General features: G+C 46.0%; 3 protein-coding genes across 3 annotated transcripts; 1 reads left to right on the top strand and 2 right to left on the bottom strand.

Annotated features, from left to right (window-relative positions):
• Positions 1-55,213: 55,213 nt before the first annotated feature.
• LOC115310520 lies at positions 55,214-70,253 on the bottom strand. Its single transcript, XM_040217236.1, has 9 exons — positions 70,107-70,253; positions 68,997-69,097; positions 68,389-68,580; positions 68,065-68,149; positions 64,061-64,210; positions 63,506-63,721; positions 61,568-61,742; positions 58,028-58,103; positions 55,214-55,691 (listed from the first exon to the last, which is right to left on the bottom strand). Exons 1-9 carry the CDS (start codon positions 70,251-70,253, stop codon positions 55,658-55,660), a joined length of 1,176 nt encoding a protein of 391 aa, XP_040073170.1. The 3' UTR covers positions 55,214-55,657.
• Positions 70,254-78,632: 8,379 nt separating this feature from the next.
• Positions 78,633-80,777, top strand: LOC120845427. Its single transcript, XM_040217237.1, has one exon. It carries the CDS (start codon positions 78,633-78,635, stop codon positions 80,775-80,777), a length of 2,145 nt encoding a protein of 714 aa, XP_040073171.1.
• A 13,452-nt stretch (positions 80,778-94,229) lies between these two features.
• Positions 94,230-119,452, bottom strand: LOC115310522. Its single transcript, XM_040217238.1, has 5 exons — positions 119,365-119,452; positions 102,765-102,976; positions 101,173-101,332; positions 100,277-100,395; positions 94,230-94,344 (listed from the first exon to the last, which is right to left on the bottom strand). The coding sequence occupies exons 1-5, from the start codon at positions 119,450-119,452 to the stop codon at positions 94,291-94,293; spliced, it is 633 nt and encodes a 210-aa protein (XP_040073172.1). The 3' UTR covers positions 94,230-94,290.
• Between the last annotated feature and the right edge of the window lie 24,727 nt (positions 119,453-144,179).

The following is a 144,179-nucleotide window of genomic DNA, read 5'->3' as shown; positions in this document are numbered from 1 at the left end:
CTGCACCTAATTCATCTGGTGGAGTAGCTGTGGTTGTCCCGAATGGAGTCGCCTGCTCTCACGTTCCTCTGGCAATCCGCTTGAAGCTGTGACTGTACGACTTCTTTTGAACCGCCTTATTACTGGCGTTTCTATTTATATTCCACCAAACGCTTCACTGCATCTTCATGATCTTCAACGCCTGGTTACACAGCCTCCTCATCCATTTTTGCTGTTAGGAGATTTTAATGCTCACCACCGCCTGTGGGGTAGCGCCCGTCAGGACTCGCGTGGTGGTTTAATTGAGCGATTTTTATTATGTTCTTGGCTGTGCCTTTTGAATACGAGAGAGCCAACCTTTTTTAGCGTTACTCACAACTCATTTACATCTATTGACCTTTCAATTTCATCCCCCTCACTGTTTTCTACGTTTACTTGGTAAGTTTTAAATAACCCCTTTGGGAGCGACCACTTTCCAGTCGTTTTGGAGAGTCAGGTTTCTATTCCAAGCTTCATGAAACGCAGTCCACGTTGGAAACTGGAAAAGGCAGACTGGGGTTTTTTTAGCCTAAACTCGGAGCTCAAGCCTTGCATATTCTTGCCATTAACACATGAGGAAGCCACCACTTACAAAACAGGTCAGATCAGAAATGCTGCCTTTCGCTCCATCCGTCAGACTTCATCTAACATTGCAAAAAAATGTAAGCCACGTTGGAATAAAGAATGTTCCGCCACTAAGAAAAAACAGGATAAGGCTTGTTGATATTTCGGAGATATCCAACATCTGTGAATTTGTTAGAGTTTCAGAGAAATAGAGCTCAAGCTCGTTCTAGCAGGAAGCAGGCAAAGAGGAAGTCTTGGAAAGGTTATCTGACCTCAATCAGCAGCTACATCCCAGCGAAGGAAGCGTGGGAACGACTTCACAAGGTCGAAGGCAAATACCGCTGCTTTACAGTTCCTCTTTTTCCTTCAGTGGATTCGTTGCGCGACCAGGCTAATGTGTTGGGCGAACATTTTGCAGCCATTTCCAACTCCCCCCGCAGGGGGCACCTGTGAAAGCAGGTGTTTGGAGAGTGGCGTCTCCACGGACCCCGAGCCATGCGGGTTCGCCCGCCCACGTCTGGCTGTGCGTGGCTTTCCCGTGTCTGGGGAAAAGGGCATCCTGGTGGTTGAGTCGAGCCCGGGGTAGGTTTGGACCCTTCGGGGCCCCCCGGGCGAGGCAATACACCACTTCGGCCCCCGCTTCTCATAGACGGGAGTCCTGGTAAGGCCCGGCCAGGATAATTCAGTCTAGTCGCCACTTCTACTATCCCCTCTCTACTTTCACCCTTGTCTTCCCCTCCTTTTCACTCTTCTCATTTCTCTTCTTTCCTTTTTCAACTTCTTTGGCGGCAAGGGCTAACCTTGGGTGGCGACAGACCCCTTGTCCAGAACCACACTTGGGTATAGTTCCTGGGCAGTGCTAATAGCATAACGTTTCCAGCAAAGCCCTTTTTGTTATGGTGCGTTATCTATTCCCATGTAGGGCTCCGTGGTGGGCGGCACACCACAGGTTCCGAACCAACTTCGCCTCTTATGGCAACCCCCCAAACCAAAACCCCCAGTTCTGGACGTGCCGCTAAGAGGCATCGTCCCGAACGAACAGTCATAGTCAAAGATAAGGAGGATGAAACATTTTCAAGATTTATGGTGATTCACTCTGAGGTCCCTGACAAAACTCTATCTAAGATATCACCGTTTCTGGTAGCGAAGGTTCTCGACAGTCAGATTGGTTGTGATTATAAAGCAAAGAAACTGCATTCTGGTGACCTCCTTGTTGAAGTTGCAAAAAAGTCCCAGAGCATTGCTCTTCTAAAATTGACATCTCTAGGTGATATACAGGTAACAGTGAGCACACACAGAACCCTCAACACCATTCGAAGAGTGATTTCAGAAGATGATCTACTTTCCAGCAGTGAAGACAAGATCTTGGAAGGCCTGCGGGCATCTCAAGTAGTGGCGGTCAAACGCATTATGACGAGGCGTGATGGTGCAGAGGTGAAAACTAAGCACCTTATCCTGACGCTTGAACGTCACACGCTTCCTGCACTCGTCAAAGCTGGCTACCTCAACTGCCGTGTCAGACCGTACGTCCCGAACCCACAGCGATGCTTCCGTTGCCAGCGTTTTGGTCACGGATCGCGAAGCTGTCGGGGGAGGGAGACGTGTGCAAAGTGTGGGAGCCACGACCATGTGGCCGACATCTGTGAAGGTTCAGTTGCCTGCGCTAACTGCAGGGGTCCTCACCCTGCTTACTCTCGCTCCTGCCCGCTGTGGCGACAAGAAAAGGAAATACTTGCCTTACGAGCCAAAGAAAACTTATCGTACCCTGAAGCAAAACAAAGGTTTTCTTTTATTTCCAAAGGTACCTACTCCGATGCGGTGCGCAGGGGCCCTGCACCGCGTACGGAATCCAGGGCCACTCAGTTCTCTCTTGAGGACTTGGCAGGCCACTTTCAGGCCCCGAAACAATCTGCGGGGAAGCAGGGTGCGCCAGGTAGCGCTGGGAGTACACAGACTCCCCAGTCGATTCAGGCACGAGCTCCGGCTGACCGGCAGCCTTGTGCCAGTGGCTCTTCTCAAGATAGAGAGCGAGGCCGTCGTTCCAATTCCTCGGAGGCGGCCCGCCTTGTTAGGGAGCAGCAGGGCCCACCTGCTGATCTATCAACGTCGAAAGATGTTGAAAGCGTGAATGTGGGAGGGTCCCGGCCTGGTACGCCGAAGCCTTCTTCGGCGGGATCTGGCCGCGGCCGGAAACTCGTGGCTCAGGTCTCCGACCACGTCGGAACTGGCAAACCTGCATCCAATGTTCAGGATGCAGTGGGAACTGTTGACATTGCCGACTCTTCAGGTCCCTCCTCGGATCAGGAGGACATGGAATGGCAAACCGCTAAATCAAAACAAAAAGGAAAAAAGCCGGTGGTTCCTCCTTAGGGTGTAGCAAATGTAGAACTGTTTTAATTCATTTATGAAATCTTTTATCCTTTAAAATGGGCTCTGTAATTCTTCAGTGGAACTGCCGAGGCTTATTCGCTAACCTTACAGATGTTGAGTTCCTTTTAGAAGAGTATAAGGCATCTGCCGTATGCTTGCAGGAAACACACTTGAATACATCTCATACTAACTTTCTGAGACGCTACAGTGTGTTTCGTAAAGACCGCCCTAGCACGTCCAGTTCTTGTGGCGGCGTTGCGGTGGTACTTCCAAAACATATTCCGTGTGCAGAGGTTCCGCTTCAAACGCCACTCGAAGCTATCGCTGTTCGTCTCTTGTTGCATAAAGCCATAACTGTATGTTCAGTGTATTTTCCACCTTCTCTTTCTCTGAAGCGACAAGATCTCGACTCTCTTTTAAGCCAGCTTCCAGAGCCCTTTCTTTTACTCGGTGATTTTAACGCACATAGCACCCTCTGGGGAAGTGATCATACAGATACACGTGGAAAGATAATCGAATCTATATTATTTTCACAGTCATTATGCATTTTTAATACTGGCCATCCTACATATTTTAGTCCTTCATCCTTGTCATCTACATGCTTCGATCTTTCTATTGGCAGTGCAAATCTGCTACCCGATTTTTTATGGACTGTTGATCAGAATCCCCATGGAAGTGACCACTTCCCCATTATTTTAAAATGTAACGACACTCCGCAGTCCTCACCTACACGCCATCCACGCTGGAAGTTTGAAAAAGCAGACTGGAGCCTTTTTAAGCACTCGTCACTCCTTGCCTGTTCTCGCCTCGATCAGCTTTCGATTGATGAGCTGAGCCATCTTTTAACATCCCAGATCCTCACTGCAGCGTCACTCTCAATCCCTCGGTCATCTGGACAGCTCCCTATACGACCGAAGCCATGGTGGAATGAAGACTGTAAAGAGAGTCGCAAACAGCAAAACAAAGCTTGAAGTGTTCTAAGACGTTATCCAACTCGGGATAACCTGATATCTTTCCGAAAAATGAAAGCTCGTGCTAGGTACATTCGTCGGAAAGCGAAACGCGAGAGCTGGCAAAAATATGCGTCCTCTATCAATAGTAGTACTTCTTCCAAGGCAGTATGAGACAGGATTCATAAAGTAAATGGCTCATATCATGCTTTCACTATTCCACTTCTTTCCAGAAATGGGAAATGCCCAAGCAATCTTGAAGAGCAGGGCAACATCCTTGGCGAGCATTTTGAATTCATTTCCAGCTCGCAGCATTACTCGCCTGCTTTTCTGCAACATAAAAGGAAAGCTGAAAGTATGGTGCTGAAAACATCCGGTGGTGAACGCGAAGCTTATAATGCCCCCTTTACCTTACACGAACTGAACATAGTGCTCCAAAACTCTAAGTCATCGGCTCCTGGTCCAGATGGTATTCATTATTATATGCTTCAACATCTCCATCCTTCCACACTTGATATTGTTTTATACCTTTTTAATCGTATTTGGTTTGAGGGCTACTTTCCATTGGACTGGAGAATGGCAACAATCGTACCCATACTCAAGCCTGGTAAGGATCCATCCTGTGCGGCTAGTTATAGGCCTATAGCTTTGACGAGCTGCTTCGGAAAGACTCTTGAACGAATAATTAATAGAAGATTGATGTATTTCCTTGAACTAAACAGACATCTAGATGTGAACCAATGCGGCTATCGTTCGTCTCGGTCCACTCTTGACCATTTAGTAAGGCTGGAGACAGTCGTGCGTGAGGCCTTCGTTCATAGACAACATTGGCTATCTGTATTTTTTGACCTCGAAAAAGCCTACGATACAGCCTGGCGTTTTGGTACACTGAGGGACTTGTATGATATGGGTATCCGTGGTCGAATGCTTCGTACCATTGAGAGCTACCTCAGCAGGCGCACTTTTCGTGTTCAGATAGGAACAGCTTTATCTAAAGCGTTTGTCCAGGAAAATGGCGTTCCTCAGGGAGGCGTTCTTAGTGTCACTTTGTTTATTGTCAAAATTAACTCTCTTGCATTGGCTATCCCCCCATCGGTGCAATATTCACTCTACGTAGACGACCTTCAGATCTCTGTGTCGTCTTGCAATCTGTCACTGTGTGAGCGACGAATTCAGCTATCAATAAGCTATGAACCTGGGCCAATCAAAATGGGTTTAAGTTTTCCTCAGATAAAACAGTTTGTGTGTGCTTTTCTCGGAAACGCGGACTACTTCCAGAACCTGTTCTTACACTAAACAATTCCACAGTTTCTGTGAATCGTGAGCACAAGTTTCTGGGTCTTACATTTGACAGCAAACTAACCTTTGGTGCCCATATTAAGAATCTAAGATTAAAAGCTCACAAATCACTTAATATTCTTAAAGTCCTGTCCCACCGATCTTGGGGTTCTGACCGGACGTGCCTTTTGAGGATATATCGCTCGATAGTGCAATCACGACTGGACTATGGCAGTATTGTTTACGGTTCAGCTAGGCCTTCCATTCTAAAAATGCTCGACCCTATTCATCATCTTGGGTTGCGATTGGCGACGGGTGCCTTTCGCACGTCTCCTGTGCCAAGTCCCCTGCAGGGGGCACCTGTGAAAGCAGGTGTTTGGAGAGTGGCGTCTCCACGGACCCCGAGCCATGCGGGTTCGCCCGCCCACGTCTGGCTGTGCGTGGCTTTCCCGTGTCTGGGGAAAGGGGCATCCTGGTGGTTGAGCCGAGCCCGTGGTAGGTTTGGACCCTTCGGGGCCCCCTGGGCGAGGCAATACACCACTTCGGCCCCTGCTTCTCATAGACGGGAGCCTGGTAAGTCCCGGCCAGGATGATTCAGTCTAGTCGCCACTCATTCTACTATCCCCTCCCTTCTTTCACCTTTGTCTTCTCCTTCTTTTCACTCTTCTCATTTCTCTTCTTTCCTTTTCAACTCCTTTGGCGCAAGGGCTAACCTTGGGTGGCGACAGAACTCTCTCTTTACCCACACTTGGTTATAGCATCCTAGTAGCACTGGTAGAGTAACATACTCAGACAAGCCAGACCTGTTATGAGATGTTACCTATCCCCTCGTTTGACTCCGTGGTGGGTGGTGCGCTACAGATGCCGAAGTTTTTTGCCCTTCATATGGCGCCCCTCCTCTCTAAACCCGGTTCAAGGCAGGCTTCCAAGAGGCCTCGCACTGAGCCCCATGTCACTGAAAAAGCCCCTGAATTGGGAACATTTGCAAAGTTTTTCGTCATTCACTCGAGCCTTGAAGACAAACCAGTGTCGAAATTGTCCCCCTTTGTAGTAGCCAAGGTGCTAGAAAACCTCATTGGGTTCTCTTACAAAGCGAAAAAACTTCACTCCGGCGACCTTCTGGTTGAAGTAAATACAAAAGTTCAAAGTGAGGCACTCTCCAAGATGACCAGCATAGTCGACGTCGAAGTGTCCGCGAGTCCTCACCGGACGCTCAACACGATCCGTGGAGTCCTCTCTGAAGAAGACTTCATCGATGCTAGCGAGGAAGAAATTCTGGAAGGACTAAAAGATGCTGGTGTTGTCGCTGTCAAACGTATTATGTTCCGGAAGGATGGCAAGGAAACTCCATCAAAGCATGTAATCTTGACCTTTGCGAGACACACCCTCCCTGAAACTGTGAAGGCGGATTATCTCCAGTGTCGCATTCGTCCCTATGTTCCCAACCCGCAACGGTGCTTCCGCTGCCAGCGCTTTGGGCATGGGTCACGCAGTTGTCGAGGAAAAGAAACTTGTGCGAAATGTGGAAGCCAGGAGCATGTTGCTGACATCTGCGAGGCGGCGGCCCGCTGTAGTAACTGCAGTGGGCCCCACCCAGCTTACTCCCGCACCTGTCCCCTTTGGCGTCAAGAAAAAGAAATTCTTTCCTTAAAGGCAAAGGAGAATATCCCCTACCTGGAAGCTAAGAAAAAGCTGTCGTTCCTCTCAAAGGGAGGTTACGCCGAGGTGGTGCGCAGGGGTCCTGCACCACGCTCGTAGACTAGGGCCACTCAGGTCTCTCCTGAGATCCTGGCGGCTGACCTAAGGGCCCCATCCCATCAACAGGAGCGGCATGCTGCTCCCCTGGGCAAGGACGGGCCAGCAATAGCCGTGCCCGCCCCCCCCCCCCCCTTCAAGACAATGGAGCAGGGTCAGCGGGCTCCCCCTTCTCGTAGGGAGGACGCCTTAGCTGCTTCCTCTGCTCAGGACAGGCCAGCACCGTCTGCACCTGTCAACACTGGCCGCTCTCCTAAGGAGAAGAAGCGAGGCCCTCGGCCTCAGTCCCTGGAGAGGCAGCCAGCAACCAAGGAGCTGCGTGGCTCGCACGCAGGTTCCTCGTCGGGAAAAGAGGTGGAACAGATGGATGGGGTAGAACCCCTCCCCAGTACATCGACCACCCTTCCACCTAGTTCTGGTCGTGGCCGCGGATTGGGGCCCCGCGGCACAGACCCTCCCGGGCTAGCAGGCATGTCTGCCTGCGGGGCTCAGGAGAACACTGGCGCTGCCTTGTCTGCCCCCTCATCGACTCCGGGTTCTGACCAGGATGAGATGGAGTGGCAGACTACGAAAAAACAAAAATCGAAAAAACTCGTAACTCCTCCGAAGTGAGGCAACTGACTCACTTTTTCATGTGCTCCAGTGTTTGCACCTAAAATGGCTTCAGTACTCACACAGTGGAACTGCCGTGGCCTTCTAAGAAACCTGGATGATGTAGAGCACCTTCTGGAGGAGTACAAGCCACGAGCGCTGTGCTTGCAAGAGACTCATTTGAGTCCCACCCATACCAATTTCCTCAGACGTTACCAGGTTTTCCGGAGGGATCGTCCGAGCTCTGTCAGTTCCTCTGGGGGAGTTGCGGTGGTTCTCCGAGAGAAGTTCCCTGCACAGAGGTTCCATTGTCCACACCACTTGAAGCAGTGGCTGTTCGGTTCTTGCACCATAAGGCTCTTACAGTATGCTCTTTATATCTGCCACCCTCCTTTACTTTGAAATGTTCAGATTTTAACTCGCTGTTCGACCAGCTTCCTGAGCCTTTCCTTTTGATGGGCGATTTTAATTGTCACAACCCTTTATGGGGGAGCACACGTCAGGATGTCAGAGGAAAAATTGTGGAGTCAGTTTTAACCACACGAAGTCTTTGTCTTTTTAATACGGGCCAGCCAACCTATTTTAGTCCATCATCTTTGTCATCAACTTGCATCGACCTTTCAATTGGTTCTGCTACTTCCAGATTTTTCCTGGAGTGTGGATTCCAATCCACGTGGAAGCGATTATTTTCCTACTCTTTTAACCTGTAGCATAGCCCCTTTTTTAATTCATACACGCCCGCCTCGTTGGAAGCTTGACAAGGCTGATTGGGGCCTTTTCAAGCAGGCTTCGCTTTTAGCATATGCTCGTCTCAAAAGTCTTACAATCGACGAACTCAATCATCTTTTAACCGAGCGCATTATCAGAGCAGCCAAGCTGTCCATCCCGCAGACATCTCAATTTCTTCCTAGGAGGCCAAAGCCCTGGTGGAATTCGGAATGTGAAGAAACACGCAAGAAACAAAATCGGGCTTGGGGAATTCTGAGACGATACCCCACTAGAGATAACCTCATATCCTTTCGGAAAATGAAGGCCCGTGCACGCTTCGTCCGAAGAAAAGCGAAACGAGAAAGTTGGCAAGGCTATGCTTCCACTATAAATAGCAGTACCTCACCTAAGGAGGTCTGGGATCGAATACACAAGATCAATGGTTCCTATCATGCATTTAAAATCCCCCTGCTTTTTAGCAATGGAACATGCCCAGACACACTCGAGGAACCAGCTGATATTTTTGGAGAACATTTTGAATATATATCCAGTTCACATCATTATTCATCTACTTTCCTTCGACACAAGCTGAAGGCCGAGAGCAATCCCTTGAAAATCTCAGGAGGCGAACAGGAGGAATATAATGCTACATTCAGCTTGCACGAGCTCCTCGCAGTTCTTCATAACAAAAAGCCCTCAACTCCTGGACCAGATGGTTTACATTATTCAATGCTACAACATCTTCATCCTTCTACACTCGATGTCATTTTATATCTTTATAAGCGCATATGGCAGGAGGGCTATTTCCCTTCATCTTGGAAGGTAGCACACGTCCTTCCACTTTTGAAGGTTGGTAAGGATGCTTTTTGTGTGTCTAGTTATAGGCCCATTGCTCTTACCAGCTGTCTCTGTAAGACACTGGAGCGAATGATTAATCGTAGACTTATGTACTATCTCGAACATGGTAAGGTGCTCGACAAATTTCAGTGCGGCTATTGTTCATCAAGGTCCACAGTCGACCACTTGGTCCGTCTCGAAACTGTTGTACGTGAGGCCTTTGCACACAGGCAGCACTGCCTCTCCGTGTTTTTTGATCTCGAGAAAGCGTATGACACGGCTTGGCGCTTTGGCATTTTGAGGAACCTGTTGGACCTCGGACTACGTGGTCACATGCTTCGTGCAATTCAGAGCTATTTAGACAGGCGCACTTTTCGAGTCCGGCTGGGAAACACAGTTTCCCGCGAATTTCTGCAGGAAAATGGAGTGCCGCAGGGGGGAGTATTAAGTGTCACCTTGTTTATAGTTAAAATGAACTCCATTGCTTCTGTAATCCCTCCGTCGGTTCAGTACTCACTTTACGTCGATGATTTACAAATTTCAGTTTCCTCCTGTAACCTCTCAGTCTGTGAACGCAGGTTTCAGCTAGGCATCAACAAGCTTACTGAGTGGGCTGACAGTAATGGGTTCAAGTTCTCTCCTGAAAAGACTGCATGTGTTTGCTTCACCCGCAAACGTGGAATCCTTCTTGAACCATCCCTAACAATCTACAATAGTAATGTTAGTGTCCAACCTCAGCACAAATTTTTAGGTCTTACGTTTGATAGTAAACTGAATTTTAATGCTCATGTAAAAAGCCTGAAACTGAAAGCTCACAAGTCTCTCAATATCCTTAAAGTTCTCTCTCACCGGTCTTGGGGCTCGGATCGACTGTGCCTCCTGCGAATCTATCGCTCTTTGGTGCGTTCCCGATTGGACTATGGCTGCTTTGTTTATGGGTCTGCCAGGCAATCTGTGCTCAAGATGTTGGATTCCATTCATCACCTTGGGCTTCGTTTGGCTACGGGTGCGTTTCGTACGTCCCCTGTGCCCAGTTTGTATGCAGAGGCTAATGAGTGTTGCCTCGAAAACGCAGATTCACATTGGGCATGATGTACTCTCTTCGCATCCGATCTGTCCTCCAGCACCCCACTCGAGAAGTTGTTCAAGAAACACGCTCGGAACGACTCTTTCTCGCAAAACCTAGCGTGATCCCTCCATTCAGTATGCGATTGAAGACCTTGGCCGAGTCTGTCGGATTAGATGTGGCATCCCAGGTAGTCGAATTCCCTGGCATCATAGCACCTTGGGAGCACCCTGACATACACTGCAACCTGTCTCTTGCACAGTATAACAAGAAAAGCACTCCAAGTTCTGTGCTTCTGCAAGAATTTCACGAACTAGCTCAATTGTATGACGATTATACAAAGTTCTATACAGATGAAACAAAATCTGAGACCTTCGTTGGTTGCTCTGTCATTGGCTCTTCAGTGGAAGTTGTAAGGCGGATAAATAATGCTGCTACCATTCTCAGAGCAGAGCTGTATGGCCTCCTTTTGGCTACGGAACACATAGTCCGTCACCAGATACCCCTGGCAGTGGTTTTCACTGACTCTCTTAGTGCCTTGCAGGCCATCTCTTCACTGCTGCCTACAAGGAACGCCCTTGTTGTTTAAGCTCAGAAGAAAATTACTGTGGCAGCCAGAAAGCATTGCACCATTGTCTTTTGTTGGATTCCCAGCCATGTTGGTATCCCAGGCAATGAGGCAGCCGACCGTGCTGCCCGCACATGCGTCAGCAGAGGGGTAGATATTAAAAAGATCCCTTACATGGACTATCACACTTTTGTAAAGTCTCACATACGAGCACAATAACAAGCTGAGTGGAATGAGGAGATCTACAACAAGCTGCATCTCGTTAAGCCAGACCTGGGTGAATGGGCGAGCGCCCGGCACCAGGAACGCTTTTATGAAGTAGTACTGTGTCGCTTGCGCATTGGCCACACTCATCTGACTCATGGCTACCTGCTCCATGGGGAGGATGCTCCTTTGTGTGAACAGTGTGACAAACCTCTAAGTGTTATCCATTTTCTAATTGAGTGCCCTTTCTATGAACGGGAACGCCGATCTCACTTTGCAGAGTTATACAGAAAGCACCTTCCCTTACACCCAATGCTGTTATTGGGTGATGAACCATTCGTAACTCACAAGCAGGTTTTTAAGTTTTTAAAAGCTATTGGTCTTCTGCATCGACTGTGAACTTCAAAGCTTTTCACTCATGTCCATTTTTGTTTATGACATTATCCGATTCATGTCTCATTCCTTTACTTTTATCCCTGACCACTAGAGTCCTTTCTTCTCGCTTACCCTCAATGCAATAGTTTCCTTCTTTGGCGCTCTTTGGCCTTTGCAGCCCTTGCGCCATAAAAACCCAATCAAACTCAAACTGTCCCAAGTCTGTATGCAGAGGCCAACGAGCTGTCTCTTGAAAAGAGAAGATTTTCACTGGGCTTTATGTATTCCCCGAGAGTCAGGTCCATCTCTGATCACCCTGCGCGAATGGCCGTGGAAGACATGCGCTCTGAAAGGGTGTTTCAAAACAAAGCCACAATTGTGCCTCCCTTCTCTTTGAGATTGAAAAGGGCCAGTGAGAACATGGGACTCGATTGGAGGCCGCCAGTAGTGCAGTCTGCTGTTGCGGGAGCACCTTGGGAGCACCCTGTCATTAAGTGTGACCTTTCACTCACGCGATACAAGAAAGCTGGCACTCCTAATGGTGTGTTTCTTCAGGAATTCTTAGCACTGCAAAGTCAGTATTCCGAATATGTAAGCTTCTACACAGATGGTACAAAGACGGAATCTGCTGCTGGGTGTTCCATGATTGGCCCAACAGTTCAACTTGTTAGGCGAATCAAATCCTCTGCTTCTATTTTTACTGCAGAGCTCTATGGTTTGCTTGTTACTATAGGCTTCATACTTGATAAAAAAACTCTCTCGCTCCATCGTATACACTGACTCCCTCAGTGCATTGCATGCACTGTCTTCATTAACACCCCTCAAGTACTTCTTGCTCCTTGAACTGCGAAATAAGGTTGTTGCTGCCTCAAGACAAGGATACGAAATTATTTTTTGCTGGATTCCCAGCCATGTGGGCATTCCTGGAAATGAGGCCGCAGATCGTGCAGCAAGTACTTGCGTAAAGCGAACCGTTGACCTCCAGAACATTCCTTATGCTGACTACAAATGCCTTCTCAGGCGTCACATTAAGTGCAAATGGCAGGCTGAATGGGACCAAGAAATCAGCAACAAGTTGCACATGATCAAACCTCTTTTGAGCGAATGGCAGAGCGCACGCCACCAGGAACGCTTTTTTGAGGTTGTACTTTGCCGGCTCAGGATTGGTCACACTAATCTGACTCATGGCTACCTCCTTCGTGGGGAAGATGCCCCCACTTGTGAGCAGTGTGACAATGCCTTAAGCATTCTTCATATTCTAGTTGAATGTCCAGCTTATCATGAAGAACGGCTTTTGTATTTTTCGCAACTGTATGAAGAACAAGTCCCACTACACCCAGCTCTGCTCTTAAGTGATGATTCACTTGTGACACATACTAATGTTTTCAAATTTTTAGATAGTATCGGCCTTCTACACCGATTCTAGCTTTCTTAATTTACAAATCATGACCATCACCCTTTTACCTTTTGGTACCCCATTACCATCTTTTATCTGATCACTGGCTACTAAAGCCTCTTTTTTCTCTCCAAACCCTTTCCAGCAATAGTCCCGTTTTTGGCGCTCTATGGCCTTAGTAGCTTTTGCGCCATAAACACCAAATCAACCAAATCAACCAACCATTTCCAACTCCTCCCATTACTCTTCAGCATATTTGAAGATTAAGACAGATGGTTGTGGCCCCGCAGGGGGCACCTGTGAAAGCAGGTGTTTGGAGAGTGGCGTCTCCACGGACCCTGAGCCCCGCAGGGGGCGCCTGCACTTTAGGTGCTAGGTGCTTGGTGAGTAGCGTCACCACGGACCCCAGCCACGTTGGCTACATAACGGACCCTGAGTAACAAGTGGGTAAGACCCACCCACGTCTGGCTGTGCGTGGCGAGCCCGTGTCCAGGGAAAAGGGCACCCTGGTGGTTGAGCTGAGCCCGGGGTAGGTTTGGACCCTTCGGGGCCCCCCGGGCGAGGCAACACACCACTTTGGCCCCTGCTTCCTGTAGACGGGAGTCCTGGTAAGGCCCGGCCAGGATGATTAAGTCTAGTCGCCTTTTCTTCTACTATCCCCTCCAATCTTTTACCTTTACCTTTCCTGCTCCCTTTATTTCTCTCTCATTTCTCTTCCTCCTTTTTCACCCCTCTTTGGCGGCAAGGGCTAACCTTGGGTGGCAATAGACCTCTGTCTTGACCCACACTTGGGTATAGTTTCCCGGCAGCACTGTTAGCGTAACGTCTCCAGCCAAGCCCTTCTTGTTATGGTGCGTTACCTAACCCCTTGTTGGGCTCGGTGGTGGGCGGTGCACCGCGGATTCTGAACATTATTTGCCCCTCTTATGGCACCCCTCCGTTCTAAACCCTCTGATCGGCCCCTGAAAAGGGGTCGGACCGAAGTAAAACTGAATGATAAGTCTTCACCGGTACAGAACACTTTTAGCCGATTCCGTGTTATGCACTCTGAACAAGACGAAAAACCTCTTGCGAAGTTGTCACCTTTTCTAATCGCAAAAACCCTAGAAACCCTTGTAGGCAAAAACTTCAAAGCAAAGAAGCTAGTATCTGGTGACTTGCTTGTTGAAGTGGAAAATGGCACACAGAGTGCTGCCCTCTTGGACCTAAACAAGATTTCTGAGTATAGAGTCTCCGTCACTCCACATCGAACTCTAAATAATTGCCAAGGAGTAATTTCCGAGGATGATTTGCTAGAGTCAAGTAACGAGGAGATTTTGGAAGGTCTTTCCAGTCAAGGAGTAACGGCAGTACGACGAATCCTGCTTCGTAAAGACGGAAACGAGGGACCAACAAAACATATTGTACTCACATTCTCTTCCACTGTGCTGCCTCAAAGTATCAAGGCGGGCTACCTCCACTGTAAGGTGCGCCCATACGTCCCGAATCCGAGACGCTGCTTCAAGTGTCAACGGTTTGGTCATGGCTCTGCCACCTGCCGCGGAAAGACAACCTGCGCAAAGTGTGCATGCACAGACCACCCAACAGATACGTGTGGCAGCTCAACCCCTAAGTGCATCAACTGCACTGGTTCCCATCCTGCTTACTCGCGATCATGTCCAAAGTTTAAAGAGGAGAAAGAAATTTTAACCTTAAAAACAAAGGAAAACTTGAGCTACCATGAGGCACGAAAACGCTTTTCGTTCCTTCAAGGAGGAACATACGCCGAGGCGGCCGTCAGGGGGACTAGGTCGCTGTCAAAGGCATCAGTGGGTACCCAGTATAGTCTTCGAGACACTGAGTGCCCACCCAGTCCCCTCACCCCTACAGAGACTTCTGTGGGATCTCAAACGCCTGAGGCCCCACAGAAGCTCACGAAGTCCAAGGCGTTTCCGCAACGCCTGGCCCCGAAGGTTCGGGTGGTGCTTTACCCCACCCGTTCCCAAGTTCGAAAGGGATCCCCTCCTTCCTCTGCACAGGGGGTGGAGGAGGCCATGGAGGTCAATGTCCCATTCACCGAGGGTAGCATGGAAACTGCCACCCCTGTGCCTTCATGCTCGAAGGCAGGCAATGTTTCCTCTGCACCCCAAAAAAAATCAGCGCAGGCATCCCAGGTGCCTGCCGGCTCGTCAGGCAGAGGCCGGGCACAGCCCACTCGCCTGACCGACAATGCGAGAAAGCCGGGTCACTCTGACGAGGCAGTCTCGTTGAGGGGCCCAGAGGTATCAACGGAAGAGAAAATGGAAGAGGCCGGTCTAGCTTCAGATGACGACTTGCTTCCTTCGGGAGCGGAGTCCTTGTCGTCTTCCGCGGGTGAGCCCGCAGAACGACAGAAAGACAATGCTAGAAAGAAAAGAAATATTCCTCGGATTTTAGCTCCGAAAGAAAATTAGCTGAACTATTTATAGGTATCTTTTTAACTTTTTTATACGTTTTTAGGAGATTTCACTAAAAGGCAGCCACACCGATATTTTTACGCACTTTTGCCCACAACTTTTTATCGATTTTAAATAATTTTTATGGGTCATCTTTCTTTTATGCAATGGAACTGTCGAGGTCTCCTACGCAACATTGATGACATTAGTTTTTTTCCTAGTGAGCTACGACCGATAGCTCTGGCTTTGCAGGAGACTCATTTGAATTCCAGTCGTACAAATGTTTTACGGTCCTATCACACTTTTCGTAAAGACCGCCCATCATCTCATTCAGCCGGTGGTGTGGCAGTTGTTGTGCAGAGAGGGGTGGCATGTGCCGAGGTGCCCCTGGACACTCCGCTCGAGGCAGTGGCTGTGAGGGTTCTGATCGACCGGTTAATCACCGTTGTTTCATTGTACCTTCCGCCACAGATCACAGTGCACATGCGTGAACTTCAAAAGCTCATTGCCCAACTACCACAACCCTTTTTAATATTAGGCGATTTTAATGCTCATCACACCATGTGGGGCAGTGCACAAGTTGACTCACGTGGAGAACTCATAGAACGGCTTTTATTGTCATCGAATCTTTGTCTTTTAAACACGAAATCTCCAACCTTTTTTAGTGATGCTCATAACTCCTTCACCTGCATCGATTTATCTTTATCATCGCCCTCTCTGCTTCCTTGTTTTTCTTGGAAGGTTTTAGAAAACCCATTCGGGAGCGACCACTTCCCGATTGTCGTAGAGAGCCTAGCTGCTGTTAGTACGCTTTTAGAATGTACGCCGAGATGGCGCCTTGAAAAAGCGGATTGGGAACTCTTTTGCTCATCTGCAACATTTGATATTTCTTTATTATCAGTCTTGTCTCCAGATGATGCTACAGCCTATGTTACTAAGAAGATAATTGAGGCTGCAGAACAATCTATTCCTCGCACCTCTGGGAAATTACCAAAAAAGTGCAGGCCCTGGTGGACTGAAGAATGTTCTATGACAATGAAGAAACAAGACATAGCTTGGGGCATATTTCGACGGTACCCCACCGTAAATAACAAGATTGAATTTAAAAGGCGAAAAGCTCAAGCCCGCTGGACTAGAAGGCAAGCAAAAAAGAAATCGTGGACGAAATATGTCTCCTTACTGAACAGCTTTGTCCCCGCAAAGGAGGTGTGGGACCGTTATCGCAAAATCAAAGGGGATTACCGCTGTTTTATTATCCCTCCATTGTTCAAGAATGTCCCCACATCACTGAAAGACTTAGGCAATACTCTTGGCGTTCACTTCCAGAGCGTTTCGAGTTCTGAAAACTACAGTGCCACATTTAAACAGTTTAAAATGAAAGCAGAATGCGAGCGAATAGTTATGTCGGGGGCAACCTCTACACCATACAACCAGCCCTTTACGCTCCGTGAACTGGAGTTGGCTCTTGACATCAGGAAACAGTCTGCCCCAGGCCCTGATTTCATCCACTATGAGATGCTTCGTAGGCTGCCCCTACAACATCTGCTTAGTTTTTTCAACCTTCTCTGGTAAAAAGCTTACTTCCCTGAATCCTGGAAAAGAGCACATGTGATACCCCTCTTGAAAGCTGGCAAAGACCCCTCTCTTTGCTCGAGCTACCGCCCGATTGCCCTTACGAGCTGCCTTGGTAAGACGTACGAAAGACTTATCAACAAACGGCTGGTGTTTTTTCTTGAAGAACAAAACCTATTTGATAACAATCAGTGTGGTTTCCGCCAAGGCCGGTCTACTCTAGATCACCTCGTGCGCCTCGAGACGAGAATCCGGGAGGCTTTTGTAAAGAGGCAGCACTGTGTGTCTGTATTTTTTGACCTGGAGAAGGCGTACGACACGACCTGGAGATATGGAATCATGCGAGACCTTTATGCCTGCGGAGTACGGGGCCGCATGTTGCGTTGTATAAAAGCTTTTCTGACTGGGCGGACCTTTCAGGTTCGACTAGGTACCACATTATCAGACACATTTGTTCAAGAAAATGGGGTTCCTCAGGGGGGCATCCTGAGTGTCACATTATTTGTTTTAAAGATTAATACCCTAGCTCAAATACTGCCACCTTCTATTGAACACTCATTGCATGTCGACGACCTACAGATATCATTTTCCTCTTGTAATCTGTCCAGCTGTGAACGCCAGCTGCAGCTAGCAATTAATAAGATCAGTAAGTGGGCCGACGAAAATGGCTTCAGGTTTTCATCCGGAAAAACGGTGTGCGTTCCATTTTCTCTTCGACGAGGGCTGTCCCTTGAGCCAGTGTTGGAATTGAACAGAGCACCTATACCAGTTAAAGCCGAGCATAAGTTTCTGGGAGTCATATTTGATAAGAAATTGAATTTTATCTCTCACTTCAAGGAATTGAAACAAAAGTGCCTGAAATCCCTAAACATCTTGAAAATTTTGTCACATAAAACTTGGGGTTCTGACAGACTATGCCTGCTACGCTTGTATAACGCTTTGGTACGATCCCGTCTTGATTATGGTGCCGTTGTGTACAACTCAGCGCGACCATCCTCCCTGAAGATGTTGGACCCAATACACCACCTTGGCTTGCGCCTTGCTACGGGTGCATTTCGGACATCGCCTGTTTTAAGCTTGTACGCGGACTCTCACCAGATGCCCCTTTCCAAGCGACGGCAGTACCTGGGCTTGAGCTATACTTCCAGGATTTTGTCTAATCCTCACCATCCAACCTTTTTTTGCTCTCCAGCAATCTCAATTTGCTCGCCTTTTTGAAAATAAACCAAGCATTGTGCGGCCATTGAGCTTTCGTGTTCACAGTGATCAGTCATCTCTCGGTCTCGACCTTCATGGCATTAACCTTCTCCCAGAAGCCGAGAGTATTCCCCCTTGGAAAATGCTTCCAGTATCATGCGACTGGTCATTCACACGGTATAGCAAGCATAATGTCTCCCCTCTGCTTATTCAACAAGAATTTCTTGGCTTACAGAATAAATATGACTACTATACTCAATTTTATACAGATGGCTCCAAGACTTTTTCTGCAGTGGGATCGGCTGTTTATTCTGAGGTTTTCATACAGGCCCAGCGGCTTAGCTGCATGGCTAGTATTTTTACTGCGGAGCTATATGGTGTTCTCCTTGCAATCGAGTATATCACCACCAGCAAAACAATGAAGGCAATTCTTTTTGTAGACTCCCAAAGTGTCATCGTTGCCCTTTGCTCTGTAAGAGATACAAAAAACATGCTCGCTAAGCTAATACGCTATAAAATCAATTGCTGCTTAGAGCGTGGGTTTGTTATCAAATTCTGCTGGATCCCAAGTCATGTTGGGGTCAAAGGCAATGAGAAAGCAGACCAGCTGGCTACCTCCGCAAGCAATCTCCTAGAAATCCGACGGGGGATACCCTTTCAAGATATCAAACCCCTCCTTAGGAAAGCTCTCCTCGATGCTTGGCAATCTGAGTGGAACCTAGAGAGTGCTAATAAGCTGCATGCTATTAAGCCAGTTTTGGGGTTGTGGGAGAATTCATCTCGTAAAAACCGTTTTCATGAGGTTCTCTTGTGCCGTCTTAGAATCGGCCACACCTTCCTGACTCACGGACATCTTCTTCGTGGAGAAGGGAGACGCTCCAAGCTGCGAGCATTGCGGTGAACCTTTGACAATTTTGCATATTTTGTGTTCTTGTCCAGGCTTTGAGCAGAACCGGCTTGCCTGTTTTCCACAGCTTTTTACATATCAGATTCCTTTCCATCCAACACTTTTGTTAGGCGAGCATCCCATCGTTCCATTCAATCGGGTCCTCAACTTTTTGCAAGCAAGTGGCCTTCTACACAAAATTTAAGTACTGCATTTTCTGTTCACCATAAATATATAAAACATCAGCTTCATGTATGCTCTCAATTACCATTACTGTGAGTCGCATTAGTCTTGTAGTCTGGCGCAGCATGGCCTTCGTCGCTTTTGCGCCATTAAACCATTAATCATCATCATCAGATGGTTGTGGGCCTCCAAGCCCATCGCGAAGGAAGCCCTTTGTCCCATTCTTACCGGATGAGGAAGAAAAAAAAGACGCGGTTACAGAACGCCTCATTTCGTTGCCCGGTTTTACTTCGGAAAAATATCTTTCTCCGTTTTTTCGGGTATTCCATGTTCCGAGATTATTCGCACGATAAGGTTTTTAAATACCGTGTAGATTGTTGATATCGTCAGTACAAAAGCAAAATATGCCATACATTTCTATCGTGGTGTTGTGTCATAAACTAAAATGTTGCAAAATAATCTGGCACAAGTCGGAATGGCCTTGCGTTTTAAATCGCGGCCCCTCAGAGCCTACTTTTCATTCCAGCGAAGCAGTGTTTTGAAAAACAGAGCTACTTACTCTAAAAAGTGTAATCTTCTTGTAAGAAAAAAAGAAACGAAATTAACCATTTCGTGATGCAATCAACAGCTATTACCCAGGTAACAATCTATGTTGTGGAAACAGTCGGCGCAACAAAGCTTCGCAACAGAAAACAGTTTTACTGCAATCGCGCAACAATGTCCTAGCAACAGTCATAACACTGCAGAAGTGTCCGCTGCTAAAGCACCGCGGCAAGTGTGTCGGTCAACCGTTGATTGTTTCATGCTCGCAACAGTTACCGAAGCATTCTTTTATCCAGCAAAATGTGTGCTGTTCTGATGTTGCTAAACATTCCGGAAAAAACCAGCGCAGCTGTTGGCGAAACATTATCACGCAACACAAGCTCCGCCAACAACGTCATGTTTCCATTTGCGAGAGTGCAGAACAGCTTTTTTCCTACTATTCAACTGATGTTGCGGTAACGTCGGGCCCTTTGATCCCCAAATGTCGTGGCGACGTTGCTTTTTTTTTTTTTGCTTTCGGCAAACAAAGCCTACAAACAGTCACCGCAACGTCCGTTTTTTTCGGTCAGCAAACTGTTCTAGTGGCGGATTCAGAAACAGCTTGGGTTTATACTGCTAGAATGCAGTCGCCGAACATTGCTTTCCAAAAGTGTTCCAACCGTACGACGCAACAGTTTTGCACTAGGTTAGGGGGGGATGTTTCGAGGAATTGCTGCAGAAACACTGGGCGCCATTGTTTGTTACCTGTTGCTTAAGCCTATTCGGCAAAAGTTGCGCGCCAGAATTGGACTGCATCTGTACAACAGTTTTTGCGAACATTCGCCGCATGCATCTTCCCAACATTTGCGCTGCATGACGAGGCAGCGATCTTCGCGACAGTTTCCCCGTGATCGGGGCAACAATGTCTGGCGTTTGTTGCTAAGAGTTTGTCATACCACAGTTGCGTGGCATAGTTTAGCGCGAGTTCCTCCTTGTCTCGCAACAATCAGAAAACAGCAGGGTAGCACTTTGCGGACACCCCTTCACGGAAGGGCAGTACAGCCAACGTTACTCGATCTCAGTCGGAGAGCTGCCATAGAGCCAAATCCGAAAAAGCAGTACCAGCTCGTACAAGAGAACCTCCCCGCAGGGGGCACCTGTGAAAGCAGGTGTTTGGAGAGTGGCGTCTCCACGGACCCCGAGCCCCGCAGGTGGCGCCTGCACCTTAGGTGCTAGGTGCTTGGTGAGTAGCGTCACCACGGACCTCAGCCACTTTGGCGACACCACAGACCCTGAGTAAAAAGTGGCTAAGACCCACCCACGTCTGGCTGTGCGTGGCGAGCCCGTGTCCGAGGAAAAGGGCATCCTGGTAGTTGAGCCGAGCCCGGGGTAGGTTTGGACCCTTCGGGGCCCCCCGGGTGAGGCAATACACCACTTCGGCCCCCGCTTCTCGTAGACGGGAGTCCTGGTAAGGCTCGGCCAGGATGATTCAGTCTAGTCGCCTTTCCTTCTACTATCCCCTCCGATCTTTCACTTTTACCTATCCTGTTTCCTTCATTTCTTTCTCATTTCTCTTGCTCCTTTTTCTCCATTCTTTGGCGGCAAGGGCTAACCTTGGGTGGCGACAGATACCTTTCTTGAACCACACCTCGTTATAGTTACTGGTTAGCACTGGTAGTGTAGCATACCCAGCCAAGCCATACTTGCTATGGGGTGCTACCACCCCCTTGTTGGACTCGGTGGTGGGCAATGCGCCACAGTTTCTGAAAACCTCCCCACTTTTATGGGTTCCAAGTCAAACCATCCTGATCGGCCTCTGAAAAGAGGCCGCACCGAAGTTATCATCCCAGACAAGACTCCATGTTTTCGTTCCAATTACCCAAAGTTTTTGGTTATTCACTCCGAAAGTGACAAACAGCTCTCAAAATTATCACCCTTCCTTGTTGCAAAAGTACTGGAAAGTGTTGTGGGAAAGAGCTTCAAAGCCAAAAAAATGTCTTCTGGTGACCTTCTGGTAGAAATTGAAACCAGCATGCAGAGTGCGGCCCTCCTTGCACTGAGTACAATGTCCGACCATAAGGTGTCAGTCACGCCACATCGCACACTAAATACGATCCAAGGAGTAATCTCCGAGGAGGACCTTCTAGAGACAACAGACACTGAAATTGCTGAAGGTCTTTCTGACCAAGGAGTCGTGGCCGCAAGACGTATTTGCATGCGACGTGACGGGCAGGAAATAAGAACAAAACACATCGTTCTAACATTTGAAGCCGCCACACTTCCTGAAGCTGTCAAGGCCGGATACCTCCACTGCAGGGTTCGGCCGTATATCCCTAACCCCCGAAGATGCTTTCAGTGTCAGAGGTACGGACATGGCTCCCAGAACTGTCGCGGGAAAGCCACATGTGCGAAATGCAGTAAAACTGATCATAAGACAGACTCTTGCACAAACAGCGCACACTGCGCAAACTGCAACGAGGCCCACCCGACATACTCCAGATCATGTAGAGTATGGAAAGATGAGAAAGAAATACTAACTCTAAAAGTAAAAGAAAACTTGTCATACCTGGAGGCACGCCGTCGTTTTGCTTCCTTGCGAAAGGGCGGCTTCGCGCAGGTGGTGCAGCGGGGCCATGCACCACTGAAGGTTGCATTGGCTACCCAGACGTCCGTTCTGGACTACCGGAAGCCACTGCAGTCCCCCACGCCCAAGCTTAAAATCGAGCTGCCCGGGCGTGCAGTATCGGCTGGGGGGTCTACTGCCTCCTCCAGCCAGACGACCACTCCTCCCGCTCTCACGGGACAGCAGTCTGTCCCAGTTAGTGCGGAGGGAGCACAGACGGCATCCCCTTCACAGGTTGGGTCGGCAACGGCCAAGCCTGTCCGTAGCCCGCGATCCCCTTCAAGGGAGAGGGGCCCACGCTTTCACGAGAAGACATCCTCATCCAAGGAGCGGCATAGTTCCTGTGCCACTCCAACACCCAAAGGGCAGGAACAGGAGGTTTCTGGCGCCTCCCTGCCTCGCACCTCCACCGCCTCTTTGGCTGGAGGTGGACGTGGTCGACGGCTGGCTCCTCGTGGCCAGAACCTTTCCATACCATCTGGGAAGGTCTCGCCACAGGACCCAGAACCTATGGATGAAAGTACCCAAGCCTCCTCTCATGCGTCTGACACAGACGACATGGAGTGGCAGACTCCCAAGGCCCGCCATAAAAGTAAAAAACAAGTAACACCCCCGAAGTAAGAATCTCCAACACATGGGTGCAACATTTCTCCAATGGAATTGCTGGGGACTACTTACTAACCTCGACGATGTTGAATATCTTCTGCAGGAACACAAACCTGCAGCCCTGTGTTTACAAGAAATACATTTAAATGCCACACATACCAACTTCCTCCGAAATTTTACTGTCTTTCGGAAGGACCGCCTGAATGCTACCATTTCATCTGGAGGAGTAGCGATTGTAGTTCCAAGGCTGGCTGCTTGTATGGCCATACCCTTGCACACTCCTTTAGAAGCAGTGGCAGTGCGTGTTCTAGTACATAAAGCCATTTCTGTTTGTTCAATTTATTTATCACCCTCACAAGCTGTAACAAGTGCAGAACTTCACTATCTTTTAGATCAACTTCCAAAGCCCTTTCTTTTGATGGGGGATTTTAATGCCCACAATACCCTTTGGGGTGGGAATCTATCTGATGTTCGCGGGAAAATAATCGAATCGGTTTTAACTTCTCGAAGCCTTTGCCTTTTTAATACTGGTACTTCAACTTATTTTAGCGCCTCATCCTTATCATCGACTTCCATCGACCTCTCCATTGGTAGTGCCTCGTTGCTGCCTGACTTCTCATGGAGTGTAGATCAGAATCCCTATGGTAGCGATCACTTTCCCATTGTTTTAAAAACCACAGTCTCTTTTAAGTCATTACAAACTCGAACTCCGCGTTGGAAGTTGGAAAAGGCTGACTGGGCCACTTTTAAAAAGGAGTCAGAGTTGCATCCCGATACATTAGCTAGCTTAGATGTTAATGAAGCCTGTGAAGTTGTGACTAATGTAATTGTCCAAGCAGCACAGTGCTCTATTCCCAAAACGTCCTGACGCTTACCATCAATACCAAAGCCTTGGTGGAATGAGGAGTGTAGCCTAGCTCGTAAGCGGCAAAACTGTGCATGCACAATAGTGCGCCGTTACCCAACAGTTGAAAATGTCATTAATTTTAAAAAGCTACGTGCTAAGGCCCGCAATGTAAGACGCCAATCTAAAAAAACCACGTGGATGTCGTATGCTTGTTCAGTCAACAGTTCCACAGGCATAAAAGTGGTATGGGACAGGCTTCATAGAATTAGAGGGGATTACCGTGCATTTACTATCCCTCTCTTCACATTGGATGGCAGCAGTGTTCCCACACTAAAACAGCAGGCAAATATTCTAGGTGAACACTTCAAGTCTGTCTCGGGATCTGAGCATTATTCAGACACCTTTCTAAAATACAAGGCTGCCAAAGAGAAAGTATCAATAAAATGTACCGGTGGTTCTAACGAGGCTTATAATCAACCATTTACCCTTGTGGAACTGATGATTGCCCTTGACAAGGAAAAGAACTCGTCCCCGGGACCAGACCTTATTCATTACAGTATGCTTCAGCATTTACATCCTGCAACATTAGATGCCATCCTATTGTTTTTTAACTCTGTATGGAGCAGTGGAGTTTATCCCATTTTCTGGAAAAGGGCAATTGTGATTCCTTTGCTAAAGCGTGGAAACGATCCATCATTACCCTCCAGCTACAGACCAATCGCACTAACCAGTTCCCTGGGAAAAACGTTTGAACGAATGGTGACCTCTAGATTGGTGTATTTTTTAGAGCAGGAAAACTTCTTCGACAAATTTCAATGTGGGTATAAGACAGGGCGATCAACTGTTGATCACCTTGTTCGCCTAGAAAAAACGGTCAGGGATGCCTTTGTTAACAGACAACATTGTCTATCTGTGTTTTTCGATATTGAGAAGGCATATGATACCACATGGCGGTACGGAATTTTAAGTGATTTACTTTCAGCTGGAATTCGTGGGAAAATGCTAGCTCTTATCAAGAGCTTCCTCGATGAGCGCTCGTTTCAGGTGAGGTTGGGCACGACACTTTCTGAAACGTTTGTCCAGAAGAATGGTGTTCCCCAAGGGTCGGTGCTGAGTGTTATTTTGTTTCTGATCAAAATGAACTCTCTTAGACAGGCTCTTCCCCGATCTCTCTCCTATGCACTTTATGTTGATGATGTGCAAATATCCTGCTCTTCGTGTAATTCAGCTATCTGTGAACGCCAAGTTCAACTAGGTATTAATGGAATGACACGTTGGGCAGATGAGAATGGTTTCCGTTTTTCAGCAGAAAAGACAGTCTGTGTTCTGTTTTCTCTTCGAAGGGGTATCATCACAGAACCCACTCTAACTTTTGGAGGTCAGACCCTAAACGTACATACTGAGCATAAATTTTTACGGGTTATTTTTGATAAGAAACTTAGCTTCCGTAGCTAAGTTCATATATTACTAGTACTGGCCTTATACACCAGATCTAGTCCCAGTTGTTTTCAGGATCATCTTTTTGTAATGAGGTAACCATAGGAGTTTCATTAGTTAATTTAGTCTGGCGCAGTATGGCCTCCGTTGCTGTTGCGCCAAAAAACCCGCAAACAACAAATCTTCTTCGGATCTTGGATCCTGTCCACCACCTGGGACTACGACTTGCAACGGGGGCTTTCCGGACCTCTCCAGTTCCCAGTCTCTACGCTGAATCTAATGAATACTCTCTCGGAAAAAGACGTCTGTTCTTGGGTTTTCAATATCATTTAAGAGTTCGCTCTATGCCTCAACATCCTGCACTCGAAGTGTTTCTGGACACGCGGTATGAAAGGACGTACCAGAACAAACCTTCTGTTATACCTCCTTTTCCTCTGCGCCTTAAATCCGAGGCCAGGAATTTTGCAATAGACTTATCGAGCCCGGTAGCAGTGTTGCCCAGCCTAGTTGCACCCTGGAACATCACACCTATTCAAATTAATTTTTCTCTTTCCAAGTATGACAAGAAGAATGTACCAGCAGAAGATCTTAGGCAAGAGTTCTTCCAAATCTCTGAAAACTAGAAAAACTTTGTACAGCTTTACACGGATGGAACGAAGGGGAGCAACGGTTTAGGATGTGCTGTAGTCGGGCCGTCATGCACTATTGTAACGCGGCTCAGCAACCAAGCCACCATCTTTTCTGCAGAGTCATATGCCCTACTGGTAGCTGTGGACACTATCATCAATAGAAATATCAAGGCTGCCATAATTTTCTCAGATTCCCTCAGTGCACTCCGTGCACTTGCATCCCTAGATAGATCAAAAGATGCTTTTATTCTGCAAATACGTAACAATGATTGTAGCTGCCACAAACTCCAACATCACCATTAATTTCTGTTGGGTCCCTAGCCACGTCGGTATAGTCGGAAATGAGGAGGCCGATAAAGCCGCTAGAACATGTCAGGACATAGACACAGAGGTTACCTGCATCCCATACCTAGATTACAGGGCATCATTGAAAAAGTCGATTAAAAAGAAGTGGCAGGAGGAATGGGACACTGAAGTCCACAATAAGCTCCATTCCGTGAAACCTCTTCTTTCTGAGTGGGCCAGTTGCCGACATAACGAGCGCTTTTATGAAGTGGTTCTCTGTCGCCTGAGAATTGGTCACACTCAACTCACACATGGCTTCCTTCTGCGAGCAGAGAATGCTCCAATGTGTGAAGAATGTGATGAAACACTCTCCGTCTTGCACATGCTCATTCAATGTCCGAAATATCATGAGGAGCGTCGCACCAACTTTTCACGGTTTTTAAAGAACAGACACCATTCCACCCAGCCCTTTTGCTGGGAGAGGAGCCTCTTGTTCCTCATAACCAAGTTTTTAACTTCCTAAACAGTATTGGCCTATTACAGCACATTTAAGTTAGTGAAATTTTCTTTGTATTGTCTGCATTTCATGAAAGATACTAAATAGCACCGCAGTGTTTTCTTCTACCATCGTTCTGGCGCACTATGGCCTTAGCAGCCGCTGCGCCATTAAAATCCAAATTCATTCAATCAATCAATCAACAAGAGAACCTAACAAACGGCGATCGCAATGTCGCAATTACTCCCACCTTGGCCAGTACGAGAACTGCACGGCTGGAGCTGGTACAGTGTTACTCTTCTGTTTTGGCTTTAATCGGCCATCTCAGCGCCGAAGCAGATACGGTCAAGAGGGTTTCAGGTTTGCCAACCCTTATCTCCCAAGCGGACGCGCCGCACTTTCGCAAGCAACGTTAGTACGCACCCAATGTCAGGACGCGCTACCTAAAATTACCGGTGAGACATGGTTGTATAAAAACAATATTAATTGCGCCGCAAAACGCTGTAAACTAAACTATAAGAAAACGTCACGTGCCCCCATTTTGTAACAATCCCCAATAAAGGTTCTTACAAAAAGAGTGTTTTTCTGTTTGTTTTTACGCAAAACACACGTTTTTCTGACAAGAGTGCAGATGCTGGCCGTAGAGGTTACTCTTTCTGTGGATGCTAGTAGAGGGCGCCACTGCCGCCTTTCTCCCGAAGTTCGCCGGCTCCGCCGGCACCACTCCGTTGAGTTACGCGAAGCTCTGTGCGACGACCGCCATTGTAATGATGTTTCTTTAAAAAGAATAGTTCCGAAAACATATGTTTGAAGAGTATCATAACATTGTGTATTATTCCCGTGCTTTACGTGTGCGCTCGTGCTTTACGTATGCACTCGTGGTTTCTAATTGGGTAAGTGGTGCGGAAGCACCTTCTTCGCCGTTGCGAGCGCACTCATGATACAGTGCCGCTGAGACAGGAATTAACCACCTAATGACCTAGCTGAAGGTGACATCCTCAAAGATTAACAGAGGAGCCCACTCACGTAATACCCACCTCTCTTTGCATTTCTATGCTTATTGCAATCCGCTTAAAGGAGTCATGAAATTATTTTTCATTCCTCCTTAGCTTTAATCCTCAACTCAAAACCAAATTGAGGAATCACGTGGTCGTGACATGCTTGGGCACCAGTGCGATGACTCGAAGTAGGGTGCCTCAATGTCCTTCTGTTTAGGGTGATGCCACTCTTTGTAGTAGCCGATGCGGACAGCACGCGCTCACCGGGAAAATACAAAGAAATCGACGAAAACAAAATGTCGCCCTAGCACAGTCAACGCCACAAACGCGCGCAGGGACGCGCTCTTTCACGCGCTTCTGAACAAAAAAGAAAAATAAAAGTGTGGGACAAAATGGCGAGATGCCACCACCCTAAGAAAAGCGCACATGAAGGCACCCTAACCCGAAGCTTTCACCGTGCTTTTTAAGCACACCATATAACCTGTTATTCGCAAGTGATAATAAGTTCCGTCAAGGCACTCTTGTAATACGAACGCGAATCCAAATATTTGTTGACGAGCGCATACGTCCTAGTGACGCAGTTCTCGTGTCCAATGCGTGAGCTAACGTTGGCTGACGTACTTTGGATACCGCTGACTTGTTTTGAGTAAAGCGGATGTACCAAAGTGAAAAAGCGGAGAGCTTTCAAAGAAAATGAGGTACAAAAGAGTCCCCTCAAAGGAAATTACGTACAAACGAGTCCCCCATATCTTCAAATGTTCGTACCGAAAAGTTTGCTTTTGATTTCCTACCCTTTCTTTTGGCCCACTAAACAATATGCAAAAAAAAACAACAAAAAAAAAACACACCTCCACGTGGCGAATGATGTTGATTGGGGCGAAGCTCTGGTGGTGCTTGTCTGCATAGACGGTGAGCCGCAGCATGCCGAGCCTTTCGTTCGTTTTCATTCCTGTCATGCTGCGGTCAAATGCTCAAATGCGTATATAACCACGTTCCATAGCACACATTCTCTTTCTGACATGGATGAAAACGAACGAAAGGCTCGGCATGCTGCGGCTCACCGTCTACGCGGACAAGCACCACCAGAGCTTCGCCCCAATCAACATCATTCACTACGTGGAGATGCGGTTGTTTTTTGTTTTTTTTTTCTTGCCCTACACGAGTACAGAAGCACGTGCTCACGTGCTCGTGATCACGTGAGCGCGTGAGCTCACGAGCAGGAGCACGTGCAGCCGACGCCGGACGGACATACGGACATCGCTAGGCCCTAAGAAGCTTCGCCCCTAATAGTAAACTCCAAATGTAAAATCATTTATCCTAGCCCAAATTTCATTGCATGACACCTTTAAATCTGGAAATCAATAACCGTAAAAACACATCGAAAAAAAAAAAGTCCCGCGTAAAGTTTAAGTTTTTTTTTATTTTTTTTTTTTTAAAGAGGGCAATGTAAATTACCTTGGCACGCAACTTCGGAACTACCCAAGTAGCACAACACGCCGGGTTGGGGATGGGGCGGTATTGGCCTGCCGGGATAGCGATACCGGCCAGTACCGGAAACGCCCCAAGGGGCGACATCGGCCGGGCCCAATGCCGGAATCCGGCCGGTACCGGGACCTTATTGGGAAACCGGGATGCCGGGAATACGGGATGTTCCCAGCGAGCTCCCGACACAGATCCCTGGCATGGAACCGGTGGTACGGTAGGAAACCATCAGTGTGCCAGCGTGATTCCGGGTCAGAGCCAGTCCAATTGCGGATTAGTCCCAGCGTAAAAACAGATCAGTGCCAGTGTAATTGCGGGTCAGTGCCTGCGAAATTGCGGATCAGCACCAGCGTATGCGTCATTCAGTGTATCCAGCATAGAACCAGCAGAATGCTAGCTGTGTCAGGCTTTAAAGCCCAGGAATGACATCCTACTGCATTTTTGAACAGCCAACTTCTCAGTACATCAAATTGACTTAAACTTGGAAATGCTAAATTTCTCAGTCCAAACCATTTTATTGGTTTTCATATCTTTTATAGGTGCTGACCGTTTTTAACATGTTTTTCGGACTTGAACTGAAAAAAGCCGGTTTAGTATTTGTGCAATTTTAAGAAACAATTCTGTGTGAACAATTGACTTTCTCCATGTATACAGTATACTCATGGCAATTACTGTATACTCGTTGAGACGACATGTCCCATTCATCTGTCGCCCAGATGCATATTGTGGGTAGTACAAGAAGGGAACATACAAAATGTTTTTTACCGTGACATTCTTTATTGTGACTCGTGCATCCATAGCAGCTAGCTCCTCAGCCAGAGTGTCCCTCATCGTCAAAGGCGGTTGGAACCACCAGTGGAGTGTCCGTCTTTTTAACTCTATTGCCCTTGCCCGCCTCCCTGGCCATCAGCCACTTCTGCACCGCATCCACGCTGCACGAGTGCGACTTTGTATGGCACCTGTAAAGAGAATTGTCAGATCACACAGATTAGTTGAGAAATAGGGGAAGCCAATATCTTGCATATTAGCTACACACAAGGCGCTGTTCAAACACTGCAGTTTGCGAGCGTTTCCTTTGTGTAAATATGGGTCCCTCACCAGCCTGCAATTCAAAGGTGACAGAAAGAGAGCACCACAGAGGTGGAGATTGTGGGTTTGGCTACCACGCTAAGGTGCAGATTCTACGGAGGCATATGGCTATTTCACGCAACATCCTATTAATCTGAAATGGGGGGCGAGACGGGGTGGGGTGCAGAGATGAGTGGCTAAAAAAAGAGCAAAACTTCCCCAACTGACACTCTGCAGACCAAGGCCTCTAAATGGTCGTCATTAGATTTTCAACCTGGAAACTAACAGGTTAACAAAACAAGACCAACAAAAACCTTTTTTCACAGTTCCTTCAAAACGCTGCTTTTCAGTATGAAGGTCCGAGAATGCTAACACAGGAGATAATCATAATAGAGAATGCAAATCAAATTAAAAAAAAAAAAAACGACAGGAACTGACGACTTAAATTTTGCATATTGCAAGACTTAACGGGAAACTGAAGCTGTTCTGTATTTGAGGAAGAACACCAAAATCGTCTTGATATGGCCTCCAGGATCACGAATATCGAGTTTATTTTTTCAATCTGGTGCATGGAGAAGCAGAAATTAATTTCTAAAGTACAGCTGAAGCCCCTCCTTCCCGGGGCGTGACGTCATGCTGGGAGTTTTCGGAAAATTGAATTTGTAAAAAGGTCAGAAATAAATTTGTAAAATTTATTTCTGACCTTTTTCTTGAATTTGAAAAAAGGTCAGAAATAGACGCCACAACTGGCGTCAGTGTGGAAAAATACAAATGGCAAGCTTGCAATTGCACGCGCCACCCACACGAGCGACACGTGCTTGGCGCCCCAAAGATCCTAGTACGACGTCACGGCTGCTCTAAGGTTTTTCGTGTTTTCTCGCGTCTAGTTACACCTTCGGGGAAAACGAAAGCGATATTCAGATTCACAGGACAAAAATACGCCAGAAGTCACCTATAACTCGTTTTTTTGTCCAGAAGTGTTTCAGTTTCCCTTTAATTGTCAACATATTTCAAAGATTGTGCTTGTCTATTGAGCTCCAATAGAGATACCATCAATTTAATAGCTAGTAAAAAATATGCATTACCGATGACCACCTTACACATCATGGCGTCCTTGAACCTTGACTTTCCTTGGTAGCCCAGAAGGGCCGGAGAACTCCTGGACTTGCTTTGAGAACAGGCGTCCCACCATCTCTCGCACCACCTTCTGCAGGTTCTTGCTGTCTCCTAGAGACACGAGCTGCCCCTCCTAGAAAGACAAAATGTGTTCTCAATATGTCAATAAAGTTATTTATATGCATAACATGTCTCAAGTAAGAGAATGTGAATGCCCAGGTAAATGCAGCAAGCCACACTATACATGCATCAAAATTTTACCATATTTACTAGAGAGAGAATAAAAAATATTAGAATATATGGCAACTCTACTTGTCTCAGACAAAACCAGAAAGATTAAAATATTTCCCTCCATACTCTGCTAAATCTCAATAGACAGTCAAATTCGTTGCAACGTTCAAATTGTGCAAACGTTTTGATGGATCCTCTTTGCCCATCAGCATCCACTCAGTAATTTTAATAATGTATGTGGTTCTCAAAACACTGCATTCAAGACCCTGCGCATCTTGACTTTGTTAAAGCTTAGTCTAGCAGCCGGTTAGTCACCCTGCAAATTTATCACCTATTTTACGACTTTACGAAGACTGGAATTGAAAAAGGCATAAAAAGGCAGGAATTGACCAAAACCGTCATCATAGTTGCAAAAAATGGCAACAGCAGCACAGTATGAGTAGTTACCTTTCCATATTTTTGTTTAGTGCTGACTCAGTGGTGGCCCTGTAGGCCAATGAACCAACTTACTCAACTCAAGCTCGCCTCGTGTAATAATCGCTTGTGCGACTACCGTATGCTATGCCTGGAGACACAGCTACGCATGCACTCACACCCCCTGAATAAAGTGGCGGATGCAATGACAGTTACTCTTTCACCTTGGAAAATTGGATTTCCTCTCATAGGGTGACCTTCGGTTAGGACTGGTTAACATCTCATTTTGGAAATGCACTACTAATGTAAAGTAAAGATGGATTAAGATTTATCTGGCAACCCCTTACAAATTTGTTTGGGCATACGCATGTGGTGGGCACGCTCAAAAGCGATTTTAGACCAGGCTAAAAGTTATTTTCAAGCATGTACCTTTACTTCTGTAGCAGATGCCGAAAGCGCAAATGAATTTATCGCCCTAAATATTTAGATCTCTTGACTATAGCCTCAAGTGAGAACAGGAACAAAACCAAAAGAAGCCCATAATATACTTCCTTCTGTCAAGCAAGCATTAAACACAAAAAGCACGCAGGCAGGTTTGTGCGTGCTCCACACACATACTCACGGCGAGAGTTGTCGCAGGTGCGGAATTTAATTTCTAAGGATAAAACGGGCAGAAGTGTCGTAGCAAATCAGCATGATTTATGATTATTTGCAGGCCGACATATTGTAAGCACCCAAAGGCAAATGTGTTGGGCGACTTTACTTCCCCCGTTGTGAAATGTTTTACTTAAAAATATTTCAAGAAGCGGCAGTTGAAAAAGACTTAAAATGCCGTTCAATGAGGATGCACATGAAGGCCTCTTGTCTACACGACCTTCGGGTGGAAAGAACTGTTCAAAAATGTAAAGATGCACAAATATTTAATTTTTGGTGGCCACCGTCCATCATTTCTCCCTTCAGTAGCCTCTATGAAACACAGTTTAACAATTGCAAAAACTTTACGCAGGCTACTAAAGCTGACTTGCAAAACGTGCAACTGGCGTTGCGTCACCTTGACACAATTCTATCGCAGGGTTCAGTTTAAGGGTACCCCTTACAATAAATAGCCTTCCGATGTGCATTGGCTGTGCATGCACTCTGCTGTTATAAATAACAGAAGGCCCGTAATGAAGGGACGGCAACTTACTCATTTTTAATTTGCCACTGACTGTGTTTAAAACATAGTTTGGGTGGGCATCCATTTGAAATATTACGGTAAAAGGCTTCAGTCCACATTCCAACCCCATTTGCATAAATCTTCAGATAACCCAAGTAAAACCACAAAGTAAGAATCGCAGCCTTATACCCGTCAATATTGTGAAAAAGAGGACACATAAATACCGGCAGTGTCCTGTTGGTGAAGTTCTTCAGCTGCGCTTCTGCAGCACTAAGCTGTTCCATGTTGCGGAGAGGCGTCAGGAACAGCTCGGGTGGTTCAGGCCTGGCCAGTTCCTGGGGCGTCACCTGTTCCCCAGGCCTCGCCTGCTCTCCCTGGTGCTTGAAAGACACCACGTGCCCGAGCACCTGCCCAACAGACTTGTAGTTCCCTGTTCTGCTGCTGTAGGTGCCCATTCTGGATGTGCAGGTCTATCACGGCCTAAGCAGCTGAGCGTCGAAGGCTGCAAGATAAACAAGGCATAAGAAAGCAGTATCCATTTTGCTGATCAACATTATGCACTGATGATGCGAAGAAACTTTTTCAGAAACTTGGGTTTCGGGAAGTTTCAGAAGAACGCTTGAACCTTCAGGTGTTTCGGATGGTTTGGGTAGCTTTGGAACGGTTGCCAGACACAGTGAGTGTTTCAAATTTTTGTAAAAATTTAAGAGACATTATAATTTGTATGCAATATTCATAAATGTAATAAAAAAAATGTGTTAATCAAATAAACTTTCTGAAAAGGAGACACGGCCCCAATTTTCAGAACGTCACAGTTTTGGCTTGTATGGTCAAAGTGAATGCTCCCACAAAGTTTTATGATGTTTTTTGACAATCAAAGGAAATAAAAATACTGATTCGTCGGCGATGCACGCGAGACGCGCTGCGCTTGGCTACGATAAGCACCAGTTTAAAAATCTGATATATAGGTCCGTGCCTATTAGGCCTAGCTTGGTGCCTGTACCCTTGTTGGAACTGCCATTTTCTGGGCTTTCAGGACGGCCTTTTTTTCAACTATCAACCGTCTAAGAATGGGAGAGAATCCCGTTAAGAACACTTGCCCTGGTATAGAAAACGAAATTGGCTGCAAGCGGCTGCTCTGTGGTCACATGATACCTCGCGCCTAGGCATATGACGCTTTAGAATGAATTGGCACTTCCAAGTAAAGCACAGGTCATCAATTGCACCCCTTGTTAAATAGCAGAAGTTCCCAAAGCAACTTTGTTTTCTATCGTTTCACTTGCAGCATACAGTGTGTAACAGATGATCCACCTTTCTTCGGTTCTGGTAGCAGACGACGCAGCGGCGTCTTGTTTCCCGCAGCAAATGACACTCTAGGGCAGACAAACCCTCCCTCTTTACTCACGTTAGCAGGCGACGTGTCTGTTAAAGAAAGGTCAGCTCCCTCAGTACAAGCCTGCCGAGATCTCAATCTCACAAAACACCAAAATCGGGCCATTGGTACAACATTTCAAGGTACAAACAGAAGCTGCACAGCACGGCGCCGAAGCGAACTTGCTGCACCTAAAAACAACACTCTAAGCTGTCCGTCGAACCTCTCCAGAGTAGGACAGCACCACGGCCGTTCTTGGCAGCATGCAATGCTTTCCCACAGCATTACGAGAAAGTTTTGTGACCAGTAGTGTATTGAAGAACTCGGTCACTACTGTAATTGTGCATGTGTCACTACGAAGATTATGGAGCTAACTAAATTGAGCAACTGCCGCAAGCTAATCTGGTCAAGCATGCTAACAGAGGGCAGATGAGAAACGTGTGCTAGCACATTATCAGGACTTTAGATGAAAAGGAACAGTACAAAATAATACTTACTGTATTTCTGCAAACTTGATGCTCTGAACGAAGGCCAGTCAGAGTCTGGTGCTTGGCCCGGTCGCACACGAGACAAGATGTCCGCCCCAGGCATTTTGCTTGGCCACCTGCCGTTGTTTCATACTCAAGTCGAACCACAACAGAGGGACGGACGCCACCGTTATTTCGTCATTCTCTTCGATGAACTGTACTCCTCACTAGAATAAAAGGCGTGGTCAGACATGATGTTCATTCAAGTAACTTCACACTGTCAGGTCTTCGCAACCTTTAGCATATATTATAATAACTCCATTGCTATATCCCCATGCACGGCCACATTGAAACACGACGGCGTCGCATTCCGGTATACGCCAAGTAATAAAAGTAGCAGTAAAAGAGAAAAACGGTGCTCATTTCGCGTAAAGGTCTGTTTACACCATGCTTTGTAGCTTTTTACTTGCAACGGTTTCGTGATACCGCGGTTTCGTGCAATTAGCTTATTTACATCCAATTTTTCAAGCAATGGCAATGGCGTTTCGACTATACTCCATTCATTTTTAATCTGAGACTAGAAGCTCCGCCTTCAACGCAAGCTTTCTGCCCTTGCTAAAACAAGTGCGATCACGCAGGCACGCGCAACCAAAGCACTGCAGAAGCCAGCGAGCTCGCACTGAAGGCGGAGATTCTAGTCTCAGCTTAGGGGCGAACGGAGTATACTTTCCTTGCATATGACGACATGCTAGGTAAGGACAGGGGCCCTGTGCCACGCCGGTGGTGGACTTCACAACGCGCGGTTGTGCTTACCAAGGCGTAGGATGCCGCTAACTGCCTGGACATACCGTAGAATACCGTGCATCCGCCCATTCCACATTAAGCGCCCATTACCAAATTTGTGAGATCTGAGAAAATACGCACAGTACATTTATATGCAAAATTGACGACCGGACAAGCACCTATCCCCCATTTTTTTGCGATTATTTCCAAAGTTTAAGTGCGCGCTTGCCCGGTATTTAACGGTACACCGTATTTTCAGAGAAGGAACCTAGTTTTGTTTGATGTGAACTCGGAAAAACGAGTCGAGCTTATGATGATGACGGTTAGCCAGTACGTGCGAAATTTTTCAGCATTGGTGCGATTGCGCTACGAGCAGAAAGTTTCGATACATTGCTAAGTTATAATAAAAAAAAAAAGTGTCGAAAAAAGAAAAAAAAAGTTGTATTGCGTGCCGCAAAATTTGACGAGCGGCTCTAGGAGTCACCTGTAGAAAAATTGTTACGACTTTGCGAAGTATGGCAAACAATGCAAATTTACCGTCATAATCTAAAACCTGATGCAAGGATAAATAAAATAACGGACAAGCGTCTCGCGGACGGCACAACCCGATGCCCCGCCAGCAGCGTCTCGGCGAGCTAGCATGCCTCCAACAACACGGCGGGGTCGCCCCCGGAGACCGCCTTGATCACCGGACACCGCGCGGTGCCAGCCACCAGTGATAACTCCCCCCCCCCCCCCCAACACACACACTCACTCACGGATTAAGCGCGACGATGGGATGACGAGCGAGCGGGACGGTGAGACGACGCTCCTGACGCCCGACTCTTACTTCTATCTTCTCCCCCACTTTTCTCCCCTCACCCCACCCCAAGTCAGTGACAAATGCGCCTAGCGCGCGTACACGATTGACTCTATTCCCCCCCCCCCCCTCTTTATTTCACTTCAACGCTTACAACACACGGAGGCCGCCGCCGAACGATCGCCGTCTCGCGACATTCGTCCATACTCGGCCGGGAGTACCGAAGATGCGCTCGAAGCGTGGAAACAGCGCGATGCAACGAAAGGCAAAGGGCATCTACACTACGAACGGGCAGAAGCCGATGCAAAAACGTGCGCGAACGTAAACAGAAAAGTGCCGCCGCTCGCCACTACGAAATAATACGCGGTCGCATCCCTTTCCTGCTGCTCGTACTTTCTCTTACTTGACGGCTACTCCGTCTTGCGGGACATCACGACGAAACGATCGTCGGGATACGGCGAAAGGCCGTCAACACCGTCGAGTCAACCACCAGCAAGCGTTGTTGAGCGGAAGTTGGTTCACTAGGCCTACATACGACGAAACCGACAGAACACGAACATCAAAATCAAAGCACAGGCGGTAACTTCGAGCGACTTCTGCCCCGCATAGATTTACATGCAGCGCTTTCACTCGCCACCACGGTCACATACAATTTTTCAACCCTGGAGCCACCGTACCTGAACCATGCCGCGAACCACGCCAACGTCCCGCTCGCCATTTGTGTTTGCTCACCTTGTCCGGCTTTGGATTGGATGCTGGATCGGCTTTCTAGCAAAGTCTATCAACAGCTGGCTCGATGCTGGATGAGGTCTGTTCTAGTCTCAACACGAAGTCGGAAATATATAATTGTGCTACTGTGCTGCTCTATAAAAAGAAAAAAAAACAACAAAAAAAACGGGGGCACAAAGAAGTACACGACGCTTCGACGAAGTGCCCTCTGGGAACTTGTTGGCCACTCAGTTTCGGTTTCGATTGAGCAGCTTCCTTTCATGCTATCACGCCGTGACCAAATGCGCCGCTTGAGTTTTCGATGATCTGACTTTTCACGAACGTACAATACATTCATTCTCGAACGATACAAAACGAAACGAGAAAAGAGTCAAAGTACAGGCTAGCTGGTGGAAGTTTTCGTTTTGTCAACCATTTCGTCGTTTACCCTGAGACCTGTCTGTTTTTTTCTGTTACTTCTGCTCTTCAAAAAAAAAACCCAGTCTCAGGGTAAACGACGAAATGGTTGACAAAACGAAAACTGGGGCAATTTCCCTGCACACAAATTACTATGGTGTCTTCCTCGTGTCATCATATATCGTCCACTCAAATTTTACGCTGATAGGAGATTAGGTCTTCGCAAACGCTGAGGTCGGCTAGCTACGACGGAGGCTCTAACAAGCGTCTCCTACTCTTCGCTAAGCCTTTTTGGACGAGCTTTTACTGACGCCCAAGATTTGTGTCTAAACGGTGTGTCTGAAATTATCTCGGCATACTCAGTCAGGAAGAAAGCAAACACATAAATATTACGGCCATTACCAACCGTCAAATGCGCTTTGAATAATTTCGTTCCTTTGGCACACCGCTTAGAGGTTCACGCCCGTCCGACGCACTTCCGGCGAACGGTGCGACGTTCTTCACACAATTGCTCGACTTTTGCTTTCTTAAAACGGTTTGTGTGGGGGAATGTGCCTATATGATTGCAGAAAAAATTTATGTGCATACGCGATGTTGAATATTAGCGGAATGCAAGCGGGTGGGGACTTAGCTTCGTGCAGTCAGTACAGATAAGAGATAAGATGTGTGTTCCAATTGAGCTTTTCAATGGTGCCTCCAAGTTTTACCTCACGTACTCAGGCGTATTAAGAAAAACAGTAGGTGCAAAAAATATTATTTCGTCTATGGACGCATAAAACAAACAAACTTCCTGACCAGCTGTAAAGGTGCGAGCTCGATGTATGCAAACTTATTGGTCGTTACAGCTTGTTGACTCGTACACAAGCAAGATACCCGAGCTACGCAGCGTCGAGATTCACAGCACTGGCTCGTTCACGTATATCTCGAAACGCAAACAGAAAGGCTCGATAGAGTATAAAAATACAACAAGCATGTGTGAAGGCAAGCTATACGTCTCGGGCTTGTGCTATAGATTCGAGGTCTGGCCATTTAGGTTAGTTTAGAGACCAAAAATGATGCTCTCGAGACCAAAAAACGTGAGATCACGGCCGTTAATAGTCCACGCTGCCGATCGAAACCGAAACCATGCCACTCTCCTCCCTGGCCAACTAGTTCCCAAAGAGCAACGCGCGCCGTGTTGCACGCAGGGGTTTATGGAAGTAGTGACCCTTTCTGGTTGAATATAGGGTGCACGTGATGTTTCGATTACGATCATGCAGAATGATGTAAAAAACGAATGTGCCGAACAAACTGTGTCTTCCTCGGACAGACCGCTCGGACCCGGAGTAGTTCTCCGCGCAGCCTTTTTCGGGGCAGTACGATCTATAGTCACTCGCAACATTTCAGTTTCGTTATCAACGTTGCCGCGGGGAAATGAAGGAGTTTCGCTGTTTTTTTGTTTCGATTGCTGGGTGGGCTCTCTTGCTGTGCTTGCTTTCGCTCCTCTTGTCATGACCGACTGGCCCGAGCATACTGCGGCGCTGACATCGTCTAATAAAACGCAGTAGCAGCGAAATCAGCGACAGCGACGAAGATACCAGCTTAGCTCCAGCTCGAGTGACGACGAGGCAGCCGTTCTCGGCGAAGTCTTTGCCGACTCATTCGCCTTGCCAGCGAAGAGGCCCAAGATATGGCGTTACGTCGAAGACGTTGTGCACACCTGTTCGGATGAAGAGCTAGGTATGTCGTTTGCTACAAGACAATACGACAAATTCCCCTCAGATGGAACTCGCCTGCGGAGATGACGGTCGCTTTACAACATGCGTGTTTGGTATTGCTTAACAGCCCCTTTGCAAAACGTACAGCGCCACGACGGCAGGACATTTTATCAAAGCATGAAGTTCCGATCAGAACTTCATGCTTTCAGCAAAATAGCAATGGGAACCGAAACTGTTAAAAAGCGAGGGCAGACGCTATGAAAGCGGTGGCAGCGCGTGCAACTGGGTGGATCGCTTACTGAGGCCGACCGCTGAACGACCGCTTGCGCGGAGCGCTCGGCATCTGCCTGGGCAAAGGGCTGGATCGCGCATCCCCGCTTGGTCGCTGCAGCTGCAGCACGAGAGTGAAGCCACCGATCGGCGATTTTGCATGTTGAAAAATCGCGTTTTTGGAGCGTTTCGGAGGCTGGCGGCAACATGCTGAAGACACGTTTTCTACTCGTTCGTAGTCAATCGTCGAAGAAGCTCTTTAAAACCCTGTGTAAGCCCTGAGACTTGCCGTTGAGAACATGTGGAAATTTCTACGGAAGCGCAGTGCCGCAGTAAAAATGCCCAACTCATCGAAAGCAAGTTTCGCCGCCACGATGCAACGCGCAGGTCACGAGTGACCCGCGCGTTGCATCATTGGACTTTTTCCATAATGCAACGTGCGGGACCCTTGTGACGTCACATGTGACGTCAATTGTGATGTCATTATAGGAAACGTCTCATAATGCAATGCGCGGGTCACGAATGAGACTGCACATTGCATTATACGACGTTTCCGATAACTCAACGCGTGGTTACGCCGACGGCGACGTTGGCGTCGCCGACCCGCGCGTTGCATCATGAGACGCTTCCCATAATGCAATGCGCGGGTCACAAATGAGACGGCGCGTTGCATTATGGGACATTTCCCATAACGCAACGCGCGGTTATGCCGACGGCGATGTTGGCGTCGCCGTCGCCGACCGCGCGTTGCATCATGGGACGCTTCCCATAATGCAACGCGCACACGCCGTCATTATGGGAAAGGCCCCATAATGCAATGCGCTGGTCATGAGTGAGACCCGCGCGTTGCATTATGGGACGTTTCCCATAATGCAACGCGCGGTTACGCCGACGGCGACTGCGACGGCGATGCCGCTCAAGCCGGAAACGGGCGTCTAAGAGCTGCTCTCTAAAAAATTAATAGATGTAAACCAAATTGAATTTTCATTCCACAGCCATGTTTGATCCCGTCTTTTTTAACAAAACTGAAATAAGCCTTTGTTAACTGGTTCAAGGATGATGCCGCGTTAATACTAGGCCAAGGATAATATTAGGTGTCACCTTTTAGCATATTGAAGACATGTCCAACCTAACGGTCATTTGTAACCATCATATAGTTTCTATATCAGCGAAAAAGCCATGTCGGTTACATATCAAAACTTGCATGGCTCGAATGGCCTGTGAAAGCAGCGAGAAAACGATGTCGGTCAGTCATCGAAAACTCCGTGGCTGAACTGGCCGGTGATTACAGAGAGAAAACGATGTCGGCCAGTCAGCGGAGACTCCACGGCTAGACTGGCCGCTGACTACAGCAAGAAAACGATGTCGGCCAGTCACCGGAAACTCTATGGCTAGAGTGGCCAGTTACTACAGCAAGAAAACGATATCGGCCAGTCACCGGAAACTCCATGGCTAGGCTGGCCGGTGACTACAGCAAGAAAACGATGTCGGCCAGTCACCGGAAACTCCATGGCTAGACTGGCCAGCGACTACAGCAAGAAAACGATATCGGCCAGTCACCGGAAACTCCACGGCTAGACTGGCCGGTGACTACAGCAAGAAAACGATGTCGGCCGGCATCGGGAACTTTCCGGCTGGCGCTGGCCAGTTTAGACAACGAGTCCCCGATATCGGCCGGGATCGGTTTCTTACCGGCGTCCCTGGCCGGGATCCGCCGTACAGCTCCCGGTACTGGCCGACGTAATCCCAGTATCGGCCGACATGGTGTGCTACCTGGGTAGGAGTGTAATTTTTGACATTCCCGTGTTTGTTTCGTGAGGCGGTTATAACACACGAACATGTCGGGACCACACGGAATCTTGTAGACAACTCCGGAACGCAGCCCGGTGACGGAGTGCGTTCCGGAGTTCTCCATCCGTCCATTGTTTCCGACAGCGCGTCCCATAATGCCTCTCAGCGCCGGCGGAGGGCGCTGTGGACGTTTGCAATGGGTATTTTTTATGTGTAATTATACACATCGTTTTAGCACTGAATTGATCACACACAAAACGAGTTCATGAATACTCTTTGTTTCATATGACCCCGATGACCCCGCAGGGCGTCATCGGGCTACTAGCCACCATAACCGGGCCTCCGCAGCGCGTCACCAGGGCCCAAGCGCACGTCACACGACACCGGACCTCACTTAATCCCTTTACCCCTAAGCTGACATTGCGGTGGGAGCTACGCGCTTGCCGGACCAGTCAGCCGCCTCCCTTTCATCACCTGACCTCATTCTCTGCGGGTCGGTATGCACGAGAGAGCATGATCACGTGGAAAATGTGTGGCTGGCCCAACGAGCACGTAGATTCCACAGCGCTGTGAGCTTCGGGGTGAACGGGGTGGGGAAATCAACTAGTCGGAATTTTGAGCGCCGGGCTAATCTTCTAGGGGGACAATGGCTGTGTCCGGCTAGTCAAGCGAGATTCCGAGCAAGAGGGGTCACCCGCCTTTCGGACTTCTTGAACTGTTTGGTAGAATGCGCGATTTATGAGTTGAGGAGGAAAGCTAAACAGGAAAAAGTTGGAAAAGCGTTTCATGACTCCTTTAAAAGCGCAGGACAGGTTAAAAAAAGGTTGGAGTTCAGGTTTAAAAAAGATGTTATGGTTCTGATAAGAAATATAGGGACCTGATGAAACAGATTGGGGCCAAAGGCTCAAAAGACGTTGTGACCTTTCGGCTTAGCAGCTGAAAGGTCTTTTTAAACTTTAATCCCAATTCTTTGATACCATGAAATGTGTTCAAGTGTGAACAAGCTGTATACAACGCAATGGGCTATTGCGGTATTCGAAACTTCAGCTAGTCTGGTAACCACTGCCTCTTTTTATGTTTCTCTAGTATGAGGCCGCTTCCATTGCGCCAGAGCGTCGATATGATACCTCACTTGGCTTCCTTCGTATAAAACCCGTATAATCCGACTTTTTTTTATTGTTTGGCTGTGTCCGGGTACGCAAACGAGTGTCTGAGCACGTAAAGTATTTGGTCTGAGAAAGAGGGGAGCCCATCCTTTCCGTCGTCTTGAACTGTTTGGTACAATGCCTAATTTGTGGGTTGAGGAGGAAAGCTAAGAAGGAAGAAGGTAAAAGATCCCTACTGAAAAAACCCGTATAAAAATTCATACTGGTTGACCCGTATATCTCATACGGTGTTATGGGATACGGGTTTCCCGTATGCTACTGGGAACCTGTACCCATACAGGTTGACCCATTCAGATACAGGAACACGTTCAGATACGGGGCCCGTACCTGTACGGGTTGACCCGTTTAGGTAAAGGAAACCGTGCCCGTAGGGGTTGACCCGTTTAGATATAGGCACCCGTACCTTACAGGTTGACCCATTCAGATATAGGAACCAATATTTATGCATGTTCATCTGTTCAGATAGAGAAACCTATATCTTTAAAGGTTTATCCGTTCTGACGCAGTAATAGGAATCAACATGGTGTCCAACGTCTGCAAACGGATGGATGGATCTTTGCAGGTTTAACAATTCGCATGCATTTGTCATGCAAAGAATGAGCATGAGCCAGGTCATTTCAGGTTATATGTGTATTTAGTGAACGCAAATTGGCATCTGCAGAACACCAACAAGAAGCTTAACCTCTAAGCAAGCTTAGAAGTCAAACTTCTAGTTAATATTCTGCAGTAGGATATTAACAAATTTGCATACTGCAGTAGATTCACCCGAGCTGTCCTCTTCCCTGGAGAGGCCTCTCGAGGATGCCTCCATAGGTACTTGTTGAAGGCATCTGTAGGGGAAAAGAGTACAACAATAGGTCATGTATATCTACAGTTTCCTGAAAAGTTGAATATTTTACTTCCTGCAATTATAAACAAGCAATTTCCACTACAATTTATGCTTTGTTAATATCTTGTGATACCATGTAGACACCAAAAGCAACTTCTTTCGATTACGCAGTCTGCTTAAAACAGCAGGCATGCATGATTCGGCCCGAAAGTTTTGAACCAGTTCAGACCGAGTTCAGAGGAGTGCAGAAGCAGTGCGCAAGTCGGGCTGCGGCTGCGTGAACTTAAGCTGCAGCGTTACAAACGCCCCTGTAATTGGTTTCCGAAAGACCGAAGAGTTGACATCTGTTACTGCATGAACGCTGAAATGACTTCGGCCAGCGCAAGATTCTGTGGAACTGAGGCTGAGCTCGTGCAGCACTGGAATAAATCGAACAGGTCAGTTCAGCGTCCATGCAACTTCCAGTTGAATCTAATGAGTCAGTTCTTACACAATTTGAACTAGAACGGCCAGTTCAAGCAAATCGAAAAGACCTAGTGTGACCTTCCACAACTATGCATTTAAAGTTTGCTTGCAACAGTGTGTTCCTTGCATTTCAGTGTTTATGAAAATTATAGACCTTGGAGCAGGGTACAGAAAGGAACGGAAAGACACGAAGCTCCGGAACTTCGTGTCTGTCTGTCCCTTTTTTTTCCCCACGTTCCCGGGTTACCACGTCTATCCTTAACCAGCTCGCCTGCCTGTTAACTAAAATAAAAGTATGTTCTAAAAATCTAAATATGTATTTTCAATTATGAACATGGGCCTCTGATTGCCTACAACCTCTAACTTATTTCATGCCCAACAATGCCACCATGGGAACAAGTGAAAGGAACAATGAACACACAATTCTCGACCGTCAGTTTTAGTGCGAAAGAAAGATTTTGACCTGCAATTGTTGTTCTGGGCATGTATATAAATTGACAACACAGATTTGATATCAAGAACCATTTAACTAATTTAATATCCGTGTTACGACAATTCAATGGTCTATTCATACGAGATAGTTCCCTGGTAAGAAAACTGAGCACTAGAAAGGAGGAACACCCACGATGAGAAGGCAGTTAAAAAAAATGGGCAGTGCTCAAAGGACACAGCCAAACATAGTTCGGTTGTAGCAGTTCTAGTGAACAAACAGACTCACTTTCACAACTTTGCTAGTGCCAGCTTTTCGTTCAAAAGAAAAAAATAAGTGCCTCAGCAGAAGGTCCTGCGAGCAGGCCACTGATATCATGGACCTCCCCCAAAACTTGCAGGGGTTAGCAGATATTTGCAATGCGGAGCATGTTACTGTAAATCCTCCTCAGTGTGAATACATCAGGAAGCACCAAGGGACCTAGATGACCGTGACAAGGTCACTTTACTTTTCTTCATATATTAAAAACTTAGCGCACTATGGCCTACGTTGCTGCTGCGCCAGAAAACTCCAAATTCGTTCATATATCAAAAACAAAGAGGGAGATAGGGCTTCTTCATTTCGGTTTTGCGCTCGGAGCTTTACGTTCCTAAAGCTCAAACTAGTCGAACTGTGACCCTTCAACAGCCTATAACACTGAAAGTTCTGAAAGCCTTGGAATATTTTATCACATTAATTTTGTCGTAGCAGGTTGCAACTTCAGAAGCCATAAGGTTTGAGTGATTCACTAAGTATGAGACATCTGTGAGAAGTGCGCACTTACTGCTGCCAACTTGACTGGAGTCAAGGCCCTCTTAGCGACGGCGCCCTTGAAGCGCCGGCATGGCACCCCAGTCACACTCCGCCCATGCAGGTTCTCCCTGCCGAAGATCAACTTCGTGGCTTCTTTAACGAACATGAAGTCTCCCCGGGCTCCCCTCACGTAGAACAGTTTGTCCTTTTCCACCAAGACACCGAGGCAAAGGTGAACCTAGAAATAGATAGAAATGCTCTACAGGAAATGCAGCCAGCCATTGGTCTCGATCTCATTGATCTTCCGGAAACTTGTGCAAACGTCTGCCGCACAATGCCACTTTTTTCGGACGCAGGGCATGCGAGGCAGCTCTTCACGCAACATCTTGGGGGTATTCTTTTCGGAGCCAATCACAGAAATTCACCACGGGCACTCACTACTCGTCTCCAAATTCTCAATGTAAACAACAACTCATCTTGAAGTACAGAACAGAGTGTGGAACAAACATAACTGCAAAGGAATCGCATAGCAAACAGTTCCAGCCACGCATGTCGTCTGCTATGCGCACAAAAAAAAAAAAAAAACACGGGAAAACAAAAAAGCTCACGGTCGGGTGTAGCCACCTGACTTCCGCCCATTCACTCTCTCCTCTCCACTTCTCCGACCTCCGTGCGCGGGTTTCAGTTTCGGTTCTGAGCAGTTGCGTTTTTTGGCTTTAATAAAAATATATGTGACTGTTGCAAAATATTAATTTGGTAGTCTTTCGACACCATAATAAATCGGCTGGCAAAAAATGAAAACTTTTATTGGGGGGTGTAAGTGTCCGTCTAAGTGAGTTCAGAGTAAAGAGAGAAAGCGAAAGAAGGGTACCAATTATAACACAATTTTAATTGGGCTACTTGGTACATGATTTATGAAAAAGCTTGAAATAAGACAAGGACACTAGATAGAAAACGTTTCAGAAAAGTGCCACTTAATTGGGATGAAATATCTTATCATTGCCCGGCCCTACTCTTTACATTCATCAGCATTTTGAAGCAGCCCGACGGTTCAATTTAAGGAAGCATACAAATAACCTCATTCAAGGAGCTGTGGAAACAATAAAATTTAGTCACTTGCCCAATATCTGGACTGAATATTCCATGAACTTCTGAACTTACCTCGACATCAACCTCTGCAAGCACTGGCACACACTCAGCAAATGCCTCCGGCGGGCCTGCTACAAGATTCGCTGCTGGAACAGCGGTATCAGTGGCCGGTACAGGTCGAGCGTGATCCACACCAGCTCGCACTACGGGAACTGAAGCAGGAGCGCCAGCTGCAGGAACCACTGCTGGGCAAGCTGGAGGAGCTGACTCAACACCACCAGACGGGACATTGTCCACTGCAACATAATAAAACACTCTTTAGAAACAAGACACAATACAGGAGTCAACCGATTTTTCGGACGCCAAAAATTCAGACAAGCTTGATTATTTGGACTTCAGCACTTTCCTGGTTCGTTGATGGCATGAGGGCTTCAGAGTACTTCATGCCACAGAAGACTACCGGCAGTGTGGTTATTTGTTTTTCCGTTACACACCAAGGACTGGAAAAGTAGCGCGAGCAGGACACAAAACAAAAGGATGAGAAACAAAACCAAAGAAGAAAAAGAGGAAGAAAAGAAATGCGCTCAAGTTCGCCGGCAGTGGGCGGCAGAGAGGTTGTTTAGTTTACAAAAAAATACCGGTGAATAGCTAATGAATATTCATGCCAAGCATTTCCAACGGTTTGCGAGATATAAGCTCAATCTTTCTGACGAAATTCAATGCTGTAGCAGATTGTCTGCTCACCTTTTAACCAGTTGCACAGTTGCGTCGCTAGGCACAATCTGCCGCCCGATCAAAGATCAGCCTTGTTGGTGCTGTGGTCATGCCTACGACCAGCTTCCTCACTCCCTCCTTCTCAACAAGGAGAACTCCTTTCTCCCCAATGACGAAAGGATGTGTGCTGGCCGGGCTCATCGGAAAGTGCATATTTAAAATGTTTTGACTGACAGAACAAACTTTCACTTCAAGCCTCATCTATGCGCACAGACCATGGTGTCTTGGTATGGACATGATTGTTTGACAAACTGCAGAAAAATATTTCTTCAATCAAAGCCAAAGCGCTGCCGAGCAAAACGGGCTCATCGCCATCAGCAACAAGAAACAAATTCTCAAAGCTCCATTTGCACCCTAAGAGAAGAAAAGAGAATTATAGACACCTCTTAAACTCATTGATGCATTGAGGCACCCCTGTAGTATATGCTTACCTCTGTTGGCGACCAAAAAAAAATTAAAATTTACTTTTGATCCCTCAGATAAAGTGTGAGCACATAATGTGTAGTGTGTGAGGTAAGCAACTGAAAGCGCCTCCACGCTTACGTAGTAGTGCCAGCAGCTGCTTCTTGATAGCGTCCTCTCTATCTGGGGCTCCTGCTCCAGGTTCAGCACCCTCTGCTTTGCCGACCTCAGCTTTTCAACCAGTCGGTCATGCTCCCCAAGCGACACAGTGGACGTCCTGTCCTCTGTCTTTTTTTCTTCTTCTTGTACTTGCCACCCACTGCAGGGGATGGCGACATCTCAGTCTGAAAAAGAAAAAGGTCCAGGTGTTTTAATATTCATTTAATATAAACTCCAACACATAATTGGGACACACATTGTTCACATTAAATTGCCCCCCCCCCCCCCGTTTATTTTTTGGTTGTAGGTTTCAGCCCTATACCTGTGATAGCCCCCTCCCTGAAGAAATGCTTTCAGACGCCCCTGACAAGATATCCGGTATTCACTGTCAGTACAGGATATAATTGGTATATCGTCCTTTACATACTCTAGTGTGTAAAGGACGATACCTGTTGGCAGAAAACACTGTGTAGATAAACGAAATAGTATGATAAAATATTGTGTTAAAAGGTACTTCTAAGTTAGTTAGAAAGTAAAATATGATTATACTACTTTGCACCCAGTGTACTTTCTAAGAGGAACGTAAACCCTCAGTTGCTTTGTACTTGTGATTCAGTGCTTTTAAATATGATAGCATCTATAAGCAAAGCATATGCACTTTAGGCGTCTGTTGGTCCGAGGATTTGTAACTGCTTTTGAAAACAGCATGTGGCGGCACATTATAATTCAGAAAAGAAAAATGAAAGCCGTTTACAACTCCCTGTAACACCGAATTGGAGCGCAGCTCTTGAGGAGGAGGAGGGAAGGGTACTGAGGGTCACGTGTTCTCGGGGCGGGGGGGGGGGGGGGTGTCGCGTGACCTCGGGGGGGGGGGGGGGGTCACGAGACCCCCCAGAAAAATTTTTCCGCTAGGTTTAGTGGGGAAGTTTTTCCGCTATATCTAGCGGGGAAATTTTTCCGCTAGATTTAGCGCGGAATTTTTTCCGCTAGATTTAGCGGGGAATTTTTTCCGCTAGATTTAGGGGGGAAATTTTTCCGCTAGATTTAGCGGGGAAATTTTTCCGCTAGATTTAGCGGGGAAATTTTACCGCTAGATTTAGCGGGGAATTTTTCCCGCTAGATTTAGCGGGAAAATGCTCTACATTTAGCGGGAAATGTTTTCCGCTAGATTTAGCGGAGAAACTTTTCCGCTAGATTTAGCGGGGAAAATTTTCCGCTAGGTTTAGCGAAGAATTTTCCCGCTAGATTTAGCGGGGAAAATTTTCCGCTAGATTTAGCTGGGAATTTTTTCCGCTAAATCTAGCGGGGAAATTTTTCCGCTAGATTTAGCGGGGAAATTTTTTCGCTAGATTTAGCGGGAAATTTTTCAGCTAGATTTAGCGGGGAAAATTTTCTGCTAGATTTAGCGGGGAATTTTACCGCTAAATCTAGCGGGAAAAATTTTCCGCGAGATTTAGCGGGGAAATTTTTCCGCTAGATTTAGCGGGGAATTGTTTTCCGCTAAATCTAGCAGGGAAATTTTTCCGCTAGATTTAGCGGGGAAATTTTTCCGCTAGATTTAGCGGGAAAATTGTTGCCCTAGATTTAGCGGAGAATTTTTTCCGCTAAATCTAGCGGGGAAAATTTTACGCTAGATTTAGCGGGGAAATTTTTCCGCTAGATTTAGCGGGAATATTTTTCGCTATATTTAGTGGGGGTTTTTCCGCTAGATTTAGCGGATAAATTTTTCCGCTAGATTTAGCGGGGAAATTTACCCACAATGCACCGCGCGGTTACGCCGACGCCGACGCCCACGCCGACGGCGACGCCGACGCCGACGCCGACGCCGCTCAAGCCGGAAACGGGCCCCTAAGAGCTGCGCTCTAAAACATGCCGCCGGCACTGCGCCTCAAACCCACAACTGTTGGAGTCTAAGCCGGGCATCGTATCCGCTTCACTACGAGCATACATGGGTAAGCATTTGCGAAAGAGCTACTGGTTGCAGGCAAGAGCTGCGTTGATGCACGTGCCAGTGACTCAACCCCGTTGTTGCCATAGCAATGTGTGCCGCATCTGGTCGCAGTCGCACATAGCCACATCTGAGGAGAGCTCTGTGAACCAGACTTGAGTATCATCTTTCGTTGTCTGTATGCGGAAGCAGGTCTCACCAGAGGAACATTACGCAAGCGTGCTGAGGCACAGTGAAAGCAAAGTGCCTAGGGTACTTCGGAACAACATAAAACATGTTTGTTGAAAGCTGGAGAGGCAAGTAGCAACAAGAGGACCATTGAAGCGGATGAAAAGATTAAAGAGAGGAAACTTCGGCTGCAACGCAAGCAGGACGCCAAACAAATGAGGACGTCTTGCGATAGAGGAGAAGAGATGTAACTTCGTGTACAGCGAGATTTTGACTTGACTTAGAGCAGGTGAGCACATCTCGTAAGACTGAAGAGTGTCAAATTCAGATTTAATGCGGTCGAGAAACAAGCAGGAGAGTTTCTCTTGAAATTGAAGAGGGACAACTGCGGCTACAGCACAGTTGAGACCAGGAGTGGCCAAGCTGCGGCACTTTGTGTGTTAAATTACGGCTTGTGATCCACTTTCATAGAGCGTATCTACCCACCGGATCTGTGTACCAGAATAGCAAGCAATTTAAAAAGTGTCTGTACAAATAATCCCGACCAGCCATAATGAATGGACACAATTACTCATGAAGCGAACAAAATGCAAGATATTCTTTAGCCTAACCGTTCAATTTTACCCACAATTAGTGCCCACTGGTAACGGAAGTGAAGTATGCTGCTGATTTGAAAAAGGGAAACAAAAGACGAACCCCCTCCTTCTGAACAGAGTCGAAGATGAGGTATGAAAAACAGCCTAAAGGCACACATAAACCTCGAACCTTGAGTTCAATACCATAGGTATGGCCACATGCTTCTTTTTCAAAGCAGCAACCAGCTCAGCTCGTGTCTCTGTAAAACAAAACATGCACACTGAATTACATCTCAAAATCGTTCTGTTCGTCTCCCTTTCCCCCCTTGTATCGGGGTTTATAAATATGACCGTTCACCAGCTAGCCTGCGCTATAACCCTTGTTTCAAAAATTATTTTTTTTCGATATTTTTACACATTAAATGAACCACCTAGTCGAACTTATGTGCTAAATTTGTCGAGCTTACAAAGCCGATTTGTTGCGATTTATTTTGAGTGTCGTGGCTACCATCTGGAGCGCCCTGTAGTTAAACAACGTAAAACCCTTTGGTCTTGCCGCCCAGTTCTTCCCAAATCGGGCGCAAGGACCGAATCGGGCGCAAGGACATATTCGTGCCCACCACATTTCGCGAATTTTAGACGCCGGAACGGGGGACGCCGGAACGGGGGCCCACGAAATTTCCGCTTTCCACATGTCCTTAAATTTCGCTAATTTTTGGACGCGTGGAATTTGCAAAAAAGCGGGGGCTGGCGAACATTACGGAGTGTTCGTAGACCGCGTTTCCCCCTCCGCAACGAAGATGCGCCTGCCCGCCGATAGCCTTAAAAAAAATCCAATTTGGGGGTTTTACGTGCCAAACCTACGACGGGCATCTGGCACGCCCCAGCGGGACTGAGGATTAATTTGGACCACCTGGGGATCTTTTGACGTGCAACCGAAAGCTCGGTTACACGGCGCCTTCTCCGCAATAAGCCTCCGTCATATTGCGGGCACCTCGGTCGGGATTCGAACCCGCCACCTGGGGATCCGTAGGCCGGCGCTCTCGCCTCGGAGCCACCGAGGCGGCCCCGCCGATAGCCTTGACTGTAGAGTTCCGGGAATATAGCGAGTTGCGGAGGGCGTTGCGGGACAGCGAAAACGATCTACGAAAACTCCCTATTAACGGTTTGCAGTATACGTTGTGCTTCGAGCCCCTGATGCGTAGAAAACAACTTACCATTCCCCGGTGCACGCTCCCACAGCCTCCCAGTAGACGCTTTTCGGCACGTCGGGGTCGAAGTCGCCAACGCTCGCCGGTTTGAACTTCTTGATTCGGTTCACGCTGACTATTGCCTTCGCGCCTTCAATATAAATCACGTACGCTTAGTACATATCGACACCGATACACACCGATCGAGATAGCCCTAACGTCAATGCGGCTTTGGTTTGGAGCACTGGCTGGGACTGGCCGGCTGGCCAGCGGCGCTGGGACGTAAGGATTGGATTGGATTGAAGAAATAATCAGCCTTAGTTTATATTAGTACTATTAATACTCAAAATAGTTTTAGAACCTTTAAAAGCATAAAAACTTACCATGTTAAGTTTATTTATTGTTAAGAAAAACATTGTTTGTCCGTCGTTGGTTGTTTTTTTGCACTCTGGCTTGCAGCTACGAAATCCAATCCAATCCGACGTCAATAAACCGAAACCGAAACTACCCCGGTACAGGGCTCAAAGCTATGAAGCAAACTCTCGTTTATATCGTCCTCGCTTCCCATGGATTTGGTTTTCTCATTTTATGACTTTAAATATGCATGTCATAAAATGTTTGAGTTTGATAGCTGAAACTGTTAAATTGAAATCACCTAATATGTGATTTTCTGATTAAAATTCTTTATTGAAAAAAATATCACAGTTTAGTTTCGCGGTGAGCGCGTTCCCGTCGAGGTCTGATAATTTCTGGAATTACCAACCGCCGGTTTAAGTGCCGGCGCCGGTAAGGCATTACCGGTCGCTCCGATACGTGGTTGCTGTTAGCCGCGCATCGATTACTGGCCACCGGTACGTTATTACGGCCCACCAGTGTGGCGTACCGGCTTCGCCTGTACGTGTTCACTCGCCGCCTGTACATGATATGGGCAACCGGTACGGCGTATCGGCTTCGCCGGTACGTGGCTACCGGTTACCGGTGTGGCCTACCGGCTGTGACCGTACGTGTTTACCGGCCGCCTGCACATGGTATGGGCAGCCGGCACGGCGTATCGGCATCGCCACTACGTGGTTACAGGTCGCCGGTACAGAGCTACCGGTTACCGATATGAGAATACAGGACTCCGGTGTGAACCGGTATAGGCCCGTATATATTTGTACAGGTTTTTTCAGTAGGGATCGTTTCATGATCCTTTTAGTTCTGTTTTGACGCGGCGTTAAAAAGTAATAACCCTTTCAAAAATAACGTTAATACCCCTGTCAGACGTGCACCTAAAAGAACCTTTACGCCAAAGGCCTTTAGGTTTTTCAAATGACCTTTTGTGCCTTGACAGATAACGCACACACCACAAGTAAATGTCATTTAGACGATGTTTACAGCGATTGGAGTCTCGTAACTCTGTCAGACGCATAAATCACGTTCACGCCAGAAAAATAATATTTTGCCAATATAAATATGTTTTTTTTTTAAGTTTTCTTAACGAAACAAAATATTAGAAAACAAAAAAACGTGTTCATTTGAGTTATTACAACAAAGTCTATTTTAAGCCCAAACAAATTGTTTTTTTTTTTGGCAATTAGCGGCAACCCTGAGCGTCCCCCACTCACTCAGCTCTAGTCATAACTAGGCAAGGAGGTTATAAATACCAGATGCACTCTAAGAAAAAAAGGAGCGTGATTTAGTCCCTTCGGGGAGTAAATGCGCTGACACTACCATTAGTCCCCTTGGGGACTAACGGGGATGGGAGCAACTGTTGCACTCGTACGGATAGTCCCTCACAGTTGGTCCCCCTAGGACTAACTGTTGCACTCTTGCATTTAGACCCCTGGGACTAACAGTTGCGCCCTTCCATTTAGTCCCTTAGGACTAACAGATGCACCCACCCCTTAGACCCCTAGGACTAAATGTTAATCCCACACATTCAGTCCCACAGGACTAAATATTAATCCCGAAGGAGTAAATGTTAATCCATTACATTTGTTCCATAGGGACAAATATTTGAGCCCTTGCTTTTTGTCCCATAGGACATGCTGTACGCTTGAAGATGCACTCCTGTTGCCTCGATGGTTTTTCAGTTTGCAGCTCAAGTCAATCACACCTTTATTTGAGACCTGCTGTTAAAAACATGTAACAAAATACAATGCAAGTAGTACAGTGAGCTTCAGTTGTATCACAGCATGCACCAGTTAATTCAGCCCGTTCAAGTTTGAAATCTCAACAAAAAACACTGCACATATGGGGTGAAAAAACATAAAATATGACTTATTCTGGGGCATTAAGAGACACTGATATAAGAAAATAAAAAAGCAAAAGCTAACTGTGAAGATGAAAATTACGAACACATCCAACAAGTAAAACAAGTAAACAAAAGACAAAGAAAGTGGCAGTGGGCTGGAGTTCTATCACAGGGTGCACTGCAGGCACGGCACTATAGTCAGGGACAGGTTGAGAACCCAGGACAAGCTGCCCCGCAAAGCTCTACACCACTTGAGCAGATGCTGGAGAGGAGGTGAGTCCCTCCTCGAACCATCCCCAGCAATTGCTGTGCTGAGGTGATAAGACTAGACAGCTTTAGGGAAGGGGGGGGGGGGGGGGGGGCTTGTACTGGGTTCTTAACCTGTCAATGACTATAGATCAGACTATAGGTAAGCTTGAATTCTAAACAAAAACAATGCACATCTGATGTAAAACACATAAAACATGATGTAATCTGACATTGATAAAAAAACAAATTAGGAAGATGCCTTATGCATGACGCAAAGTCAAGAACTGCAGTTCAAAACATAAAAAAAAATTTTACAAAATTAGTACAGTGAGCCTGAATTCTATCACAGTGTGCTACAAAGCACAGCACTAGTTCAGAGCCTTTGCAAGTTTAAATTCTTAACAAAAAACATTGCGCATGTGGTGTGAAAAAAATAAAATGACATTCTGGAACATCAGGAGACAATGATATAAGTAAATAAAAAAATAAAAATAGTGAAATGGAAATTCTGGAAACAAGATGAAGTATAAAACTACAAAGTGCTTCAGAAAGTGCAGGCCAAATTGTTCCCACCAGAACTATGCACCCACAGCAAAAGGCTGATGTCATAAGGCCAAACGTAGGAAAATGAATAGCCTAGGGAATATAAAGGTAGTTAATTATTTACAAATAATTAACTTTTAAATAACAAAAATAAGAGCATAATTAAATGAAAATTAAAAACTCGTTACGTATAATGCAATACCACTAAACTGCCTCACTTTACAAAGGTATGCGTGCATAGCATTCTTACAACGTCCTGAAAAAAGTATCATTAAAGCGTAAATTTAAGGTGCTTTCATAGAGCACATTTTCTTCAGGATACTGCAAAATGTGGCATGCATGTTGCATCTTTTTGAAGTACAAAGATTTAGTAATTTTCGGTGATGCCCAAGTTTCTTAATTGATTTATGCTTGTAGCTTTCTTAATTAAAAAGCAAATTGATCAAAACGCTGTATACCTTTTTATTCCAAACATTATTAAGGGGGAAGACTGGTCTTTAACTTCATGTTTCTTATTTTTCATTTATCGTGCTAAAATTTAGTATACTGATGTATTTCTGAGTGGTGATTTCAAATATGCAATTAGTTTTCAGGTAGCTTTAGTAGATCCTGAGTTATCAATAAATTTGTCATTTTAATTAGGTCCTGCTTACGGGCCGTTACCGTAAAATTCTTCAGAATATATCAGTCATATTTATAGAATTGAAATCACCAATAGATGTTTTGTGCGGTGATGCTATTTTTGTTGCTTTATAGCTCATACAATAGTTTTAATTAATTAGTCTCAAAAAGATAGAGCCTCCCTTTTTGTGGAACTTGATTGCAAATGTTTTTTTACCGATGTATTATCATTAAATCACGCTTAAAATAGCATCACCGCACAAAACATGTCTTGGTCAATGCAATTCTATAGATATTTCTGATATATTCTGACAATTTTATGGTAACGGCCCGTAAGGAGGACCTAGTTAAAATGATAAATTTATTAATAACTCAAAATCTAGTGAAGCTATCTGAAAACTAATTGCTTATTTGAAATCACCACTCAGAAATACATAAGTATACGAAATTTCTGCCCGATAAATGAAAAATAAAAAACGAAAAGTTAAAGACCAGGATCCCAACTTAATTGTTTTAGATAGAAAAATGAGATCAACCTCTTTGCTCTGTGGTGCGAAGTTTTCTCGTTAAAATTTGGCCTGAAATTCATAAAAAAGAAACCTTTACAAGGTGTACAGCTGCCGGTGGGATAACCTAGCCACAAAGAATACCTATGGCCACCCGCACCAAAGGGCTAGCTGGGATGCCAGAATTAACCCCAAACACATGTGACATTAACTGCATTGTCTTGGAGGCTCTTGGACTAAATTCCATATTGAACACCCAATACATGGCAGTCATGGTTGTAATTGCAGCCAGCAGCGAGTCTTCCTTAACATGAAGTCCATCCACGGTCACAACGAACGACGACGGCTCATTGACGTTCTCCTCATAGCTCACTGCTGGGTACGCTTGAAGTGCGTCTGGGTCCTAAAGAAATGTAAAAAAATAAGCATTATATTAACAAATACAATGGCACACATTTCCAAATTCTGTATTTTCTTTTGTAATTATGTTATTGTATAAGTGAGACAAAGTGCCAAGCATTCCACCCAAAAAGTTGTGTTGCGCAGATGTTTAGACAACATGAAGTTAGTCAGCCCTCAAAAGGGCCAGATAAGTTCTCTGCAGTAGATGGGTGATTTGGTGAGCACAGTAAGACTGCTAACATAGGATTCAGAACACGCTCACATAGTAGATACACAAACAAATGCCAGTATGATGCTCGTTCAGATTAAAATAAACAGAAATTGAACAATGTGTCCCTGGGTTCCGCAATATGACCTACCACTCTACGTGCCCTAAGCTGTTGCGCACTGAGCAAAACAATGTAGTTCAAGGTGCATTATCACATTCCTCTGCTACCACTACCACGCTCTCTTTTTTACTAATGCCATGTCAAGTCAGCTACGGTCACCATGGCAATAATGCCATGGTTTGCCGCAGCTTACAGCAGTGCAAGACAAAGATAGGTGTGCTCCGGTTTCGCAGAGCTCAAAATTTTAAGATGCACACATTTTGTGTATAATTTACCAAATCTGCATGGTGCAAAAAAGCAGGATTACATAAAATCATACATGTACACTTCCAAAGCACTTACTACAGCAGACATAAAAATTAATGCAAGCTCCTAAGTAAAAATGCAGAGATAAATGCAAAAAAAAAAAATAACAGCAGTAAGAAGAGTAGGAAGTGAGGACACACAGCATTGAAATTCAATGTGCTATAGTAATTCTTCTAATATTTTTGGCATTTTGAGTTCTCAAATGGATGCTAAATATTCCTACAGCGTCCGGTGCAATATACATAGGGTTTAGCGTTTTCAGTTCTGTTGAATTCGGCACACGTTATTCGGTTTCTAACTCAAAATAATTTTTTGGCGGATAATATTGTTCTGGAAAACAAATTGTTTCTTTTTTCAGTTACCATGTACATGCATATTAAAGTTCAAATGTGCTTGTTCGGTGATCAGTGCAGGCATGGGGAGTATGAAAATGCCATTTGAAATTGTGACAATCTGGACACTAAACGTATATGCCTAGAGCATGACAATGTAAAGCCGAGAAATACGACACTATTTGTCTAAGTAATGCGTAATGTTTCAGAGCTATGGCCACTACATATAATCACTGCAACCAGCTAGAACTCTAATTACAATATAAATCTAGGTCATTGTTTGCTCTGAAATTTTGAAACTGCCCTCATACATAGTTGTTAGCCGTTTCAGGCAATGAAAAGAATCGAAACATTTTCTTCGAACGGCTGGTCACTTTACACACAAAATCCAGTCCCCCAAAAGAAGACAGATTTAACCCTTAAGCCAACGTTGGACACAATGCCCAAAAGACTGTATCTACAACAGAGACCTTCTGATGATGAGCTGTCAACTTGATAAAAAAATGTGTGGAAAGGTCATAAAATGGGTAACCGCAGACTATTGCTTGCAATTAGTCGAGGAGCTCCCTTTTTCTTGGCAACTTCACTCTGCAATATATCTCAGAACAAGGGGCGTGTAACGATGTTTGGTCACCTTTCTAATATGCATACCTGCCAACCTGTGGACCGATCCGTGGCCACCGGATACACGGATAGTAAAGACGGTAAGGACCACGACGCTGCCGTGGACAGTACCTATCGCCCTCTTGTGGTGGTGCAAGATACCGCCAACAACGAATTAAAAATAAATAAATAAATAAATAAAAAAAATGTTTTCGTAAGATTTGAAGCAAAATTCGGAAACTCAGAAGAGTTGGCAGGTATGAATATGGGAATAAGCCACAGATTATTGCAATTCCAAGGTTTTAAGGGGGGATCGGTGGCCTAGCGCACCGTGTCGCAGCTAGGAGTATCTGTAGCGAAAGCTTGCGCTGCAGAATCCAGGGATCCTGGGTTCAGTCCCTACCCCTACCCGTTTCAATCTGGATGAACATCGTACCGGCACACGTTCGTGTTTCACTACTGCATTACGTACGTAAAGACCCCAGGCTAGCGGTTGTACTGCTTTGGCTAAATTTCTCATCTACAGTGCGAGACATGTCGCATCACTTGAATGCAGACAAAAACCGCGCTGCATAAATATTCCCACACAACACAATTCAGGGTTTTTAAAACCTTAGAGTGTGTAGATGAAGTTACCACCATAAAAAGAAATTTAGTGCCGCCTTATAAGAGCCAGGTAAGAATGTATAAAGACTGCTTCAAAGTCATTTAAAAAGCTGCAATTGCATTATAAACTGTGAAGAACAAGATTGGTCCCTGAAACTTACATGTGGTAGAGAAAGGCAGAGCTTCTCTCCTTAACCAACGACGGCAATACATAAAGAGCAGCCATTCCCAAAACTTCTGTAATGATAAAGGCCATGATGACGTTTAGTACAAACTGCCCACGAAAACATAAAATGGCTCAAGGACATTGGCTCTACAAGTCACAAAATGGCAAAACACAGCACAAAGTATGAGCAGGTCATGCTCCTGAACCAGAAGGTTGCTTAAGAATATTTCTGGCTTATGCTGCCTCAGAATATGAAAACCTCTACTCTCTTCGATATACAAGCATCATGGCTGATATGATGAAAAGGCGTACAACTATCTATTTTACTCTTACTCGGAAACTAGGTTTTGCTCTTAGCTACTAGAATGCTACAGACGTGAGGTCGAGGCTGAGGTAGGCCCGAATGTAATGCACGTGCTTGTGCACTGAAATCAACCCTTCAAGCTAAGAGCTTGTGCAATGTACCCTTTTCCGTGTTTTTAGTGTAAATGCCTGGAGCCCAGCTGCTTTGTGGACATAAGGGAATTACCCAGGGTGTCTACCAAATTACTGAGTTCAAATTTCCTGACTTTTCCAAGTTTCTTCCCGACTATTTTGATAAAAGTCCCTGACAAACTCTGGGCAACATTATTTAGCATGGCTGTTGCGATGCATAACCATCGCCTTCAATCCAGACTGCCACGCCACTTTCACTGGTAATTTTTCCTGATTTACCGTATTTATTCGAATCTAGGCCGATAGTTTTTTTCAATACCAATACATCAAACTCTAGTGTCAGCTTAGATTCGAGGATTTTGAAACATGTGACAATTTCCAAGTAAAATTAAAGTGGCGCGCAGCTGGCGCCACCTAGAAAAGAAAGTATTGTAGTCTTTACTAGCCGAGCCAGTAGCCACTTAAGTAGATGGGGAGTTATCAAGTATCACCACTATCAAGTATCACCTGCATTGATACTTGAAACGCCACGCCGCACGCCTGCGTGCGGCGTGGCGTTTTTTTGCCATTATAGTTCCGCTTTTAAAAGAAAAGTTGATTCAGCCGCAGAGTTGTCGTCGATCGTTGAAGCCGGGCATGGATGAAAGAACTGTCCGTCGGCATAGATGAAAGAACTGTCCGTCGTTGGAGGAGGCAACGGGAGAGGATATTTGAGTGCGCCGCAACGAGGATGGATTTCACCGGACCACGAAAGGCCGTCGCCACGGCCTTTTCGTGGTCCGGTGAAAGGCCGTCACCACAGCCTCTTCATAATCCGGTGAACATGAAGATTGAACATCTTCATGTCCAATAAATGTCTCATTTTTGTGAATGGTGTCCTCGTCTTTTGGCTCGGCCTACATTCGAGGCCAGTTTTTTTTTTGTTTTGTTTTTGCTGGCTTCAAATTTTCTGGGGTCAGCTTAGAATTGGAGCCGGCCTAGTTTCGAATAAATAGGGTAGCCAACTTTCTAACTTCCCTGATAATTCCCTGACTTCTCCAGATAATCAAAATTCCCTGAGAATTTCAGGTTTTCAAGATTGGTAGACACCCTGATTACCACATGCCTCATAGAAAACCATAGACAAGCAAGAGCACGCTTCCACACAACTAAGTCTAGGTCTCAACGCGAATAAGGCATGTCGGCTGAAACTTAATACTATTGAGACTAGATAACAAACTATTACAGGGCACAGGCAACATTTCTCTCAAACAACTAGAAAGAGGAAATGAATAGGGGACGACACAGATGGGACCATCTTTCAACTTTAACTACATTTATCAAGCATGGTGCCCCACTCCATGGGAAAAAGGGAATAGGAAAATGCTTAAAGGGGCCCTGCAACCACTTTTTGACTGATTTTTAATTTGCACCGATCCTGAGCGCAGTGAACGTAGAAACTTAATGAAACTTTTCCTTTCTCAAATTTCGCTTTAGTTTAAAAGTTATAGGCAAATTAGAATTACAAAAACAAGCAAAAAATAACCTCCTTCATGACGTAGTAGGTCCTGGCTTGAGCGGCCGTGAACTAGAGGAGGGATAGTGAGCTCATCGAGCGCTCACGGCTGCCGCACTCCGTGTCGACGGCTCGAGAGGGCGCCACTAAAGCGCGCGTTGGATAGGCTGTATGAAGCGGGCGGTCAGGGCGGCTCGCATTGCATTTGCTGCACAATTAAAGACTAATTCGGCATAACACTTCATTGGCCACAAACGACAGCAAACACGGGGTAAATATCAGTGCAGAACGGGAGCCACTTCGCGCTGCCATACCGCCAAATGGCAAAACCGCCAGCAAAGCCGGCGCCGAAAGCCTTCTGAACGCTCGGAACCGGTCGGATCCTCGACCACAGCGCCGCCGCGTACATCCGGGACCTTTCTACGCACGCCGTTCGTCGGCGCCTCGTCGCACTATCCCTTTCTAGTATGCGCCGTTTTTTTCGCCGCTTGGTGGAGGGTATGTCGACGGGTCATTTCTTGTTTCCGTACTTTATAAACTGCATTTTTTTTCTTTTCTGATCTCATTTACAGAACAAAAACTACTGTCATACATAACTCAAACGGTTCGCGACACTTATATTTTGTATCTCGACCAAAAAAAAAAAAAGATTTTAGCGGTTCTGACCAGTAGTAAGCCCAGGACCAAAGACGTCAGATATCGCGCGCTTTCGCCAACGCGATTCGCCCTCGTCGGTGGAGGAGGTTCCGCGTCGTCCGGTTAAAATATGACGCACTGATATTTAGTTAACCTCTCCGTGCCCGCTGGCTTGCCCGAACCCCAAGAGACCTGGAAACCACAAAAAAGGTAGACGCCTAAATATGACTGCAGGGCCCCTTTAAGTAGAGGGGGGGGGGGGGGGGGAGGGGGGCAAAAGGATTGGCATACAAAGATGCTTCTAAGCGGAAGGGGCGGGGGGGCAGATGGGAATTACAGCGAGAAGGGGCGTCTGCGTAGTAGACTCTGCTGAACTCATTGTCTTACCGTGTTTGTCAATGCTCAACGTCCATTGTCAGCCTCAGAATGGCTAATCCTTTTTGCTATAGAGAGATGGGTGGGGAACCTAATATTCTGTGGGCTCAGTCAACATCCAAAAAGCCTAGATTATTTCTCTGACAAACTTGCAGTGGCTCCCCAAATTCGTCATGGCAGCGAAATTAGGAGCGCAGCCAGGGCATTTTCCCCCGTGAATAAAAATTGCATGTTAGGAATCCAAAGCAGCGTTATTCGTGTCCATACCTTCGCATTCCACCTGGCTTGCAATCGTTTTGCGCCCCCTTCCCCCAAGCAATTACCCATTATCTTCTTCCCACAGAATGGTTGTACGCCGTGCTTGAAGTCTAAAAGAAATGTAGTCAAAGGTGAAAGATTGTCCTGTCTGTGTCATCCCTTATGTGTCTCCTCTTTCTAAGTGTATAAAAGCAACCAACACGCCCAAATAGTACATTTCACTCCTTTCTACCTAATCTATCTAAGCAAAGATTAAGCACAGGAAGACTGAGCATTGTAGCCTTCCTGCAGTATTCATCTTATCAACCCCAAGTTATTTGAACCATCAAGTCCTACCATCTTCCGGGCCTTTGTCCCCTTGTGCGACCCGTCGGTCCAGATCCTCGAAAAAGCTACACAGGTGTCGCTTCTTCCTAGCGGAATCCAAGATCCGCAGGCAGCTCTCGGACAGGCAGGCCGCCAAGCTGACCTCCATTGGCCTGCTTGTCACAGCAGTAAACTCTTGCTGCAACTGTATTAAAAAAGAAAAAGATGTCAAGGCAAGTGAACTGTGTTTCTGGAACACTTAAAGGGGCACTAAAGTGCTTTTATGATCATAACTCGGTCTACGAGTTCTAAGCGTCCTAAAAAACCCGCAATTACATTCACACGCGGTGGATCGCCTTATTAATGAAGTGATCAAAGATTGTGAGTTACCGTTGTTGCAGACGGACACATGGTGGTACGAAACCTTGCTGAATATGGTTGAACGACGGACAGTGCTCATCAGCCAGCTGCAAGCGATACGTTCCGGTGTGGACGGCGGGAACCCATCGCTCGCAGCTGGCTGCCGAGCACTGTCCGTCGTTCGACCATTTTCAGGAAGGTTTGGTAGCACCATGTGTCTGTCCCCAACAACGGTAACTGTCGCAATCTTTGATCACTTTTCTTTAATAAGGCAATCGGCCATGCATGAATGTAATTTCGGGTTTTTAAGGATGCTTCTTATATTAAGTTATGATTAGGGTTCTGCGTTGTTTTTTTTTCCTCTCAAATTCGGCATACTTCTGTTCTTTTTTTTTCTAAATGATGTTTTTGGTTTTTATTGGTAAGTATATTACAGATGCAAGTTAACCGGTTTTTGTCGATAAATATGTAATGATGAAATACACTCTTTTTATGCTTGTCCATCCAAAGTGCAGTACATTGGGCACTTAACTATTTTATCTGTTGCTGTATTTTCAATTTTCCTTAAACAAATTGGGACAGTGTAGTTTTCACTTTGATGTGGTGCGCAGACTCTATGTGCTCTTCTAGACAATGATAATTTTTGGCATGCCTTCTCTTCCTTCCCATTTTGAGGACTGCCAAAGCTGGTTAGTTTCTACTAGCAACATGCTCGTACAGCAGCAAACTGAATTTCCTTTAAACAAAGTGGAAGCGTGATGGTGTGTGCTAGATAGTAGCGTGTTTTTTTTTGGTGTCCCCTACAATACAACCTGAATTAGATCAGACAAGATGACCTGCCCTCTCTCTCTTTGAGAAAAAATCAAAGGAATAAAATACAATGCCAGCAGTTGAGACTCTATCTTGAGAGGACAAGAGCAAACTTGACGCAGGAAGACTGGATCAACCGAATTTCCGAAAGTTAATTCGGCATACTTTTATCGCTTTGAACCGAAAACACCAAACCCTAGTTATGACCACAAAATGAGGATCTCAAAACAGTCTTCAGTGCCCGTTTAAAGGGTCTGTGCAACAATTTTCGAACTTTGGGACGTTAAGCCTGGGAGTTAGTCTTCACCATCTCTAGAATAGAAAACAGTTTTTTTTCCTACAAGCCCAAATTTTCATTAAAAGAAAAAAAAAAGAAGATTCAAACGTAAAACGCTTTTTTAATTTCGAGGAGACGTCCGGTTCCCGTGGTAGTGACGCAAGTAAGATATGAGCACCACTGACGTCAAGGTCGCACGACAGGCAAAAGAGCGTAGAACATGGTTTTAGTCAACACAAGGTGATGGTGCCACCATCCCAACAGAGAGGACACTTGTAACATCATCCCTCAGTAATGCAGTGCTACATGTTTCACACTGCCGCCACGTTGCGAATGCAGATAGAGAAATAGTCCGTTTTCATTTTTCGATTCCTCAAAGTTATGGCATTATTTCCGAGGAAAGAGAAGCTACTTCTATCACTTGACAAGGTAAACAATCTAGAAATTACAAACTAAGAATTATTTTTAATGTTAAAATAGTTGCACAGCCCTTTTAAAATCCTACCTTCAATAATACTTACAAAACTGCTATGTTCAGAAGCAGGGTATTTTGCAACAATGGCTGCCACACTTGGGTGATCAGTGGTTATCCATGCCCGCCGTGTAGCAAGTGTCCTCGACATGGAGTCGGAAACATAGGCGACATTTGGATTTGCTTTTCGCAGTTCTTTTTCCATGTTGATGATATGGCCCTGCAGGCTTTCGTCATCCTCTCCATGTGCTGGCAGCACTATGTTCTGAAATATATTACACAAAAGTAAAAAAAATTAGTATCAAGTCTTACCAATTCTTGAAGGGACACTAAAGTGCTTTTTGAAAGCTCGTTTTATGGTCATGACTCCACGTGGGAACCCATCACTTGCGAGTAGCTGACGAGCGCCGTCAGTCATTCTGTGTCAACGATGTCAGGATCTTTGATCACTTTTTTTAATATGCAAATTGGCCGCACATGTTAGTAATTTTAGATATTTTGGGATGCGTCTTCTTCCTTCGTCACCATAAAACGAGGATGTAAAGAAAGCACTTTAGTGCCCCATTAAAATAGAAAAGAGTCTCCATGAAACAATCTCTCCTACCGTCCCAGGCTTCGTCACCCGCTTTGGGTTAGGGTCCCTCGATGCCCGCGGCTGATTCCGCGGTGAAGCCTGCTTTTCAGTGTTGTCCTGCATCCGCAGCTTTGACCGTTCACGTTTTGCTTTATATCGCATGGCAACGCGCCAGGAGTCCTGGATGTACCCACAGAAAAGAATTTCAGAGAGCTTGTTTAAAAATAATCTTGGCAAAATGGTATCTCTTGTGTGCAGCACATCACATCTCACATGGGCATGTATTAAGAAACATAGCTACCAAAACATCACATTCTAGCAACACACTGAATAAGAGGACTTCACCTAACCAAGCTATTAAAGACCATTTGCATGAAACTATGCCGCTGAAACCCATTTGACGTTATTACATATCTTCCAACTTTGTTTTGTAAATGCGATAGTTTCATCAATAAATTCGCTTCAGCCGCAGAACCCTCATCTCCGCCCATTCACTGAGGCCGCCATGTTTGAAAGCGTAGAACCTTCCCCCATCCCTTAAACGTCCATACACTCCATGTACGGCAGCTGATGTGCCGCCACGCAGCTGTCAGAGAAGATAGGCTTCGACAATCCTAGTAGAGGGAAACCTCGCCGTGCCGCTGCCGTTGCCATACCAATGCTGCCGCCGCAGAGCCACCACTGCGTCGTTAATGCGCTGTTAATTGGTATCATGAATTGCTGCGTGGCAGGTTGTACCAACAGGTACACGTCATGCCCCACGGGGACGACGTTTCACAGTTTCTCAACTCGTCTGCGCTTTGTCGGGCAGCAACAACAGTACACTGTTTTCGGAAAAATGCAATGAAAGAATTTGTCGTATGGCAGTAATCCGCGCTGCTGAATATGTGAAAGCATTCAGCAGCAGCATACCTGCCAACCTGTGAACTTTCAAATTCGTAAAACTTCCGCCGCCGCCGGGAGGTTTACGCGAAACGATGTGCAGCTTAATGTCAGCCTTGCCACCGTGCGAAACGCTTACATCACAGATGCACGTGTTACAGAATCCAAACTTCTCTCCCTTTTTATACGGCACGAGGCACAAGAATTCCACCGTGTAGGGCTTCATGAACACCTGAAAGTACCTCTTTTGAGGTTTGGAGTTCGCCATTGAGCCGCGAAGCCCCCGCGACCAGGGGAATGCTACGATTACATGTGCAACAAACACAGAGGCCGCACTCCTCGCCTCGAAACTGGCCGAAACAGAGACGCCCAACCACGTCTGAACACGCCGAACCAACAAGCGCTGTCGAACACACGAACAAAGGCTTTGGGCTTTGGATTGGTTTTGGATACATGACCACCGGATAGACAGATAGTAAAAACCACGACGCTGCCATGGACGGTACGTATCGCCCTCTTGTGGTGGTGCAAGATACCGCCAGCAACAATTATACAAAAAAAGATGTTAAAATTTTTTTTTTGTAAGATGTAAAGCAAGATTTGTAAAATCGTAAAATTAGTACCAATTTGTACATTTTACGAAAAATTCGAAAGAGTTGGCAGGTATGCAGCAGTAATACATAATCATTGCTTCTGAATGCTTGCACTGCCCTGAGACACCACCTCTACAAGTGCAGTGAGTTTGCGTGATGTTCCTGCTGTCGTCTAGCTGAAGAGAAAAGAAACATTAATGCAAGAAATTTTAATACTCAACAAAATTGAGGGAACATTGTAATGAGTCTACCCCTGAGCTTTCTCACTATAAAAATGCCAGATTTACAAAATTTGGGAATACAATGCAAGGACAGCCAGAGCTGTGCAGGTTTTATTTTATTTGCTAGGACCATTAAAAAGTGGATTGAGTTAGCTAGGATATTAATCACATAAAAAAACTTTGCGGCACCGCAGCGCTACGAGTACTTGGTAGAATGAAGGTACAACGAAGAGTAGCAGGGCTATTAAAACTACAGGGTCTGCCGGAAAAAACAAAGCCCGGCTTTGCGGCCCGCATAAGTGCACTGTGCGGATCCTGTAATGATAGAAGTGCATGCCAAAGTTCAAAGCTTAATTCACACATGCACGCTCGACCCGACCGCAATTACGAACGACCGGAACGACGAGCTTGGAGCATTGCTAGGCTCGTCACTCCAGCCAGTTTTTGTTGTTCGTAGTCGCTTTGGTCGCTTCGAACATGCATGTGTAAATCAGGCTTACGTTTTGGCAAGCAAGATAAACAAAGAAAGAGGTTGTTACACTGCAGCGACAAATTTAAGTGAAGCATTGCGTGAGACGCGGCGACTCTACTGCAAATCGTCATGAACCGAAGCCGCGGTCACAACATAGGAACGCCGCGGTTGCATCTGGGTCATCAGTAAATCTAAAAGGATTTAACGTTTTGCAAGTACACGGGTACTGTGTAAGCACCAATCACTTTCTGAGCATGAAGGCGTGACAACCTAATAGCCCCTTCCCCTTGCAAATCCGGGCGCTTCGGCGCGCTTGCCAAGCGGATCCCTGTGGCCCTTGCAAATCGCGAGCGATGTGTGTCTGTGTCACTGCAGATCTGGAGACGGTCGGGCGCTCGCTGTGCAACTCGAACCGCTCTGCCCGAAAGAGGTGGAGTGCAGGGAGCGGTTGGGAGGTGCTCGCTATATAGCGACGGCGCATACGCTCGCACGTGTGAAGTTTGATCTGCAGCCACTCTCAATACATTGGTTTTGATTTCTATGCCGTTTCTGTCACAGCTACACGACAGCGATTGCGCCGGTTAGGGTAGCAGTACTTTTCGATATGACAACATCAGTTGGATGTGTCTTTTTTACAAGCTGTTCGAATGTCGACTAAGCGGTGCCGACCATGCCGACCGCCGTCTGTGGTGACGTTCGCGCCAAGTACCCGAAGGTGGAATCAACATGCGCGTATACGTACACGAGAGCGCTGAGTATCCTTGGTTATTATTTCGTGGGAAGAGTCAAAGGCTGTAGAACCAAGCGGTATGTTTTGCATTCCGGATAAAACCGCCCTCACCCGGGACGGCTTTCCGATCGCGGGGCATCTGAGCGTCGGAGGTCTCGGCTGGCAGCGAGGCAGGCGGTGACGGCGACGCTGGACAGAGCATCTCCGCTTGGCTGCTGCGTGTGCCGCTGAGATTGCTCGCGACTGGATGCTCGAAGTTCTGAATCTGCGAGCGCTTCGGGTTTGCAAGGGGAAGGGGCTATAACTAAATGATTATGAAGTATGCTTCTTGCGAGACGCACACATTTGGCCTTAAAGACTGACGTCGCCATACCAAACCGTTCGGCGAAAAACTTTAAGTTTTTTGCCTTTCTTTGTGTGGCATCGCGGAAGAACGATCCCACTATAATATCTTTAAAACCAGCTCGAAGGACAAATTTTCCTGCCACGGGCACTTGCGCCGCCATAGCTTCCGAAGCAAAGAGCCAAAGTCTTCTGCTACGACTCTCAGTACTGCCTCCAGCCGCAGTGCAAGTGGCGCTGCGTGCGGTTTTCAAAGCGCCCCTTATAAACGCTTTGCAGCACCTGTGCGTGGGCGCCGCCATAACCGACCTTTAGTTTTTGTTTCCTCTTATTTTGATCACTTTGCCCCATCCTTACCATAGCAGGTCAGCTTATTGTCATTTTAGGTCGAACTGTGTCTTTCTCCCCTGCGTTGTCCTTTGTGGAGGTTCGTGAAAGCCCGCTTGAGTGGCTTGGCGTCTCGGTAAGACAAGAGAAGGTCGGCAATGGCGGCTGTAATCGGGCGCGTGTGTAAAGCGTCTATAGGTCCCGCACGGGGTGTATAGCCATTTCCTAGCGGCTAGAGCCCTTGCATGCACTCTTAGATGGGGACTCCCAGCACCTAGTGTAAGCACCAATCACTTTTTCTTCGTTGTAAAATCGTTTTATGACATCCTTTTTCCACGTAAGTCGTTTAAAAAAAAAAGTTTTTTTCCTTTGCATGTGTCCTTTAAATGTTTGGTGAGTACTTCGTACACATTTGTTTAAATGAGTGCAGGCTAATAATTAAAGTGAAATTGCATCTAGTTACTCACAAAACCAGATCCGGTGGTGTCCTTCAGAGTTGGGAAGTTTTCCACAAGGCACCTTGCGGCCTCGGCATAGAGCTTATCCGGGTACCTGCACAAGTAAAGGAGAGACATAGTGCCATCAATTGGAAAAATCAATGAATAGGAGCATTAATCACCATTTATGATGAAGAAAGAAGCGTGCCCAGTGTTTCCTGCCAGAGAGCCAAAATATGAAGATTGGATTTGTATTGATTTGTCAAAGAGCTGTCTAAAGAAAAAAAAATATGCACATGTGCTCATTTGAGCCACTAAAAATTAGGAGTTAGTTCAGTCCCAACTTGAACTTACAGGTCGTAGAGGCACAGGTCGTGGAAGAGCCACTGAATGATCCTCGATCGGCAAGGCAGGTACTGCCCCCTCGTGTGTTTTTGTAATGCCTGCGCGATGTCCAATGGCACTTTCGGAAACCTGTATTCCGATGGAGCTTTCGACGGAGCTTTCGATGGTGCAGAGTCCTCTTGAATGACGACATCCATGATTCTAGATATATAAAATAAAACATATTCGCTTCAGTTAAAATAAAGAAGAAAAAAACACTGAACAATTTTGAATACAAGAATGCCCTTGATTTAATTTGTTTTGAAGTACAGGAACCAAATTTTAGGTCATAACTTGTTCATACAGACACGTGCATATATTATCTTTTATCCCACAGGGAAACCAAAACATGTCAAAAGTGCAAACAACTATAGCTGCATTGTTCCTACCTAGAAGACTCGGTTTCAACTGCTAAAAGCCAGCATCTATACATGATGTCAAAAACAAGTTGAGCCCAATTATGCTACACAGACAGTCTTGAACATTTTCTTGCAGAGGCATCGTTGTTGTCAGTCCTGATAACAGCACTTGAAGCACACATGCCTGACTGCTTCAGTCTTTGCAAGCATTTTACCCACCTGAACTGTGACTCATCCAAAGAAATGGTTACCAGCGCTGCATCCTCGAGGATCGTGCCCTCCATGAGGTTTACATCTGTTTTATACCGAGGATGGTATACCTTGTGCGACAAAAGAATGAAAGGAAAGTTATAGGCATCACTGTCAACACACGTAACCTAAGGTATGCACAAGTAAAACCAGAGAACACTTCACAAAAATCTCTGACGGGCCTACACGTATCCATATCCTAAAACGACCTCCTGGTCACAAGTGGTGATGCATCGCAGAAAGCTGATACTCCTCCGCCATACCCTGACGCTAGCTGTCTGCACAAAATGCTAAAGTTTAAGAACACGACATTACTTGGTTCAAAAAATATGAAAGGAAATTTTCAGTGAGCTGGTGTGTAGTTCAGCGTAAATTTTTACAAAAGAAAAATTACACTGTGGGCATAGTCATAAGATTACTTCCAACAGCTCAGAACACGTAGAAAGGGCTAGCGCTGAAAAGTTTAGTGATCCTGTATTCGATCCACGCATGAACCCGTTTCGATTTCAATGAGCATCGAACGGGCGAGCTCCAACTCAGCAAAAGGCACCAAGCGCTTGAAATGCCAAGATGTCTAGCGAGGGTCTCGTGCTAATGCGCCTTTTTACATAAACTGTTCGGTCATGTGGTGGAGAAATCACGAAGCAGTTTAGAGAGGGCCTAAAAGCATGTGCTTGACCAAACAATTTGATGTAGAAGGGCGCACTAGCGCGAGACCCAGGCTTGGCATTTCAAACGCTTGGTGCCGTTTGCTTAGTTGGAGACGCAGATTCTCGCGGGCAACTTTCTGCCGCGAATCCGACGAGAGGATAGCCCCTGCACAGTCTTAATCGGCGCTCAAGTTGCGTGATCGCACATAGCTTTGACTTCATTGCCACAAAGTTTAAGAACGTACTAAAGCTCCACTTTCAGCGAGAGGTTTGTAGCCTTGGTTACAAAGCGTGCACGCGGAGAATGGCCATGAGCGCGTGCTGGATTGGGAGCTTCAAGTTCGTTTTTCATCGTACCGCACTCTTATACAAGTACTGCCCGGTCCCACGCTGACCCCGCACAAAGCACAAATGACGTAAGTGAGCTCACCTGGATCTGGCTTGTTTGCAGGTCCACTCCTTGGAACAGCACATTGCCAGCAAGGGTCCGAATTAAATCGGCGCGCTTATGCTCTCCGTCAACAACGACAACTATCTTGTGTGCGCCGTACGACACCAAGCACTCAATCGCGCTCATTGCACCACTTCCGCGTTAAGCCACGCCAGCCACGCTCGTTAACTGAGGTCTCCACAGCTGAGGAAACCGTCGCCGAACTTGGAAAAGTTAGGGTGATGCGGGAACGCCGAGAAAGTCCAACCAACGTAGCAACGTAGTTCCCTGCTTTCGCTTTGAACCACAAAGCAGCCACGCAGCCGTTGTGGAAACCGCGCGCCGATCCTTTTTTGTTGTCGCTTCCGGATGTAGGGCGGTAGGGCTACGGGCACACAACCGTTGGTCTCAGCACGCACGTGCAAGCCGCGCAAGGTGGTGATGTTTTTATTACAAAATTGTGGGTCATAAGGCGTTTTTGCTTTGTAACATTGTACCAATTCAATACTGCATAATCAAAAATAATATAAGAAAACATTTTCGCTATCTTGCTAGTCAATCTGATGTTGGCTCGTTTCGGCTAGCGGATGGATAAATGTTAACGGCTATACCCTTCGTAACGGGCGGTAGCTTGCGCCACATAGTTTAAGTCTAAAAAGACAAAAACGTGATTTCTCCCGCCTTTTCAACCCCCTAACTACCACCAGGCAGTGTGAGATAATAATGCCGCGCGCCAAGTAGGCAGCGCGGCCGTAGCCTAACGGTTATCGCGCTTGCCTTCCACGCGAAGGGCCAGGGTTCGATTCCTGGCCGCGGCTATGCATTTTTGTTAACACTGTAATGTGATGTTCTGGTGAAATCGAGAACCGTCTAGCTGATTCGAGGTCAGAATTTTCTACGCGTCGAACCTTCTACGTCGAATGCTCCAGAAGCCAACGTGTGTACAAAAGCGGCTCCGCAGGCAAGCCGGAGTCAGTTTCGCTCCAGCGTTCGACTGTGCTGCTACGCCGACTTCGACGCCCGCGACGCTCTGTTATTATCTTTGTCCTCCCTTCATTTTTTGGCACAAGTTCGCCACATTAAACGTTTATTTCTTCCCGTTTATTTCCTTTTATTTTGGTCACCACCCGTGATATTTTGGTGGAGGTGCGGGGTAGCGCATGCCCGTGCAGCGTTCCCCTCCCAGGGCCCGCAGTGCAAGCCCGATTCCGAGCCCGGTGAGAAGACCACTCGACGCGGAACCTGAAACTCGGACCAGTCGCCGCACCCAAGGTCTACACCCGGAATACGGATTTCTGCCACCCAGGACCAAGCAGCCGACGAAGCCGACGATGGACGGCCAGCAGTAACAGACCCCGGCCGCTCCTGCCTTCATCTACCTGCCAGTCGCACCCCGGACTCCGACGCCATTCCACGGGGACGCCCACGAAGACGTCGAGGACTGGCTTCAACAGTACGAGCGGGTGGCCCAGCACAACCGATGGACGGACGACCAGCGCCTGCAGAACCTTTACTTCGCGCTCGAAGGAACGGCCAGGCACTGGTTCGAGAATCGGGAGACATCATTGATCTCGTGGACCGCCTGCAAGAATGAGTTGAGGCGAACTTTCACAAACCAGCATCGACGGGAGAGGGCCGAGGACCTTCTTCGAATGAGAACCCAGGGCGCAAACGAGACCATCACCAGTTTCGTCGAGGATGTCCTGCGTCTGGTCACTCGCGCCGACCCTCAAGCCACCGAAGAAAAGAAGTTGCGGATCCTGATGCGAGGCGTACGAGATGACATCTTCGGAGGCCTCGTCCGCAACCCGCCGACCACCGTCGAGACGTTTGTAACAGAGGCGACCAACATTGAACGGGCCCTGCAAGCACGAGCCGCTCACTTCCACCGAGCTCCTGCCGTCGCTGCACCCACGCCGTCAAGCTGCTCCCTCAGCACCAATACTCCGGGGATCCGAGAAATAGTCCGGGACATCGTCCGTGAAGAACTGAAGAAGCTGATACCTGCCGCCGAACACCCAGCTTCACTCTCGATCGCCGAGATTGTTCGAGAAGAGGTCCAGCAAGCGCTCCAGCCAGACGTTCTCGCCGACGCCGCACCGAAACCACCAGCTGTGACCTATGCCGCCGTTGTTCGTCGTCCGCAGCCTCCTATTGCTCGGCAGTACCCAGCTGCACCCCAACGAGAGAAGTCTCTTCGCCGCAGTACGCGCCGCGCCAAGAGCAGCGTGGACTTCGAAAGACCGACGTGTGGCGCACGGATGACGGACGCCCGGTGTGCTTCCACTGCGGGGAGGCTGACCACGTTCACCGGAGGTGCCCCTACCGCCAGCTTGGCCTGCGAGGATTCGCTCCAAACGACCGTCGACCTCGTTTTGGAGAACGACCAAGGGACACGACCAAGGGACATCGAAGAATACCTCCGTCGCCCTCCGTCACCAGCGCCCACCGCACCACGAGGTTCCCGTTCTCCATCCCCCCGACGTTCCGCGTCGCCTTTCCGTCGGTCGCGCCGTGACAGCCTGTCCCCCCTAACCCGTCGGGAAAACTAAGTGCGGCAACGCCTGGAGGTGCCGTTGCGGAAGACGACCCGAGCAAAGAGCCTCCAAGAACGCCGGAGCGCTCCCACTCTCCCGACGTCACGCATCGCTACGACGCCCCTGCAACGGTGTCCAACAACCTAAACGTCGTCATCGACGGCCACGACGCATCGGCACTCGTGGACACCGGAGCAGACTACTCAGTCCTGAGTGGGAGGCTCTCCCGCCGCCTTCGAAAAGTCATGACGCCGTGGGAAGGACCCCAAATACGAACCGCCGGAGGACACCTCATCACACCAGTCGGGAGATGCACTGCTCGCGTCGAGGTCCACGGTGAAACGTGCCCTATCAAGTTCGTCGTTCTGCATGACTGTTCGAGGGACGTTATCCTCGGAATTGACTTTCTCTGCGAGTATGGCGCCGTCATCGACCTCGGAACAAACCGGCTGACGCTACGAAAACCTGCTCGACCAGCGGAGGAACCCCAAGCGACGTCACCCACGGTCCTGAGTCCTCGCAAACCACGTAAACCTACCACCGCGGTCGAGTGTTTTCGTACTTGTCGGGATCGATGAAGCTTCCTCTGGCGAAGTTCTTCTCGAGGGAATCCTCCAATTGCTCCTGGGAAGAGGCATAGGCGTCGCAAGGGGAGTAGCTGGACTTCAGGATGGGCGGACTGTGGCCCTCGTGACGAACTTCCGAAACGAAACGCAACACCTCACGAAAGGTGCAGCCGTGGCCCACGTCGAGAAACTCCGAAACCCCGCCGAAATCACCGCGATTACTGACGAATCCTCGCCGCTCTAGCAAGACAGTACGACGCCAGCGCAGCTCGACATTGACCCTAAGCTTCCGGACCCTAAACGGCGTCAGCTGGTTAACCTCCTCGCCAAATACCGCGACTGCTTTGCGACGTCGTCGAAGGTGCGCCAGACCGCGGTTGCCAAGCACCGCATCGTTATCGAGGACGACGCGCGCCCTGTGCATCGATCGCCGTACAGAGTCTCCGCTAAGGAAAGGGAGGTGATCCATCGGCAAGTTCAAGAGATGCTGAATGACGACATCATCCAAGCTTCAAGCAGTCCATGGGCCTCTGCAGTCGTGCTGGTTAAGAAGAAGGACGGAACTCTTCGGTTCTGCGTGAACTACCGGCAGCTCAACACGGTTACGAAGAAAGACGTCTACCCACTCCCCCGCATCGACGACACTCTAGACCGGCTGCGCCACTCTCGATACTTTTCATCGATGGACCTGAAGAGCGGCTACTGGCAAATCGAGGTCGACGAACGAGACCGAGAGAAGACAGCCTTCGTCACGCCGGATGGACTGTACGAGTTCAAGGTGATGCCCTTCGGACTATGCACGGCGCCAGCAACTTTCCAGCGTGTCATGGACACCGTACTGGCAGGGCTGAAGTGGCAGAGTTGTCTCGTCTACCTTGACGACGTCGTAGTATTTTCAGCTGACTTCGACGAGCACTTGAGCCGACTCCGAGCTGTTCTTCAAGCCATTCAGACCGCCGGACTCACACTCAAGCCGTCAAAGTGCCGGTTCGCCTATGACGAACTGAAGTTCCTTGGCCACGTGGTTAGTAACGAAGGCGTCCGCCCAGACCCCGAGAAGACTCGCGCCGTCGCGGCATTTCCAGCGCCGACAGATAAGAAGGCCGTGCGAAGATTCCTTGGACTTTGTGCCTTTTATCGACGCTTCGTTCGGGATTTCGCAAAGATTTCCGCACCACTTACGAATCTCACGAAGGACGCCGAGAAGTTCGAATGGGCCGAGGAGCAACAGCAGGCATTCGACGAACTGAAACGACGACTCCAGACTCCTCCTGTGCTTGGACATTTCGACCAGGATGCGGAAACAGAAATTCACACGGACGCAAGTAACGCGGGACTGGGCGCAGTACTAGTCCAAGTGCAAGAAGGCATCGAGCGAGTCATCGCCTACGCAAGTCGGACATTGTCCAAGGCGGAAAAAAATTACTCCACGACTGAGAAAGAATGCCTTGCGGTCGTCTGGGCAATCACGAAGTTTCGTCCGTACTTGTACGGAAGCCCGTTACGCGTAGTCACGGACCACCACTCGCTCTGCTGGCTTGCGAACCTCAAGGACCCGTCAGGACGCCTCGCTCGATGGAGCCTCCGGCTACAAGAGTTCAACATGACTGTGGTTTACAAGTCAGGACACAAGCACAGCGACGCTGACTGCCTGTCCAGGGCCCCTGTCGAAACACCTTCCGGCAGCAGCGGCGACGATGATGACGAGTGCTTCCTAGGAGCAGTGAACACCGACGATATGGCACGACGTCAACGGGAGGATCCTGAGCTGCGCGCATTAATCGAGCACCTGGAAGGGGGCAGGAGTACCGTGCCACATGTCTTCTCACGAGTACTGCCGACCTTCGCCATTCGACAAGGTGTACTCTACAAAGAGAACTTCGGCGACAACAACACACCGTGGTTGCTGGTAATCCTGAGTGACCTTCGAGAGGAGATCTTCTAAGCCTGCCACGACGACCCGACATCCGGACACCTTGGTTACAGCCGGACACTGGCCCGTATCCGTGAATAGTATTACTGGCCGAAGCTCCATAAGACCGTCCACCTATACACACGATCATGCCACGAGTGCCAGCGACGCAAAAAACCGCCGACGAGGCCGGCCGGACTTCTGCAGCCCATTTCTCCTCCAACTACACCCTTCCAGCAGATCGGAATGTATCTACTTGGTCCTTTTTCCGCCTTCGACGTCGGGGAACCGCTGGATCATCGTCGCCACAGATTATCTCACGCGGTACGCCGAAACGAAAGCTCTTCCTTCAGGCACTGCTGTGGAAGTCGCCAAGTTTTTCATCGAGTCCATCGTCCTCCGGCACGGCGCTCCCGAAGTTCTCATTACAGATCGCGGATCTTCGTTCATGGCCCAGCTGACGCAAGAGATCCTTCGTCTCAGTGGCACCGGCCATCGTCGAACCACTGCATACCACCCGCAGACCAACGGGCTGACCGAGCGACTCAACAAGAGAATCGCCGATATGATCTCTATGTACGTCGACGTAGAGCACAAGACGTGGGACGAGGTGTTGCCCTACGTCACGTTTGCCTACAATACGACGGTTCAGGAGACCACTGGATTCACCCCTTTCCAGCTGGTACATGGTCGGAAGGTAACGACCATGCTGGACGCAATGCTGCCCCATGAGCCATCTGACAATGAGAGCAACGACGCCCAGGCGGTTGCTCAACGTGCCGAAGAAGTCCGCCAGCTCGCCCGACTCATGATTCAAGACCAGCAACGCGTCGACGCGGGCCGCTACAACCTTCGTCGCAGGGACGTTCACTTCCAGGCCGGAGACAGGGTGTGGGTGTGGACGCCCATCCGTCGCCGCGGCCTCAGTGAGAAACTGCTGAAACGGTACTTTGGACCATACAAGGTACTTCGTCACCTCGGCGAGCTGAACTACGAGGTGATGCCCGACGGAACAAGAACATCATCACGCCGCCCACCACGACCAGAAGTCGTCCACGTCGTGCGCCTGAAGCCGTACTACGCTCGATAGGACTGTGAATCTTATGTGTTTGAAGTGACTCTTTAGTTTACCTTTCTTTTTATGTGCTTTGTTTTGTTTTGAAATGCATCGGGGCCATGCACTTTTTAAGAGGGGAGTAATGCCGCGCGCCAAGTCGGCAGCGCGGCTGTAGCCTAAAGGTTATCGCGCTTGCCTCCCACGCGAAGGGCCAGGGTTCGATTCCTGGCCGCGGCTGTGCATTTTTGTTAACACTGTAATGTGATGTTCTGGTGAAATCGAGAACCGTCTAGCTGATTCGAGGTCAGAATTTTCTACGCGTCGAACCTTCTACGTCGAATGCTCCAGAAGCCAACGTGTGTACAAAAGCGGCTCCGCAGGCAAGCCGGAGTCAGTTTCGCTCCAGCGTTCGGCTGTGCTGCTACGCCGACTTCGACGCCCGCGACGCTCTGTTATTATCTTTGTCCACCCTTTATTTTTTTGGCACAAGTTCGCCACATTAAACGTTTATTTCTTCCCGTTTATTTCCTTTTATTTTGGTCACCACCCGTGACAATATCACCAGGATAACCTTCAAGGGATCGGGCAAAAAAAAAAACAACTAAACGTCATTCTTCTGCCCCTTCCCCCCCGGCTAGGGAGTCGCCAATTTTCCTCTGGTCAAACCTTTTCGGCGTTACCCCAGCACCGGACCCACTGGGAGAGACTTTGGGCCGGAGCCACGCGGAAGGGAGTCCCAATTTTCCTCTGTCCCGCCTGTTCCCAGCTGTGCTAGTTACTTGTCCATCATTCAATTTTCCCTAGATAATTTCTATCAATCTTCTAATCGTCTTAATTATAAAGCGATTAAATGCAAAGGTGCAAGCGAGCTGGACAATAATGACGAATGGAGATTTATGTTGGTCCTTTGTCCCTCTCGTTCCCCTTCTCCAGGGATTATTTTCGTCATTCTAATTGTCTCTTTGTCACTGTAATCCTTTTCTCAACCGTCCTTCCATCGTCGCCTGCGAAACGCAGGGCCGTGACCGTCCGCGCAGTGTTGCCAAATTGGGCTATATATAGCCAAATTGGGCTACATTTTCTTCTAGTTGGCGTCAAAATTTTGTTGTTGGCTATGTGGCTATTTTGGGCTATTTCTAAAGGTACTGCAAACTTTTGTCGAAACCTCAGGTTCGACTAGTTAATTTTCAAACTTCTTATCGGCTTCAAAGAAAATTGTTCCTGTTTCGTCCAGTCGAGAGGAGAGAGAGGAAGGAGAAATTGGTTTCAAACTTCGGGGTTTTCACAATGCGCAGAGGCAATGCTTGCAGAGTTCAAGCGGTCTTCCCACAGTGGAGTGGAGCTAACCAAACAAATTGCACTATTACCACAGGCCCGGTAGCACTTCTTCTACCTGAACCTAGACTGAACTTTCCAAACGCTGCTTTGATGCCCATATTTGAGAATCCTTAGGCACCGAAGTTCCTAAGAATGAGAAGTCCGCAGCTTCACCGCTAAACAATTGACTACCTTCCAGTTGTCGCCCACCCCAACAAAGCACAGTGAACAGGAATGGGGGACACTCATATTCTACACAAAGAAAAAGAGACAGGTGTCCGTGTTAGATATTGGGGTTCTGGTTTGAAACAGTGTTCTTACTGTTCTCCTTCTGTATGTTGTTCTTTTACTGTATGATCATATCTCCCGGACTTCACAATAAAGCTGTCTTTGTTCTGTATTTCTGAAAACCTACAAAGGAAGGGTCAGTGCTGCACGGATCTTTATCCTTCCGAAACACATTTTTGAAACCTTCATAAGGGACATAATGTGCACAAAGTGTGGTGCACCTGAGGGTTGAAAAATGAAATGCAACGTGTCTTGTATGCGCCTGAAAATTGACAGTAAAAGGCTTTAAAATAATTGTTTTAGTTTTGGCTATATTTTTTTATGGATAAGGATGGCTAGTTAGGCTATATTTGGGTTTGGCTATATTTGGGCTATACTCCCCAGCGATTTGGCGGTTTTTTGTGGGGCCGTCTGGCAACACTGTGGTATCATGGTGTGAATGGTGCTGAATGTTACTACAGTGAACTACAGTAATAGTACTCGACAACGTGCCTTCGCGTCGAAACCAAATACCATGGTTTACTAACGTGTCGTTCACAAGTTGCTTATTGTTCCGTAAAGAAAATTGGTAATAAGATACTGTCCAAGGTGCCCATACCTTTCTGAACAGTTCACGAAGGTGGTCAACCACATCGGAGTCGTTCATAGCGGTGACGACAACTTCACAGTATATTGTGGAATCGCCGGTTGCACAAATAGCTACAACCGGTTTTCATCGTACAAATCTCACCTTTATCGGTGTCACAGGGATCTGCTGGAAAGCACTGGAAGTGCCTTCGACCGCGACCGAAAAATGAAATCCAGGACTGCCCAGCCACTGACCAAGGGGTTCTGAGTGACGATGCTGAAATGCCACAAGCGTCCCAGCCGCAACAAAGCAGCGGATCTCCAGAAAGAGAAGAGTTCAGCGATTTTGTGACAGAAGCCAAAGCAGCTATTAGGAACTTCTTTTTCAACACAACTGAAAACCACAAACTGGCACACACTGTGGCCGAAAAAATCTTCGGCAATCTGCAACTTGTTTTTGAGCGCATCATCAAGGCATATGCTGCTGAAATCGCAGCCAAGATTGATGCGTCTGCTCTGTCCCCAGATGCCATCTCACTGTTGGAATCTTCGTTCCTGCCCCGCCTTTTTGAGGGGATACAAAGCAAACACATGAGAGAACAATATGCAAAGACACATTTTCCATATGTCGAGCCAGTAAAATGTGATCTCGGTACTGAAGGGGGCTGCTACCACTATGTACCAGTCCCGAGACTCCTTGCAAAGCTTTGCGAGGTTCCTGACACCGCTGCCCAAATCTACACACCACAACTGCGCCGTGACGACCCCAAGGTGTTTGCCGACTTCACTGATGGGCTCCTGTTCCAAGATTTCAGGGATCTTATTTCGGAAGGAGTGCAGTACACCATTTTTCTGATGCTATACAGCGACGAGGTAGAGATATGTAACCCCCTAGGAGCGAAACGGGGCGTGCATATGCTGCTCGCCGTGTATTTCACCTTGTTGAACCTGCATCCAAGGCACAGGTCACAGCTGAGATCCATCTACCTGGTGCTCCTTGTGAAGTATGAAGATGTACAGCAGTATGGCTTGGACGTCATTCTGAAGCCATTCATCAGTGATCTTAAGGAACTGCACTCATCTGGGCTTACGTTCACGAGCGGAGGAGCAGTGCGCAATGCACAAGTGTTTGTGCTATGCGTGTGTGGAGACAATCTGTCCATGAACCGCCTTGGAGGGTTTTCATGCTGTTTTAGTCAGGGCAGGGTATGCCGCTTTTGTATGGCGGCATCTAAAAGTCTGCTAGAGGTCACAACTGAGGATTCCTGTGCCCTGCTTTCAGCTCAGGCACATGAGCAGCACCTGCAAGCCATTGCTATTAACCCGATCGCCAACAAGAAACTTTATGGTGTCACTGAACGCTTCATACTGTTGGAACTGCCCTACTTCGACGTCACGCGTCAGTTGCCTCCCGACCTGATGCATGACATTTTGGAAGGGGGGTTTGAGTGCATTCTCCGACAAGTTTTGAAGGCATTAGTTCAGGGGGGCACGCTGGCATACAGCGATTTGGATTACATAGCTTCATTCGAGTACGGATGGAATGACAAAAAGAACAAGCCTGTTGCAATGAATAGGTCCTTTCTGACAAGCAAAGCGAACCTGAAGGGCACTGCTTCTGAAAAGTGGTGCCTTCTCAGACTCCTGGGTCTGATTCTTGGGGACCTGGTCCCAGAAGGTGATGCGGACTGGGAGTTATATCTGCAGTTCCGCGAGATTGTGGACATCGTCTTTGCTACGGTAATACCATGCGACTACCTTCCGTACTTAGAGACGACTGTGCAGACCTTTCTCGTGGACTTTGCACAGCGATATGGTGCTGCAGCCATAACTCCCAAGATGCACTACCTGGTGCATTACGCCAGATTGATTCAAAAACTTGGACCGCTGCCACAGTTTTGGTCAATGAGATTTGAGGCCAAGCATCAATATTTTAAGAGCCTCGCCTCGCGCGTCAAAAACTTCCGCAACATCACTCGAACCCTGTCAACACGGCATCAGCTGATGCAGAGTCACCAGCTGAAGGAGTTTTCATTTGATTCTGACCTCGTGACCCCATCTGGCAAGCCAGTTGAGCAGAGCGCTCTACCTCCTTGCGCTCAAGGAGTCCTGCCACTGAGTGCGCGCCAGGTGTCGCGTGCGTCACTCGACCACCGTGAGTACCGGTGTGGTACTGTCCTGGTGAAACCTTCCCAGGATGCCGAGCCACACTTCTGTAGAGTGGAAGCTCTGTATGTTGCCGAACGCAAGCTATTCATTTTGATTGAATCGCTAACAAACGAAGGTTTTGATCGGCACAGGTTTTGCTATCAGGTGCGCAAGTCTAGCGAGCTGAAACTCGTGAAGGCTGAAGAAGATGACACGCTTCACTGTGCTTTAGATTTATACAATGAGAGTGAAGTTGTGCCCAGATGGGAAGTACTGTAAGGTTTGCACTCGAGTGAAGTTGCTGTGGTCTGTTCAGAGACATTGTACATATGTGAAAGAATAAATGTTGCAGTAAACATTCCGCTTGCTCTCAGAGGCCCTGTCAGTTGTATGTTTATGCTTCGAAACCCGGGTATGTGACGCGTGCACCCCACTCGCGTTGCGGCCTAAGGTATTGCTGGCAAACACGCACCAACTTTTCCAATTACTTCAGACGGAAAATTTTGTCCACACAATTCGATTGCAGCATTGGTTTAATAATTTCTAACAGCTGAAAAGTATGTCAATAAAAATTGATTGCAAGGGCAGCTTCCCTTTAATTCATGAATTGTGGCTTTCTTATACGCGAAATATTTATTTAACTCGAAAATTCAAAAACCTACCGAATACCCAGACGTCCTGATCTTGATCCGAATGTATGTGTCGTAATCAAACAACGACAATGACAAAATAGATAGAGGAGACTTAAAAGAAAAGGGAATTAAACCAAGTGAACAGAAAATAGTGTTGCTCCAAGGCTCGAACTGTCTAATTACGTTTCTGATGTATGTTCATCTCTGCATTACATCAGGCCATGGCCGCGAAAGAGCTCTTGAAAGTCCGCCATGGTCCTTCGGGTCTACTTGGCAAAGTCGGACTCATGTAGAAAACATATCGAACTTCTTCTTGGAGGCAACTTTGCAGTCCTCATTTTTAGAGCTTCCATAGAATCATCAGTAAAAAGGGTCCCTGTTGTGTTAGTGGCACATTTCATCGACACTGATCGTTTTATTGAGACTGATCGTTTCATCAACACTACCACACCGTGCTGTCAAGTTTCGTCGACACGCAAATTGCACGCTGAAGGAACATTTCGTTGTGCGTTTATCACTGGGGTATGTATTAAACTATCCAACCCACCCAGTTCACGACGCTTCGCAGCGACAGTCTGCGGCAGTTCATTACAAAAATGGGAACTCGCCCAACCCACCCGTGCAAGCCACTTCGCAGCAGTGTGTACGGGTGGTCTCGCACCCGTCCATGTACCTGTACCCTTGCTCACCAACAGACCAGCGCACCCCAGTGGCGTCCCGAGGGTCAGCAGCACCCGGGGCAGTAGCCTGCCGTGACACCCCCCTCCCCACTGCGAATCCCAACCCCCCCTTCCCCCCCCCCCCCGCGACGCCCCCCTTGAGCGCTGCACCCGGGGCGATCAGCCCCTCCCCCCCCCCCTTGTGACGCCACTGGCGCACCCTTAACCAAAAAAAAAAAAAAAAAAAGTCGTCGACGAAACATAGCAAGATACGTCGATAAAACAATGTGTTCATAAAATGTCGCAGTGTTGATGAAACAAACTGTCGGGGAAATGTTGTTTGATGAAACAGTGCCACCGCACAAAAAACCTGTTTCCGAGCCGCGTTGCTTCAACACCATTGCAACTTGCATTATTTTTAGAAACCCATGGCTAGACAAAATGCACTCTATAAACAAAAAGAAAAAAACTAGTGAATTTCACTTCCCTCTGCTGTTAAAGTTCACGACCTGAAATCGGGTAAGGAGCAGCTGGTTCGTCTCCATCAGGCAAATTTAAAGTTTTTGGACTGGACAAGGACTTGTTATTGGCATTATTGGTGCAAAATTATGACGAGCACAGCGGGCTCGGGCTTGAGAGTTAAGGGTTAATGTGGGGCTCCTTAAGCCGAGGGGCACGGCGAGTGCACACTGACAGTGGGAAGCGACCAGCTCCTATGTGATCTCGTTGCAAGTCTTACGACCTCAGCCTTCAAAGGGATCTGGATGATTCGCCATATGGAATAACTTCTCAGCATCCATTAGATGGATCCTATGATGCATTCGCTCCAACAGTACATCCCCTCGCCTTCCAGGAGGCAACTCACTTGATCCGGGTGCGAGAAGCTAGGGACACCAAATCATGACAGTATATATTTGACCTCTGGGCCAGCTGACGGGGGCACTACATCAGCACCAACGAAAAAGAGGATTACGCCTGGTACAAACCACAGCATCACAAAACCGAGAAACGCCTCCATTCAATCTAAACCAGTTCCAAAAGTCGTCCAAGCACTGAAAAACGGCCTTTCATTACTTCACACCACTGCCCTAGGCAACAAGTCTGGCCGCAGTCTGTGCATTGTAGTTCTTATCGGCTCTAAAAAGGTTTGATTTGATCCTCTACATTGCACTAGTCTGGGGGGCTTAAAACTAAGGCCTCTATGGAGGACCGCTTCACTTCATCATAGCGTTCCTGCAAGACTGACGATATCAAGCTTAAGTCTGATTGAATCAGGCCTAGTCACCGGCATTGCCATTCCACAGATCTCGGTCCTCTCACCCAACCTTCATCAATGTTGTAGCAGACTTTCCCTCACGTCAAGCAATTGGTGCTGTTTCTACGATATATTTCAAGTGAGCACAATGGCACCTCCAAAATTTAGAAAATCTATGCCACACCCCTTCAGACCACACCTCGGCGCACAGGGCACTGCCTGCTCCTCATCCACCACGAGGTGTTAGCCAATTCACCGAAGTGTGACCCAAGAGTCATAATGGCCGTCGACTTCATGGAAGCTTTCGACGTCCCTATTATGCTTCGAAACAGAGCACTAGAGCTGGGATTTTGCTCTCCACTGTGCTAACACGAGTTATTGTTATTTCCAGGGTGGCCTCAGTCATGTGAATGGCCACAGGCGTCCCATTTATGCTTCGAAACGGATCACTGGCAGTGATCGAGTGTTCACTGTCCACAGTGTTGACACATGTTATTGTGATCCTCAGCCACAGCCATTCCGTTCATGCTTCGAAATTGTGAGGCGACACAACTCCGTCAAAAATTGTGGAAGTTGAATTGCGTCCAGCAGTCTGGCATTCTGATGTCCGTTCGAACGGCACCAAGCAAACGCCGCAACTTTTTTCCTCGCTTCCTCCACTTTTCGGCGGCCTCAGTGCTCGTCAGTCTTGACCAGGGGCGGATGCAGGAATTTCCTGAGGGGGGGTCAGGTGTTGGTCAGCGTACCATGTGTTTAGGAACCCTTTCCCCCTCTCCTTCGTTTTACGCCCCAAATTTTACAGATGCAGAAATCAAGGGAGGGGGTCAGGACATCCGGACCCCCCCTCTGGATCCACCCCTGGTCTTGACGTCACATGCCGTCTGCGAATGCTGTCTATCAGTTCTGTTGAGCCCTCGTATCCTTGTTAGTGTTCCAAAATTTATTCGATCTCGCTCCAGTGTAAGGGTTTTGTATCTTTGCATTTGAAGACCTACTACCCGCGTCCAGCATTACTCCGTCTGTGTTATCACATGGCACGACCCGCAGAAGAGAAGCGTGGATCTACATGGGGTAAGATTTAGAGCACAGCCCTTCTTGTTTTCGGGAGAGCAGTGGAGGCCTTGAGTGATTGATCGACAACCAACAGAGCTTGTGGGTGGCTGTCTGGACCCACGTGATGGGCATCCTCAAGACTCCCATGGAGTACACGGGCGAGAGTTGACAGAGGAAACTTTCCCCTCGGCAAAAAAAAAGCAACAGACGGAAACGGAGTGCCGCTCGTTTTATGTCGGAGTCTTATCGCCTCATGATTTTGTAAGTATCCTCTTTGGATGGGCCTTTAGTCGTGTAAATGACCACAGACGTCCCGTAATTATGCTTCGAAACAGATCACTGGCAGCGAGAGTTAGCCGCTCACAGTGCTGACACACGTTATTGTGATTCTTAGAGTGGCCTCGGTCATGTGAATGACCACAGACGTTCCGTTTATGCTTCGAAACAGATTACTGGCAGTGAGAGTTAGCTGTTTACAGTGCTGACACACGCTATTGAGATTTTCAGAGTGGCCTCAGTCATGTGAACGGACACTGATGTCCCGTTTATGCTTTGAAACAGATCACTGCCAGTGAGAGTTAGCCGCTCATAGTTCTTCCACATTATTGTGATACTCAAAGTGGCCTCAGTCATGTGAATGGCCACGGACGTCCTGTAATTATGCTTCGAAACAGACCATTCGCAGTGATAGTTAGCCACTCACAGTGCTGACACACATTACTGTTATTCTCAGAGTGGCCTCAGTTGTGTGAATGGACATCTACTACCCGTTTAGGCTTCGAAACAGATCACTGGCAGTGATAGTTAGCTGCTCACGGTGCTGACACACATTACTGTGATTCTTAGAGTGGCCTCGGTCATGTGAATGGCCACAGGCGTTCCGTTTATGCTTCGAAACAGATCACTGACGGTGAGAGTTAGCTGCTCACAGTGCTGACACACGCTATTGTGATCCTCAGAGTGGCCCAAGTTGTGTGAATGCACACCGATGTCCCGTTTAGGCTTCGAAACAGATCACTGGCAGTGAGAGTTAGCTGATCACAGTGCTGATCAAAGCATAGTCCCAGTGCGACTGTCTTATGCGTATCTCCAAGTGTCTCTGGAGGGTGTGCACTGCCTCAAGTGTAGTGTGGTAGTTTGTTTTTCTTTGCCTGCACAAGCAGTTGACATTTTATTCGAGCTTCGATCAGTATTTGTTTTTGGGATCCATGGCACCCGGGGTTTGTTTTTGACACTATAATGGGGATGCATTTGGCTGCAGTGATGTGCATGAAGTCTAGCCATGTGTCATAGGAGTCTGTGGGGTTGTCTTAGAATATCATGCTCTAAGGGGCGAGGTGTATAAGCGCATTGAGGCATTTAGTATTGAGTTTTGCGAAGTGGTGGAGGCGTCTGGTACGGGGTCTGAATCTAGGCAGCTGGTGTTGCGTCCGTTATAACTGCTTTGTAGTAAGAGCCCATGAGGCTGGGTTCTGTAAAACAATTTGAGATGAGTGTGAGGTTAGCAAAAAAACATTAGATCAAGAAAGGAAGTGTAGTTGTTGCTGGTGCTGTAACTTGGTTCGTTTCATACTTGGATAAGTCCGAGTGTATCCCTGCAGACTAAATGGGAGAGAGTCTGATGGCTCAGAGGGCACAGGTGTACTTGTGTCTGACCAGTTAATGTGGGCATTGAAGTGTCCAGCCACCAGCGCGTTCGAGTACTTTTTTCGAGGGGGCGACAGAGGACGTGCTGACTGCAGCAAACTGCAGCTTTTTGACTTTGTGCTGGGGGGCAGGTATGCGACATCGAAATGTACTCTTTGGAGTGGAGGTCCACAAAAATGGCCTCAAGTTGGTCTCCATCCAGGTCGTGTCTTCTAGAGGAATTAATTGAGAATGGTACGGCGACAATAACTCCACTGCCAGATCCGTTACAGTCTTGTTTGTAGACAGTAAACCAAGCAAGATTGACGAGCGGACTGCCGTAGATAGAGTTGCCCAGCAAAGTCCCACATATTGCAAGTATTGTTTCAGGATGCAACTCAGTGAGTACACAGAACTCGGGCTTTTTGTTCTTGACAGATCTGAGGTTGGGAAATCAGATGAAGGCTCTTTTTCATTTTTTCCATGTGCTGACAGCCACTGCAGCACTGAATGGTGTTGAAAACACGGCATCGTCGAATGCCGGAAAATGACAGATACCACAGTACCACACTTCAGATGTCAACGTCAGATGCATGTAGGACTGCATCGAGAGCAGTTCGCACTTGCGATGGAGCCAGGTACTGCACCCATTATACTGCAAAGCAGCGACATTGTCGTAAACGGCTCGGTTGCGAGGGGGGGGGGGGGGGGCAAGTAATATGTGGTCCGGGATTTGTCGATATGTCCCCTTCAAAAAGGAGCAGTAGGACAATTTGTAGCTGGTGGCGGCGGGTGGAGCGGATGAGCGTTGTTTTAGAACTAACAATCAGTCAACAGCTGAGCGAGTCTTTAGCCGAGGTAGTGTCAGGGGTCTGTGTGAATGAAGCAGTGTGTGGTGCGTGATGAGCAGAGCAATCACTGCACCTTCTCATGGTACTAAAAGGTGATTGAGTTCAAAGATGCTCACAGAAAAAAACAAAAGCTAGAGATATATAAAAACATGCACATGTCTTATCGCCATTTTGATTATTATGTTCAAAGACAGAAACCTATTATCAGCCCTGTGCTTGCAGGATGGCAATGGCAGCAGCCGAGGCCATATCGATAATTGTGAAGTCACTGAATTAGGAGCTACGAGTAGGAACCCTGACGTTGGTTTGTCAAAAACGTATAGGTTCTTGAAACACTGTTTCCAAGGCAGGCCAGTGGTAGTTGGGATTTGATCTTGAGTTCCAAAGCATAGAGCGATGTAAACAAGCATTTGTTATGAGCGTTAGCTAACCACCAATGAAAGAGGCTTATGCAGCTAATAATAGCAACATCAGAAGTATATAAATATTGCTAAGTATGAAAAGGTGGCACAAGTCGACGCGTGGCATGCTTGTAGAAATTTGTCTAATGTTCTCCTGAGACGAGGCACACAGGGCTGAGTGGAAGACAAAGTGACGAGCCCCGGAAACGCCATCATACACACACAGAATCTTCAAGATCATGTAGAAATCTCACAACACTATTTTGCTACAATATGATAGAGTGATGTCCTTTCAGCAACGATACAGCATAAGAGAATTATGATTTCGAGATCGCCTTGATGAAGTATTTGTTCAAGAATGCTAGACAAGCTGACTCGTTTCACTCAGGCATGAAAATTTCCCACGAACATTGGCAACCTTTACACACAGCTCCAGAAAGAGTAGGCCGTAGAAGTAGCTTGAACTTGAACACGACGTTGGGGTCGTATGAAACGCTCCAGAAACGGTCAAGAAACCTCCGATATAGACAGGCACACGGAGTCACAAACTCGCTCCTGCTTTGAAAGACCCGACGCACGGCGGCGCGGGAACGACTCGCACGGCGGCACGGGAACGTCGCAGCGGCGGTCGCGTTGCGCAAGCGTAGCAAAAGCTTGGAGAGCGAGCTGTGTGCTCTCTGAGCAGCTGACTCGCCTCTTGGAAGCCATCTAGTTCGAAAAAATCCAAGGTCTCGAAAAGTATTTCCACTTGTTTCCTTAGCAGTAGAGAAAAGGACTTCCAGAAAACTTCGCCCGTCGCTGCTGCTCATCGCGACGTGCGTCGCTCGCACGCGGTTTCGACGGGCCGATCGATAGCGGGCCCTGTCGCGTTGCTTCGTCGCGTCGCTTGGACGAATCACTCATATACGGTTCATATATACATCAAGCATTCACACGTAGCGCGAAGGCAAGCGTCAATGATCGTTGCACATTTAAGGAATTGGAATTTTCAAAGCTTTCTACGAAGTTTGGTGAACACTTCGGACGATCGAGTTCGGCTGGGCAATGCAAAATTAGGGCTATGGTGCCATAGTTTCAGGGACTAAGGGATGGAAAAGCACCGTGGCGTGGCGAGTCTAACTGCTGCTGATACTCCCGTTCACCTTTCAGATAGTCCCAGTCGAACGCAGATAGTCCCCACGCTTTGCACACGGTACCTAGATCGGACCAGGTGGTCTCTTCGGGGTGCAAATGCAAGATCAAGGGACCATATGCTGTCGTTAATCCCCGCGGGCTCGACTTTTTCTTAGAGTGATGGGGCACGTTGCAATTAGGGGTGTCGCGAACTTTTGTCGACCGAATTTTTAGGTCAAACTTCCGGGTTCGACTGGGTCGAACCGATGAACCTTCCACCTTTTAACCAGATTCGACCGGTTCGACTTTGTGGACAGTGTGGGCCAGACCTTGATACAAGCATGATTAGGTTTGGAAATTTTTTTTCGTGCGAAAAGTTTTTTTTTTTTTAACTTTATGAACATTTGCAATTAAAAAAAAACAATTCTAACCACTGAAAAAGTTCATAACGTAATTTTTGTTCTGTATTAACTGAAATAACCAATCTGCGCTGCTCTTAGATCATCCCTTAGCCATCACTATCCAATCACAAGCCAAATGGCCAGGCTGTCGCGCAAGCGCATAGCAGTCGAACCTTAGTCGAACCTTTGTCGAACTTTTCACAAGAAGGTCGAGAAAGCTGAACCTGGTCGACCTCGAACCTCGACCGGTTCGCGACACCCCCAGTTGCAATATGTGTGAAGCCTAGTCATAAAAAATTTAATCGATGTTGTGGCCAACGTGAACATAGATTTCTCTGGCAATCGGTGCGAGATGGATGGTGGATCGTAAAAGAATTTCTTGCAGGCTTGCCCGCGCTCCGTCCGGTAGGTTTTATCAGATCCAAGGCTGCAGCAGCAAATGTGGCCTTTGGAGCAATTAAAACTGTTTTTCGGAGCAGCAAGAGTGGCTTTTGGAGCAGATATTTAAAAAAAAAAAAATATTCGTTTTAAGTGCTGTATAAACGAAGGGCACTTTGTGTTGTGTTGTGCTGTATTGTGATCTCAATTGACTTGGTGTGACGGAAGTCGCTGCTTGTGTTTTTACTCCTGAGACATCCCACAGGTGCACAGTGCTGTAGGCATTGCCGAGCAATTCCGAAAAAGCGCTTGCCACCGTTTTACTGGTTCCCAACGTACAAGATTTTCGTCAAAGTAAGCAAACATAAAACAGTGGATTGCAAGCGGCCCCGCTGGTACTTCTTTCGTGAAACCATGTTCGCATGCACGTAAGGGCAACTTCGGCAGGCTTGCAGTTGCGTGTGCTTCGATGCGCAAGCTGGGACAACGGCTGTTTGATCGAAACCTAAACAATGCCACTCCGCTTCGTCGCAAACTGGTTCCCAAAATTGTATGCAAACTGTAACTGTCGAACATACGACAAATAAAGTCCAGCGGCGCGTGCTTGCCAGGCCGGCAAACAAGGTACCAGCTAAACACACACACACACACACACACACACACACACACACACACACACACACACACACACACACACACACACACACACACACACACACACACACACACACACACACACACACACACACACACGCACGCACGCACGCACGCACGCACGCACGCACGCACGCACGCACGCACGCACGCACGCACGCACGCACGCACGCACGCACGCACGCACGCACGCACGCACGCACGCACAAAAAAAGAACCTGAGCGCATCGATGCAAAACATCGCGAGCCAGGGACAAAAAGTTCTTGGAGTGCTTTACGCAACGCCTGGAGCCGGGAGAAACAAGCGCGCAGTTCGGGTTCCGCGTGCAGACATTACCCTCTTTGTTTTAGCTTATACTTAAAGAGCGATTTCTGTAGTAACGTGTGAATTAAACAAGAACAGGAATGTTGATGAACATGTTGCGATACAAGGTTTTATTTTAGAAAGCGCTATATCTGCAGCTACGTGGGGATGGCAACACCCGACGTCGCGCGACCACGGTGACCGGAAGGCAGGGACCAAATATACTTTTCCCACGGCCGTTGCTTTCAGGGGCGAGTGCTTCAGCTCACAAAGTAACTCCCGCCGCACAAAAACGAGGTTTCGTTTCACAGTCTGACGGCATGGCTGGTATCGGAGCGTCCGCAGATATTGCCGACGCTCCGACGTTGAAAATATTTTCTTAACAAAATATGCGAAACGAGAGCCACGAGACGACGAGGGCGCGAAACGCGAGACTGCGAGAAAACCATGCTAGACTGGATGGACAACGGACCTCTTCCAAAACCGACGCGCCCCATCGCGGCGAAATACCACGCAGTGCACTCTGGGAACTAGTTGGCCACTCAGTTTCGGTTTCGACTGAGCAGCTTCATCTCATGCTATCGCGCCTCGACCGAACGCGCTGCTTGCGTTTTCGATTGTCTGACTTTTTACGAACGTACAATACACTCATTCTCGAGCTATACAAAACGAAGACCGGGCACTTTCCTTCGTTCCCGAAACACCGGATATTATGAGTGTGTATGCAAACGTATTAAAGGGATTCTTCAACAATATTTGAAATATTTCCGTCGTGTTCAAAAATAGGTTGAATATGATCCACAATATCCGTAAATGGCTATCGCACGTTTCTATTTTGAGCCTGGTGGCTGTATTTTTCGTTGTAAACGGCCCACTCTGGCAAGCGCTCGGAGAAGGCCCAGCGGAGACCACGTGACATCCAACGCAATCGTGACGTAGGTCGTCTCAAGACGAGCAAAGCTACGGCGAGGCTGACGTCGAGAGGATGGACTAGTCGTTCCAGCCACCGAAGCGGCTGCTTTTGTACGAATTTTGAGTTACGGGTCAATCTTCTATAATCTTGTAGGGGGACAATAGCGACTTCTGCGACACACAAAAGGCATTCTCGAGAAGAGGGGAGTTCCTCGTTCTCCTCTTCTGTCGTCGTGGCCGGAGGCGAGACAACCTCCGTCACTAGCTGTCATGGTTCCTAGACGGGCATAACAAGCGAGGCGTTAGCGACATCCACTAGGTGCTCTTTGCTAATCGTTTAATTCGTTTTAAAAATCATTTTCGTGACTTTTTTAACAAGATATTGGTATGTTCGATGTGATACTGCTCCTTTGAACACATATAGACCAAAAAATGAGCGCCGAAATTTCGTTGTAGTATCCCTTTAAGACGTGGCTTAGTCACTTCACCCATTGCCTCACTCCACGATTGCATCTTTGAGTTCAATTTCAATGATCCCGTCTAGTAACAGTGAACTACAACTGAAATGTGGTCATCTGGCGCCTTAGACGTATTTTGTTCGCCAAACGTCCGCTTCTTGTTACTTCATTGGGCGAAAAGCAAGCCGCATCTACTCAGGAGTAGCAAAGTTGAGACCAGCGTTGATGCATGAACGCAATAAATTCGACCTCACTACGCCACAAAATTTACTACGATGTCTTCCTCGTGTCATCATATACCTCCCCCTTAAATTTGGTGATAGAAGATTAAGTGTTCGCAAACGCTGAGATTGGCTAGCTACGACGGAGGCCCTAACAAGCGTCCCCTACTCCTCGCTAAGCCTTTTTGTACGAGCTTTTACTGACGCCTAAGATCTGTGCCTGAACGATGTGTCTGAAATTATCTCGGCATACTCAGGCAGGAAGAAAGCAAACACATACCATATAGTATGGCCATTAGCAACCGTCAAATGCACTTTGAATAATTTCGTTCGTTTGGCGCACCGCAGAGGGGTTCATGCCCGTCCGGCGCGCTTCCGGCGAACGGTGCGACATTCTTCACACAACTGCTCGACTTTTGCTTTCTTAAACCGGTCTGTATGTGCGAATGTGCCTATATGATTGCATGATATAACTTTATGCGCATACGCGACGTTGAATATTAGTGGAATGCAAGCGTTGGAGCGTTGAGGCGATGTTTTTACGCATACCGGAAGTTCCTGCATTGAAGATGGCGGCGCCCACGTAGAAAAGGTATATATATATACGCACACATTTCAAAAGCAACCGTTATCGCGAGCAGAGAGAATCGTATCTTATTTACAAATTTAATTCAATCCGGGCCGGTATTAATGAAGACCCAGGTATAATGCATGTCATCTATGCATGCAATCAACCTTGATCGCTCTGTAGCGGAGGGGTCCATATCATAAGAGCGAATGACATTTGAGCGAACGGCGACATTTGAGCGAATGGTCGTTTTAGCGAATAACGGGGCCGCGCGTTAACCCATCCGTCGCGCTGCGCTTTACGCCGCTTCGCGGCGACAGTCTGCGGCAACTCATTACAAAAATATGAACTCACTTAGCCAAACCTAAAACGCCGCTTCGCGGCGTCCGACTATTCTCTAAAGTGTCGTTCGATGAAACGTGGGCGTTCGCTAAAACGTCATTCGATCAAGTGAGTGCCTCCCGTAGCGGAGTGACTGTAGCTAATTCAATCCCATTAGTTGAACCGTTTAATTTTTCCGTGAACTTTTTTTTTTATAACCTGTCCATGAGTCAACGGGTCATGAGCTTCAACAGGCATCTTCCACCTGTTGCTCCTTGTTGAATATTCTGGGACTGTGGTTAACACTGTTATACTTACGATTTTTTTTTTTTGTTACAGGAGATTTGTTTATGCGCTTTGGCCGAGCGTTTGCTCTATTTACTGTGTGCGCTTTCTTCAGTCTTTTTTTTTTTAATACAGGGGATTTGTCTATGCGCGTTGGCGTTGATTTCTCTGTGCGCTTATTTCACCTTGTCTTTCTGTATGCAGGGGTTTTTTCTATGCGTTTTGGCGTTATTTACTGTGTGCGCTTATTTCATTCCTCCCTTTTTTTCTTGTTTTTTTTTTACTGTGCTTTGTTTGGCTTTGCGCGCTTCCGCGGCGTGCGTTGCTGGCCATCTGGGTCGATCTAACTCTGTGAACGTTACTGCGCCTTCCGCACGTGACGTTCCTGGGGTCACGAAATCTGATGTGGCCTTTGGTTGGCTCCGATGGCTGGCGGCGTCTGCTGCGGCCGTGCGTGGAGAGGGGGGGGGGGGGGGGGGGAGTACAGCAGCGTTTTTTTGCTTGAGCGTTTTTTTTTTACTTGGACTCTTTTACTTGGGCATTCTTACACGTGCTCTGACAGGTGACGTGGCCCGGGTGTGGAAACCGAAAACAACTCTGTAACCGATTCTGGCAACCAGTCTTGAAGAAGGCTTATCTCAGGCCGAAACGTAGACTCACTATATGCTTTAGAACTCCAACGACGTTTCGAAGTGCGACTTCATTACTTATCTCTCTCTCTCTCTCTCTCTATATATATATATATATACAGTTGTGAACAAAAAGACATGATATTCCGTTTCTTTTACACAAGTATTGCTCGACGTCTAGTTGAGTGTTTCATATTTAAATAAGCATCAGTTTCTACTCTATGAATACCTTAATGTAGAGTTCCATAACAATTTTTATATCTGTATCACAGTTCGAAGAAAAGTCACCCACGTAAAACCACAATATCATATCGTTTTGTTCACTACTGTATGTATATATATATATATAGATACTCACGGCCCCAGCTTTCTAGCAGGCCTCGCTGCTCGCCTGCTCGCATCGTCTGCTCCCATGGTGCCCCTGGCGTGCGTAGCACAGAGAGGCGTGGCGGCGCGGCTGTCTCCACTTTTTGCTCTCTCCACATTCTAATCCTGACCTCCTCACAGCTGATTGGCTGCTTCGCAACAACCAAAACCACGAGATAGCACCGCCGGCGCCGCTATTCGCGAAAGTTATTCTGGCCGAGCTTTAGTCTCCGCAAGTCGACCGCAAAGGGCAAGCACTTCACCAGCTACACAGCTGGTTGTAAACTGAAAGCTGTGGCTTTCGCCCTGGAACACGGAAAGCGTGCAGCAGGACGGCAGTACGACGTCGAAGAGAAGTGCGTGCGGCGCTGGTGCGACCAAAAAATGCTTTGGCCAGCGTGAACAAAACAGGGAAGCAATCAATAGTTATCTAGCTTTTTTTTTTCTACTTTATATTTTATCATCCTTAAAGAGTGTATCGCTAACTGCTTTATCCCGCGAGAAATTAGGCTAACAGTACCTCACAGCCGCCACAAGTCCCACCACATAAACCGACGACGTCTCCCGTGGAACAGCACAAAAACGGAATTGCATTTAATTATCTTTATTATACTCTTAAAACGGAGGGGGGGGGGGGGAAGAATAATCATTTAAAACGCAAACATAAAACAAATATTAGAAAAAAAAAGTGACAAGACTTCTCCCTCATGCTTGGTCCTGGACCACTTCTGGCCCCGCACCTCCAAATGCGCGCACTTGCTTGAGGGTGATTCCACGTCAGTTCATGCAATGATGGTCCGGGTCATAATTTAGATATTTTTGTTAAAAATATATATGAAAGCCATGTTCTTGGGAGGAACATTCAGCTAGATATGAACGCCGTAACAATTGTTTTCGCTGAGATATAAAATAGAGAAGCTTGAAGCGTGGAAATTGAGAAGATTTCACAATGCTACTTTGCACAGTCGTCATTTCCTTATCGAACCTTTCACGGAACCACAACTTTTTATTAGGTTCTACAAAGGTTAAACACCACGCACATAAAAAAATTAAAAATATCCATAAAATATTTCAATGCAAACAAAAATATCAAACATGGCACAAAAACGCGTTTTAGAGACATATTCACAATTTTTTTGCAAATAAACCATCTTTTTTAATACTTCACAAAACATATCAAAATGCGCGTATTTAAATATTCTTTACGAATATATAAAGATAATATGCCCACCCTTAAACATATTTTTGTTATCAACTCGGAAATTCGGCTGATTTCTCAAAATGTGGCAAGATTGGGCATCGATATTTAAAAAACTCCATATTTCATTTTCTTTAAACTCCCCTTGGCACTTTGCAGTGACTTGAACTAACCTGTGATGGCAAAAGATTGAATAACGTATGACCTCCAAGCGGGAAAAGCTACGACAAACCTTCACTCGGAGCGAGCCGACGTCTTCGTCATCGCGGCTTTGCCGCACAGCACCAAACGTTTGGGCGTTAGTTATGGCATGTATTTTATATTATTAAAATTCTTTTTTTATAGGCGGTGAGTATTAGTGACGTGAAAAAGAACTTTGAGCTGGAATACCATTAATTAGCTTTGAATTCACAGGAATAAAACGGCCCCATTCTGCAAATTCGCTACCTATGCACATACAAAAGCTTAAAACTCTCAGTTGCGCGAATGGTCATGTATACATCTGGCCTCTCGGCATATGATGACTTTCACAGATGAGTTTCCTGGATTCCTTTGACAGGTTTTACGGTGGTCCACTTTGCTTGCTTCACCGCACGAAACTCTCGAACTCGAAGACAGTTGTGAGCACTGAGCAGAGTGGTTTGACGCGTTTTGCGAAGTGCTGAAGGCATGTAGTTCCCACCAGGAACGCAAGCGATTGTACGTGCTTCTGCCACCAATCATCCTGAAGAAAAGCAATATTGCGTCTGGTGTCGGGTGCGACTGCCTACATGATTGATCAAACATGAAAACTGAAGCGCAAAGGTGGTGTTTGGGCAACCCCGGATCCCTACATGGGGAAAAAAGGAAAGCCGAAGACGTGGGGGTTGCAATTGAGTACTACACACGTGACGACCTCGCACGCTCTGTTCAAAGCCCCGACAAAAAGGACGTCGTCAAAGCCATGATCAACGACATGCTCAAAGTCGTAAAAAGGTTTATGACCCGCTCTATTAAGGAAGCTTACCAGCTGTTTAGGAAGGACCATCCCCAACCCGAACTAGGCATCTCCAAACTTTATTCCCTACGACCAAAATGGGTAAAAAAAAAAAAAAAAAGTCCCGAGCACGAGGTGTGCGCATGCATATATTGCGTCAATTTTCAGTTGCTTTTAACGGCAATAACAAATGCCCCAAAGAAGACATTTACTGAAGACGACCTCAAGCGCATCTACCTCTTCTGCGCTCCACAGAACGATTGCTTTCTGCGCCGTTGCGAAAAGTGCCCAAAAACGCAGAGCATCTCGCTGCAGTCGCATCATCTCGACGAAGACGAAGAGATCTGTTTCGCGTTATGGGACGCTGGCGAACTCGTCAAAAAGGTTATGGACTATTTTGCCTTCCTGCGGCAATAGGAGAGCGAAAAGTATATGAGGCATTCTTACATCCTTGACCTTGAACGAAGCCTGATACATGACACAAGAACCGCCTTACCACCCAAGGCAGTGATGTTCCACTTCGATTTTCGGAAAAATGGACAGTACTCTTTCCAACCGAAGTGCAGAGTTTTCATTGAAAAAAACTCAAGTGTCTCTCTCCACAAGTGTGGTTACGTCCACGCAAGGCACGCAAAGCTTTGCCGTTGTCACCGATGGTACACGACACATGACACAGCTCACGCTCTTCTAGCCACATAGGCCATAAAAGAGTGTGTTAATGTTCATTTCCCAGTCTTTTTTGAAATTTCAAGAATCGCTTCCAATTCAACGAATCGTCTCGGAAGCCGCACTCTTCGGCAAGATGGATCTTTTCAGCCACTGGACACGGAGAAAGCGCTTGTGATGAAGTAGGTGGAAGAACCAACGCTCACCAAGTTGAGATCTTCGCTCAACTCAACGATTGCCACCGCTAAAGACTTTGTGGAAGTGCTACGTAAAAAAGTAACAAATGTCTGCATGTTCCACCTGTCTGTGGAACGGGTTCGAGAGTTTCGTGCTGTAAAGCAAGCAGAGTGGACCACCATAAAACCTGTGAGAGAAATCCAGGCTTCTCATCTGTGGAAGTCATCATATGAAGAGAGGCCGGATGTATACATGGCCACTCGCATAACTTAGAGTTTTAAGCTTATCTATGCATAGTTAGCGAATTCGCACAGTGGGGCTGTTTTGTTCCTGTGAATTGTAAGCTAATTAATGGTATTCCAGCTCAACGTCCATTTTCGCGTCACTAATACTCAGCCCTTATGAAAAAAAAAGAAATTAAATAATATAAAATACATGCCATAACTAACCCTCAAAACGTTTGGTGCTGTGCGGCAAAGCCGCTATGACGAAGACGTCGGCTCGCTCCGAGTGAAGGTTTGTCGTAGCTTTTCCCGCTTGGAGGTCATATGTTACTCAATCTTTTGTCATCACAGGTTAGTTCAAGTCACTGCAAAGTGCCAAGGGGAGTTTAAAGAAAATAAAAGATGGAGTTTTTTAAATATCGACGCCCAATCTTGCCACATTTTGAGAAATCAGCCGAATTTCCGCGTTGATAACAAAAATATGTTTAAGGGAGGGCATATTATCTTTATATATTCGTAAAGAATATTCAAATACGCGCATTTTGATATCTTTTGTGAAGCATTATGAAAGATGGTTTATTTGCAAAAAAATTGTGAATATGTCTCTAAAACGCGTTTTTGTGCAATGTTTGATATTTTTGTTTGCATTGAAATATTTTATGGATATTTTTAATATTTTATGTATGTGTTGTATAACCTTTGTAAAACCTATTAAAAAAGTTATGGGCGCCGTGAAAGGTTGGATCAGGAAATGACGGCTGTGCAAAGTAGCATTGTGAAATCTTCTCAATTTCCACGCCTCAAGCTTCTCTATTTTATATCTCAGCGAAAAAAATTGTTACGGCGTTCATATCTAGCTGAATGTTCCTCCCAAAAACATGGCTTTCATATATATTTTTAACAAAACTATCTAAAATATGACCCGGACCATCATTGCATGAATTGACGTGGAATCACCCTTGAGTATCCTCCTGAAAAAGCAAACAAAACAGTAGTTGAAATTAAAAAAAAAGACCTGATGCAATATCGGCTATCAATGCAAACCAATCAAATCAACACGGGTATTGTGCTTGCCTGTAAAATGAATTACGTATTTATACTTGTTGTTTATGCTCCACTGGAGAATAAAAAGGTCACTAGTGGATCTTGTTTCTGTTTCTGTAATTTTATGTCAACGTACAGAACCAAGTCTACTGATTATTGGCAATTTAGGGCAAATGCCGCAAACACCGTTGTAATTTCGCAGGTGGTATAAAGAACTGCTAAAGCCCACAACTATAAAACTTGGAGGCACATCATCGTGTGCATTAAAGGAGTCATGAAACGCTCTTCCACGTTTTTCCTGTTTAGCTTTCTTTGTCAACTCATAAATCGCGCATTCTACCAAAGAGTTCAAGAAGACGGAAAGAGGGGAGTCTCCTCTTGCTCGGACTCTCGTTTGTGTACCCGGACACAGCCATTCTCCCCCGTCGCTCAAAATTCAGACAAAAGTTGCTTTCCCCACACCGTTCACCCTAAAGCTGACAGTGCTGTGGAAGCTACGTGCTCGTCGTGCCAGCCACACTTTTGCCACGTGATCACGCTCTCTTGCGCATACCCACGCGCAGAGAATGGGGTCAAATGATAAATGCGAGGTGACTGATTGGTCCGGCAAGCGCGTAGCTTCCACCACAATGTCAGCTTAGGGATGAAGGGAATTAGTAAGGTCCGGTTTCGTGTGACGTGCGCTTGGGCCCGGTGACGCGCTGCAGAGGCCCAGTGACGCGCTGGGGGGACCGCGGATGTATCACAGTGAAAAGGCAGACAGCTTACGAAGGGAAGGAGGTACGAAATAGTCCGTTGTGTTTTCAAACTTTCGTACCGAAAGCCAGGCTTCTGACTTTCTACCTTTTTTTTTAGGCCCATTGAAAGATGTGTGCTATTAGCAAAATCCCAATAGAAATTGATTCATTCCAGCCCGAAACTCGTTTCATGGGCCATTTAAGCTACGTTGGCTCGTGAATGTAGGCTTGCATTTTATTAGTAATAATAAAGAAGATACAGCTTCTCCTCCTGCTGCAGTTTTGTTTGTTCTTATATATTGCGACTTATATTGTATGCACATAATTACATTCAATCCACAGTGGATAGATTACGGCCCGTTTACACCTGAAGACCTCTTAAAAAAATGTCTGCTCCTAGCCAAAAATAATGACGCCCCCATGTACACTTTAAGAAAAAGCCCGTGCACGTGGTTTCCCGCACAACACTCGGAGAGCCAATTACCCCAACTTACGGAGGCAGACCGTAACCAGACAAAAAAAAAAAAAAAAAAAAGCAGCCTGAGTTGGCATGAAGCAATGCAAAACGTCACGCTTGCATTACTTAATGCTACAACTCAGACTGCGTTTTTTGGTCTAAACTTATGTTTCGGCATCGTCATTCGCTGAGCTGCCTCCATGAGTTGCGCTGATTGGCTCTCAGTGTTTCGCGAGAAAGTAGACGCACAGGCTTTTTTTAGAGTGTAGCGAATTAACGGTACTTGTAAGAGCATTTAAGTGAGTTCTTGAATTCAGTTATCCAGATGTCCATGTTTGTAACGCATACTGCCTCAATCATACAGCGGACGTTTGGTCACCGCGTCATTTAAAGGGGCGGTGCAACGATTTTCGAACTTCGATCAAAGCTTTCTGGAAGTTGCCCCCTGACACTTCTGAAGTAAAGAACAGAAAACCGATTTCGCCTGCGTGTCCTAGTTTTTGCGTAAAAAAAAAAGATAAAGATTGGTATTTCGGGCACCCCTCAACTCACTCCCAGTCTTCAGGGTCACACCTGGTCGCACTCCCAGTGACGTCATTCGGAGTGCCGTGTAGCTTCCCGTGTGCTATCTCGGAGGACGCTTCCCCTCCGTCTCTCTGCGTACATTAGCGGGCGCTAGGCTGCAGCTTAGAGCCGAGCGAGGTCACGTAATCTTTCCGCCGTAGTTCCTTCGACTGCTACTTGGGGCTGCAGGTGGGGGAAAAAGCTCGACTTTTGCTTTGCGATTATGCAGCGGAATCGCGACATTTTTAATGAAGGAAGTGTTTTCTCTATCCTCTGGGACACGATAAACAACGTAAAAGTGACGAGATGCAGATGATTTTAATCATAAAATCGTTGCACCGCCACTTTAAAAACGACGTCTTTCTCGTCATTTTAAAGAATTTTTGGGCCGGTTTCTCGCCGCAATGTGACGCCGCCGTCATGCTCCGGCGGCGGCTGTGTGAATCAGACCTAAAGCTTTGTTTATTTTTCTTATACTAAATGTATAAGAAAAATTTCATCCATACGTTGTGCATTGAATGTAATTGTTTCATTTAGCATTGAACTACACGAAAAGCTCGTTTTTTTGTTCGTTTTATGTAGTGTTAGCGGTGTAGGCGACAATCAAATTTTAAGGCAGAATCTGAAAAATGTTCGACCGAAAATTGCTTTCTTTACGTACGCGTCTTCCTGCTTCTTCATGTTGCCGCGCGCGTTGCGGAATCGGTTTCCGAGGTGGAACGTGTATTCCTTGGACGCGAGTCCTCGGAAACTCTCCATTGCAGCGCCTGAAAAAGAGTGTAAAAAAAAACAATTTGACATCCGTGTCTTCTCAAACTTTCTATTCTGCCTGATAGTGACAGAAGTATCGTCCGTTTTAAAACTAAAAACAGCACCCGGCTGGGTCTACGCACTACCTTTTCTATACCTTTAACACCTAGCCCAGCGAGGAGTGTGTATTCATTGCAGCCTGAAAACAATGTAAGCACATTTTGTGACATTATGATTAAAGTCTACATTTAAAGCTATGCAGCTGCATTTAAAGCTATCGGAGATGTTCATTCTATACAAAAAAAAATATTTTAATTTAGAATCTTTTTATTACTTTTTTTTTTGGAATAGCTAGCAACGTAAGGGTTTTCCTTCGGAACTAAAAAAAGTTAAATCAACATATCATTTCTTACATAACAATATTAAAACCAAATAAGCATGCTCAATTAAGCAGCAAAATCATATCTACCATTTCAAGAAAAAAAAATAAGGTTCCGAGTTTTAAGATCTTACTAAAATTAAATACTTTAATGGCTATGCCGTTTTTTTCTTATCTATTCATATATTTTTCTTTGGTACTTAGAGCAACATAGCTTTAATAAGCAGGTTACATACCTGACATTAACCTCTGATAAAATGTGACACTTGAATTTTATTCCCTTAGATATATGTGACAATTTTCTTAATTTGTATTCATGGGTTGATACACATGGAGAGAATTATAAATAATGATTAGGATTTAAACTCCCAATTAACATTCATTGCGTTCAATAGTATTTAGTGGGAATACTTACGACGAACAGCCTTCTCGGCTGCCGTCCCTTCGAAGACGCGCTTGCCCGTTGATCGTTTGTAGGTGTAGGTTACGGCTAACTCTAATGTGAACAAACTGCTCATCATTCCGTTTGCCTTTTTGGCAAGTGTTGGGCCATCGAAGCTCTTGAGGTGGGAGACCTGCAAGTAGAAGTGTCATGAAAAGATTTTTTAATGAATGCAAAGTATAGGTCACGGGACACAAATTAGAATCGGAATGCTCATATAGCAAAACATACGCATTATATAAAATGTAGAGTTTACCAAAACTAGGATTATATGCCAACGTGTCAGAGGTTGTGGCAATAATATACAAAAGACAAAAGCAAAAAGAAAAGAGACACTTGAGTTTTATTGCGGAAAAATGATTTCCGACCGCCAAAAAAGATAAACCGCATATACGTTCTGCTAAATATGTCGCCATAGTTCCACTCTAAACATTCACGTGCTTTCCTTTCTCATGAAACACTTTAGAGCCAATCACAGAAATCAGCGGGACATTCTCGGTGAATAACGATGACAAACATGTGTTCAGACTAAAAAATGAAGTCTTCGTTAGGACACTGAGCGTGACGTTTCATGTTGCTCAGTGTCCCAGCGCCGACTTTATTTAGGCCTAAACACCCGTTCGACGCCAGGATTCACCAAGCTCGCTCCACAGATTGTTGTGATTGGCTATTAAGTGTGTGGTGGGAAAGTGAACACACGGGAATTTTTAGAGTCACATGCAATCCTTTTTGGTTTCGGTCGCCGTGTCAAAGGGATGCTGAAACGAAATCTGGATTCCCCAAAACACGCGGCGAAAGCGTGCAACGGGATGCTACAAACACCAAAACATCACTCATGCAGCTATCTCCAACGGATGACCGTATTTGTCAAAAAAAGGAGGTGCATTCAACAGATATATGTTTACGCCATGTTTCTCCGAGAAGGAGAGAGAACGGCCTCGCGTCTTCTCCACGTCGTCGCCTTGAGGGGGCGAAGCGAAGAGAGGAGGAAACGAGATATCTTAACGCCACTCGCCGGTCGGCCCCTGGTTCAATCTCGACCTCTTTTTCCAGGTTCAATCTCGACCTCAACTGGACAAAAAGTTTGCGTCCAGTTGAGAAATTTTAGCTGAGAGAGGGGAAAATTGACGACAAATATTTTAAAGCAGGATGCTTTTATTTCAACTGAGTCCTTTAGCCTTACGTGGTAGTTGACTTCGAATTGTAATTGCAACATGGGCCATAAAAATTTGAATTAAAACGTATTTAGCGCATTTTTGTTAATTAGTCGCTTGATGGTGACGATTAATTTACTACCTAATGTCCGCCGAGCCCGATAAACACGGAGTGAAAACAGTCTCCGTAAAACGCACTCCCTTTTTCTAAAAAATTTAACTGACTAAAAACACATCTGGTATATTTATAAGACGACTTTTTTTCTTTTAATTCAACCTTACTAATAAAGGGTTTTCTCAATTTACTTAGGTATAAAACAACCGAAACGATTGGTTCGAAAATGACTCAACCTTGATTAATTCTCTTACTTTTGGAAGGTACCATTCATTATAATAAAACTGTAAACCAACCATGTATTCGAAATTGCTTTCTTCAGCCAGAAAGGCCTCCATGGCTGCAACATCCTCCTCTGTCTCCATGGGCAGTTTCGGTAGCACAGGAGGGGGTGGAGAAGCGGCAGGGGCTGCAGCATGAGCCTCTCTCAGGCGGATGACTTCTTCGCGGAGGCCTCCCACCTCTTCGTGCAGTACTTCCAGTTTTTGAAAAACCTTCTTGAAGGAAGCTAGAGAAACGTTTTTTTAGACTTTTCAGAATGCAAAGCTTACTTGGTCATGGGATACCATTTTGCTGTTCTGCAGTTGTCCTGCTGCAGAACACCAAAATTTCTTAAAAGAGTCAAATTAACGTAAGGCACATTGCTATACTTCGGCTCAGCCTGTGATGGACTACGAGCCAAAGCTACGGGCCGTGAGGTCGTATCACGAGCAAATAAAAAGACGAGGTGTATCGCTTTGATTCGAACCTCACGTCCAAGCGATATACTACGTGTTTCAAAGTATATTGTCATTGGACCTGCTGGTCAGTAGCTTTGGCTTGTAGTCCATCGTAGGGTAATACAAAATATAGCTCTGGAAAAACTCTTAGTAAAGGGTATCGAAGAATTAAAAAACAACTATTTTGCGATAAAAAAACGCGTGAGATCCTTCATGTTCCAAATAGTATAAATTTCTGGCAAACCGCGATTCGTGGGATCCGCGGCCACGGTGCTCGCGCTGAAGAGCGTGCTTTTGTGTCTAGTATGAGCTCACGGTAGCGCGGTGGCGGATCACGGATGCGGTATGCTGAAACTATGTAACATAGAATTTAAGCATACCTCTACCGTGATCCGCCTCTGCGCTACTTTGGGCTCGCGCTACGCTTGCAAGCATACGGGAATGGTACACTCTAAAAAAAGCCCGTGCGTCTACTTTTCCGCAGAACACTCGGAGAGCCAGTCACTGCAATTCGTGGAGGCAGCTCAGCGAATGACAATGCCTAAACATAAGTTTGGACCAAAAAAATAAAGTCTGTGATGTAGCATTAAGAAACGTAGATCGTCACGCTTGCATTGCTACATCGCAGTCTTCGTTTTCTGGTCTAAACATATATTCCGGCATTGTCATGCGCCGAGCTGCATGCCTCCGCAAGAGAGGCTTGCACTAGCACTGGTTTCCACGGGCACGGTAGCGCCCCCGGAGCGCTACCATGCCCGTGCAAACCAGTGCTAGTGCTGGGCCAAAATTCTCCAATACTGAAAACATATGATTGAATTGCCTGTGAGATGCAATTGTCTAATTGAACTAAAAGAAGTCAGAAACCAATAAACTTCTTAACAATAATTTACAACCTAACCCTTATATTAAATTTGTATGTAATTTGTATTGGCGTTGCTGTGTTTTGGTACAATTTGGGAGATTTTTGTCGCACATATGAAACTTTGGGTTTGCTTTGCAGCCGGGATTATTTCAGTATCTAATCTGAATTTCTATAAGTCGCCAGCTTTTCCAAAGATTGGTTCGATAATTTACAACAGCTTCCATAATCAGCCATACATGCACAATGTTGTTGAAACAGGTATTATAAATCAAAACCGTATAAAAGTAAATTAGGCTAATGGCCATATAGATCCGATTGCCTTCTTTGTCAAAACATCCCAGTCAGGCCCGAGGGTAAAATGCCAGAGTGTCAGTACGCCCTTTCGATTTACATGCACCTCCTGTACCAGTCCAGAACAGTGCAGGGCGGTGCAGTTCCGGTAGGTGTATTGCGATAAGGGTGGATGATGCATACCGCCCCACGCTTTTCTGCACCGGTGACGGAGGCGCAGGTAAATCGAACAGGCTAATGATATCAAGCGTATATTTTCAAATTCAAATGGCTGTGCCATCAGTGCACCTGATAACCGAAAAACTAAGCAATCTGCAGAATTAGAACGTAAGGAACGTGTTGGTAGACTTAAAAAAACAAAGAATTCACACAAAGATGGCAAGATCACAGACGGGTACGTATACTTCAACCCATAACAAACATTTATTCAGGCGCGATCGTTCGCCCGCTTGCCGGCCCCCCCTCTTGGAGAGGGCGAGGAGCGGAAGGAGTGAGGGAAATTCAAAGGAAGAATTGCGAAGAGGGCGGGGGAGAGGGGGGGGGGGAGGGAGGAGGGGGGGCGAAAGCGGAAAGATACGGAAGGACCTGATAGGGCAGGTGGAACGAGTTATCCGCCAAGGTCGTCTAGCCCAAACTTGAGAGGTCGGGGCGCAAGAACGCGATCTCTCGTTCGGAGAGCGTCAGCGAGGTAGAGGAAACGTTTACATCTGAGCCTTTTATGGCGTACAACTGGCTCTGAAACCGCTAGACAGGCGTGTGCTCGAACCTGGGCGAACACTCCCGCACGCAAGCCCGTGAAACCATGATCGGATGCCCCGCCGCCGAGTCCTCCCAGGGCTCCGCCACCTCTCTGGAATGCTCCCGCAGGCGGTCGTTGACACACCTGCCTGTGTCCTCCGCCGCAGATGAACGGGGTGGAGAAGACCCTCTCTTTTTTACATGGGACGTACCCGTGCATCCTAGAGCAAGTATTTTTTAGGGAAGTGCAATTAACCATTTTACACAATTGTCTGAGTTTCAATTTGCAGTTGAACGTCACTCCTAGATCGAATCTTGACGCGGGCGCTTTAAGCCGATGCGCTGTTTGTGCGTATAGGTTGTATTCACTGGCGGCTATAGCTGAGCTCGCTGGTACTGCTGGTACTTTCGAACCACCGGAGGGGAGAGAGGGGGGAAAGCTGCTTTTGTATGAATGTTGAGTGAAAGTTAATCTTCTATAATTCGAGAATAGCGACGTCTGGGGAAGCCTGGGACATACAAAGGAAAGTCCCGGTGAGAAGAAAATTTCTCCTTCCATTCTTCTCTTGTGATGGCCCCAGAGCTGACGGGAACTCTTCCCGAGCATGTGCTATGAGCATTTAGTTACCTCTGCTCAACCTGAGTAGAGTACCAGGGTAAGGTTTATATTCAGAGACCGGGGCTGTGCATCGGGTCGTACCTTGCACGGGTTATGAGTGAAGTATTTGTCAAGTACGTAGATCGGGCGATCAAGGAGCGACTGGAGGATTCCGCGACGGGCTGCCGGGTGTATCGTTATGTAGGTGACTACGTAATCATACAGACCCTGACACAAAGAAACCCTGACAAAATCATGGAGGCCTTCAGGCGCGTTCACACATATGCAACCGAGTAAGACCGAGAGAGAGACAAGACCGGTTTTTGAGCCCCTCGCGACTTCTTAGGACCGGATGAACTGCAGCGGGGCTGGTGCTAAGACGTCGCAAGAGGCTTAAAAACCGGTCTGGTCTCTCTCGGTCTTACTCAGTTGCATTTGTGTGAAGGGCGCTTTCTCGTCGGGCCCCTGCGGATCTCGTCTTTAAAACGGAGGATTCCTCCTGACGGAAAACTTTCCAATTTTTGGACCTTCGTTTAGCGATCCGTCCCGGGGTAATCTGCTGGGAGTTTAGGCAAAGGACTGAAAAGCCAGTTCAGCTTTTCGCAAGCGCTCACTCCACGATCGTTAAGCTATGGCTCGTCAAGTCCCTTCTGACGTCAGCGCGTTCTAGATGCTGCCCTAATTACGGGGAGCATAGTGTCCGGCTGCAGACGCAGAGGTTGAGGAAGGCCGGCTTTTCCCGACGACCTGCTATAAAACTCGCTCAAGAGGCTAATTTCCGCCCCTGCTACTCCGACACCGGCACCCAGACGATGGAAAAGAAAGGTGGCCGTCATTCCTTATACACACAACACAACTCATCGGCTAAAGCGCTCGCGTCGAGATTCGATGTAGGTGTCGCGTTCAGCTGCAAAGTCAAACTTAAAGAATTGTGTAAAATGGTTAATTGCGCTCCCCTAGAAATGTCCTGCTCTAAGATGCACGGACATCAGTTCGTCTCAGGTAAAAAAGAGAGGGTCTACTCCATCCCACTCACCTGTGGCGGTGAATGCATTAGCCAGACAGGCAGGTGTATCAACGACCGCCGGCAGGAGCATCCCAGAGAGGTGGTGGAGCCCGGGGACGACTCGGCGCACCCGATCGTCGTGCATCGGCGTGCGTGCGGTGGGTGTTCGCCCAAGTTTGAGCACACGCGCGCCTTCGGGTTTTACAGGTTAGGTTAGGTTAGGTTAGGTTAGGTTAGGTTAGGCTTAGTCGTACGCCATAAAGGGCTCAGATGTAAACGTTTCCTCTCCCTCGCTGACTCTTTCCGAACGAGAGATCGCGTTCTTGCGCTCCGAGCTCTCCAATTTGGCGACCTTGGCAGATAACGCATTCCTCCTGCCCCTATCGGGTCCTTTCGTATATTTTCGCTTTCGGTCCCCCCCTCTTTCCTATTCTTCATTCGGATTTCCCTAACTCCTTCCGTCCCTCCCCCTCTCCGGGATAGGGAGCCGGCGAGCGGGCGAACGCATGCCCCTGAATAAATGTTTGTTTTGAGTTGAAAGACACGTATCCCTCCGTGTTCTTGACCTCCTTTTTCTTTCTTTTATCTGTAGGAAGTTCACTATATGTCATGAATAGTATAGCCACAGGAAGCCAAACATTCAGAACATTAAAAAAATTTTAAATGGGCACTGAAGTCGATCCTGAGATCGTCCTTTTCTGTTGACAACTCGATCTAAACGCTCTGAGCATTAAAAAAAAAAAAAAAAAAAAAAAAAAAAAAAACTGAATTTACAATTGTGCGTAGCTTGTTGCCTGGTTAAAAGCATGTTCAAAGATCGCGACATGCCCTTTCTGAAAAGAATTTTCTTCCAAGTGAAGGGGTCGATGTAGAGCGCTTGTCGGCGAGTTGCAATCGATGGCTTCGGCCGTCGTGAATAAGAGGAGTCTTATCCGAATGTGCACCTTTGAAACTCTCTTCAAAACAAATTATAATAAAATCATTCGGAATCTGCGCGTATTGCAGCACTTATTAGATGTGGGAACTAACACCTTCTAAACAATATAACATAAAAAGTGACCTCCTGAAAATGATTTCAATACCCTTTTAAAGGCCGGCCCGCAGGCAGAGAGAAGGAACCCGACCCTCGCTTTCCTTCTCGCCACTGTGAAAGGAGGAAATCGCCTCTCGTTTCCTCCTCGCCATTTTCCGATTTCTTTTTTTTTTTTTTTTTTGACAGGTATGGGGTGGAAGAAATGGAAGCTTCAAGGATTTGAAAAGATTATCCAGAAGCCAGCCGGCACACCTGCGACAAGTAGCTGAACCAACCTGTAACTGTTTGGAGCGAGCTTGGCACTTGCTCTTCCTAGGGTGCCTTCAAAGCGCACATGAAGGCTCCCTAGCTCTTCCCGACGAGTTGCATTGGCTCTTTTTTAGCATTGGTTTGGAAGACGATTCTTTGCTGTTGTGAGAGCACAAATGCCTCGTTCTGCTCAAAGAAGTAGTCATCGAAGTATCAATTTTAATATAAATATCTGATTTGGCATCTTTCGTTGTTTAGGCAGATTCATGGCGACAAACGGGAAGTACGAGCGGCGTTTTCTGTATATCAGGGATGGCGCTCCATAGACCAGTGGTTCTAAATCATTATGGTTCGTAAACCGGCAGAGGTGACGGAGGATCCCATCCGTAGTGGGTCTAGCACTTTTCGGTGTAGAGCGTTTTGCTGTAGGGCATTTCGGTGCGGACTTTTTGGTGCACAGACATTTCAGTGTACGGACTTTTTGCTGCAAAGACTTTTCGGTGCGGGACTTTTCGGTGCGCGGATATTTCGGTGCACGGACATTTTGATGCATGGACATTCGACGCTATGGTTTGCCCGCCGGCATCTCTTTTCCAACGTACGCAGACAAGCTTCACATCGTGTTTGTGCGTTGAGTTGATAGAGATAGTCTCCTCTATAAGGTTTTGGCATTATTATTGGTCCCGCGTGTAGGAGACGACCCAAACAGCAAGACGTTTGAAGTTGTTTGTGTGTTCAGAACAATTTTGAATATCTCCAAATGCGCCTCCTCCGCGTAATCGCATAGCTCCGATTGTTAATAATAAATTGTGATGACCACGCACGACAAAAAAAAATATAATTATTACTTGTAACTCATTAGGGAATAAAGTAGGCGTGTGCGGGTACAAAATAAGTGTAATCAAATCAAATATCGATTTGAATCAAGTAAACAAGCCGAATTCGGTGAATGTTAAATCTATATTATTTGGTATCAGATGTTTGCTCATTCTGGTACGAAACAAAACAGTGACCACAGATCATACACAGAGTATGATCTGTGGTCAACGTCTCCTTCCATGCCATAATGATGTCGCCGGATGTAAAGAACTGCCTTACACTCGTGCTTATACAGGGCGATTTTTTTTTAACGACTAGACATTTTTCTAAAAAAGACGTCAGAGTAACGCAATTGCGGTTTGTGCCTTATCTGTAGTCATCAAAAACACCATATCATTCATTTTTAAAGAGATGTAGTGGACGTGAAGTGGCTCACGGCGTCCTAAAAAGCCTAATTTGGACGCGAATCGTGTTACCGCAATCTTTTCGGCCACCGCACTTCTCGCCCCTTCTACAGTGGCGTTGTCACAGCGATGCACATGATTTGTCGCTTTGGCTTCATGGCGTTAGGCTGTGCCACGCGGAGATGGAGCCCACATAAAATCAGAACTATATTTTCGCGCCCAAATTAGGAGGACGCCGTATAATAGTGTACGCGCGTTACATCTTTTTAAAAATGGACGGTTTGGTGGCTTGCGATTATGGTCAACCACTTTCTAAATACAAGATGCCGTTTTCTTTTCTAATTAGAAGATTAATTAGCGAATTTTAGGCAAATCGGTCGGTTTTAGTTGCGTTCGTTATTGAACCTAATCCTCGCCTGGCCGTATAGCTCACCTACGCAAACCGCAATGGCGCTAATTTTCACTGGACAATTTAGTGGCTTTCGATTACGCCCAACAACTTTATAAATAAACTATCCCGTTTTCTTTTATAATCAAAAAGTTCATTAACAAATCTCTGGTAATCAGTCGGTTTTTGTTGCGTTCTTTCTTGAACCCAATCTTCGCCTGGCCGTATAGCTCACATCCACAAAACGTTAATTTCCATGTTTTTTCTAATATCTAGTTGGTGAAAAAAGCAAAACAAAAAACAATAAACGTTGTATATAAAACAAAGGGCAGTTCTTTTCTGATATAAATAAAACGTGGGGCACGCGCCTTGCATGCATCTCTTTTTTTTTCCCGCCAATGAAAACAAATCCCGGGACATTCGAAATTGAGTTTATGATGGGGCGGGCGCTTTATCACGGGGTATTTTGTCATGTTTCATAAGCTTTATTACTACACAGCAGGAAGCCACGCGAGCCGTATCACGTTGCAAACAGCTAATAGGGTGTTTCTCAAGCAGCTCTAGAACTTTCCATTTTACATTTTGGTTCTTTATACATCTAAAAAAGTTTGGTACTTAGTCCTAAACATTTAATTTATTAGGCATAATTAAAATACTGCAACTCTCGCAAGACGTCTGCCCAAAACATAAAGTTGGCTTCATTGGCGTAAAGTGGCTGCGTCTTTCATTTTTATGCTTGGTCTTTAAAGATTCGTGAAAAGACTTCGCGACCTTATCTGTCAAGCCGCGTACGCGGACAGCGCGGCCTCCTCGTCAAGTTGTTCCCTCATCGAAGACAACACTGAATAAAAGGTACGATCAAATCTTAATGCCTGAAGAAAGCGCAAGTTTAAAATAATTCTAAGGGTGTCAGCTGATTTTATTTCTACTATATTCGAATTCCAACACTCGTCGCGGGCAGCATGAAAGGAAGCACTGCACTCTTGGCGCAAACCAGTGCCCAGTCAACGGTCCTACACTCAAACACGCATCACCACCCGACCTGTTTGAAAAATAAATAATTTCCAGCACTTTTGGTAGAAAAGGCGAATTTTCTACTGAGCGTGATATTTTGCGGACCCAAAAGTCCTGTAGCCGAGATCCGTAGTTCATAGCTTCAGGAAGACGAAGAACGACGGATGCATTATTTCCCGCGGAAGTACTGTTTTGACTTTGAATTCCACATAAAATTGTATATGCACAAATTGTGGCACGATACCGAACTTGCTTGATTGCTTTTCTTTTAAAGACAACATAACCAGGTATAATCTACAGATATTGCAGAATTCATTTTAATTGGCGTACAGCGCGAAAGACAAGTATGGACATAAAGAACACAATAGAGCCCTGCATTTCTACTGCATTTCTTTCCGTACTTGTGGGCAGTTAGTCCGCATGACTATATTCAAAAACTGCCAAATCGTTTAAGCCTACCCCTTTTTATAGTTTTTTTCGTAGATGAATTGTGGCGAATCCCGGCTGGGTTCGGGTAACGTTCTCGCACGTGTTCAAGGACACATTTCGGCATGATTTCCTGCTTGGTGACGACGTTGAGCTGACCGCTGTTCCGCTTCTTTTCTAAGTAGGCGGGGAACGCCAGACACCTAAATTAGCGAAGCAGCCCCAAAACTTGCGGTAGCACACCTTCCGAACTCCTGGGTTTTTTTGGAGATGGCCTTCGCCCACCGTGACAAAGCCACAAACAATTATGTAAGGGCTGCAGAGGCTATTTGGGCATTCCATTTCTTCATCAGCAAACAAATGCGAACAGAAGAGAATGAAAAATTCGTAATACCTGCTGTCTTTTAATAAATTGCAAAATATGCTACTATTGCTAGTTGCACTATTTTACGCGAAGAAAATTGTAATTTTGCGGTTCAATCTCCGTGTTACCCGTTCTATTTGCTGATACGCAAGATACTTGTCGGTTGTCAAGTTTTCAGTTGCATTTGTTGACAGAAACTAAATGCACGCTTGGCCATGAAGAAATTTTTTTAAAGGCTGAAGATAGATGAAATATACCATAAACCGTTTCAGTTTTTATGAAAGTTTGTTTTTACTCTTCTTAGTAGCTTTAACGAGGCGGCCGTCACTCTAGAAAACACCTGTAGTACGAACCTATATATTATGCCCCAGAAATGGTCAGACTGTGTCCCTCTGACTGCAATGTAACAAAAAAAAAAAAAAAAACACAATAGTGATACAATCACTCTTCAGTGTGCCGTTCTTAGAACGACAAATTTTCAACTCTCTGGGTAGAGTTCAAAGTTCGGATAAAAATACCCATCTTTTTTCCTTCTGCTGTGATGTCTATCAGACTGAAAGTATGTATCGTAAACACAAAAGAGGAGGGGGGGTTTCTTTGTATATACGGCACAACCTTACTTACACTGTTTTATCTGAATATTGCTCAGTCTGCTGCGATTATGAGTCTATGGTTATTAAATACGAACAGATAATTATAGCTGTGATTTATCGGCCGCCATCAGGTTGTACTGCAAATTTTTTTGGTTTTGTTGAGAGTTTATTGGATTACGCTACGACTCTAGGTCTCCAGTTAACGTTAATTGGCGATTTCAATATTGATATACTGTCTTTAAGCCCAACGTGTATAAACCTTATGGCGATTGTACAATGCTATGGCTTTCATAACATAATTGATATACCTACAAGAGTTACACTGGAAACAGCTACTGTAATCGATTTGTGTATTACGAATTGTAATCCTAATGAACTCACAGGAGGGGTGTTAACGTGGAATGTAAGCGACCATCTGCCAACATTTTGTTTATTTAAGAGACTTAGGAAAAGCCCCATGTATTTCCCTTGTATAACTTACCGACCTATCAGCAAGGAAAGCCTTGACATGTTTTACTCCTCGGTGTCTAATATCAATTGGGACTTTGTATATAATGAAAGTGATCCAGACATATCATACAATCTTTTTATTAGCAAGCTCATATCTTTATATGACAATGCCTTCCCGCTAAGAACCTTGAAAAAACATAAGAAGTCAAGAAAGCCTTGGGTGACTCCTACGCTATATAAGAGAATAAAATATCGAGACTCCATATACGATAAATTTATCAAGCTAAGAGATAAAGATATCATTGTCAAGTTCAAAAAAGTTCGAAACAAACTAAACTCAGACCTAAAAAAGGCACGTCGCGAATATTATATAAATAAATTTATGAGCATCCTAGGTGACCCTAAGAAAATCTGGAGCACTGTAGGAACTTTGATTTCCAGGCCTAGTGATCCACCTCCCACTGAACTGAAAATTGACGGCGAAAGCTACGGAGGTAAACAGCTCTCAGACTTGTTTAATACTCATTTTCTAACATCAGGAGCATGCTCGTCTTCCCCAACCAATGCAGCTAATGTCATTTCATATATACGTAATAACGTAACTAGCTCAATTTTCTTTTCTCCTACGGACGAGGAAGAAATAAGTACCCTGATTGCTTGCCTTAAAAACAGTACAGCCCCAGGTGAAGACGGTCTCAAAGCTGAACCAATTAAATTCATTTCCAGTCTAATATTAACTCCGCTAACACACATATGCAACACGTCACTGTTAAGTGGTCGCTTTCCAGACAGAATGAAAGTAGCACGCGTTTGCGTTGTACATAAGGGTGGTGTACGGAATGACCTCAATAATTACAGGCCGATTTCTGTACTTCCTATTTTTTCGAAAATTTTAGAACAAATAATTAATAATCGCCTGACTAGTTTTTTCACAAAACATAATATAATCTCCGAGCAGCAGTTTGGGTTTCAAAAAAATAAATCGACGGAAATGGCACTTGTAAATATTAAAGATAAAATTATTACAAACATTGAAAATAATCAGTTTACCATCGGAATATTTCTTGACTTCCGAAAAGCCTTTGATTCAATTAAACATCAAATACTACTAACAAAGCTAAACATGTATGGTGTAAGGGGCATAGCGAACAAATTAATTAATAGTTACTTAAGTTCTCGATTACAATTCACCACTTATAACGGCGTCAAATCAGACATCCATCAAATAGCATATGGCGTCCCGCAAGGATCAATTTTAGGACCATTACTATTTCTTATTTACATCAATGATATCGTTAATATTTCGCATCGCTCAGAAATGGTATTATTCGCAGACGACTCGAATGTATTTTTTTCCGATAGTAACCTCCAGTATCTCGAAAGCACAGCTAATGATTGGTTAATGGATTTATCACTGTGGCTAGTTGCAAACCAGCTTGAATTGAATATTTTAAAAACTAAATATATTGTTTTTAGGGCAAGAAATAAGATGCTTAACTACGACTTAGATATAAAATTTAACTCCTACAAATTAGAGAAAGTTGAGTCATTAAAGTTCCTGGGTGTATGGTTTCATGAACACTTGTACTGGACAACTCATGTGTCCAAGTTGTCTATAACACTCTCCAGATCAATTGGCACAATACACAAATTAAGATATTTATTACCAACATGGCTTAAGTGCCAATTATACTATGCACTTGTTCACTCTCATTTACATTACTGCTCATTGGTTTGGGGTACGACTACTAAAAATAACCTTGAAAAACTACTAGTGCTCCAGAAAAAAGCGATCCGTTCTATCGAGTGTCTAAGTTATAACGATCACACATCTGCTTATTTTAAAAAACATCGCTTGCTTACTATACAACAGTTAATGATGTTCAACCTTACAAAAGTCATCTTTCATTATCTCAAAACTGACACGGGGTCGTTTCACACCCAATTTCCCTTAAGAGAAACTAACTACAATTTAAGACGTGTGGATTATGCTAGAGGTCACACACGTACGAGCTATGGTGAACAAACATTAACACAGCAAATTCCCCAACTTCTAAACATGCATCCTCAAATTCTGGAAATAGCTGAAGCAGTAAATTCAATAGATACGTTCAAAAAAAGAATAAAGGATTATATTTTGAAGCTTGAATAATATATTGGATACAAATGTGTAAACAACCTTGTTTTTTTGTGTTGTATTTTTTGTTTTGTTTTTTATTGTTTTTATCTGTGTTGCCGCTCTGAAACCTGTATGGGGCTCGGGACCTTGGTCAGGTGCTATTAAGCACCTTTTGTCCCTGCCACCCCACTTCAAAATGGTTAATAAATGAAATGAAATGTTCAAGTTCCGTTCACTCGAGATAAGTATGCGGTGTTGTAGCGTGTGTGGCCGCATGCGGAAGTATCTGAACGTAAAAGAACTTGTTGTTGGGCTAGTTGCTGTTGACTATCTGAGTGTTTTTTAGAACTGCAGAAAAAAAGCAAAAAAAAGAAGAAAAGCGAGCCAGACCGAACCCTTCCGAGCTCATATCCAGCCTGCCTAACTAATACCTGGTGTTTGGGATTGAAGCAAAACACCTTGAAGGGTTACGGAGATTTTGTCGGGGGGCCGGTAAGCCCATTAGCACTCGTGCGAGAAGGCCGTAAAAAGCGAGGAGGAAAATGGAGGAGGAAAGGGGAGGAGGAAAAAAAGAAAAGAGGGGGAATCTTCTGCCACGTTGAAGAAAATTTTGAGCGCCCGCCTTTAAAGGCGGGCGCTCAAAATTTTCTTCAACGTGGCAGAAGATTCCCTCTCTTTTCTTTTTTTCCTCCTCCCCTTTCCTCCTCCATTTTCCTCCTCGCTTTTTACGGCCTTCTCGCACGAGTGCTAATGGGCTTACCGGCCCCCCGACAAATACTCCGTAACCCTTCAAGGTTCTCAGCTTCAATCCCAAACACCAGGTATTAGTTAGGCAGGCTGGATATGAGCTCGGAAGGGTTCGGGCTGGCTCGCTTTTCTTCTTTTTTTTTTTGCTCTTTTTCTGCAGTTCTAAGAAACACTCAAATAGTGAACAACAACTAGCCCAACAACAAGTTCTTTTACATTCAGATACTTCCGCATGCGGCCACACACGCTACAACACCGCATATTTATCTCGAGTGGACAGAACTTGAACATCATAGCAGAAGGAAAAAATATGGGTATTTTTATCTGAACTTCGAGCTCTACCCAGAGAGTTGAAAATTTGTCGTTCTAACAACGGCACACTGAAGAGTGATTGTATCACTATTGTGTTTTTGTTTTGTTTTTTGTACAAACTAATAATAATGAGTAATTACAAGTCAAAGATATTGCAGTCAGAGGGACACAGTCTGACCATTTCTGGGGCATAATATATAGGTTCGTACTACAGGTGTTTTCTAGAGTGACGGCCGCCTCGTTGAAGCTACTAAGAAGAGTAAAAACAAACTTCCATAAAAACTGAAACGGTTTATGGTATATTTCATCTATCTTTAGCCTTTGAAAAAAATTTCTTCGTGGCCAAACGTACATTTAGTTTCTGTCAACAAATGTAACTGAAAACTTGACACCCGACAAATATCTTGCGTATCAGCAAAGAGAACGGGATACACGGAGATTGAACCGCAAAATCACAATTTTCTTCGCGTAAAATAGTGCAACTAGCAATAGTAGCGTATTATCCCATTTATTAAAAGACAGCAGGTATTACGAAGTTTTCATTCTCTTCTGTTCGCATTTGTTCGCTGATGAAGAAATGGAATGCCCAGATAGCCTCTGAAGCCCTTACATAATTGTTTGGGGCTCTGTCAGGGTGGGCGAAGGCCATCTCCAAAAAAACCCAGGAGTTCGGAAGGTGTGCTACCACAAGTTTTGGGGCTGCTTGACTAATTTAGGCGTCTGGCGTTCTCCGCCTACTTAGAAAAGAAGCGGAACAGCGGTCAGCTCAACGTCGTCACCAAGCGGGAAATCATGCCGAATTGTGTCCTTGGACACGTGCGAGATCTTTACCCGAACCCAGCCGATGATTCGCCACAATTCATCTACGAAAAAAACTATAAAAAGGGGTAGGCTTAAACGATTTGGCAGTTTTTGAATATAGTCATGCGGACTAACTGTCCACAAGTACGGAAAAAAATGCAGTAGAAATGCAGAGCTCTATTGTGTTCTTTATGTCCATACTTGTCTTTCGCGCTGTACGCCAATTAAAATGAATTCAGCAATATCTGTATATTATGCCTGGTTATGTTGTCTTTAAAAGAAAAGTAATCAAGCAAGTTCGGTATCGTGCCACAATTTGTGCATATACAATTTTATGTGGAATTAAAATTCAAAACAGTACTTCCGCGGGAAATAATGCATCCGTCGTTCTTCGTCTTCCTGAGGCTATGAACTACCGATCTCGGCTACAGCACTTTTCGGTCCACAAAATATCACGCTCAGTAGAAAATTCGCCTTTTCTACCAAAAGTACTGGAAATTATTTATTTTTCAAACAAGTCGGGTGGTGATGCTCCAAGAGTGCAGTGCTTCCTTTCATGCTGCCCGCGACGAGTGTTGAAATTTGAAACACCCGATTAGCTGTTTGTAACGTGATACGGCTCGCGTGGCTTCCTTCCGACTAGTAATAAAGCTTATGAAACATCACAAAATACCTCGTGATAAAGCGCCCGCCACATAATAAACTCAATTTCGAATGTCCCGGGATTTGTTTTCATAGGCCGAAAAAAAAAAGAGATGCATGCAAGACGCGTGCCACACGCTTTATTTATATCAGAAAAGAACTGCCCTCTGTTTTATATACAACGTTTATTTTTTTTTTTTTGTTTGTTTGTTTTTTCACCTACTAGATATTAGAAAAGACGTGGAAATTAACGTTTTGTGGATGTGAGCTATACGCCAGGCGAAGATTGGGTTCAAGAAAGAACGCAACAAAAACCGACTGATTACCTAAAATTTGTTAATGAACGTTTTGATAATAAAAGAAAACGGGATAGTTGATTTATAAAGTTGTTGGGCGTAATCGAAAGCCACCAAATTTTTCAGTGAAAATTAGCGCCATTGCGGTTTGTGCAGGTGAGCTATACGGCCCGGCGAGGATTAGGTTCAATAACGAACGCAACTAAAACCGACCGATTGCCCCAAATTCGCTAATTAACCTTTTAATTAGAAAAGAATACGGCATCTTGTATTTAGGCAGTTGTTGGCCGTAGTCGCAAGTCACCAAACCGTCTATTCTTAAAGGGATGTAACGCGCGTACGGCGTCCTCCTAATTTGGGCGCGAAAATATAGTTTTGCTTTTATGTGGGCTCCATCTCCGCGTGGCACAGCCTAACGCCATGAAGCCAAAGCGACAAATCATGCGCATCGCTGTGACAACGCCACTGTAGAAGGGGCGAGGAGTGCGGTGGCCGAAAAGATTGCGGTAACACGATTCGCGTCCAAATTAGGTTTTTTAGGACGCCGTGAGCCACTTCACGCCCACTACATCTCTTTAAAAATGAATGATTTGGTGTTTTTGAAGACTACAGATAAGGCACAAACCGCAATTGCGTAACTCTGACGTCTTTTTTAGAAAAATGTCTAGTCGTTAAAAAAGGAAACCGCCCTGTATAAGCACGATTGTAAGGCAGTTCTTTACGTCCGGCGACATCATTACGGCATGGAAGGAGACGTTGACCACAGATCACACTCTGTGTATGATCTGTGGTCAATGCCTTTTTTTTTCGTACGAGAATGAGCAAACATTTGATACCAAATAAAATAGATTTAGCATTCACCAGATTCGGCTTGTTTACTTGATTCAAATCGATATTTGATTTGATTACACTTATTTTGTACCCGCACACGCATACTTTATTCCCTAATGAGTTACAAGTGATAATTACATTGTTTTTTTTTTTTGTCGTGCGAGGTCATCACAATTTATTATTAACAATCGGAGCTTTGCGATTACGCGCGAGGAGGCGCATTTGAAGATATTCGACATTGTTCTGAATACACAAACAACTTCAAACGTCTTGCTGTTTGGGTCGTTTCCTACACGCAGAACCAATAATAAAGCCAAAATCTTATAGAGGAGACTATCTCTATCAACTCAACGCACAAACACGATGTGAAGCGTGTCTACGTACGTTGGAAAAGAGATACCGGCGAGCAAACCATAGCGTCGAATGTCCATGCATCAAAATGTCCGTGCACCGAAATATCCGCGCACCGAAAAGTCCCGCACCGAAGAGTCTTTGCAGCAAAAAGTCCGTACACTGAAATGTCTGTGCACCAAAAAGTCCGCACCGAAATGCCCTACAGCAAAACGCTCTACACCGAAATGTACTAGACCCACTACGGATGGGACCCTCCGTCACCTCTGCCGGGTTACGAACCATGATGATTCAGAACCACTGGTCTATAAAGCGCCATCCCTGATATACAGAAAACGCCGCTCGTACTTCCCGTTGTCGCCATGAATCCGCCTAAACAACGAAAGATGCCAAATCAGATATTTATATTAAAATTGATACTTCAATGACTACTTCTTTGAGCAGAACAAGGCATTTGTGCTCTCACAACAGCAAAGAATCGTCTTCCAAACCAACGCCTAAAAAGAGCCAATGCAACTCGTTGGGAAGAACAAGTGCCAAGCTCGCTCAAAACAGCTACTCGGTTGGTCCAGCTCCTTGTCGCAGGTGTGCCGGATGGCTTCTGGATAATCTTTTCAAATCCTTGAAGCTTTCATTTCCTCCACCCCAAACTTGTTAACAAAAACAAACAAAAAAACAAACAGGCAGTTAGCAAACAAAACAAAAAAAATTTGAAAATGGCGAGGAGGAAACGAGAGGCGATTTCCTCCTTTCACAGTGGCGAGAAGGAAAGTGAGAGCCGGGTTCCTTCTCTCTGCTTGCGGGCCGGCCTTTAAGCGAAGTATATGGTATTCAACCACTTACCCGCCTGCAGTGCATAATAATCTGCCATAGACAGTTTCCTTCCCATGGACTTGTATTGCGGCCGTTCTGGAATGTAAACAAATAGCATTAGTTCATCAGCTGAAAATACCAAAAAATTTTGCATGTATATGACGTCCTAATACTGTGGACGAGGCGCGCGCACCGAAGCATGCGAGGTATTTATGACGAAAATAATCGCTGGAGAAAGGGAACAAGAGGGATAGAGGACAAGCACAAATCTCTCCACACAGCTGTAGGTGACTGGTGCGCGAGAGAAAAAAACCGCCTGGTCCGGGTATCGAACCCGGGACCCCTCCATTTCCAGTGGAGCGCTCTATCAGGGGTTAGACGTCAGTAGAGCAAACGGGTTTTATCAGCTTCCACTAGTCTAACACCACAAAGGGTGAAAGCTTGCAATTTAAGGTTACTAATATAATGCAATGGAATGGAAAGGTGCATGCGAGCTGGACAAGAATGACGAAAATACTTCCTGGAGAAGGGGAACAGGAGGAACAAAGGACAAACACAAATCTCCGAACACAGCTAATGTTTCGATCGCGCACCAGTCACCTAGCAGTGTTTGGAGATTTGTGTTTGTCCTTTGTCCCTCTTGTTCCCCTTCTCCAGGGATTATTTTCATCACTCTTGTCCAGCTCGCATGCACCTTTGCATTTAGTTGCATTATCATCCAGGAATTTATGCTCGCCGTTCCGCCGCGTGTGATGCGGTGTTCTCGCCAGTTCTTTGTTTTACGCTATTTTCACCTTTGTCTACGTACTGGTGACAGCATGTATACATGTGTTTTCGTTCAAGCACTCAACTGGGGTCACGTACAAAGTATCAGCCAATCGGCAGCCGTGCTTGTTTGCGATCATAACCAAGAGTCCTCACGTACGAAGTCGATTTCATTAAAATATATCTGCTTATGCTCGTGCTTCATAAAGTTCTCTTCAATTTGGTACGATGCTACACTGCTCGTATGGCAAAACACACCTGCGCTATTTCGCAGTTTACTTCGGAATTGTTTGGTCTATGGAAAATTTGGCCGATTTTGTTCACGCCTCAAATGACCATATTTCTTAAAATTGTAGTTGTAGGGGTACTCTTTCTGTGCTAGTGAAACCATAAAAAGTGAGTGGCGCCAGCTGTGTCGTAATAGTACAATAGAAAGCTAGGCAGAGCGTCTAGCCGTGAAGTTAGTGCTTGCCGAATTTGTCAGAAACTGCCAGCTTTGCATGAGCTTCGCGTGCATCTACCGGCGCCGCGCGGAATGACGCCCGGCCGATATTTTCAACCAGTTTACACCTACAGACCAGATATAACAATTCGTGACGATATAAATGTACATTTATGCGCAAGTTAGTCCTACCATTTTTTTACTAATTTTTGGTACGACCACGGCAATATTAGTAGTCAGGAATCATCACATTTGAGTTTTGAGCACACCGAGAGTAGCCGAAAGCGATTTCTCTTCCCGACATGCATTTTATCGATATAAGTGAACCTGTGTATCGATCCGCCAAGTGGCTATTAAACTTCGACGCGTCGTGTTCTATGGGCGCGGGGGACACCTCAGCAACCACGTGCTATGAGTGCTGTGCTGCTGCACAAGCAAAATGCTACTTAACATTGGCAGGATAGTTACCACACTCGTAATTGCTAAGCTACTCCTGTAGGAACTTGGACGAAAACCAACAGCAAAATGCACCTTCTTGCGCATGAAAGTGGCGGCACGTGAGGGTAAAATATTATATGCGTGACAAAGGGCCCTCCCTCGCAGTCGGTGTTCTTTTATGTGGCTAGCAAAGACATCTTGGCCCCGCATTCTTTGTTAGTTGTAGTGCGCCCGGTAGTTGTCAGTTTCTGTAAACGCTCTACTATTCGAAGTATTATCGCTTCGTTTCCTCTGAAGCCGAGTTCTCGTTTGTAGAGAAACTGCACCTTTTTGACATCCGCACACTCTAAAAAAAAAAGGTGTCAAGGGAGAGTAACTGCCCTAAGTTACCCTCCTTTAACCCTATCTTCATCCAAGTTACTCTTTCGCGACCGCTTCTTTCGATGATACTCTCCCTTAACCCTCACTCGAACTCTAGAGTAACTGTAGCTAGAGTTAGTTTCTCCTCGCGATATCACGGGCTGTCAACAGATGGCGCCGCTATGGGGTCGGCGCATTTTCGACGCTGCTCGGCGCAGATTTTTGTTGTTGTGTTTTTCTTTTTCCGGGGAAGGTTTTTTTTTTTCCCTAGCCGCTTCTTTTTTTTTTTTTTTTTTGGGGGGGGGGGGGGGGAGATGGGCAAGGATATTTTAATAAGTGAGTTGATACAGCCTACCTTTACTTAATTTTGTCAACGCGCAATTCAAATGTTTTTTCTGCTAATTAAAAAAAAAGTGCAGAATTTAAGGTGGTTTTTTGCTGCTCCTTTGTGCATATGCGTCGCCAGCGATACGAGCTTATAGGGACCACCAAATGAGGCCGCCGATGTCCGCGTCTATGCATCGCCCTCTTGTCGCGGCCAAACGCATGGGACTTTCGCTTTAGATTATTATGTAGACTTATGATCTTGATAGAAAAGCTTCGTACCCTAACTAGGGGTTTATGGACTGCACTTCGTGTCAGGAGAACATTTTTGCCTCCAACATGGTGACAAGGCACTGATAGTAGACGACAATGCTGGTTTTGACCTACAGTTTAACCGGAAGTGACGTCAGCTGCAACAAACGTATACTTAGAAGCGCCAGAAAAAACAAACAACCTAACTGAAAGAAGTAGTAGTGCAAACTCAGAGCGGCTACCGGCAGCTCAATTTTATTTGGAAAACACGAACATATTTGCACACCAGCGGCGTAGCCAGGGGACGGGGTGTTGGGTGTTGAAGGGTCAGAACACCGCCGAAGTTTCATGGTTGTCCCCCTTTACCCCTTCCGCTTTTCCAATGTCAGTATTTTTTGTGTGTGTGTTTCGTTTCGACAATCCACTACGGCGAGGGGCGGTGCATGCCCACAACATACCGAAGCAAAACGAAAAAGACGAGGCTGTCCGTGGACTGCGTGAAAAACACATCTCGGGCTCCGGCTCTTCGAACAGTCCTCTCCAAACTCGGCCACGTTTGTAACCGAAGCCTTTCTTCAGGCTCGCAGGTGCGAATGGCTTAGCTCCCGACGTCATAAAAGCCGCGAAATCCTGACCTCGAAAGACGCTGGCCTCGCTTCGGGGAATGCAGGCGGCTTAACTAAAGTTCCCCTACCCTTTGAGTGTCAAGGACTCGACGACAATCTCAGGGCAGCCCAACAAAATTCCAAAATAGCAATGATTTGACTTTACAAACCCTACAATGCGGAGAAAACCGGACGACAAAATGACAAACAGCTAAGCGTTTTTTTTTTTTTTTTTTCTTTTCTTTTTTTGCTCCGTCTTTTTTTTTTTTTTTTTAGGGTTCACTCGCCTGCGCTTATTTAGCTTCAATATGGCACAAAAATGCAAAAAACACACACACACAAACATCCCCATCGTTAAAAAAAAGAAGAAAAGAAGCAACAGAGAAAAGCGACAGCATATGCACTGTTGAAGCATATTTGTAATGCTCATAATCACTTGGTTTGAAAGCGTATCTAGTTGACTTCTTTAATCGCCGAAGTGGGTAATGTTTACATGCTTGCGTTCAGCACGTGAGTCGTGGAACTTTTTCAAAAATGAGTTCAAAAGCCAAGCCGTTCTTGACGTTCTTTTTTTTTTTTTTCTTTTTGTTTTTTAAGAATGATTATTGACCTACAACTTTAAGCGTGTCATCACCGTCTCCAACAGCTAGAGTCGGCACATTCACGTCAGGCAGCATCGTCTGCCCTAGGCGAGAGCGATGTTGTGGCCAACAACGTCGGTCTCTATGTCGCAAGCCTCGACTTCGATCAAATCGGCGGCCTGTGCGGAGCATTCGTTTTGTTAAATGCACTTCCTGGGGAAGTACTGGTTTTGACACAGATGTGGAGGGACCGCACCGCGTAGCGCGTCTCGGCGGTACAGGCAACTTGCATTTGCCTAGAGGCTTTGTATCCTGATGTAACCCGCCTGCTGCCAATCCTGGCCACCATGCTCGTTAGCAGCGCTGAATCGGAACGTTTGTTTTCTAGACTCCGAATACTGGGACGTTGAAGCACCTGAGTGCTTCAACGTCCCAGGGGCGCTTGCTACTCCGTTCCAAGCTGAGACCAGACGCTCCGCCTTCAACGCGTGCTCGCTGGCTTCGGTAGTGCTTTGGTTGCGCGTGCCTGCGCGATCACACTTGTTTTTGCAAGGGCAGAAAGATGGCGACATGTGCGATCAAAAGCGTCGCTGTGGTCAGCCTTCTACGATTGGCCGAATGGTGACTATGACGTCAGCAAAGGTTTTCTCATCGACAGAAATAAGGGTAATGAAAGAACTTCAATTTTGACGGTGTTGGTAGTGTTGGTTTCAGAGCGGAATAGCTTCCACCATGTTAATTATAAACACCGTCGAACTTGTTGTCCGTAAGGTAATGACGTCACGAGAGGAAACCGTATGCGAGGGCGTCACCAAAATATCTCGCCGCTAATAGGGGCTGCGCTTTTGAACATTCACCGAAATATGCAAATCAGCACCGAAAGGGTACCCTCAGGCCTGGTTCACACTTGCGCATCGGCGGGCGAATCTGCAAGAATTCGGCCGCCGGGCGTAGCGTCCCCTGTGCATTGCCGCGGCCTATTCCGCTTCGGCGGCAGCGCATTAGCTGTAAGTGTGAACCAGGCCTCACTTCTTCCAATCGACCGACGGCGGCTTCCACTAAATGTTTAGACCCCACAAAATGATCGAAACTGGTATTTTTCTCACACTTTCTCGTAAAACAACAACGAAGAACGTAAATAGCCTAAAACATGACTATACAACAAAATTTTCTGAAAAAATGTGATCCGCGCAGGAGCAATGAGAGTGACGCTTCACTATTCACTTCACTCATTGCCCCTCTGCGCATTGCAGTTTTTGTGTTTAATCGTATTCTAAACTTCGCTATTCTCTGGCACTTTTCCATAGTTTTCAGTCATTGGATACCCGAGTGTTCCGCATTGAAGTGCACGCACCGTAATTTTTTGTGAGCCTGTTTAGACTTTTTTGCTCGAAGTCAATTATAATATTTTCTGACTGCGTTCTTTCGTCGTTTAACATTAAATTCTCCTTTTTTAAATACTGGACGAACGAGATGGTGGAAAAGAAGGTTGGACTTTTGTCGTCTAAGAAACAGGAAAATAGCAAACAAAATTGTGTTTGGGCAGTTTCTTTTCCCGGTCTCTTCTTTTATTTCTGTCTTTCAAACAGCTTAAGCAAAGAAAAACACCCATGAAAAAAATTCCCTGGCTACGCCACTGATACACACTTTATTATACCTCAAGCCAAATGAATCTGAATTTCTTATTTGATGAAACGAGCGACGACGCACTGATGCAACTGTCATCTTCCTTTACACTGATTTTGAACACCTCGAAATTTTTCCCCTCTGTTTTCTGTTCCTACTTGCCCAGAATCTGTGGTTTATCCAGCAAAGGGTCGTACGAACATTTATCACAGTGGACTGCCAAGTTCCCTAAAGAAGGCCGCTTTATAGAAAGTTCATGCTCTATGTGCGATCGGGTGGTGCACGAAAGCACCCGATATCAAATGCCCCACGACTGACACCCGCCCTTTTGACCTGCCTTCAAAGGGCTAGTTTTATCAGAAGCCCATGACGCGAATTCCCAGATCATGTGGCCTGGTCCTCACTGTGACGGCGGAGCATTCTGCTTTTAATTAAGAGACAGCTAGTGTGCACGCGAGCGCGTGGAAGGTAATCATGCCGTCATTTGTAGACCCTCAAGATATTAGGTTATGACATGAAACAACGGCGGTTCAACCGTGTACAAAAATTCTGCACGTGGGGCTATAATACTACACCCGTACGATCGCCCACATGTCGTTGATATTTTAGACTACCGATGTGGCGCATTCTTCATGTTTGTGCGCATGTCTCTTTGAGCGCATGCTCTCCTGTTTTGTTTATTTTGAGGCATAAGCTAGTTAGCTTCACTGGTGCTCTGAGGGAACGCCAAGTGGCCGACAATCTTCTTGCAATTTATATCACCCCTTTTCTTTTCGTTGGGAGACATTTGATTTATCATTATCTTTTTTTTTTTTTGACGAGGCTTCAAGCTGAGTTCAGTGCTTCGTGTCTGTCAATTCCTTTTTGTCCCCTTGTTCTAGAGTTATCATGTGTAAGCAAACTCTACTATATTGTTTTTTTGGTTACCCGGATAGTAAATACCAGCTGAGACAAACTGACGAATTCGAGAGAGCGAAGAGCGTAGTGGAGGGGCGCGCCGATGGCCTCGAAACGGGTTGCTTACGAAGGTCCCTCGGCCTGGCGCAAGTGCTCTATCTCTCCCTCGAAAAGGGCGAGAGAAGGTGCTGAGAAAATAATTTCCCTCCCGTTTTCCCCACCCACCATCACTAATCCCTCCAAATCTCTTGTGAGCCTAGGGGACTCGGCGTCCGCGTCCTTGAAGGAGGAGGGCTCCCTTGATACCTAAGCTGACAGTCTCAGAGGACCGTCGAGCCCGCCATGCCAGTTATCGCGTGACAAGCTCTCTGCGCGTGGTTACGGGAGGGAGCGTGATCATGTGATTAAACCAAATGTACGATTGGCTCACCGAACACCTTAGTTTCCTCTTCACTTTCAGCTTAGGAGTGACGGAGTACAGCCCGCGAAGCGCGCGCACACACACACACTCACAGAAAGTGGAGTCGCGTGAACCAAGGCCTAACGATAAGGTAGGGACTGGACGACGGTGGGGACGGTCCCCTCAATGTCCAACACGCGCATCCGCGAACTGGAAAGGAGCAGAGGCGCTTCGCAATTTATGGAGTTTTTTTTCCGGCAGAGATAGCTCTTTTCAAGAATGGCAAGATGAACATGCTCATATCAGGACACCGTGGTGTCAGTTTCTTAAGTTGTTTAGGTTCATTTGATTGCTTAGCGGACGTTTATTTTTTATATTTTTTTTATCGGGTGAACCGGCTCGGCATCTCTTTTATCCACGCTTCCCCAACTGGAACCGGTAAGAACGATGGTTTATTGCCAAGAGCGATCTTCAACATGCGGAATGTCAAGACCTTGGATATTCTCTCGGCAGCGCCTACACACCGGTGATCTTCCTTTGTTGTGGCCATACATGTCAACACCAGCTTCGACGGACCGAAGACACGACGGACCACTTTCTTTTGCACGTGAGTGACAATGAGAGGATCCTCTCCTTCTTCTTGACTATCGGAGACATGTGTTCTTGCTACGTAATGTACGTTTTGTCATGATCCGATCCGTTTGAACCGTGTCTAACTCTGGGCCGGGAGTCTCCGACGAGTCCCGCGTGTAGTCCACAGCGATCGGCCTGAAAGGTCCTGTACAGCGTTATTTGTAAATGCTTTTTATTCCAATAGTCTGTGAGAGACGTTCTGATTGGGTATTTTCGTGTTTGAAGTCATTTAGTTCATTTTTTTTCTGTTAAAATATGGCTGTCTTCTTGAAGGTAGATGTGTGCTGTAGTAAAGTCCTCCCAGTATGTCCAACGCCGAATTGCACGGGGCGTTGAGTAGTCCTTCTTTGCCAAGATTCAGCTAGTCGGCTGGTTGTGGAGTGTCAGCTATGTCACTGCGCTATGCGAGCGTATTTGCCAGTAATCGTCTTTACATAACAAGTTTTTTTTTTTTTTACGTGAGTGATTTATTGATTGAAGCATCATGTTCCGTTGAACTGTCATATTTTGTTTGTATAACAGGGTATTTATTGGACTGATAATTTAAAAGTACATTTGACACTGGTGAGCTGAAGGGGAGGCCAGCGATTTGATTTATAACTTGTAAAAAATATAGAGGCCCCCCCCCCTCCCCCAATATGCGTAGATTTATGACTACATATTTCTGCGCCGCAAACACCGCAATTCCTTAAAACTGTTTCTTTTTTTTCTTTCAAATCAACGTAGAAATATAGGTGTGAACTTAAATGTCGAGATTGCAATAAACATGTTTTAAGTTTAGATGAAGGATTGAGAGACGCTGTGATGCTGCCAGAGTAGGGCTAAGCAATTTATGGATTAACCTTTCTACTATGTGGAAAAAAAAAGAGCTCTAAATTCGACCTTTCAATGCATGTGCCTGCCCCTGCATTCAGAGTGGTGCAACCAGTTCATCCGCATGCAATAAAAAACATAGAGCCCACATCTATTGCGCAGCAGCACGATGAATTGGCACACATGAGCAGCTCGCTGACTTTCTAGTAGTGTCGGTTGTGGTAGAACTTAAGCTCGCCGCGATGCATGTTCTGTTTTGACATGTAGCATATTTATCAGTTATTTTAATACTCGCCAATCTTAATTTGTATGTTCTTAGTATGGCCTACTTTTAAATTTCTTTTTCTTCTTGTTTTTTGTTTAGAATTCGTGAATTTTAGTAGGTACAACTTTTCCTTTATTAAGGTTCAATGGTACTTTATGGCGAATTATCCCCTTGTAGAGCTGTAATTACAATATTTAATGATTGGTCTCCCCAAACTTAGATGTTACTTGCATTCGTTAGCTTCCTTTCTAAAGTTGTGAAATAAACTATAATATATGGCAGTCAGCACTTAAACGCAATACGTTGTTTACACTAATTTATCTATAAAAATGTTCCTAACATATTGTATGCCACTTGGACAAATGCAGATGTTAAGAAATTGCATTTGTCCTACCCCTCAGTCTAGTGTCTATATAATAAAGCTATGTCCAACCATCGAGCAGTGGGAGGAACAGCTGTGCAGCTCTGACCCGGACCGACAGCTACGGCTGATCGAGAGGGCTAGGACGGCAGCGAGGTCCATTGGAGTCCTGGACTGAGGATTCCACTCACGGCGCTCAATTTTTTTTTCCTTATTGAATAAAGTTTTTCCTCCTCCTCCTCCTCTTGCACCGCTATGGGCAGAGGCCAGCTGATTCGCTACTGTTTGGAAGGTGGAGGAGTGATGTGCAAGGAAGCTAAACTCTGTCCCTCACTCCCATATTGCCTGTTATAATTGTTCCAAAAGTCTGGTAGAAGGGGGAGGGGAACTGCCCCCTCTCCTTGCCCCCTTTTTCTGATGGGGTGCAAACTTGAGGATACCATAAATGAATGCAACCGCTTATGGCTGCTATTGCATACAAAGGAAACAAATAGAGAGAGAGCGAGGGATGTGGTTTATCTTTCTCTTAGGTGTTCATAGCAGGGGATACGAACGGTTTTGGATTTTTGCGGCTGAGCGAGCTAGCAATCAGTGCTGCCTTAGTGTTCGGTTGGGACTCTTATTCAATCGGCAAGAAAGCGAGCCCCAGCCAACTATTGGAGCGCATCCTATGAATGGCTCCCGGGATTTTCGAAAATGGTCTATTGTCCCGCAAATGAGTGCACTGGTATTAACTAAAAGCACTTCGCGAGCTGTTTCCTCTCTTTTAATATTGCTGACTCTGCATTTAAGCATTCATTCTTCACAGGAGGAGGGACACGGCCGATCAACCTATCCGGTGACGAGAATTGACGAAGAGGACTCAAGTGCCATAACTGTGGTGTTGGAGGACCACTCCTTTGAGGTGACGGGCTGGTGCAGCGCTCGTTCTTGCATCGCACGGAGTCGAAGACATTTCTTACCGTAAAAAAGCAAGCCAGTCACTCGCAGTGATTGGGCACTTCATTAGTTTGAAGTACAAATAAAGTACGTCTTGGCTTTAGACTTGATCACGAAGTTAAAAAAAAACTGTTAGCCAGAGGAAATTGGTGTGTTAGTTTTGCCTTTTTTGCCATGTGCTGAAATTAAAATTTTGGTTTATTAAAATCTATTCTACTGTTTTATTTCAGTGCTGACTTTTTATGAGAACCTATAGCCTCTGTGCAGGCTCATGCTTTATATTTTGTCATTCTTCAGCTGCAGTTCCACATTTCCTTTGCACCCATCTCCTTGTGAACATGTACATAGCTGCTTTTAGATTTTAGGGTTTCCTGAAGAGGGTGCTAATTCTTTTATACAGAGTTTAGGGAACACATCAGATGGGTCTGTACTTACTGTACACAATTATTTGTGTAGAGTAATTACAGTCCCATTCAAGTGTTGCCTAAACTCTGTATTAAAGAGTTAAGTACTATCTAAGGAGGGGTCATACAAACTGCTCAAGTGGGCTGCTATGTGACATTAACTCTTGGTAGAGAGCAGAGTTAACTCTTTAATACGGACTCAAGGTACAATTCAAATGGAGTTGTATTTACTCCACAATAAGGTTAAAACTACCCTTCCTGGAGAGCGTGCTTAACTCTTAAATATAGAGTTCAGGCAACACTTCTAATGGAGTTGTCATTACTCTCCACAAACGAGTGGATTCAACTCTTCGCGGAGAACATGTTTAACTCTTGCATACAGAGTTTAGGCAACACTTCTAATAGAGTTGTGGCTACTCTACACGATGGAGTGAGGGTAACTCTTCCTGGCGAGTACGCGTAACTCTTGAATACAGAGTTCAGGCAACATTGTAATAGAGTTGTAGTTACCCTACACGAAGGAATGAAGGTAACCCTCCCTGGAGAGTATCCTTCACTCGTCAACAAGGAGTTTCGGCAACACTTCTGATAGAGTTACAGTCACTCTACACAAAAAAGTGAAATTTACTCTCATCAAAGCGTTTAGGCAACACTTGTCATGAAGTTATAGTGACTCTACACAAAGGAGTGAAGGTAACACTTATACTTACAAATCAAAAGAGTAGCCCTGACTCTCTCAAAGGTATTGGCGTGACTCTCTATAGAAGAGTTAAATGAATACTTGTATGGAAGAGTTAAACATACACCTGCCTCCGAAGAGTTATAGTTACTCTTTAAAAGAGTGGATTCTGTGACAAGCCAGTTACACTCCAAAAAGAGTTAAATCGACACCTTTTTTTTTTAGAGTGCAGAAATACAAGGCTGCCAGTATCTCTATCGGAAATAGCTATGTGCACAAGGCGGGGAGCTCACGGCACCTAGGCAATCTATTTTGTGGCCGTCCACAGTGGTGCAGTGGACGTTGTCAATCGGGATCAGTTCTCTCGGCGTGGATGGGTGGCAGGCCTTGTTCCGCATGCATGACGCTGTCAACGATATAATGATTCGACGATGTCCGAAGTTTAATAGCTATACAGTTTGACTAATTCGTACAACGAACACAATATTCGTCACGAAAGCAAGTTTGAATGCTGGCGTTGTGAACGCGCGCCCTTCGCTGTTCTGAACTTAACACGAACCTGAATTTCGCGATCGTTTCAGTTGCTTTTAACACAACCGACGCAACTTTTGGAACCAGACTGCATCCATCCTTCGCTCTGACTGAAAGAAAATTTGCCAGCCCGATCTCTTACATTTGGAAAGTCCTGTCCCATTGGACGAGCGCTCGCGTAGCTGGGTTACATTTGAAAGCTTCGATCAGGATGAAAAAGGCGGGGAGTTTCTTTTGCATGCCCAAACCCCAGCTCGAGCTTCCCAGCTTTGATGTCTCGTGATCTTTGAGTGTGCACGCGCATCCAGCTAAGCGGAAGGCAAAGAGCACGTGCTGGAGGCTGGGTTTCTGAAATACGCGCCCCGCCGTTCTCACCCTTTTAGTGACTACAATTTGCGAGCCTTTAGCGTTCACGCGCAGCGAAAGTATGACGGAAGGCAAGAGCGCGGACATAAGCGCGTTCTGACTCCATGTTGGGCTTGTAACACCGGGATCACTGGCACCGCTAAGATAACGTGAGCTCCCCGCGTCGTGCGTATATCTATTTACGGTTGAGTTGCACGAGTTTGTAAGTATACGGCATTATTTCTTCCAATGCTCCCAACTAGATAGCTACTTTGTGGTGAATTCCCTAATTGAGGTCCTTGAAGTACTTCTTTCACCGGCGTCCCCGACGTCTCAGCCCGCCTGTTGCCCAGCGGAGGAGTAGGCGGAGGGGCGAATTGGGGCACTTCATCTGCGTTTATAAAATACGACATACTTGTCCCCTGATTTCACACCAAAAACCGTATAGCACTTGCAAACATTTGACAAAATTGATTACACTTACCAAGGTCAGCTGCCTCCGACTCGCTCTCCGAGTGATCAGGGGAGCAGCCTTCTCCGGAGCTTGGCTCGAACATCTCTTTTGCTTCCCTTTCGGCGTCCTTGTATGCTGTATAAAATTAGTTAAATTAGTTATGAGGCAAGAATATACTCTTCTAATGAATTGAAAATACAAGTTTACGGTTCTGTATTTCACAGCTTGTGCTCTCCACTCTCCACTGTGCCGCTTTTTTTTAATCTTTACTATGTATTGATGCCGCTGGTCTGCCTCGTACTCGGCCGGCGTATTAGAAACGTCAATTGAAGTGCGAGCATAACATTAGCTGCGATAATATCCATATTTTACTCTTTATGACCGATAGGATTCAGATAGATGCGTAGTTAGAGGTACCGTGCAACGCGATTTTCTTTACATGAGCTTACTGGCATTACCCTGACCTAAGTAACAACGCCACTGATCCAGAAGCTTCTACGTGGTTAGTTGTTCTCACCGAGTTGAGGGGAAGAGCGCTGTTCGCTTTTCTCTATTTATTTCTGCGACTGCCATTGCGCGAAGAAATTCAAGGTAGACAGACGCGGGTTATTAGCGTCAAGGATACATTATAAGTGGAACTTAGCGAAAGTTAAAGTTGTCAGTTACCAAGGGTGGTAAATTTGATTAAACCATATTCATGCGATGTGGTGCTTATATATTGCCGGGATGTTAAAGCCCAAAAAGCTCCAGCCCAAAAACAAATTTTGGGCTGGAGTAAATCAATTTATATTGGGATTTGACTAATAACACATCGTTCAGTGGGCCAAAAGAACAAAGGTAGAAAGTCAGCAGCCTGACTTTCGCTACGAAAGTTTGCAAAACATAGCGGACTATTTCGTACCTCCTTCCCTTCGTAAACTCTCCGCCTTTTCACTGTGATACATCCGCGGACCCCGCAGGGCGTCACCGGGCTACTAGCCACCATAACCGGGCCCCCGCAGCGCGTCACCAGGGCCCAAGCGCACGTCACACGACACCGGACCTCACTTAATACCCATAAGCTGACATTGCGGTGGAAGCTACGCGCTTGCCGGACCAGTCAGCCGCCTCCCTTTCATCACCTGACCTCATTATCTGCGGGTCGGTATGCACGAGAGAGCATGATCACGTGGAAAATGTGTGGCAGGCCCAACGAGCCCGTAGATTCCACAGCGCTGTCAGCTTCGGGGTGAACGGGGTGGGGAAATCAATTAGTCGGAATTTTGAGCGACGGGCTAATCTTCTAGGGGGACAATGGCTGTGTCCGGCTACACAAGCGAGATTCCGAGCAAGAGGGGTCACCCGCCTTTCGGACTTCTTGGACTGTTTGGTACAATGCGCGATTTATGAGTTGAGGAGGAAAGCTAAACAGGAAAAAGTTGGAAAAGCGTTTCATGACTCCTTTAAAAGCGCAGGACAGGTTAAAAAAAGGTTGGAGTTTAGGTTTAAAAAAGACGTTTTGGTTCTGATAAGAAATATAGGGACCTGATGAAACGGATTGGGGCCAAAGGCTCAAAAGACGTTGTGACATTTCGGCTTAGCAGCTGAAAGGTCTTTTTAAACTTTAATCCCAATTCTTTGATACCATGAAATGTGTCCAAGTGTGAACAAGCTGTATACAACGCAATGGGCTATTGCGGTATTCGAAACTTCAGCTAGTCTGGTAACCACTGCCTCTTTTTATGTTTCTCTAGTATGAGGCCGCTTCCATTGCGCCAGAGCGTCGATATGATACCTCACTTGACTTCCTTCGTATAAAACCCGTATAAACCGACTTCTTTTTATTGTTTTTCAAGTTAATTTGGAACGAACCGCAAAGAGCGTGTCAGTGCAAACTTGAACCCGAACCCGAAAACTTTTCGGTTCGGCACACTGGCTTAGATAAACTATTATAAATTTTCATAGATGTCAGTCACTGGCTGAGTTTACATGGATGCGATCGTAGCGAATCGAATCGAGATTAACCGCCTATGATTGGGTAGACGAGGAAGGGAAAGGAGGATCGCGGGCGCGTGACTGGTCACATCTCGATTCGATGCGCCATGGTCGCATCCATGGAAACGTAGCCACTGTCCCGCAATGTTCTGCGTAATCTGCCGCGTAATCCGGAAATCTGCAGCTGAGGCTGGCGGCACGGTTGCGCATAAGCCAGCTGCGTGTTTGTGGCGGAGTGCAGTGGCACGTAACGCTCAGCGACTCACGTACCAATTAAAAACTTTCCACAAACACGTATTTATGCTATACAATTTAAGATATTTACTCCAAAATATAAAAAAAGAGAAAAAACAAGCCGCTCTATTTCAAAGCATAGAGCAGTAATTCTAAGCAACTTATGCTTCGCGGACCCCTTTTGGTTTGGAAGAAGTTATAGGGGGCCCCGTCGTGGTCAGGGGGGTCGCAAAGATATTGAATGATTATATTCATTCAATGATCATATCTCGCTTACATGCACAGAATACAAAATAAACCACGCATAGAACGTATGTTCTTAACGTGAAAAATACTTTTATTGCCAAACTTGATTGCTACAGCTTGATTGCTACAGAACCACTGGAATGGAGTATTCTTGAAGCAAGTACATCTTTTTTTTTTGTATTCGGAATTGAAATTTGAGGTTGTAATGATTTATTTGGGAGGTCACTGAGATGCTTTGCAAATTTACGTGATCGCGTGATCACTACATTGTACGTAATTACGTGACACGTAATTACGCGACATTAGGCCAAAGCATCAGAACACGTAAAGCTTAAGTAGGCCTGACACCACGAACTTATTGCGTTGATCATACTGACGAATTTTGCGTGACAAATAATAAACAAAAAATTATAATAGGTAAATTATGATAATAGTGATGAATGGTGAACTACATCATAAGGCTAATGCCATACGCACGACGTAGTGCACCTCGACCGAAAATGATAATATATGAACGACGCGAAACTTGTTGGGACTGGGATAAAAGGAATTGCCAAAACAAGCATTTTCTAAAATTTGCAAATAAGAAGTTAAATAAAAAAAGTTGCATAGTTTAGGGTGAAAAGTATCCGCTTCGTCCGCAGCCGACCCAAATTCGATCTGGAGCATGCATATTTTTTTTTTATTTTTTTTTTTACACTTTTGTATTGTTTAACATAAACAATATTTAAGACTTCTTTTTTTACAATTATTATTGAAAAAAAATGTCTACGAAACTTCGCTGAACTAAATTGTATGGGACTCCCATTCCGGAGGTGCAATGGGGAACAGCGGGCCTCAATTTGCCAGCTGGACGCCGCGAAGCGGCGTGTTCGACCGGGCCTAGTGGGTTAATAGTTTTGTAATTAGCAGCCGCAGTCCGTCGCCCCAAAGCAGCGTGAACGCAGGCTGGGGGGGGGGGGGGAGGGGGGGGAGGGGGGGGGTTAACACGCTCCCAATTGGTACACGCGCCGTCCAAAAGCGGTGACCCAAATGGTGTGAGCTCTCCGCGCCGTGCGTATATCATCAGTCATGATAAACATCACGTATTAATACTGCGCATGTAAGCGAAAATCTGCCCTGCGATTTCGGCAACATTCTTTTTTTTTAAATATTCATGCGTGCATACTGCCGCCTCCAAGTACGAGCGTACGTGCAGCTTCGATTTGTTCATTGTTAATCTTCTACCGCCTCAAGTTTATTTTATGCACTCTTCGACACCCGTTTGTGCCACTTAGCGCAACGAACATTCACTTAACTAAGGTATACAACGTTCTACATGAAGAGGTTTTCTGTGTACAGATCCAAAACTGGGCACTTATTGCCAGGAATACTTCTTAGCGCGCTCAGAGTAACAAATGAAGCCCTGTGGTTGAAACCATCGACCGTGACGGATAGTTTACGGTCGCATCAAATCAGTTTGGCGTACGCTTCCTTAGTTATGGGATTCAAGTAAGGAAGATGATAGGCGGTTGTGCCAGGTGATTAATAGCAGTAAACTCATATAGTGTCTCGCTGTTAAACTGGCTGCGCAACGATTTCAAAATACAAAGTATTGGCATCTCGTCATTTTGACATCGTTTATCGTGTCCCGGAGGATAGAGAAAGCATATCCTTCCCCGGAAACGTCGCGATTCGGTTGCGTAATCGCAAAGCAATAACGTTTCCCCCAATCTGCAGCCGCATGTGGCAGCTGAAGAGCGAGAAGATTACGTGACGTGGCTCCGCTCTAGGCTGCAGCCCGCTAATGTCAGCAGAGAAAGTGAGAGCAAGCGTCCTCCGAGAGAGCACACTGGAACCTAATTACGTCACTAAGAGGAAGACCTCGAGTGAGTTGAGAAGTGCCAATATCTCACATTTGTTTTTATACAACAAGAACTAGGACACACAGGCGAAATCGGGTTTATTTTGTTTGCTTTACTCTCTTAAAAATGACTGCGCGTCTACTTACCCCCAGAACTCCCAAAGAGCCAATCCCCGCGATTTACGGAATCAGGTCAGTGATTGATGAGGCGGAACATCTGTTTAGACCTCAAAATAAAGTCTGCACTGTGGCACTATACACAATGCAGACGTGACGCTTTGCTTGCGTAATGCCACCGCCCAGACTTCATTTTTAGGTCGAAACAGATGTTCCGCCTCAACATTCTCTGAACTAAATTTGTAAGTCGCAGAAATTAGCTCTGAGTGTTTTGAGGGTAAGTAGACGCGCTGTCATTTTTCAAAGTGTAGAAGTGTGAGAGTGCAACTTCCACAAATTTTTGGCCGAAGTCCGGAAATCGCTGCATTGCCTGTAAGAAAGAGAAGAGAACTTCCCGACAATGTTTTATACGGCATTCAATGAAACAGCGTTCGAGGAAATAGCCGGTCCCGCGACAGTGTCTACGCTTGGTTTTTGGTTATTCTCGTCTTCAGTGATATTAGCGGTAAAAGGTTGTCGGATAAGAAGGAATACGTTTGAACACCTCTCATTTCTTTTCTTAAACAGCAACTTACTTTTTGGTGATTCACTTGAACCTTTCAAAATAGCTTTATTTTATATTGTTTGGCCATAAATGAAATGGCGGCTAATGACTATTACTCACAGTTTGAGATATTTGAGTTGCGGCATCAATGCCTCTGACTGTTTGTATTGAAGATGTCGAAACGTATATTGAAATGTAAAGCCTGCAAGTTTGGAGCACATCGTGTAACGTTATAACGAATAACCTAACTAAAATTAAAGGGTGCTTGCAAACATAATATAATAAGTTTGCTAGCCGAACACAAAAACACAATCAAAAGCGTCTTAATGATTACATCTCGGACACACAAACGCACAGGGCTAAGTCGCAGGTAAAGGCAGCTTATAGCACGGCAGACGAGTATCGAGGAAGCGTCTCCTCGATCGTATTCTGGAGTGTTGGTTTTTATAACCCGAGGCTCATTTTTTTTTTCACAATGTGTAATTTATATTAGTTCTCTTGCAACCTTGCGTTCTGTTCGAGCTTATAATAATAAATTATGGATATCAATTTTTGTCCTCGTTTTATCACACATTACCTCCTGTGATCATAGTCAAATGCGGCTCATGCATTAGACATGACCGTTTCGTGAAAGCTCTGAAGCCTTCGGAAGATTTTTTTTTCACTGACGAATGTTATACTTGAAAATCTGTGTCAATTATTATGCTCTTCGATAGCGATAAAAACAACGGTCCGACTCAGACGTAATGGTACATTATCAGAACGCAAACGCGGTCGTCTTAAACCTGCTCTTTGCGCAAAAGAGGATAATACAGCACACTTACCTCCAGAGAAAAAGGACTTTGACGGGGGCCTGCTTCGTCCATGTTTCTTTGTTGAAGGGTTCGCAAATACGTACCGCTTTTGCTATTCTAGCGGAAGAATAACTCTTGGGCGGCCACCAACAATACGTTTTTGTGCCCGAAACCCAATGCTGGGGTACAATCTCGTAAGTCTTTTCTCGGCTAAAATAAACAACCAAAAATTTCGACATATTGCTCTTGAGAAGCAGAATCGCCGCAAATCAGACGAAAAAATGATGTCAAGTGGTTTGCTCCTGAACAGTGACTGGAGTGAAGACGAGAGCGCGGGAGAACTATATCTCGTTTCAGAAGTCCCTGCATCAAAACGGAGGCTAGGGGATGTAAGTAGGCAACCTCTTGCGCAATAAGAAAGAGCACCAGAAGCAGACGACAAGCAGACGACGACGAGAGAGAGAGAAAGAGAGAGCGGAGGAATACCTTTTAGGACATTGTTGAAAACCCTGATAAAAGTGGAAATAAAAAAAAAATAAAAAAAAAAACGGAGGGGGGCGGGGGTTTAGGCTGGTGGGAGGAAGAAGAAGTGGTTTCCTCTAAGAGGTTTACGTTGTAAAAGGTTTATAGTATTTGAGGTTCACGTTGGTAAGAGACTTTTCTATGTCACTTGACAGGTGGCCTCGAGCTTTTTTTTTTCAGTTCTTTGAGTATGTGTTTTTCAGCACCATGTGCATGGGGCGTCTGAGAGAGGCTTATGGCCAATTCGTTTGGGCCCGCACCGCACCCGTCCAGTGCAGTACACTCTTTCCACTTTATACACCAAAGGCTGGCCGGGAGAGAAGGACGCTTCCCTCTCCCTTATAGCCTTCCGTGTACTACGAACCGCACTGCACCGGTGCGGCGCGGGCCCCGACGCACTGGCCGTTAGCCGGTCCGACCGTCTGTTGGTCGTTTTAAGTCGTGGTCTGTCTTTGAGAACGTGCTTTATATCTTATAAAAGAAATCATATTATAAAGATTTATTCCAGATGACCTTAAAACTACAATCGTAGTTTTAATCCAAGCTATATATGCAGCCCGCGTAATCAGTTTTCCTAAAAAGAAGAAAAGAGTCAAAGTACAGGCTAGATGGTGGAAGTCAACTATTTCGTCGTTTACCCTGAGACTGGGTTTTTTTTAGAAGAGCAGAAGTAAGTTGAGACCTGTGTTTTTTCTGCTACTTCTGCTCTTCTAAAAAAAACCCAGTCTCAGGGTAAACGACGAAACAGTTTTCCTCGTTTCGAGGAAAACTGATTACCCATTTCGATTTTGCTGTGTAATTCTTAAATGCTCGAAAAACATCTTCTGGTTGATTTCAGACAAGATGAACCAGAGGGTGGCTGGTCGACATTTTTAAATCAATTGATTTTTTTTTTTATGCCATTGTGAGGTTGTCGTAATACGCGGCAGCAGTTAAAGGGAAGATGGGGCACTTCTACATTTGAGAAAAAACGCTTGAATTGCGTTCATTTGGCCTTTAGATTAACAGATATCAAAAGTGTATTTCAATGCGACGCGCCGCAGAGCCATACGAGCAATTTCAAAATAGGACTGAAGCCCCGCCTCCCTAGCCTTGGGCAGCCAAAAGAGCCGTCGATGACGGCACAGACAGCGACTGTCTTTCGCGTTTTTCTCGCGTTTAACAATACTTACGCAGCAAATGGTTTGGGTATTCGGGTTCACGGGGTAAAAATACACTAGAATTCACTTCTAACTCATTTTTTTCGAAGAAGCTCCGTAGCTTCCCTTTAAAAGGGCACACTATTTTGAAGAGCCGTTCGTGGGTCCTGAAGCCGCCGCCCGCAGGCGGCTTTTTGTTTGTATGCACGGCGGCCTTGGCATAGAAGGGCGGTCGATGCGGGTTTTGTTCGGCGGTGTCGGGGGCCCGATAATTGCGCGCCCGCGGCAGCGCAACCGGACAGACCCAACACAGAACCCGCGACGCCGCGGCTCATCTACCCGCGCTGAGGCGGCTTGCAGTAACGGCTTCCGGTGCAGAAATCTGCCGTTGGAAGACGGCACCCAGAGGGGAGGCCGTCGGCCATTGTCACGCTGGGCCATTAACCAGGCTAATGACTTTGTTTCAAGACCTAGATGTTTCCTTGGACAATTCCCCGTCAGACTGTACCCAGTTCGCTGCTGCCGGCGCTTTGCTTTGACGGAGCTATACCTCGCTATGCGTGGAATAGGGTGCCCGTTCGGGACTTTTCTTGCTACCCTCCCCTTGGTCGGAAGTGGCATGCCCTGCCTTTATCTGACCTGACCGGCGTGAAAATTTCAGCTTTCTTTCTTTTTTTTTTTAATTCTGAGACCGCCTGGAGGTTCTTGTTTCGGCCCCAGGGGTGAGTAGGACCTCTCACCTCAGTGTTATGAGGGCGTCGCCGACTGCACCCCATGGGATGGGTATTGGACTCTGATTGGGTGGAACAAGTGGCGGCCACGAGTTTTTGAACCCGAGGAGGACTGAGGGAAGGGAAATGTGTACGGGCTTTAGAGGAGTGACCATGGGGCCCTATGTTGCGGTTTTTGGACTTCCACGGCGACTAGGGAGAAGGAAGTGCGTGTGTGTGTGTAAGCGTTGTGAATAAGATAGGGGGGGGGAAGAGAGGGCCAATAGTGAGTGACGTCAAAAACGCAGCAAACGCAGATTGGATGTTGATTGGTGAGAGTCGCTGATGACTAATTTCTGCAGAAAAAAAAAACAAAGCTCTTTTTTCCTTATTTTCTTCTGCGGAAATTCGTCATCAGCGACTCTCACCAATCTGCGTTTGCTGCGTTGTTGACGTCACTTTCTTCTCCCTTGTCGCCGTGGGAGTCGAAAAAGTGAAACATAGGGCCCAGGTTTGCGCTCCCCAACCCCAGGAATTTCAGACATGGGCGCGTTCTCAGAACTTGCGCCATCTCTCGGCTTCCGGGAACGGGACCGACCGTAACTTAATTGGCGAAATCAGTTTATATTTAATTGCTCAATACCAACGCAAATAATCAGCTTGCTCTCATTTGAGTTCTATTGAGTTGGAATACTTACATCTGCAGACAAAATTCCAAACTCGTTTGACCATATTAAGTTTAGCCAAGGGCCAATTGAAAAGTTTCTCATTGCGCCTATGGGAGCACCCAAACAAAAAACCATGTTTTCATACAAGAATCCTGTCCTAATAAAAACTGTCGCATATACATAATTGCTCTCATCGATAACGGGTGCACAGTGAACTCAACTAAACTATGATGCTTTTTTTTCTTTGATCAATCAATATTATGACGGTCCATGAGCATTTCAGATGGGTAGCGGACATTTCATCGAACACCGTTTCATCGAACGCTGTTTCATCGAATGAATGGACATTTTATCGAACGCCATTTCATCGAACGCCGTTTCATCGAATCGCTAAGGGCCGTTTTATCGAATTTCTCTGTATCGAGTTTTGGGGCATAACAGTGCTTTATAGATGTTTTACCTTACATTTGCTAAGACTAAGGTTGTCACTTGTGAAACTGCCTTTAGGGTGGAGCCAAATTACCAGAAATAAAAACCATTGGTATAAAAACAAATGGGTATGCGACCTACTGAAAAGTTTTACTCATCTACCTGTCAGAAAACATGACACTGGAGGTAAAGGACCGACACTTAAAACACTTTTGAATATTTGTGTCGTTTTTTTTTACCGGCTGTCCGGGGGTTTCGGTAATGTGCCATTCACACCAGCTCATTCGCACACTTACGCTTAGTTGAAGGTTTATTCACGAAAAGCATTTAACTGCCAGGGCAGCACGCTTATAATAAAACGATACTCAGCCAGGAGAGCACACGAAATAAAATATAATGATACTCTTATTATCATTATAGCGCCTGTCCTGTTCACTTCTTGTCCTTGTTTCTGTTGCGCTATTTTATATGTTTTACTTATTATCAGCTTTATGCTCAGATTGAACGTTTCTGCTTTTTTGTTTAGTTTTCAAACTCTACAAAGTCAAAAGCTGCACAAAGTGTCAGCCAACATGGTTTCGGGCTACACCTGGACTGGAACCACCTCCCCTTCACTGTCAACTTTATTACCGATCCTTTTGTTTATGAATCATCTTCAGGACGCTTTCTTAGGAAGGCCAACCCGCACCAGACAATAGTAAAGCCCTGGGTGTACTCTGTCACCCAAGAAGACATAACCCTTTCGAATTCTCACATAACCCAAGGTTACAGGTACACGCTGTCAAACAATAAAACACTTTTCGCTTCCCAGAAAGCACATCGTGCTTTCTGTTTGTTTTGTTTTTTGTCTCATTTTTAATTGTTTCATGTGAAATGGAGAGGGGCCATTGTTTCATGGAGGCTTTCTTCTCGAAGCAGGACATGTTCAGAATGGAACTTATCTTGTCCCTGCATACTGTGATTTAAAAAAAGGGAGAATTAGATGACGTTCTGTATAAAAATCAAAATAAATTGCAAAAATATTGCAGGCTGTAACAGCGTTCGATGAAAAGGCGTTCGATGAAACGGCTTCCATGAAACGGCGTTCGATGAAACGGCGTTCGATGAAACGGCGTTCGATGAAACGGTGTTCGATGAAACGGCTTCGATCAAACGGAGTTCGATGAAACGGCGTTCGACGAAATGTCCGGACCCAATTTCAGATATATAAACGAAGCGCGGCATCTGTCTTTAAAGGCTTAGAAAAAGCATAAATGAGCGCATTCTATGTGTAATAGGTGCAATCACAAAATAATCACACAGTACATAAACAGTATCAGCGAACACACAAAAACTGCACACAGGTCTTAAGGTCCGAGGTTTGAACCCGAGTTTAAAATCAATAGGGATTTTATCCATTCAATCCACGGTTGGACGACAGTACTGTTGAAGTGCAATGAGCATGCCAATGAAAGCAATTGTTGATTTCATTTAATTACACGTGTGTCACGTAATTAAAAATGGGCCAATTTTTTTTAATTGTGATATTATACGCTTTGCAAGCTCAATTTTCGGACAAGCGCGCATGTTTCTTGCCCAAAGGCTAGAACCCCGACTTGTGTCAAGCCCGAGCTAAAGGATGTTCCGTCCTCTAAATTAAAATACCGCTGAGAGCAATCCTTTAGGTTACCTAATTACTCGTGTGTCACGTCATTAAAGAGGAGTCAAATCGTTATAATAGCGATATTACGCAATCCAAGCTCGATTTTCGGGTAAACGCGCATGTCTCCTGCCCAAGAAACTAGAACCCCGACTTGGGTCAAACCCGAGTTATAGCCTAGTTTCATCCCTCTATATTGGCATACCGCTGCGAGCAATCATCTCTATCGCCTAGATACTCGCGTGTCACGTCATTAAAGAGGAGCCAAATGGTTAAAATAGCGAAATTATCCTCTCCAAGCTCAATTTTCGAGTAAACGCGCGTGTCTCTTGCCCAAAGGCTAGAACCCCGACTTGGACCAAACCCGAGTTATAGGATAGTTATATACCTCTATATTGGCATACCTCTGAGAGTAATCATCTCTATCGCCTAATTACTCGCGTGTCACGTGTGGGGCATTCAAGATTTGTTTGCACACGACTTACAAACAGGAAGACATTTGATCCATGTTTTCGAAGGCGGGTGAATTGTTTATTTCCATCTTTTCATAGTCTATTTTTTTTTACCACATTGTTGTTTCACGCAACAATAATTTTCTTAAAGTTTCTGTATCGCTCTGATTTAACTGTAGCGAGGTTGTCACCGAAACACCCGCAGCCATGATATGAGAATGCAGTTTGGTTTCGATCCGTTCTGAATCAATAAAAAGAGAAACGGTCTTTGTCTTGTTTTCGGTTTTTTGTGGGTCCGGTTCGACAACCTACCCGAGAAGCCCACGCTCACGCTCAGAAATAAAATAATATGCTTTTATTACTTTTCTCGTGAAGGAAAAACGGCAATTTTAACGCGAAACTCAAGTTTGTAAGTTTGGCGGTTTTATGTTACATCTCTGGTTTTGCATTGCAAACCGTCAAAAACGGCGGTGCTGTTTTCGCACTGGCCTTGAGTCAAACTTGCAGCTTGTTTCGTGTTCTCCCGCGTGCGGGGGAGGGGAGGGAGGAGAGAAAGAGCTTCGTTTTTTTTTTATATAATCCTTTTTTTTTAGATCTTTTAGCTGAGACAATCTTTTCCAAGAGGCCGCTGGAGGAAGCTACCTGGCGCCACTGTGTTTTCTCTTGCAGCGGTTTGGGAAAGATTGCGTCCAGGGTTGGGCAGAAATACTCAAAAATGTATTTGGAAATACAAATACTGGGATACATTGAAATAGTAGCTAAAATACTGATACTAAGATACATCTGTAAAAATGTATCGCGATACGTATCGGAAATACATTTTAAAAAGAGGCAAAAAGTATTTGGAAATACAAATACGGGAATACATTTTAGGGAGGGCAGAAATACAAATACAGAAATACTGATACTGCAATACATTTTCCAAATTTTTTGAGACGCCAACTGAGATGAAGCTTGAAGTTAGAAGTGGATATTTTCGATCCCGAAATTACTTTTCTGTAGGCTTGGCACTTTGCCTTGAAGGTAGTGGTTTCGGACGACAAGGAGTCTTCAATGGGCCCAACGAAACGTTCCAACAATTGCTGACCGCGGTCCCTTCCATGACATCCTGTCTGTCTGACGAGGGAATACTGTCAACATTGATCACATTATGTCACGGTGGAATGAACTAGAATTCTTTATCTGTAGGAGTGGCCTTGAACATGAAACTTTACCACGCTGCTGTATGAAAGGGCAATGCGTACTTTCGTTGTAGGCTACCTAGCTGAAGATCGTGCATGCAGTGTCATTTGTAATTTTTGAGAATAGTGGACCACCTGAAGCATCTGGGAATACACGTCTTACCTTCTGTTTTACAGTTGAAAAAACGATACGGTAGCATCCCTGTTCGGAAGGTCCTTCCCTTACAAAAAATTTATAT

Source organism: Ixodes scapularis, unplaced genomic scaffold (genome assembly GCF_016920785.2).
Source record: "Ixodes scapularis isolate PalLabHiFi unplaced genomic scaffold, ASM1692078v2 ptg001158l_1___fragment_5__unscaffolded, whole genome shotgun sequence".
Classification (NCBI taxonomy): Eukaryota; Metazoa; Arthropoda; class Arachnida; order Ixodida; family Ixodidae; genus Ixodes; species Ixodes scapularis.
This window is presented reverse-complemented; position numbering and strand designations above follow the sequence as displayed.

What these genes read in the sequence shown, in the direction of transcription:
- LOC115310520 (XM_040217236.1), bottom strand. Translation starts at nt 70,253, where the DNA reads ATGAGCGCGATTGAGTGCTTGGTGTCGTACGGCGCACACAAGATAGTT. An exon ending in TGCAAACAAGCCAGATCCAG is followed by an intron (nt 69,098 to 70,106) that starts GTGAGCTCACTT and finishes TTGTCGCACAAG; the next exon opens with GTATACCATCCTCGGTATAA. An exon ending in TTGGATGAGTCACAGTTCAG is followed by an intron (nt 68,581 to 68,996) that starts GTGGGTAAAATG and finishes TTATATATCTAG; the next exon opens with AATCATGGATGTCGTCATTC.
- LOC120845427 (XM_040217237.1), top strand. Translation starts at nt 78,633, where the DNA reads ATGCCACAAGCGTCCCAGCCGCAACAAAGCAGCGGATCTCCAGAAAGA.
- LOC115310522 (XM_040217238.1), bottom strand. Translation starts at nt 119,452, where the DNA reads ATGCTATTTGTTTACATTCCAGAACGGCCGCAATACAAGTCCATGGGA. An exon ending in TTATTATGCACTGCAGGCGG is followed by an intron (nt 102,977 to 119,364) that starts GTAAGTGGTTGA and finishes ACGTTTCTCTAG; the next exon opens with CTTCCTTCAAGAAGGTTTTT. An exon ending in AAAGCAATTTCGAATACATG is followed by an intron (nt 101,333 to 102,764) that starts GTTGGTTTACAG and finishes TTCTACTTGCAG; the next exon opens with GTCTCCCACCTCAAGAGCTT.